At 44.2% G+C, this 122,674-nt stretch overlaps 1 protein-coding gene and 1 long non-coding RNA gene across 2 annotated transcripts; both read left to right on the forward strand.

Moving 5' to 3' along the window:
- Positions 1-15,306: 15,306 nt before the first annotated feature.
- SLC16A2 (solute carrier family 16 member 2) lies at positions 15,307-106,292 on the forward strand. Its single transcript, XM_063084039.1, has 6 exons — positions 15,307-15,890; positions 93,999-94,143; positions 97,379-97,829; positions 98,789-98,932; positions 103,082-103,310; positions 104,856-106,292. Exons 1-6 carry the CDS (start codon positions 15,407-15,409, stop codon positions 105,074-105,076), a joined length of 1,674 nt encoding a protein of 557 aa, XP_062940109.1. The 5' UTR covers positions 15,307-15,406; the 3' UTR covers positions 105,077-106,292.
- Positions 106,293-109,390: 3,098 nt separating this feature from the next.
- On the forward strand, positions 109,391-111,707 carry LOC134367309 (uncharacterized). The gene is made up of 2 exons (XR_010022400.1): positions 109,391-109,574; positions 109,901-111,707. It is a non-coding gene; the product is annotated as an uncharacterized LOC134367309 (long non-coding RNA).
- Positions 111,708-122,674: the final 10,967 nt, after the last annotated feature.

A 122,674-nucleotide genomic window follows, 5' to 3' on the forward strand; every position in this document is an offset into this window, starting at 1 on the left:
GCAATTAACATGGGAGTGCAGGAATCCCTTGACATGATGATTTCCATTCTTTGGGGTATATACCCTGTAGAGGGATTGCTGGATCATATGGTAGTTCTATCTGTAGTTGTTTGAGAAACCTCCATACTGGTCTCCATAATGGCTGTAGTAATTTACAGTCCCACCCACAGTGTAGAAGAATTCCCCTTTTACCCCATCCTCTACAGCATTTGTGTTACACTTCCCTCTGTGTAATGGAGATGAAAAAAGAAAGAATTACTCAAAGCGCCATGAATGAGGCTTGGAGGGAGTGCCACCCATCAGGGTAGCAGCTTCGATTCAAAATTAGCTTTTCTTTTTATTGTCAAGACAAGGAAGTTTCACAAGAAAAATCAGTTGATTCAATCATCAAAGAAAGACATAAGAACAAAGACAATGTAAAACTAGTAATAGCAGTAAAATTAACAATGTGACATTCCAGAATGCAATTTGTGAAAAGCTAAATCGATCCACCAACAAACAGCTTGCCCTTAGCAAACATTTTCTTTTCCACATATTTTCCTACAGCAATTTCCTTAGCATATTTAAACAACAATCAAGCAGTTTCCTCAACATATCTTAACAACAATCAGTAGGTTAAATAGTCAATACCTTTGAGCCAGAATCAAACCAGCGACCTAAAATAGTTAAAGTACACAACCCCATCCCTAACCTGTGATTAGAATTGATTAGATGGGCTTTTGCCAAGCTAATTGTGGGCTTTTGTCTTCTACTCAAGAGCTTTAGTCCCATGCATGCACTTACCTGAAAATCCTATTCTAAGATCAAAAGAAAATCAAGATCTCTAACCCCTCAACACATTTGTTGTTCTCTGTCTTTTTGATAATAGCCAGTCTAACTGGGGTGAGATGATATCTTACTGTGGTTTTGATTTGCATTTCCCTGATGATTATTGATGTTGAATATTTTTTCATATACTTGTTGGCATTTGTATGTCTTCTTTTGAGAAATGTCTACTCAGCTCCTTGGCCCATTTTTAAAAAGTCAAGTTATTTGTTTTTTTACTGTTAAGTTGTTTGAGTTCCTTGTATATTCTGGATATTAATCCTTTGTCAGATGCATAGTTTGCAAATATTTTCCCCCACTCTGTAAGTTATCTTTTTGCTCTATTAATTGTTTCCTTTGCTGTGCAGAGCTTTTTATTTTGATATAATCCCACTTGTTTATTATTCTTTTTATTGCCTGTGATTTTGAGGTCTTGTTCATAGTCTTTGCCAATTCGTACATACTGAAGTATTTCCCCTATGATTTCTTCTAGGAGTTTTGTCGTTTCAGATCTTGTATTGAAGTCTTTAATCCATTTTGAGTTGATTTTGGTATATGGTGAGATGTATGGGTGAAGCTTCATTCTTCTATATGTGGATATCCAGTTTTCCCAGGACCATTTGCTGAAGAAGCTGTCCTTTCCCCAATGTATGTTCTTTGTGCCTTTTTCAAAGATCACTTAGCTGTATGTGAGTTGATTTCTGGGTTCTCTATTCTGTTCCATTGGTCGATGTGTCTGTTTTTATGCCAGCACAGTGCTGTTTTGGTTGCTATAGTTTTGTAGTATGGTTTGAAGTCAGGTAGTGTAAAGTCTCTGGCTTTATTTTTTTGCTCAGAATTGCTTTGTCTATTCAGGGTCTTCTGTTGTTCCATGTTGATAGAGTTTGGATGTGTTGTCCCCGCCAAAACTCATGTGGAAATCTGACGTCATGGGGGCGTGTATTAGTCTGTTTTGTGTTGCTATAACAGAAATACCCGAGACTGGGTAATTTATAAAGGAAAGAGGTTTATTTGGCTTACGATTCTGGGACAGCTGTGTCTGGCATGGGCCTCAGGCTGCTCCTACTCATGGTGGAAAGTGGCAGGCAGCCAGTGGGTACAAGCAGATCACATGGCAAGAGGAAGCGAGAGAGAGAGAGAGAGAGAAGGTGCCAGAGTCTTTTTAAGCAACAAGCTCTCACGGGAACTAATAGAGCGAGAACTCACTCATTACTCCCCCTCCCCCAGGGAGATCTTTAATCCATTCATGAGGGATCTGCCCCCATGACTCAATCAGTTTCCAACACTGCCACATTGGAGATCAAATTTCCACATGAGTCTTGGAGGGGACAACACATCCAAACTCCATCATTCCGCCCCTGGCCCCCCAAAACTCATGTCACTCTCACATACAAAATACAATCATTCTATCCCAACAGTCCCAAAAGTTTTAGATTGCCCAGCACCAGCTTAAAAGTCCAAAGTCCAAAGTCTCATTTCAGACCAAAAGCAAAATTCCTTCCAGCTGTGAACCTGTAAAAGTCAAAACCAAATTTATCTACTGCCAAGACACAATGGTGGAAAAGGCATTGAGTATACATTCCCATTCCAAAAGGGAGGAAGAGGCCAGAAGAAAGGAAAAACAAGCCCCGAACAAGTCCAAAACCCAGCAGAGCAGACATTATGTCTTAAAGCTCCAAAATAATTTTCTTTGACTACAAGTCCTGCATCCTGGGCACAATTGGGCATCTGGGCCCCCAAAGCCTTGGGCAACCTCACTTCCACAGCTCTGCCAGGCACAGCCCAGTGAGCTGCGCTGGTACCTGAAGCTTTTCCAGGCCTGCATTGCACATTGCCAGTGGCCCTGCAGTTCTGGGGTCCTGGTGGAAGCCCTGCTGCCTTGGCTCTACTACTTCTGCCATGAGTAGAAGCAGCCTGAGGCCCACGCCAGACGCAGCTGTCCCAGAATCGTAAGCGAAATAAACCTCTTTTCTTTATAAATTACCCAGTTTCAGGTATTTCTGTTATAGCGACACAAACGGACTAAAACACATGTGAACGTTAGGATTATTGTTTCTATTTCTGTGAGGAACGTCATTGGTATTTTGATGGGGATCACACTGAGTTTGTAGATTGCTTTGAGTAGTATGGACATTTTCACAATGTTAATTCTTCCATTCCAAGAGTGTGGAATGTCTTTCCATCATTTTGCATCCTCTTTCATTTCTCTCAGCAGTGTTTTGTAGCCTGGCCATGTGGTAGAGAAGAGGAGAGCAGGCGAAAATGCAAGGGTGACGCTGATAAACTGTTTGCTAAAGACATTATCTTATAAAGATCTTTCACCTCCTTGGTTAAATTTATTTCTGAGTATTTTAATATTTTTTTGGCAGCTATTGTAAACGGGCTTGCTTTATTGATTTCTTCCTTTTTTTCTTTTGGCTTGTTCATTGTTGGTGTATAAAAATGCCACTGTTTTTGTGTATTGATTTTGTATCCTGCAACTTTACAGAATTTGTTTATCAGTGCTAAACATTTTTTAGTAGAGTTTACAGGTTTTTCTGTATAATGGATGATGTCATCTGTGAAGAGGGACAGCTTGACTTTGTCTTTTCTTATTTGGATGCTCTTTATTTCTTTCTCTTGCCTGATTGCTCTGGCTAGTACTTCCAATACTATGCTGAATAGGAGTGATTAGAATGGGCATCCTTTTTTTGTTTCTGTTCTTAAAGGAAAAGCTTTTAGCTTTTCCCCATTCAAGATGATGTTGGCAGTGGATTTGTCATGTATGGCATTTATTGTGTTGAGAAACTTTCCTAACATCCTTTATGAACACAGACACAGAAATCCTCAACAAAATATTAGCAAACAGAATATAACAGCACATCAAAAAATTATACATCATAATCAAGTGGGATCCATCCCAGGGATGCAAAGATGTTTCAACATAGACAAATCAATAAATGTGATACACTTCATGAACAAAATCAAGGACAAAAACCATATGATTATCTCAATAGACACAGAAAAAGCATTTGACAAAATTCAATATCCCTTCATTATAATAAGGCATTTTCAACACTGGGGAAGGATGAGATAGAGGGTGTGGACTTGGGCCACTTTGTTAACTTTCTTATTCACTTGACAAGCAATTATTATACATCTACTATACATTAGGCACTCTTCTAGATAGTGGGAATAAAAATCCCTGCCCCCATGGAGCTGACATTCTAGAAGCATGGCAGTGACCTAAGAAGAACAGTCCTTGACCCTCCAGTCTGGGAAACTGAATCTAAGGTCCAATTCTGATCCTCAGGGCAATGGAAGAGACTTCAGTGACTTGATTTCATTCTTTCCACACAAAATCTGTTTTTGTATTAATTTGACAATATCAACCATTTGCTGAGGCCCTGTACAGATCCAAAATAATGTATGGCATGTATTCAACAACAAGCATTTTATTCAACAAATATTTATTGAGTGCCTACTATGTGCTTGTCACTCTGTAAGAATGGGGAAAGTGAATGGAGGAAGTGTATAAAATTAAACAAGGTGGAGTTTTGGCTCTTCAGAGCTCCAGCCTAGTGAGAGAGATAATTACAAAGAGCTTGGCCCTATGACACAAAGCTGGAGTTGCTGTAACAAAGTCTAACCCAGTAATGGGTGAAAATAGATGCCCAGTAAGTGAAATATTATCATTAAGTGCAAAGTGCTATGAGAGTTCTCAGGAAACATTTATATTGCCTATGATGTGGAGAAAGCTTCACTAATGAGGTGATATTTGAGTTGGACCCTGAAGGTAGAACAAATTTTTAGTAGGTAAAAGGGAGGTGAATCACCGACCAGAATGGTCATAAGTAAAAATATGACAATTCCAAGAGGATAACTAAATGTTTGATAAACATGTTAAAAGATACTCAACCTTTTAATCAGGGAAATGAAATTAAAACCACAATGTCATTTGCCACCAGAATAGATAAAATGTAAAAGGCAAACAGTACCAAGTGCTGTAGAGGATATGGAGCAACTACTAGTGAGAGTGCGTACTGAAATAATAACTTTGGAAAACTTTTTGGCAACATCTATTAAAATGCAAAGGTATACATGCCTTATGACCTAGTAGTTCTACTCCTAAATATATATCTAACAGAAATTCATACATATGTGCAACAAAAGGCAAGTTAATAGCAGCACCATTTATTATAGTCAAACACTGGAAACAACCCAAATGTCCATATCCATGTAGCATATTCATTCAATGAAATAATATGCAGCAATGAAAATTATGAACTATTGCTACACACAACATGAATGACTCTCATAAACATAATATTGAGAGAAAAAAGCCAGATACAAAAGAGTAAACAACATATTATTTCATTTATATAAAGTATAAAAACTGACAAAACACATCAGGATGGTGGTTACTGCTATAGCAGAAGGAAAGGTTGTAACTGTATGTGGGCAAAAGGGGGCTTCTGGGATGCTGGTAATGCTGTTTCTTAATATGATTTCTGGGATATAGGGCTTGTTAAATGGGAGTGTTCCTTTTGTGAAAATTCAGTAAGCTTACAATCCAGTTCTCTAAATAAAAGAGCTAACAATAAAAAGGTAAGAAATCCAAAGCAATCCAATGGCAGAAATGAAAGTCTTTTCAGCAAATGTTATAAGAATAATTGAATATCCATATGAAAAACATGAACCTCAACTCCTACCTTAACCCATACACAAAAATTAATTTGAGATGGATCATATATCCAAATATAAAATCTGAAATTATAAAGCTTTTAGAGGAAAACAGAAGAATATGACTCGGAGATAGGCAAAGATTTCTCACACAGGTCGTAGAAAGCAATGCTCAAACAAGAAAAAAAAAGACAAACATTAGACTTTATTAAAATTTAAAATGTCTGCTCATCACAAGACAGCATCAAGAAAATTACTGTTGAGTTTGAGAGTTCTTTATATATTCTAGGTATTAATTCTTTGACAGATATATGGTTTATAAACATTGTTTCATACCTACATCATTTTACTCATACATTTGTGTGTTCTACTTCACTTTCTATTTAGTATTCTAATGTTAAATATGTTTTTTTCTAAAAAAAAAAAAAAAAGAAGAAGAAGAAGAAGAAGAAGAAGAAAGATAACAGTTAGCAAACCGTCGACTGGAGAAAATTTTTACAAAACATATGTCTGACAAAGGACTTGTATCCAGTATATGTACAACTCAACAATAAAAGACAAACAACCCAATTTTAAAATACACAAAATATTTGAACAGATGCTTCAGAAAAAATGTACGAATGGCCAATAAAGACATGAAAAAAAAAATACTCAACATCCTTAGTCATCAGGGAACTGAAAGTTGAAATCACTGCACACTCATTAAAATGACTAAAGTAAATTATTTTAATAAATGAAAATACCAAGCATTGGTGAGAATGTGGAGTAACTCGAACCCATATATTGCTGGTGGGAGTGTAAAATGCAACAACTTCTTTTGAAACAGTTCTGGCAGTTTCTAGTATAGTTAAATATATATATCTTAGCCTATAACCTGACAGTTTCAGTTTCAGGTATTTACCCAAAAGAAATGAAAATGTGTCCATGAAAAGACTTGCATATAAATGTTCTTAGCAGCTTTAGTCATAATAGGCTCAAACTAGAAACAACTGAAACACTCATCAACTGGTGAATGGACAAACAAATATCGTGGAATTCTGAGTACAACATGGCCGAATCTCTAAAACATTATGCTGTGAAAGATTCTAGACTGAAAAGGCTACATACAGTATGATTCCACTTATATACAGATCTAGAACAGTCACAACTAGTCCATGGTTGTTCTCTGCGAAGGATGAAGTGGCGGTAAGTTTGACTGAGAAGGGGCATGCGGGAAGTTTCTGGGAATGATGGTGATGTTCTATTTTTTTTGACCGGTAAGGGGATCGCGACCCTCGGCACGGTGTGGTCTGCACCACGCTCAGCCAGTGAGCTAACCGGCCATCCCTATATAGGATCTGAACCCATGGCCTTGGTGCTACCAGCGCCGCACTCTCCCGAGTGAGCCACGGGACCGGCCGGTGATGTTCTATTTTTTGATAGGGGTTTGGGTTACACAGGTATATGCATTTGTCAAAACTCAGCAAATGTTCCCTTAAGAGTTTTATATTCGTTGTAATTTTTACTTCCAAAGAAAAAAAATTGCAAAAACTGAACTCTAGTCAATAATATACATGCAGAAGTATTGGGGAAGGAATATGTACTGATGTCTTCAATTTACTTTGAAATGCATTAAAAATAAAATGGATTGATGGATCAATGGAGAGTTGGATAGATGGACAGATATGTGATAAAGCAGATATAGGAAAATGTTAATGGTGGAATCCAGTGATGGGTATTTGAATGTTCACTCTAAGATTCTTTCACTTTGTCAGGAAAAGCTGAGAAAAAAGAGACAAGTCTATTTGGGGGCAGTGACATGGGAGAGTGACATGTGAGGCTTGGGCTTAAATCTCATTGTAGGAAGTGGTCCAGGAACCAATTGGAGAGTTTAACAGGGCCTGGATAATGAGGAGCCCAAGGTAGCACACTCAGGAGTTTGGACTTTATCCTTTAGGCAGTGATGAATTATCCCAGATTTTTAAGCCGTGGAATGACATAATAGGAAGTCATGTGGCATGAAGGATGGCTAGGAGCTAAGAGATAAGGGTTCTGGTCTCATTCACAGTAGGACCTTGGGTAAGTGAATCAACATCTCCAGGTCTCAGAAATTTCCAACAAAATACACTTGTCTTCCTTTGTCCCCTCCTCCATTCAAAATAAGGTCCTGGGAAAACTAAGTTTAATCAGGCACAGAAAAAACTCTGTAAATGTGTACTGACAGAGAAAAATAAACTGCCTCTTCTTTGTCCTTCCCCTCCACCCAACTCCTTTACCTCTCTGCCCCTTGCACCCTTGCCCCTGCTCCATTTGAATGATTTTTCCTGCCCTTTTACTGGCTTTCTTCATCTGCAGGGTCAGCAAGTTGGGCTTGAAACTTGGCCCCTGGGCCAGAGCATACTAGTCACTCTCCTCCAACTCAGCTGCTCACTAGAAACTTCCTGTGTAAGGCCCTTGGGGTTACTAAGGCCCTAGGTCTGTGGCTATCTTGGAGTCTGAGAAGTCACCCTCAAAGAGGTGGACCAGGCAATGTCTGAAAATGCAGGCACACAAGGTCCACTCCCAGCCTTCCCTCTGTGACCCTGAGCCCCACCCTGTCCCCCCCCCCACCAGTTCTCCCTCACCTTACCCTCCTATGATCTCTTCAGCAGTTAGCATCTCTACTGCTGACCTGGTGCTAGAGGAGTTATCTTTCTGGATGTATATGACTGATCTTTTTTATCTAGACTGAATTCTTAGCGGGCCAAATAAGAGGGGGATAGGCAAAAGGATATTGTAAGGCCAGAGCACTTCCTAAATTGAACAAAACAAAACAACCTACCAAATGCAATACCCCAAAGCCTTTACTGAAAGAAGGCTTTTCAGGGGGAGAGGATCTCCCAGATCTCATCATGTCTCTGACATTTCACTTTGCCTACGAAGTTTCTCACAACAGCCTAAAATCAAGCATGGGCACAGAATTTTATGCCCCGTAGAACAGATGAGACTAAGTTAAAATGTTTGACAGAACATTAGTAAAGGGAAGGAGATAACAAAAGGAAAATGAACACCAACAGCACCATGGAGCTAGATAATTTGGCTTCAAAGATATGGCCTGCTACTTGGGGCTAGCAAGTCCTGGTGTATAATAGTTGTTCAACAAGTATTTGTTAAATGAATGAACATCTATCCACAGTGGAAATCAGATACTGTTCCTGCCCTCAAGGTGCTTAATTTCTAGAGGGGAGACATGTTAAATGGGTAATTTTAATATAATTTCATAAGTGCTGTGATAGAGAAGTGTAGTGGTTAAAATCAGACTCCGGAGCCAGACTGCCATAGTGTGAATCACAGGTCCTCGGGAAAATTATTTAATCTTTCTTTGTGTCAATTTCATCATTTGTAAAATGATGCCCCTTTCTCATAAGTATGTATGTCATATCAACTTCTACAATAAGTTGAGATAGTCACAAGGAAAAGCTTAGATAATTTAGAAGTTACCTTAAGTAAGTCTTTTTCCCTCTTTAGGCTGCAGTTTTCCCATCTGTCAAATGAGGAGATTGGACTTTGTGGAAGGTCCCTTCCAGCTCTGACACTCTATGTTCTAGATTTCAGAATTGAAACAATGCCAAAGAACGCACCAGGTTTTATTTTATTTTTTTCTTTTTCCAATGAAAGCAATCTTCAGACCATATTGGTGCTAACATTTACTGAGCACCCACTACATGCTAGTATTTATTGAATACTTACTACATGCCAGGTGTTATGCTTTGGCCTTTCCATACCTTATTTCTAATCCTCACAACAAACCTGAAAGATAGGCCTCATCTCTATTGCTTGTGGATGAAGAAGCCGAGGCTTTATTACATCAAGAAGCTAAATTTATTCACTTATTGAGCACCTTCTTTGTACAAGCCATTGTGTTAAATGCTAAGGTCACAAAAACAAATAATGCTGATCCTGTGCTCAAGGTCAGTATATGAGAGGAGATTGAGGTATAAGGGCAAGGCCCATCCTTATACTGCATTGTAACCATGTACCTGAGACACCTCTGTTCCAGCTCTACAAGGGTTCCACTTTTCAGGATGGGAAATTTTCAGCCAGGATCTAGCACAATATTTAGCACATAGTAGGATTTCAATAAATATTCTTGAATGAATGAAAAAATAAGTGAATTAATAAAAGGCCGAGAAAAAAACCCATTCCATTTCTCCCTAGGATATGATTAAGAAACCAATCTATTTCACCTGTTTTATTTCAAGCTTCACTGTTTTATGCTAGCCCTCAGAGGGTTAAGTATTTCCTGTCTCTTTCTTTTCCATAATGCTCCTGCTGTTTCTGTCATCTTTTCCCTTCTATGCCTACTCTAATAATAGACCAACTATTGAGCAGACTGCTTCCTTGGCATTCAGAAAGCATGCATATGGCCAATTGATTCATTTTTAATACACCTATTATTATGAAAAGCCTTCTGGCTCAAGCTGAAATCGGGTATGTCCAATATCTTTTCCCTTTCGTGCTTCATTTTGGCCATCAAAAGGTGTCAACATTCAAATTCATTTTTCATTAATATGGGTTCCCATAAGTACTCTTCCTGATTATGGACAATAAAGCCAAAGTCTGCTCTGCCTTTGGACTTCTTCTGCCACTAGCAGAGCACTCTGGCTCCTTTCACAATCCCACTTGGCTCTTGGATTCAAGGTGATGCTGTGTCATCAGAACTCTTAAGTTACCCTCATAAAGGTGAATAAAGAAAAGTGAGTGAAGGAGGGAAATATTATATACTCTCCTTCTTGAGAATGCTCTCAATATGTCATCCATTCTCAAATGGTTGGGATAAGTTAGGCACAGGGCAGGGGGATGATGCAAATGACTATTGAGTTCCATTCTACTGGAGAATAGGAAAGGGCCAAAACAAGGGAGTGCCTTTGGTCTGAAATAGAGAACTTCAGGGAGGGAAAGGGCTTTCAGAAATCATCTGGTCCAGGGAATCCCAAGCACTAATCTACATACCCATGACAGTCTGTGACATTTTCATCAGTCTGCTGACACATGAGAAAAATTATTGTCAGCTGGTATCTCTTGAAAAAGACTTTCCTCAGTAAAGGAATATTTTCTTTCTACATTTTCTATATTTTGGTGTTAAAATACCACTTCACTAATGCCATGATAGTGATGACACATGTCCTCACATGACAACATTAAAAGTTGGCATCCTCATGTTGGTCCCCAAAGTTTTGAGAGAAATTTTACTGGTCTTTGAGATCCAATTTTGGGGGAATTGTTTTGGTGTAGTGGTTTCCAAACCTGGCAGTGCATCAATATCACCAGGGGCCTTGTTAAAAACTATGTGTTCCTGGGTCCTACTCCCAGATACTCTGATTCAGCAAGCATGGAGTGGGACCTGAGAATCAGTGTTTTTACAGAACTCTCTAGGTGATTCTGATGTGCAATCAGGTTAGGGAACCACACTGTTCTGCTTCACCCCCTGATATGAATAATCAAGGGCATAAGTAATTGGAATGATTCCGTTGTGGGCTCATTTCTGTTAAGGACAAAAGGAAAGCACATTCTCTTACTTGCAGTATAAACCAGAGCTCTCCACTGGGGTTTTTCCAAAGTCCGTAGTCAGACAAGTAAAATAATTTAAAGGCCTGAAGAGACCACACCTCACTTACTTGTGAGCATGAGCCAAGCTGATGAGTCTACACATAGCAGGTATTCTCTAAAGATTTGTTGCTGTTGATGATGTTTGTTGGCCGAGTCTGATTTGAAGATTTGTAGAGAGAAAACTTCATGCATCTCAAGACCCTAGCCCTATTTCTAACACCTTATTCTCAACCTTGTCTCATTTTTATATGCTTCCCTTCTCCTCAATCTCAAAATGTCCTCATCCAATCTAGTGGAGTCATATTCAATAAATGGTAGTTATAATTATTAATATTTCCACTAGAATGTAAACTCCACAAGGCCAAGGACCACTGTATGTCTCCAGTGGTTAATATAGTGAATGGCACACAGTAGTTGCTCAATAACTATTTGTGAAATAATGACTGAGTGGTGTGACAAAGACAAGAGGCATTTGCCTCCCCAGTTCAAGACTAATTCTGCTATTTGTTTTGTTGAACCCACTCTGGAGATTCAGGAAAGACAGAGTCTCCACTGGAGGATAGTTTAAGAGAATAGGCAGTGAGGGCCAAGAGACCAGCAGGTGTCCATAAGTCAAGAAATGGTGGGGAATCCATTATGTTTGGAGCCTGCTATGAATGAAAGAAAAGGATGGTGAAAAATCACAGAGTAGTGCTAGACAGGCTGAATATGAGCTCCGCAGAAACAGGCACCAGGTCTTTTATTTTTGTGTCTTTGGTATGCAGTAAAGAGCCTGGCACACAGAGGCTCTTAGTAAATGTTTGATGCATGAATGAATGAATGAACAAATGAGGCTGGTCCCAAACCATAAAGGACCTTTTATGCCTGGCCAAAGAATTTAAACTTGAGTCAAATGGAGAATCATTGAAAATTTTTAAGGCAGAGGAAATGTCATGATTAAAATTGTATTTTAGAGCTGTAATCAGCAGGATCATTTGGAGGGGGAAGAGACAGGAGGCTACAGGCACCTCAGATCTGATTCAGCTCCTAATTCCCGATCTCCATTAACACTATTACTATCTTTTTCTTTACTCAAGCAAGAAATGTCAGGTTCTTCTCTCGCTACCCAAATCCGTTCTGTCAATTCTACCATAACAATGGTTTACAGAGCTATCCCTTTGTCTCTATCCCCACAGTCAGTGCCCTATTTCAGATCATCAACATTTAAAAAAAAATTTAGTCTTTTTAAAATTTTGCCTGATTTCCTCTTATCTTTCAAAGCCATCCTCTACACTGTCACCACAGTTTTCTTTCTAAGATGCAGCTCTGATGTTAGTCTCCTACTTAAAAATCTTCAGTGCAATCTTGTATATCCAAAATAAAGCTGTATCCTCTCAGCGTGGCATTTAGTAACTCTGTGAAGTAGTTATTAACCTTATTTTGCAGATAAAGAAACTGAGGCTCAGAAAGGGAAAACAAATTGCTTAGGATCACACAGGCATGCAATGGTAGAACCAAGATTAGAACCGAGGTCTTCTGATGCCAGTGCCTGATAAAGTACCTTCTAAAGAGGGGAGAAATGGTAAACACTGCATGTGCTGTTAGAATGGTGGGATGGCTCTCTCCTGTCTCCTGAGTGGGGCACATACTTTGAGATTCACACGAATGAGCAAAGATCCCTGTTCTACCTCTTACTGGCTTTGTAGACTTAAACAACTGACTTAACCTCTTGGAGCCTCTGTTTCCTCATTTATAAAATGGGGATAAATCATCCTATCCTTAGAGTGTTATGAAGATTATATGAGCTCACGTATGTAAAGGGCCTAGCATTAGTGCTAGGTTCACAGGAGATTCTCAGTGATTGTCATCACCCACTTATATCCCTGTTCCAGTAATCTAAAAACCCATTTAAACAATGAGGGAAGTAGAATTTAGACAGTAGGGATCTAGATGGGGCATGAGACTCCAGAGTCTATTCCTAGTTAAAATAACCCTCTTCACCGTCTCAATCAGGTTCCCTGCAAGTGAATACCAAGGCTAGTGTTCCCTTGGGGCAACAGTTGGTCATGTGTAAGGTGAGACCCCTGACTAAAAAGCAAATCTTAAGCCCCAGTATCCATAATGCCCATGATTTGTCACTCCTTGTGGCTGAAGCATTGTGGATTTTTATTAAAATGCAAATGTTTCCTGGGAGAGGCAGCATACATATTCACTATTTGGCCTCATTAGCTTTCACTTACGTCTTTCCATGAGTAGAGTACTTCTATGCCTCTGTGCTTTGAGCTCGGGGCATGCTCTGAGGCAGGCTATCGCTCCCTTTCCAGAGTGTTAAAATCCTTCTCAACATTCAAGGCTCACCTTGGACACCTCCTCCAGAAGCCTGCTGAGATAGCTCCACGGGATCCTGCCTTCCCTCCTCTGTCCCCTCCGCGGGAGCATCGAGTCCTACGCTCCTATGGAGACCTGCCTTGAATTCCTGCTTGTCCTTTACTTGCCCGATGACCTTAGGCTAATAAATGCCTTGGCCTTATTGAGCCTCAGTTTTTGTGCCTTCAGAAAGAAGCAGGTGATAATACTTAACTTCAGGGCAATACGGGGCATGCTCTATTCGCTCGCGCAATGCCCACTCTGCTGACTAGCACAGCCCCGTGATTTGGGAATTTGGCTAATTCTTCTCACGGCACCACAAGCCCCTCGGGGCACCTCTATCCGAGCACCCAGCTCAGCCCGCCTTCAGGTGCTTAATGATTCTAATCGTTGGCATCCGGCGCAGCCAGGCAGCCCTGGGCTGCATTTCCACCGGCCATACGGTCTTTCACCAAGCAGGAGGTTAATGAGATGCTGAGTAGAAAGGGCTTGGGGCTCGCGCTCCCGCTCGTGGGGAACTGAGTAGCTTGGTAACAACACCGCGGCCTCATGATTAGTGCATTAGACATGCGGACGCTTAGGAAAGGCAGAGATTCCCGGGATTGCTGGGCCGGCCTCGAGGGCTGAGGCCGGGTACCGCCGCGCACCCCGGCTGGGAGCCCGGCTGCCCTCAGGACAAATCCCCCCATTCCCGCTCCGGGGATCTGCGCACTCCCTGGGGAGCAAATCTCCCTTACCCTCACGGGGCTGGGGTCTGAGTCTGGGACATTCAGCTGGACTCCCACGTCTGTATGCCCGAGGTGGGCGGAAGTGGGTGGTGGGTATTGACAAGACATCCCTCTGCTTGCGGCTCCGCCGAGTCCTGAGCACCCGCAAAGCTGCGGCTAAGGCCTTAGGGACCAGCCCAGCCGGGATGTCGGGGGCGGGGCAGCCCTTGCCCAAACTGGCGGCTCGACCCGGCCCTGACTCCTCACTCTCCAGTCCGGGACAGAGAGCCGGGAGGAGCTTGAACTGAGCTCCGACTCCTGCTCCGGCCTGGGCCCGGCCCCCTCTGGTGCCACTGCACCTCCCTCCCTTCCTGACCCGGCCCTAGGCCCAGACTCGGCCCCGGCCGGGCCCAGACCCGGCCCTCTGCGGCTCCTCCGGGCTCCAGGTTGGCGCAAACAAAGCCCTGATTGACTGCCCGGAGGGGCGGGCCTCGCTGCCGGGCCGCCTCCTCCCCTCCCAGACCCGCCAGGGATTTGCCGGGAAGGGCGGGGGCAGCGTGAGATCTGGGGGTGTGTGAGGACCGTGAGGGGCCGAGTCCCGGGCTCGAGAAGATTGTGCCCACCGTCTGCCTGAAGCTCAGGCTGTCCCCTCTAGGTCGTCTCCCTCAAGCCTAAGGGGGAACAGAGGGACTCCGAAGGGCAGGGTGGGGTTCCTCGCGGGCCAGCTTTCGTCTTGGGGTCCCCGGGGCCACCCCAGCTGTAGGCTGCTTGTGAGGAAAGAGGGAATGGGAGCGAAGAACAGGCAGGGTCCTCCCTGGAGACTCGGGGTTGATCAATGCCGGTTCTGGAGCCTGCTAGGAGGAGAGGGCAGGGGAACAGGATAGTTTGTGCTCTTTTTTTTCCATTTTAACTCTCCCTCTACTGGGCAACTGGACAAGGAGGACAGGATTCCGTAGTTTGGAAAGGGAGTCTGGGGAGGCAGCGGCGACTGGAGTATGTAGGCGAGTAAGAGGAGGAGGAAGGGCTGGGGAGAGGAGCGAGGCTGTAGCGGCTGCCTGTTGAGGGAGGAAGAGGTGGGGGGGAGAAGGGGGAGGAGAGAGAGATGACATGGGGAGAGGAGGAGGGGGGTTGGATGGGGGAGGAGGAGGAGAAGGCTCGAGGGACCGTCTGTCGCGGGACGGGCTGGCCAGCTGGGGCGCGGAGCCGGGAGGAGGAGGCAGCGGCAGCCGCAGTTCTCGAGCGGCCGCAGCAGCAGCAGAAACAAGTACCAGACACAGAGCGGCTCCTCCGGCCCGAGCAGCCACAGTCCCCCAGCCGCGATGGCGCTGCAAAGCCTGGCGAGCGAGGAAGCCAAGGGGCCCTGGCAGGAGGCAGACCGGGAACAGCAGGAGCCGGTGGGTAGCCCCGAGCCGGAGCCGGAGCCGGAGCCGGAGCCAGAGCCCGAGCCGGAGCCGGAGCCCGAGCCCGAGCCCGAGCCCGAGCCCGAGCCCCAGCCCCAGCCCGTGCCAGTGCCCCCGCCCGAGCCCCAGCCAGAGCCCCAGCCCCTACCGGACCCTGCACCCCTGCCGGAGCTGGAGTTTGAGCCTGAGTCGGCGCACGAACACGAGCCCATGCCCGTGGTGGAGACCCGTGGTACCGCGCGCGGCTTCCAGCCTCCCGAAGGTGGCTTCGGCTGGGTGGTGGTGTTCGCTGCCACCTGGTGCAACGGCTCCATCTTCGGCATCCATAACTCCGTCGGGATCCTTTACTCCATGCTGCTAGAGGAAGAAAAAGAGAAGAATCGCCAAGTGGAGTTCCAAGCAGGTGAGTGGCCCCGCGCGCCCCACCTGGCATTCTGGGAAAGGGTATCCGCTCTCGCTGCCACCGACCCCAAACCTCGTCGTCCGAGGCTCGCCCCCCCCCCCCACCTCAATGCGCTGCTCCGGCTCTTCCCCTTGCCCCATGCCCATGGCCCTGCTAGGGCACGGGTTGCGGGGCTCTGGGCAGCCTCTGCTGTGGACTAGGTGCAAGACATCTCCGGGGTGGGAACTGGGACATTCATTGATCACAGGCATGCAATGAACTTTTTTTTTTGCCCTGGGACAAATCCAGACGCACCTTTCGGATTTGTTTAAAGTACTTTGCCCGTGTGTGCAGGGAGAAAATATTTGCAGGATGGGGGGGGGGGGGGGGAGGACGGGGACGGTGAAGTCATGAAGAGAGGAGAGAGTTGAGAGGTGGGGCTGGCTCTGAGAGAAGCACCGTGCAGCCGATCTCCGCAGCAGCCCCCGTTCCTTTAGTGGAACGGAGGTGTTCACCGTCAAAAACACTTTAGAAATCCTGGTGACTCTGAGTGAAGGGTCAAATACAGGGCAGGCGTGTGTGTCTGCAGGAGAGAAAGGGAAGGAGGGTGGGAGGAAGTTCGAGTGGGGGTGGGGGTGCTTCTCTTTGCCCGCCGTGGTTACGGCCCAGCCAGGCTGGGCAATCCTCTGCCTCCCTGCGGGAGCGAGTGGATCTCCGTGCCCTGTGAGCCAAACCCCAAAGCCGGCAGGGAGGCGGTCTCCTCTGTCTCCTGCCCTAGAGGCGTGAGGACACCGGCAAAGCTGGGCTTTGCGCCCCCAACCAGAGTCGTGCAGTCCCTGGCTACCAGCGCCTCTCAGCTATCCGCGGGGTGCCTCGTTCGGCCTTAAGTCAGAATGCCAGGTCTGCCACTCCCACTTTCGCTTGGGGCTGATTTGGTCTCCTTCCCTAAGACAAGCAGGGTAGGAGGACATAGCCCTCGCTCTCCAAGCGCGTGGCCGCAAGACCCCAGGCATGCGCGCTTCTCGCTTTGAGGCTGCCTGTGAGCTCGGAAAAGTCAGAGGAGCCATCCTGCTTTCCCAGCAAGCAGCTGGCAAAGAACCTCAGCAATTCTGATGAGGGTCTCAGGACGGAACCAGGGGCTTGGATGGCCTCTCCCGCCAGGCTCGCTTCCTCTCATGGCTCCTCAGGACAGTTCGACTCACACCACCCCACCACCCCCAAGTTCGCAACTCAGAATATATGCCTTTTCTCAGTGCTGCCCTGGGGCTGAGGGGTTCCCTCCTCTCACCAAACTCCTACACGTACTTTTGCTGCCATATGAGGAGACCTGGGGATTATTAAATGAACATAGAAAGAAGTCTTGAATTGGGGAGCGTCCACCTGTGGATTCCCTGCGACCTTGGAGAGCCTTTCCCATTGCTTTCAACCAAAGACTTGTAGTTTTAGTTTGTGGCTTCTCTGGGCTGGTCTGGCAGAAGGGACTCTGAGGTTCTCGGGGCTCTCAATGCTTCGGAACTTGTGACTCATTGGCGCAGCCACAATGTGCAGGCCCCACTTAAAGAAAGCTCAAGTGTACCTCAGTGGCTGTGAAGGGCAGTCTCACGACTACCCAGGCCCATGTGACACTGGAGTGAAGGAGTCCCTGGACTGTGTGGAACAACTTCTGGGGGGGAAGGTCTCTGCCACACTCACCCCTGGGACCACCTTTTTTCCTGATTTGATTCAGTTCAGGGGCTCTTGGGAAGGCAGCCAGGGTTGGGCCTCCAGCTGTTGCCTAGGTTACCTTGGAGGGCACCTGCTGAGCATTGCCCTGCAGTTGAAGGCAGGCCTTCAGGATCAGTGGCAAAGTCTGGGTGAAACTTGATGGGAAGCAGTGGAGGCTGGGCTGAAGCTAAGCCCTGGCATTTATGTGGTGTGAGCAGGCCTAGAGCTGGGGCCTTAGGAGTATGTAATAAAACTTGGAAAAACCACTATTTTACCAGGAAGAGGTTCACTGCTGGGGAACAGACTTCAAAGTAGGTGATCATAGGGGACTCAGGAGGAGGGCTGGCTGAGACTTTCCGGTCAAGAACTCACAGTACAGCTGGGGGGTGCAGTGGGCTCTGCAGAGGTGTGGCTGGTGTGTACTCTGACTCAGACCAGGTCTGTTGAGGGGCTGAGGTTACTGGTTTAAATGATGGTGAGTATAGGACAGGAAGCGACAGAAAGGAATTTGGTATGTCCCCAGGGTCTCAAAATACTTTGGCTTGGGTCCTTGCTGTGGTGTATCTTGAATTCACTAAACTTATTTTTGATACTGGAGGCTCTCAGGAACACCTCAGTTTTTATTTTGCAAAATTCTGGAACTCTCTGCCACATTCTGGAGCTCCTAGAAAATCTCCTCCTTAGCACTACCTTTCTGAGCCTCTCAGCTTTCCCAAGCAACCATCCAGATCCTTAGATTCCAAATGTGTCTCTGCCTACACACACTTTCTGCAGTTTACTCAAAATTTCCCGGCCACCTGTGCCACAGCCCTGGTGTCTCAAAGGGATAGAAGAAGCTAGAAATTTGCTTTCATCTTTATCAGCCAGTATTTGCCCAATAGCCACTCTGGGGACATGGAACATATACCCCCGCACTCAAGGAGGTTGGTGCGTTGTCTATTTTTATTAATGTGGTGATTTGTCCATTTCTATTAATGTCTGACATGATTTTCATCTCTAAAAGTCCATGAATTTAGTGTTTGGAGGCACTCTGCAACCCAGATTCTCTTTGGGTAGGCCTAATATCTTCACAGCTCTAAAGCCGTGCTGATTGGCTTAATGAGTTGAAGGTTCCGCAAATGGTTGGAACCGTTGTGAGGGAGCCCCAGAAACAGGTAATTTTGATGTTTGGAGGATAAATCCGTATCAAGGGGCCTCTGGGCATGGGGAAAAGCCAAAGGAGGTAGAAGGGAAGTGGAAGTCGGGTCAAGTAGAGCATGCAATGTGCAGACTTTGTGGACTACGTGATGTGTACAGTTCTGTGGTGTCACCAGCAGTATATTTTGTCCCCTCTCTTCACCTGTTCTGGAGGAAAGCCAACTTTCCCTACGTCCTAGGCCTGTAGTGACTGACAGACAAAGGTTCTTAAGAGGGAAGCAAGTGACCAAAGTCTAGTTTAGGGGAAAAAGGGAAAAGATCAGGAGAGAAATGAGCCTATACTTTTCACAGAGATTGTGGGAAATTTGGGAGCGCCCCAAGCCAGACCAAGCAGCAGACAGGACAGGAGGCAACCAGGCAATTTTGTGGAAAGTATAGGCCTAGCATGGCTTCCTTGGATGATAGGGGAGCCTTGTGGAGGAAAGAAGGGAAAGAGGAGGAAGGAGGCATTGGTTACAGCCCCCAGCTCACCATTGGAACCCTATATGAGTTGGAGCTGGGGTGGCGTTAAGGTTGGGGGTTCAGGAGACAAGGCAGAATAAGCCAGAGTTGCTAACATTGCCTCCAAGCTTAAGTCTTTTTGAAAGTGCTCCAGAGTAAACCCATTACCCCGCACTTTTCCACCTGCCATTCTAGCACTGAGCCATAAAATAGATGAGAGGCACTTCACATTGGGCAGTTTATAAGCATGGTCCTTGTAAACTCCGCGGGGTGGGGGGTGGGGGGTAGAGAGGGAGGTGGCAGCTAAGGCTCTCACCGCCAGGGTAAGGGACAATGGTTGGGAAAGTTCACTATTGGACATAAGATGGTTCGGGCTGATGCGACACTCTAATGGAGACAGAATTTTCTAGGCATGGGGAAGAATGGTATACTTTACCTTTGGGTGAACCAAGAGTCTCATGGATGGATGGGGCCAGGGGCAGGGTATGCTGTCTTTCTCTTCCCCTCTTAAAATTTTTCATTGCTTGGTTCAGTGTCTCACTGGGCTTACCATTATATCGCTGACTTTGAGAGCAAGATATCTTTTGAGCAAGTTTGCCAATCTCTTGACTTCAGCTGAAGGCTTTTGCCCATCATCCAGCAGAGCTACATCAGGTTGGCTCAGAGGCTGCTGTGAAGCTTCAGGCCACAGAGCCATTGGCCAGGCATCTTCCAAGTCATTCCCCTGCCCCTTTCCAACCAAACTGGATCCCAAACTGCAATCTTGACTCATATGGGAAGGGATGAGAATGAGAGGTTAGGGCATTTGGAAGTCAATAAGGGGGATGCTTGTTTGAGCTGGGATAGCTGGTTGAGGCTGGCTTCCTGGCTCACTGTTTAGTGGCCTCAAATGCTTATTTTAAGTCTAAAAAAGCATGACCCAAGGACCCCCCAAAACTGGTGATCTCAGTGATATTAGCTAGGCAGTGACCAGAAGTTAGACAGCTTATACCCCTAACTTGCTCTGTGGTTGTATGCAGGTACTTCACTTCTCTGAACCTCAGTTTACCTATCTGTAAAATGAGAGGGTTTGAGTAGGTGAACTTTCTAGCTCTGATATTCTATCCTTCAAGAATTATGCGATATCTTGTTCTTTACTATTCACCTGGCATAAATTCTGGCTCATTTAGGCAAATTAAAATTTGTTAAGCTGCCTGAATGGGAGTGAGGACAGGTTGGGATGAGATTGGGAAAGCAAAGAAAAGCCATATAGACATCATTTCCCCATGTCATTTGTATTTAAAGACGATGGGGCTGCCCGTGAGTATGGATGTGGTTATAAAGAAACACTCCTTTTTATTCAGTACGGGCAACTCTGGGTGTACAGCTGCTTCTCCCAAAATGCCCTGGAGAACGCTCTGTTGGGTTTCCATAGTCTCTGCATCAACTTCAGCTTCACTCAGGGCTTAGCTGAGAGTGTGCCTACTGAAGTAGCAGGCACAGAACTCTCTCTCCTTTTCCTTGGGTTTATACTTTCTTGTCATTGGCAGTATTTCTTCCAGTCCCATGAAGAATAGACAAGTAGCTGGACTGTCAGTATTTGCAGAAATACATAAAGAATCCCATTTCAACCTTCTGAGCAGACCAGTTTCCCAGGAGGTGCACTGCTTTTCCTGCCAGCATCTATTTTTTGTTTTGTTGCATTTTGAAAAGAAGGAATCATTTACTCTTTTCAGATTGTGTAAACGATTGAATGGGATTTCCTGTCTTGAAAGGAACTGTCTCACCTGTGATTGAATGAATAAATCCTAGAGAAAAGAGTTTGTTCTTAAAATGCGCATGCACACACACACACACACACACACACACACGCATGCGCACACGCACACACGCACGCGCACACACACGCACGCGCGCGCGCACGCACACACACACACACACACCCTACACCCCAAGCCACAGATTTTGAATATTCCATCTGAGACAAATCTTTCCCCATCAGTCTGTGGAATCAGGTGTCACAGAGGCTTCTGTAGGGGTTATGGAGAACTAGTACAAAAAACCCAGATTGGGAAACCTGGTAGGTGAGGGTGATGAAGAGAATATGGCCAGCCTGGCTTGTGCCTCTTGACTTGGGCCCATTTGCAACCCCCCAACAGTGGAACTGGGAAATATTTATTGCAAGTTTCTTTCTGCCTTCATCCTCCCCTCATGCGGCATCCCTCCCAGTATTCGAAGGTTACTGGGAAGAGGGTTTAGGCCATCCCAGCCCTCTCTGGCTTCAGGGATGACAGAGGACTAAGCCTAGCGACAGTTAGTGTGGTTGCTTATGTGAAATCAGTTGGCACCTCCTTGTGGGTGGGGAAAGTGGCCTGTTTGGGTGGCCTGAGGAAGTGCAGCCTCTTCACCATGGCAGTCTTGCCGTCCTCTATCCTGTACTTTGGTCCAGTTTCTGGGGTTGGTGGAAGAGGAAGGGATGACGTTGGCAGTCCCAACCACATATTTTCTCAGCTCCTCTTATTTTCACAGTGCATTTTTACCATGTTTGCTAGATGTGCCATCCCCTTTCCTCCCAGTATTATTCTGTCTCTTCTCTTTCCACTGCTTAGTTAGGGGAACAACTTGGGTTCAGGATATTGTACAGGCCCAACTCCAGCCAGGTTCTCAGGTCCACTCTTACACATCCCACAGAGGCATCTCTTCCCCTTTTCCCTTTATGTCCTCTCTTGCTCTCCACTTTCTGGTGAAAGTGACTTTTTTTTTTTTTTTTTTTTTTTGTCGTTTTTTTCGTGACCGGCACTCAGCCAGTGAGTGCACTGGTCATTCCTATATAGGATCCGAACCCGCGGCGGGAGCGTCGCCGCGCTCCCAGCGCAGCACTCTACCGAGTGCGCCACGGGCTCGGCCCGAAAGTGACTTTTTATAGAGCACTTGAGAATGTGGAAGCCATCATCTCCGGATTTTTGCGGTAAGATAGCTGCTATGAAACCCTTCTTTTCATTTCTACCCCTCTTCTTTTTACAGCCCTAGTACCCCAACCCAGGAGATAGGAGTTTAGCAGGGTCTTAGTAGTATTCAATAAATGTCCTGGTCACTTGCACCCCTTTCTCTTCAAATCCTCACCATCATTGTTCCTCATCTCCTGGGCCAGCTGAACTTTCAGATCTCAGATTGGTCTAAGGTAGCTTCAGGGGTTCTGGATCATTCTATTTTGAGCCCCCTAGCATCTCCCTTCTTGCCAAAAATATTGCACAGTTAGTTGTAGAGAGGTCAGAGAAGGAAGAAGACAGACACTCAAGTCCTAACTAGAGTCAAAAGTGCTTATAGGGAGGGTAGAGAGTGGGTGTGAAACTCTCAGGTTAGTTGCTCTCCTGCTTCAATGAGGCTGAAGGGAAAAGCGGAAGGGAAATGTTGCTAAACAGGCAGTTTCCACACAGTCTCTTTGCCCAAATTACCCTGTGGATCTGCTTGCCCATCCTCTTACCCAGGCTGGAAGGGTGTGTGCATGCACCCATGTGTCCAGACCCGTGTGTACGTGTGTGTAGCTGGGTGTGTGGTGTCTGTCCAGGCCTATTAGCACAGTTACTTAGAACATGGTGCCTATAAAGACTGAGGTCACTGGTTCAGTCACTTGTTCAGGTCACTGAGCTTCTCACAAAGAAAAGAACTCTTCCTCTGTTTACAGCCCATGCCCCTGGTGTGGGGTTGCCACTAATCCCAAGGGTAAGTAGGTAGAAGAATGGAGATAACTCCCTATAAGTCCTCCCTGGTACGGGGGGAAAAAGGTGAAGCACACAGCCTAGTGATGGCTGCTTCGCTACATTCCACAGTGGGCTTTTTTTTTTTTTTTGACATTTAGCTCCTTGCTTCTGTCAAGCACCCTAATAATCATAATAGTAGTAGTAGTAGTAGTAGTAGTAGCAGCAGCAGCAGCAGAAGCAGTAATAATAATTGCCAACATTTATTTAACATTTAGCAATTAACTCTGTGTAAGGCACTATACTAAGCACTTTCACGTACCAACTCATTTTATTTCTCGACAACCCTACAAGGTAGGTACCATTATTTCCTCCATTTCACAGATAAAGAAAGGCACAGAAGTTAAGTAATTTGCTCAAGTTCATATAGCAGATAATGGCAGAACCAGGATCTGGACCCAGACGTCTGAGTCCAGAACTCCTGCTTTTAGCCATCACCTAATACATAGTGCAGATGTAGGGGGCAGCTACCAAAGGAGACTGCTGCAGAGTTTTTCATTTCTTTTTCTTTTTTTTTGTCTTTTTCGTGACCAGCACTCAGCCAGTGAGTGCACCGGCCATTCCTATATAGGATCCGAACCCGCGGCGGGAGCGTCGCCACGCTCCCAGCGCCACACTCTCCCGAGTGCACCACGGGCTCGGCCCAGAGTTTTTCATTTCTGTAGCCTTTGAGCATCTTTATGACTAAGGGATCAAAAGAGGTGACCAAGAAGGGGTTTAGTAAACAAAAAATGGACAGTCTCAGTGATACATGGCATACTCTTCTAACTGCCCATTTCACTCTACCCAGAGTGTTGTATGCAAAGGGTCATAATCCTTGAGTCCAGAAAAGGGCCAGAGAAACTGTCTCTTCTTAGTTGTTTAGCCCTGAACAAGTCATATAGTCTTCCCATTCTTCAGTATTCTCATCTACAAAATGAGACAAACAGTATATACTTTGATAAGACTGTGAAGGGTCAAATGAGACTGTGTGTATGTGAAAGATCTTTGTAAGCTGTGAAGTGGTTGCTGTTGTTGTAGTTATTGTGATTCTTTTCCAGCTCCTAGAAATGGAGTCACTATTCCTTTCTCTAAATGTTTCCTCCACACCTCCCACCTCCCCACTGCATCTTGTCCCTATCTCTCCTCTGTGTTCTTCTGCAGTTTGACCCCGGTGTCCTGTAGCTAAGGACTGGTTGTGTTTTCTTTATTCCTCAATTCTCTGAGAGCCCAGGGAGAGGAGGGGCCAGATCCCAGGTCATATACATTCAAGGAAACAAGGCATGTTGAAATATTTACAGCACTTGGCAGGAGCTCACAAACCTCCCTTGTCAAAGACTGAGTTTTTTTAGTAAGAATTGCTAGGGATGGGGGGTGGATGATGGGGTGGAGGTAGGGAGTCACTTCCTCCCGAGAGGGTCTCTCACAGAGCTTCTGTTCTTCTGCAGGTAGTGAGGAAGAAGGAAAGGGATATTTAGGGTCAGAAGGTCTGGGCCAGGGGACATTAAGCATGGAAGGAACCTTGCTCCTTTGTATTCAGCTCTGGAGTGGGCCAGTTTCCTTGTGTTCTAAACAGGATTGTCCCAGAGAACAGAGGCTACAGAAGGATTGTGGCCCTCACAAAGGAGGATTGCAATAGCAGTTTTGAGCAAGCATTTCAATGGCCACTTAGGGAGTCTCCATTAAGACCAGCTGGTAGGCAAATCAGAATGGAAATGTTTCTTTTTTGTTGCAAACAAACAAACAAACAAACAAAAAACAAAATCACCAAACCCTTCTTTGAGACTAAGAGGTCAAATATACTAGGACTCACCATTTTGATTTTCAGTTATCTAAATGTGTGAGCTGGATAGCATTCTAGGGATCACTTAATCCTACTCCCTTCAGTTCCCATCTTACAGGTAGAGAACCAAGATCTGGAAAGATGTGATCTTAACCAGCATTGTGGGTAGATGCTGGTAGTAGAGATTGAATTGTAAGAGGGTTGGGGGGTAGGTGCATGGGGTAGGTTGCTGGCATGCTAGACATTCCCCAACTCAATCTGTGACATATTGCCCCTCCTCCTCTCTCCCTGAACTTTTCTAAAGTCAGTACCCAGGCACTACTTCGTGGAAAGAGATGGAGACAAAATTCAAAAGGTACAGCAGTGAAAAGTTTCTCTCCCACTCTTGTCTTCCAGGCTACCTTGTTTCCCTCCTTAGAGGCCACCAATGTTATTCAGGTTTATTTTTAAATTTTTTTGGCAGCTGGCCGGTATGGAGATTTGAACCCTTGACCTTGGTGTTATAACACCACACTCTAGCCAACTGAGCTAACTGTCCAGCCCTTAGAGGCCACCAATGTTATCTGCTGTATCCTTCCAGGGATATTCTGTATATATACAAGCAAGTGTGTCTGAGTGTGTGTGTATACCCTACTTTTAAAGTACAAGTGGTAGCCTATAATCCACATTATCCTCTGCCTTAGCTTTTATACTTCAAAATATATCTTGGATATTGTTACACATTAAGTCCGTAAAGTGTTCATTCTTTTTTATAGCTGCAGTATATTCCATTATATAAGTATATCATAATTAAATCGACACCTAACTAATGGATGTTCAAGCTATTACCAATCTTTGACTATGGACTGTAGAGTCAAACAGTGTTAGATCCAGATTGCTTACCACATGGCTGGTATTGACAAGGTTTTTAACTTCTTGGAGTCTGAATTTTCTCATATGTGAAATAAGGGTAATAATAACATCTATCATTACTGGTGTGGGGATTAAATGAAATGAGGCAGGTAAAACATCTAGCATACAGCCTGGCCAATACTAAGTGTTCAGTAAGTGTTACTTCTCTCCCTGCTCACAAGCCCTTCCCATACCCTCCACCTCCAACTGAATTAATGTTGGTTCAATTCAAGTCAATAGGTCTTTGATATGTGCTAGGCTGGGCCTAGCATGAGCCAGAGAAGAAAAAAGCTTCCTCAAGAAGTTTATAATTTCTTTGAGAAGACCAAACAGCTACAGATCACTGCTAAGTAGTAAAAAATGTGTGCACATTAAATTGAATGTAATTTCCATGTGGTGATGTGGAAAAGGAGAGATGAGTGTGAGGGCCAGAGAAATCAAGGAAGTTTTGCTGGTAGGGCTGAAACTTGAAATGGGGCTTAGCTAAGTGGCGAACTGGGCAGTGGCAGGGTGGAGGGGTTGAGAAATGGACAGTTTGGTTGTTGTTCAGATTTTGGGTCTTTGCCCTCTGGGAGCCCAGTGCATTACTGTTCCCCATTAGTCCCTATCCAGCAGGTGGAGTGGTGTGGAAGGGCAGGAGAAGAGGAAAATACTAAGGACATTTGGAGAGAAGGGCACAGGGCGGGGGGATGTCTGGGCATCCAGCCACAGAATGAGGTGCCTGCAAATGCCTTGCGGCCCAGCCGGCCCAGCCCACACCACCTGCTCTTCTATGTCAGCGGCCCAAGTGCTTTTTCTAAGAGGTCTGAGGGGAAGAACAGCGTAAGTAACAGCAGCTCTCAGCCCCTCATCCTGGGTCCCAAACAGGCCTCCAGATCCTGTGAAGCCCAGGACAAAGAAGACTATTGAGTGATCGACAGAGGGGATTATTACTACAGATTACTGCTAAGTAGTAAAAAATGTATGCACATTAAATTGAATGCAATTTCCATGTGGTGATGTGGAAAAGGAGAGATGAGTGTGAGGGCCACTATAATCCCCTCTATGTGTGGCACATTGTAGTTTACATCTTAGTTTGTGTTGAACCTTGCAACAGAGACAGTAATGATATAAAATACCCAGTTGAATCTCATTATGTGCTAACATCTTTGGTCACATCAAGTGCTATACTGAGGGGTCTTGGAAAATGAAAAGTCAACGTGGTTTATATTAGTTAGGGAAAAGTTCACTGCAGGGAAAGGCTATGTAGCGTAGAGATTCATATTCCCACTTTACAGTTGCAGAAAATGGATAGCAGATTGAGGGCAAGTGAGTGGCCTAAGGTTACAAATTTAATATAGAGCAGAGCTGGCTAGAACCCAGGCCTCCCAATTCCATGTTCCATGGGGGCAGAAATTTAGGAGTTCCCCAAAAGCTGGAATAGAATTTTTCCTAAATTTGGTAGCAGCCTGAAGTGTATGGGTAAGAAGCAGCATAATATAATGAAACAAACAAACTGGGAGTCAAAAAGTTCAGGAGCATAAAAATGGGTGTCACAAAAAGAGGGATCTGGGTATATAGCTAATGCCTGTTTCTAGAATCAAGAAAGAGCATTGGAGTGGAGTTCAGGAGACCTGGGTTCTGGTTCTGAAGCCGTTACTAGCTGTCTTTGTGATTCTGCCAAGCTCCTTCCCCTTTCTGGACCTCAAATTTTTCCGCTTATGCAATGAGAAAGTTGGACCCTCCAGAGACTTAGTGGTGTTTAGAACCAATGGCTTTTGTAAACCAAGGAGGCCTTGAGAGCTTGCTGGCAATGGGGAGAGGGTGATGGAAAACGGTGAGGTGGTGAGTGGAAGAGAACAACTTCTCTGATGAAAACGGAAAACAGATCCTCCCAGATCTGAGCAAAAACGAGTTCTGGAAAGGATAATTTTCCTGTGGTCTCTATCCCATCTCCTTGGAGAATTCCATCCAAGAGAGGCAAAGAGAAAGGATGTGTGTGCAAGTGAGCAAGCACCTCAATGTGATGCTGAGATTTGGTGGGACAGATTGTGATACGCTGAGTCAACATCCCTGAAAATCTCTGCTGAGTAATCTCAACTTTAAGACCACTTTTCTAAGGCCTTGGTCTTTTTTTTTAAAGGGGGTTGTATCTTATGGACGGGGAGCCACTAAGAGTCCTTCTCTGATGGAGATTGCTTGAGTGACCACTGACCCTGTAGACAAACTGTCTGGATAGATCCTGGCTTCACCGTTCACTAGCTGTGTGTCCTTGGGAAAGGAACTTAACCTCTCTTTGCCTCTATTTCCTCATTTGTAAAAGAAGGATAACAAGAGAACTTACCGCATAGGGTTGTTAAGTGAGTTGGTAGGTATATATATATAAAGATCGATAGATATATATCTTTAGCTAGCTTAGAACAGTGTCTGGCCCATGGTAAGTGCTATATAAGTGTTTGCTGTTCTTATTAACTACCTTGTAGGCACAGCTCATGAATCTATATAGCTGGACCTGAGAGATCAAGTGTGACCTCAGGTGAGCCCAAGGGACCTCAACATTACCCAGTCCAGAATTATGTGGGGTAGGGGTACGTTATCAAAGCACCATCTGGGTTGCTCTGATGTTGGCCATACCCAGGGCCAAATTAAAACCTTTAGAGGCCCTTCTAAGAACTACTTCTCTGATTGCTGAATTCTGAAACACAGTCCATTAAATCCATACTTTTCTCATTTTGGTGTGGCCCTGCTTCGCTGGTGCCCGAAGCTCATGCATAGTCCACCTGTTGGTTAATCCTGCACTGGCCATTCCAGCCTGTAAGCTTCTCCCTAAGTTCTGGAGGGAACCAATGACTGTGAGTAGTCTACACATTCACAAACATCAGTTTTGATCCCAAGCAGCTCCATCCACAGCAGGGTGCTTTGCATTCCAGCTCCTGAGAGCTTACCCTGCCAAGTCCCATGACTGTTTTGCTGGTTGGGACCTCCCATCCTGTTACTTGGAAGGATGGTTTACCTTCTGGGGCCAGAGGGAGGGGAGAACAAATGCCTGGAAATTCCAACAAGACCCCCTGCAGGAAGCTTGAAACATTAGCAAGTTAAAGTTTGGTGACAAGTTGGGATGACAGAACATGGTCATGGTAGAGAAGGGGAATGGTGAGGATCTTCTGCCTCCAGATGACTAGGAGACCAAGCCCCTCCCCAGAGCCCTGACTCCAACAAGGACTTCAAATCAGTGATCCCAGAAACCCTGGAGTGACTATCAGTATCTGCATTACTCTGTACAGCCTGACCAGGTCCTAACCACCCAAATGGTGAACAACGGGACAGTTGTATATTCCAAGAGCCAAAATGTGTTTGCCTTGACCTAGATTTTGCCTATGGAAACACTAGCCAAAGACAAGTTTTCCTTAGATCCTCTGGCCAAACAGCTGGAAGGACCCGGTGGCCTGGGTAAGGGGGGTTAGCAGGACCTGGGACGGCTTCATTTGCTGCCTTACCCAGGGATGGCACCACTCACATTGAAGCCTAGCCAGGCCTGTGCTACCTGCCCTTACGGAATGTCTCAAACATGGAAAGCTCAGGTGAAACTCGTCAGACCAGATGTTGGGAGTCTGTGGCTTTTAGGAAAAGAAAGATAGATTGGCAGACAGCCAGAGGAGAGAATAGGGAGGAAATAAACTTATTGTACCAGCTCCTATCCCCAGGAACCACCCCCCCTTGGGTTCCAGAATATCACCCATGAACATCTGCTCAAGGAGGCCATGGCTCATCTGTGTCTCATGAGTGGACCTAGCTAGTATCTCCAGGCAGGACCAGCCACCCAAAGGCTACTTTCCAGGCCATGGCTCCACAGAATAGCACTGGACTTGGGTCCCTCTTCCTTTTCATGGAATTTGTTTCGGCACTAACAGAAAAGATGGCCTTGGAATGGGGTGTCATAAAGAAGGCCCAAAAGTTCAACTCCCCTTTGTCTCACTTCTCCATGTGCTATGTAGTATAGGGTAAGGCACAGGATCTGACATTATATAGATCAGTGTTAAAGTACTGGCTTTGCTGTTTAACCAGTCTGCAATCTTGGCCAAGCCTGAGCCTCACATTTTTTTTTTTTGTGACCAGTAAGGGGATCGCAACCCTTGGCTTGGTGTCGCCCAAACCGCGCTCAGCCAGTGAGCGCACCGGCCATCCCTATATAGGATCCGAACCTGTGGCCTCGGCGCTCCCAGCGCCGCACTCTCCCGAGTGAGCCACAGGGTCAGCCCCCTCACTTTTCTTCTCTGTAGAAAAGGGTCAATGGGAGGGTCATAATCCCTACCTCTCAGTTTTGTGATGAGATTCCAATGACAGGATGGATGTGACAGTCCTTTGAAAACTGCTTCGAGCCTTCCATATGAACTATCATCATAGTTGCCACATATATAAGTTCATCTGTAGACTTGTACATGTGCTCATGCATGTATAGCTGGATTGAGACATCACCCATGATGTATGCACATATAAGCAACCACTTGTACGTGTAAAACTGTACACATGCATCTGCCCTTAAGCCTGAACTCATGACATAGACAATTAAAAGTGCACACCCATACACATTTATCCATATGGAGATCCTTTTTCTTTCTCACACACATATCCACACAGAGGCAGATATGTATGTATCCATGTATGTATGTGTATGCACATGTATGTATAGGTATAGCCTCATAGGTGAGCATACCATATCCTTCAGCTTCTCCATAGACTATCCAGTTATCTAGGGGTCTGAGAAAGGCCCTGTTTGTAAATTTCCTTACTTCATACTGAAAACGTCCCTTTTGCCTTTGCTGGGCCTCTTCCTTGACTCCGTCTTGTTTGCAGATTAGCACAGCTACTGCCAAAATTCAAGCTGCAGTATGTGGTATCCACATGTCCGGAGAACATGGATCCTTGTCCAGTTGCTCTGTGAATAGCACTACGACTCCATCCTGCACAATATATTTATAGCCATGTTTGCAAAGAGCTGACAGTGTTTTCATATTTTTTTTAAAAAAACACAGTTAATCCAGCCACGAAAATAGTCACTGGCGCACATGCCCTGATGCTGAAAGAAATTAGGCAGCAGGCCTAATGAAAATTAGCCACAGAGTCTAAATGAAATTGAATCAATGCCCCCTCCCTCTTATCCCTCCCTTTGCCACTCCTTTTTATTCCAAGGATCTCTGAGCCTAGGATGTTGGGAGAGTGGTACCATGAAGTGTATTTGCTTCAAAGAGAGCCTGGGGTCGTCAGAGCCTACTGTTTTGGAAGGAAGGGAGAAAGAGGAGGAAAAAGAAGGGAAAAGTGAGGGTATTAAGGATTGGAAGAGCATAGTTGGGGAATTAAACTGAGTGAGACCAAAAAGAGGAGAGTTAATGTCCACTTTGAGGCTAAAATTTTGGTAGCCGGATAATTTCTCAAACCAGATGGCAGAGTGCCCCAGCCTCCCCTCAATCACTGGGATGTGGACTGAGATTGTTTTGCTTATTTGCAAGGTTGGAACACCAAAAAGAATCCCCAGTGATAGAGTTGAAGAGTTAAGCATGGTTAGAGAGCAAGATGGTTTCCTAGGAAGAGAACAGTCCTGGGCCTGATGTGATGGGCCCCATACCAGGCAGCCAAGACTTAACGCAGGGTGAGGAGGGCTTTAGGTAGGGAGCAGGATTATCATGATTATCATATAATTTATTACCCAAACTGGGATACTTTTGAGGGTGAAAGAGTATATACTACTAACGTTTTGCAGGGACAATAGGTATAAACTAGGGTTGTCCCAGGCAAAACAAGATGTGTGTTCATTCTAAGGTTAAGACATATTGCACCAGCTTGCTATGAAAGGGCAAACTGCAAGGGCTTCTCACAAGATGCCTTGAAAAATGTGTGTGTGTGTGAGTGTGTTGGGGCTGGGCACTGTAGAGCAGGGCAGGTAGATTCAGTCTCTTCAGCCTTGGGACTGGGGACTGTTTACTCTGAATATGAATCCCTTTTCTTATTGCCGCCCATAAATATATAATGGAGCTCCTTCCCAAGTGTGTTTCCTTCCTGGTTGGCTTTAGAAGAGAAGAGATTCTCTCTGTGTGTGTGTGTGTGTGTGGTTTTGAGCATTGTGTATATGTGTTTGTATCAGAGTTGTAAAAGTATGTATGAGTGTGAGTGGGAATGTGAGTATATCCAACTGTGTCTAACCATGGGCATGGATGTGTATATGGATGTGTATATGGATATATGGCACGTCTAATGAGACCTATACACTTTTACTATTTGCTTGGCGGACTAGCAACAATCACAATAATCCTGATTGGAACCAGCTGTCAATGCATGCATTGGTGTAAAAGTCCAGCTATTTTTTTTTAAGGTTTCTGCAAACAACAGGTGCTTGGCAAGGGTGGGAAAAAGCTGCTTAAGAGTAAACTTGAGGTGCCTGTAAGGCCTAGACTTGAACACAAGAGGAAGATTTGACAGATGACTGATTCCCCCAGGCCTGTCTCCCTCAGTACCCTGTCAAGCAATGGAAACTTTCCAGGGCTTTGCATATTGTTCACCTCTGCTGCTCCACCCCCACAACCTACAGATGTGGTTTGCCTTGGAGACAAACCTCAATCTTCATTAGAGATCCACTAGAGGCCTTCACAGGATGCAGGCCAGACATAAGCTGAAAGTGTCCACAGACTGGGCAATAAGAGACAGGAAAGCCTCCCCCCACCCAATCCCTGACCTTCCTGCTCCTGCCCTCATCACTTTGGGCTCTGGGGCAAGGAAAATGACTGGAGGCCCCAAGAGTGTCAAGGCTAGCTGTTGGAATGAGAATTTGTGTCCCCAGGAGAAGGGTGGGTAGCTACCTCATTAGCTTTGGCCTGTTTTATCTGTGGCTGAGGAATTGACCATTCAAGTTAGGATAGCCCAGTGCTAATGAAGCCAAAACCTAAAGCTGTGGTTCAGTCCTCATCTGAACAAATTCACCTTGCTTTAGCCTGTGTTTAGGCTGAAACCATTTGTCTGACCAGTCACATGAAAGAGGGGGCAAAAGAGTGTGGAGTGCTGCAGCACAGTTCTGAGAAAACAAGCCAAGTCTCATGTCCTAGTGATTCGGATTCAGCTAATATTTATTGAGCATTTACTATGTGCCTAGCACTATGCTAGACTTTTACATGTGTTAATTATTTCGCTCAATCCTCATAAAAGCCCTGTGAAGTAGCATTAGTCCCATTAAGACACTCCAAGAGGCAAAGCGGCTTGCTCAAAGTAAAAGCTCATAAGGGGAGAGTGAGAATTCAACTACAGCTCTGCCTGATCTAAAGAAATTATTGAGAGCCGGCTGCATGCCAGGTACTATGCTACAATTTTTTCATGGATTATCTCACCCAACCCTCAAAATAGTTCTAGGAGAGGATACTCCCATAAGGGTATTGAAGAACAGAAATGTTCGGTAACTTATCCAAGATCAAGTGCTAGTACTTGTAGTAGAGCCAGGATTCAAATACACACCTGTTGATTCCCAAGCCTAGGGTCATCTCTTCCCTGCTCCTCTGTGGATATCAGATTCTATACCTAGATGATTCCTAAAGCTCCTTCCAGCTTTGCCATTCTAGAGGTCAGCAACTCTATGGTAATCCTTCCCCATGAACTCGAGCAGTCACTTGGCTGTGGTCCCGTTGCTCTCCCCTCTCCACTTGGGTCTCTCCATGTGTGGTACAAGGGAAGAGTGGGTGGATGACCCCCAATCAGCTCAGGCTGAGTTGGCTTGGGGCTCTGACTCAGCTCCCCCACTCCTGGCCCCAGATCCCAGGTGAGGTGCTTTTTAAAAAAATATCCAGCAGCTGCTCTGGGCTCTAGGACTGGGCCTGTAACTTTTTCCCTCTGTGAAAAACAGGAAATATCTCCTTAAACTGGCAGATGAGAAAGTCCTGCAAAAGGGACCCAGTAGAGACTCCTCCATGCCTTGTGTGATTGTGCGCATGTTCGTGTGTGTGTTTCTCTGGATGCATAGTACATCCAGAAGGAGTTGTAGACAGAGGTCAACCTTGACTCTGCATTGTCCACAGCCCTCCTTGATAGGCTGAGATGAATATTTCTTTCCCTGTCTACCTCATCAGACCTTCTCCTCTTGGAAGCTGCTGATGGATTTCCCATCCCATTCTGGACCTCAAGCAGAAGAGGAAGGCAGTGTGGCTCAAAGAGTAATATTGGTCAGGGTCTGGTACCTGGTGTGTGTGTGCATGTGTGTGTGTGTCTGGGGGCAGGGGCAGGGGGAGGTGGTGGTATTGGTCTGGCCCCAGCAGAACACTACCCAGATGTGCCCAGTGGCCAGGGTCTAAGATGAGCCAAATTGCTTGTGGAGGCAACATCTAGGGGAGAGGAGGTGCCCTGGGAGAGCCCTGAGCAACACTTGGAAAATTACTATGGGGGGAGGGGCTGTGGTTCAGATACCAAATCTACTCCCCCTTCACCTTCCCATGTTCTCGTGTCTGTCTTCCCCCTCTGTACTGCCTCCCTCTTCTGTCCTTGCCATCCTGGCACCATATTCTCCACCTTGGTATCCTGGCCCTTGACTCCTCCACCCTTCTTATTCGGTACAGGGGAAGGAGCATGCCACAAGGAATCAGAAAACAAGGGTTCTACCACTATCTGCAAATTTCACCACTATCCCCCTGTGTAACTTTGGGCAAGGTGCTTTACCACCCTGAACCTCTGTTCCCTCATTTGTAAAATCCAGCCTGTTTTTTAAGGTTTGACACAGGGTTTAAATGAAAAAAAAGTGTGTGCAAAAACATCTAGGAGATTCTGTTGCTTGTTTTGAGGATCAAATGAGAGAACGAGCTGGAAATACTTGGTGAGCCCTATAGTACTGTTAAACATAGGAGGAGTTGCTATCATTAATATTCCCTATTCCCTGACTGCCTTCCGTACACAAAATAATTCAAATTTACCCAGCCTGGCTAATGTCCTATCCCCCCTCCACTGTTTACTCTGAAGACTAGGTCTGCTTCCTCAATCTCCATGTCTATGGCAGAGAATCACAGTGTCCTCTTTTCCTCTCCTAGGGACATACTTAGTTGAGCTTTTCTGCACAGAAAGGCCTTGTCATCTCACTCACAGGAGCAGTAACAACCTCGAGTCAATGCAAACCAGTAGGAGAGATCTATTGGGGAAGATGCAGCTTGTCTCAGGATGTTGTTATTAGCCTGTTATTGCAGATGAGGAAACTGAAGCTCAGAGAAGCGAAGTAAAGGGCACATAAATAATAAGCAGCAGGTTCTATGTTGTGTGTGTGTGTGTGTGTGTGTGTGCGCATTGAGGTAGGTAGGAAGTTTATCTGGAAGCACGTGAGAGGGGAGAAATCTGAATTTGCTATTAAGATAACCATCAGTTTCCAGGAATCAAATAAAACCAGGCAGCAAGCCTAATAAAAATTAGGCAGAAGCCCAAAAAGATACTGACTGTGCACTACCTTTCTGTCTCCTTCTCTATTTGGCTTGAGTTCCTGCAAGCAGCTTCATTTCATTTTACTGTATGTCGCACGTTTTGCTAGGTGCTATGATAGGAAAGGCTCAAGGGAAGACAGAGAGCTAAGTCTTATGTCTGTATGTCTCATGTCTGTATGAACACACCCCCCCACACACACTCACACACACACATGCCATACTCGAATCAAGGTAGACCGTGACATAAAAAGAAGAATTAACAATTGAATATAATGCTTTATGAGCAGATATGTATTAATTCCAGCACCTAACAACAATGCACTACACATAGTAAGTGCTCGATAAATGTGTATTGAAATGAAATGAAGGCCACAGGTGGAAGAATACCAGCATGTTTGGAGAAAGGTTAATGCACTGTGGGCAAGAAGCCCCAAATGGTTCATGCTTTTCACTCCAGGCATGCTAGCTAAAGCCAGGATCCATTGCTGACTTCTCAGGCCTTATTTGCAAGGCTGCATTAAAGGTGTGATGTGTTTGAATTTGTTTTCCAAATCATTATTCTTAACAACAAAGGTCAGAGTTTTTTCCTTTGACTGCTGACCATGCCCCCTCTGCCTAAGAAGTCCTACAGGAAGTCCCCAAGCTTCATTTTGCTCCTGAACACCCGGCAAATGACTCTCCTGTTTCCTTGCCCTGTCTACACACTCTGATTTTAGTTATGGGGGCCAAGATTTTCTTTCCTCTCCTTCCCCTGGGACTAATCAGGTTTCTGAACTCCAGAGTAGATCCACATCCTCACCCTTCCTCTGGCTGAGTCTGGAATTCCCAAAGCATGGTCTGTTTCATCTGCCCTCCAGGTGCAGCTGGCCAGGGTAAATTTCCTGCACATCTGTCTTGTCCTTCACTGGGCAGCCTGGCCTCCTCACCCCCAGTTTCCAGATCCAACCTAAGTCAATTCTCTGCCTTATTCATCTTCATGAGAAAAGCTGGTGGGACAGAGGGTGGGGGCGGGGGGAGGTTTCTCTCTTGCCGCTGGAGCAGGCAGATAGCATCCTGAGTTTGAGTGGATTTTTGCTATATAATTATCCAGGGATTGGCAACTTAAGCTTGCTTACCTCTTATACAAAGACCAAAGTACTGGTGAGGCAAACTTGTACCAGAAGAAAATTAAGCTAGGAGAAAGAACTTCTCAACTTAAAATTGTAAGACACTGTGACAGAGACAGTTCTCCCTAAGCCTTTGGGTTCAGCCTCCTGCCTCCAGTCATACCAGAGAGATGAAGGGCTCTGTCTCTTTTCTTACTGTCAGAAGTTCAGATTTTGGCCTAAGGCCTGGGTGAAGATGAGGATGACAGAATGACAGAGTTACCTAACTGTTTGCAACAGAGAATGCATTCCTCCCCACCCGATCCTGCCCCAACATGTAATTAAATACCTCTCTCTTTGCCTCAATAGGCTTTTACCCTTCTCTTCCTAAATAAGGTCATTAAGTTATTGACTTATTTATTCAAACAAAAGGTTGTCCAATATTCAAGAGACCTTAGGTATGTCCTTTGGGCCTGAACACGTGGTCAATTTCAATCTTTGTGAGTTTTCAGAGAGGCGCCACTAACTGCCTGCATGAAAGAAATGCCCAAACTTGAGTCATGTGAAGGTAGTTGCGTGATTAAAAAGCTTTTGGGATGGTGACATTGATAACCATGATAAAGTACTTTGGTCCAAACTTGCCTTAAACTTATAGTAGAAGGTCAGGGCTAGAAAGTCCTCAGAGGTCATCAAGTCTAGCGGTTCCCAACCCTGGCTGACCATCAAAATCATCTCGGGAGTGTGTTAAAATATAGCTTCTCTGGGGCTCATGATAAACCTACTGAATCAGAATTTCTGAGGTGGGGCCCCAAAGTCTGTATTTTAAATAATCTCAGTAGGTGATTCTGATAATAGGACAGGTTTGAGGACCATTTGGTTGAATCCTTTGATTTTTTTTTTTTTTTTTTTTTAAAGATGAGGAAACAGACTCAGAGGGGCAGGGGCCTGCAGCAAAATGGCCAGATAGGAAAATAAGGGCAGAGACCCCTGCCTTGGTTTTCACCATCCTCTCTTTGCACAGAATGCCCATATTACGTTCCCTTACCCTGCCTGATCAATTACCTGTCTTTGCATGTCTCCGGAACTGTAAGTACTTTGATGGTGGGACCATGTCAGATCCATCTGCAAGGACTCCAAGTTTTTGAACTTGATCCTTGAAGCCGAGCTCTCAACTTGCTGGGCAGGTGCACATTCTTAGACCTATGCCTCTGCTTTTCCAGGGATAAAGGGCTGGGGCAGGAGCCATAGTGCCCTGACTCCTTCAAAAAGCAGAGCAGGTTGCAAAGTTTCAAGTGCGTGTGTTAGCGGAGGACTGCATAGAGCTGTGTGAGAATTGGGAGCCCAGTTTTGGGCCGAGGGATCTGGAATGTGTAGTCGAGGCAGGTTACCTGAAGCTCTGGCTGAGGATGAGTGTCTGTTTGTTTATCTCGGGGAATTTTGGCCTCATTCCCATCACACTATCGCCGGCGGCAGCCTTAAGTGCAAAGATAATGACATGCTTTGAAAAATGCCTCAAAGTCAATTACCCAGCATTGAGACAACCCCTGGGAGTTGTTCCTTCATGTCCACATCTTTAGCTGTGCTTATCACTCACATAGCACTGTGTTTCACCCTGCCTAAGTCTGCAGGGCTGCCCAGAGCTTCGGCCTGCCGTTCTTCAGTGCCAGAGTAGGAAGGAGAATGGAAAGATAGCTGCTAGGAGGCAAGACAGTGCTGATTTGTAGTTTGTATTTTTGCACATTGAAATGAGCTAAGCGCCAAGCTGGGGAGGGGAGTATGGACAAAGCACTGACTATCATTAGACCTGGGTTCTAGCCTCACCATTGCCATGTTTACTTGCCATACAACTGTGGACTAGGCTCTTACCCTTCTGAGCCTCAGTTTCCCCACTTGTGCAGTGAGTAGGTTGGGCTCAGAGCCTTTCATTTCTGATTGAGTGATGATAATTCAAGAGCCAAGTTGTAGGGTCAGGGTGGGCACCTAATGGGTGATGCTCATTCCTTGCCCTCATGGTGCCCTATTCATCCCATATCTTGAGTCCACTCTTGAAGAAGGTATGTTATTACCCCCCAAGGCTCAAGATATGACCTCCAAAGCAATTAGCGTAATATGTTCATGTCCTGATGTGCTGGCTTTGGTGGGCATATTCAGCCAGATATTTCAGCTTCTCGAAGGCAGCCAGATGTAAGGAAGACTGCTTTTCCCACTGGACATAGGTGTCCGAGGATGTAGCTAACTCTGCTTTTTAGGATCCCCTCCCCTGTTCTCTCTTGCTCTGCTCTGCAACATCTGTGGGGCTTTTCAGCATATTGACTCCCTTAACCACACACCCCTCTAACTAGGTCACCTGCTCGCATAGGCTCAGTGCCAGCAGCCTGTGGTTTCTCTGACTGGAAAGGCCTTGATTCATCCTGTTGTGAGGAACTCTTCAGTTTGGCAGCTGTTTTGCTCTGGGGATTTCTCCTCTGCCTAACCCTCCTCCTCCCAACAAGCCTTTCTCCCTTCTACCCCCATCCCCGGCCCCAATCCCCTAGGGATAATAGGATGGTTTTTGTCTTGAGTCAGGGCACTATAGACTACCAGAAAGTTCCACCCTTCCTTTAACACTGGTGACAGCAACAAGGGCTAGCTTGGTGAACTTTAGCATCCCCCAAAGCAATGACTAATAAATAGATTGTCTAACCAAAACTCATACACTTGCTATGCCAACAAACATCAAGACACGTCCTCTAGTCATCTCCTTCCAACCAAATTGATTTCCCTAAGACATTCCTGCTAAGAAATTATGGACCCTCTCCTCCATTATATGCCCCAGGGCCTAGCACAAGGCCTGGTTGGCACGTAATAGATACTCAATAAATACTTTTGAATGAATAATGACTGAACAAATGAAGACTAAACAGACCTAAAAGCCAAAGGAAATACTGCTAGCTGAGTCAGGAGACCTGTTTCAGCCACGATCCCATCTTGTAACCTTGAGTATGTCTCTTCCCCTCTCTCTGGGTCTAAATCTCTCCTCCTGTAGAATTTCATGCTGAACTCAGTGACCCCTTAGGAGTCTTCCATCTTTGGCATTTCATGACTCTGTGATCTGTGCTCTTGTACCAAATACCACTCTGCCCCCACCCCCACCCCCATAAGAAGTAAAAGAAACCCCCATCTAGTTATCTGATAGTGTCGGACTCATGCTGATGGGATAGAAGAACATAACTCTGGGTTTTGGATCAAGCCAATTTCAGAAAGACCACTGCTTCCCATCATGCCAATGAGGACTGCTGATTGTGACTCACTTCTATGATTTAATGGCACGACATCCAAGGTCCCACACTTCTTGCCTCCTCTACCCTGTCTTTGATGTTCCATGAGAAGTGTGTTGAACAAACAGTGTCCCCTGGGCTCTGGTAGTGGTTAGAGTGGGTAGGCTCCTAGAGACCTGGGAGTCCCGTCATGGCAGAACAAAATCCTTGTTCCCTATTATAAGCACATAGATCTTGATTTTGAAAGTCTCATCCGGGCATAAAAATATGCACAGGCCAACCTGCCTGGGATTAAAGTGAACCAGGGAGAAAATCAGAAAAGATATAATCTTTCTTAGTTGGCCTTTCCCTTCTTGTCCCTCTAGATTGGGTTTCCATGGGGCTCAGTGGGTAAAGCACATTAACTTTAAAGGCTCATTTTTTAGAGACCTTCTAATTCTGGAAATCTGTGATTCTCTGATTCCGAATATGTAACCAGTAAAAAGGTGGTTTGTCTTGTGTGTGTTCTTTCAGTGGTGACGCAGGCTGGAGCAGGGGTTGGGCAGTAACTACGTGGGTATGTGGTGGGTTTCAGAGGGGAGGTAGAGGTCGCTGTTTGAGGAAAGGCAGTGCATATTTATCAGAAAAAGAGTGTATGCAGCCTAAAATGTGTAATCGATAATTCGAAAAGCTGGTCACCCATACCTCCCTCCCTTCCTCACACATACAGGTAAGCTCCATGATCAAACATTAGACTTAGACTAGACAATCTTTGAGGTTTGTTCCAGTTCTGACTTTTTTCCTCTGGCTCTATGAGATTTGCAATGCACTTTTCCAATGAAACTCCTGTGGTTACTTTCAATATCTTATTCCAGGCAAGAAATAGATGACTGTGAAGTAGCTAGACCTTAGTAGTCTTGGCCATAAAGTGACATGGAAGGTTGACAGTTACTGGTGGGGCATGGGCTATGGTGTAGAGAGAACACTTTGGATCCTCAGGGTCCAGTAGCTCAAGAATGGATTATAAAGTGTATGAAAATGTATGAGGGAGAGTTTCTTATAGTGATGTGCCTACTTGCATTGAAATGTCATCCCCCAGGGGTCCCTCCACCTGTGATGGGACTAATGTCTCATAGGAGAATATGACAGTAAATGTGCCACACTGATCAAATGCCTTTGGTGTACTTGAGCCTTCCTTCTGTTATAAATAGGAGGGAATGAGCCTGGGTTCAAATGTGTCATGCTGTCAGAAAGAGAAGGGATGTGTTACTATTAGGGGCTTGGAGGATCCCATAGTTGGGAAAAGGGCCAAAGGAGGCCCTCTATTTCAAGAAGAGAAAAGTTCAATGTCCCTGTACACTGTCAGAACACAATTTGAGCTAAATGACTAGCAGCAGGTTGGTCCTTGACTCCCTTGGATCATGATGAAATGACCAGAATAGAGTTGGCAAGCCCCCCAGGCACCCTCCAGACTGGACATGCATTGAGGCCAGGCCAGTCAGTTCCCACTGCCCTTCCAACTGCCAGTGTGCTCTCTTCCCTGGAGCATTATCACCATCGCTCTCAGCAGGATGGATTTGGGAACCGGCCTGGAGCAAGACAGGCCTTTCCTCTTGTCCTTCCTGGGGCAGTCTTGTCAGCTTCCATTCTAAGAAGGAGGAGCAGGGACATGCCCATAGCTCAGGCACCGTCTTGAATTAGGGAATGAGCAATGAGCAACACAGAAGGCCTGGAGAAATATGGGGACCTCAAAGGTTGTCTAGTGCAATGATTTTCAGTATGTGCATTATAACCTTTAGTGGGTCATGAAATTAATTTAGAAGGTCAAAATCTGTATTAAAAAAATAAAACGCACTAAAAAATGTCAGAGTTTGTCACACAGAGTAGGGATAATTACTGTTTTCTGAAATCTGTTTGAGGTACAGTAGTTCCCCCTTATCCATGGGGTATACATTCCAAGACCCCCAGTGGATGCCTGAAGCCAGGAATAGTACCCAAGCCCCATATATACTATGTTTTTTTTTTTCCTATTCATATATACCTATGATAAAGTTTTAAGAGATTAACAATAACTACTAATAAAATATAACAATTATAACAACACGCCAGCATCACTACTCTTACACTTTGGGGCCATTACTAAGTAAAATAAGGGTTACTTGAACACAAACACTGCGATACCACTACAGTCATTCTGATAACCTAGCCAGCTACTAAGTGACTAATGGGCAGGTGGTGTACACAGCATAAAGATGCTGGACAAAGGGATGGTTCACATCCCTGGTGGTACGGCACAAGATTTCATCATACTACTCAGAATGGTGCACAATTTAAAGCTTATGAATTGTTTATCTATGGAATTTTCCATTTAATATTTTCAGAAAAAGGTCGACCACCGGAAACTGAAACTGTAGAAAACAAAACCTTGGCTAAGGGGAGGTTTCTGTATATATAAATATCATATATATAGTATTTTTGTTTGTTTGTTTGTTGATGGCTGGCCAGTACAGGGGATATCACATGTATGGTTTTAAATACAGGTTAAGCTTCCTTAATTCGAAAATCTAAAATCCAAAATGCTCCAAAGTCCAAAACTTTTTGAGCACCAACATGATACTGAGAAGAAATGCTCATTGGAATGTTACAGATTTTGGATTTTCAGGGTGCTCAACTGGGTAAGTATCTGTAAATATCCCCAAATCTGGAAAAATTCAAAATCCAAAACACTTCTGGTTCCAAGCATTTCAGATAAGGGATACTCAACCTGTATATTACATATATACACACACATATACGTACACACACATTTTACATCATTACACGTATGTGACATATGCACATATATGTGTGTATAATACATATACATTATTGCATATATAAAGTATATATAAATATGAGATATTTATAAAGTATTTGTATAAAGTGTATATGTAAAGTATTTGTAAATATCCCAAAATCTGAAAAAATTCAAAATCTGAAACAATTTTTGTCTCAAGTGTTTCAGATAAAAGATACTCAACCTGTATATACTATACACACACACATACATACATACACATACACATTTTACATCATGATACATGTGTGACATATACATATATGTGTGTGTAATACATATATATTATTGCATATATAAATATACACAAATATATAAATAAACACAGATCTTCCTCAGTAATGCTCACATGACATAGTTTCAGGTCTCCTTAGTCCACAGTCCACTTTCCTCTGGACACACTCAAGTTGGTTCTGAAGTGTGGGGCCCCAGAACCACAGTAGCCCTCCAGGGATGGTCTGCCTAGAGCAGAGGAAAACACAACTATCTCCTCCTTTGTTCTGACCAGTACATTTTGAACAACTCAGTTCAAGATTTCCAGTAAGGCAGCACATCAAAACTTGATAACTATAGAACTTATTACACTTGCTGAAAACCCCTAGGTATCTCTCACACATGTCTCTGCTAAGCCCTAGCTCCCTTATTCTACCACTGTACACATGGCTTTTTAATCCTAATACAGAAACTGCCATTTATCTCTGTTACAGTTTACCTTTCACCTTGACTCACCTTTTTAAAATCCACTTACACATCCCATCCATGACCATCTTCGTGCATGTTTAAATCTGGTTTCACTGGCTCAGAGAGAGCTGCATCTAAACCCCGCATAAACTCTTGCTCAGCAGGTCATTTTTATTTTTTCCAGACCATTCCTTTTACTGCTCATCTATCCTTTGTCTGACTATCATCATGTCCCCACTCCAGCCAAGCCAGTGTCCTCACTGTTTTCCTCCCTGTACCCCAGACATACTTCTGCCTCTGGGATTTTGACTACACTAAGCTCTCACTTATGATACTGTGTTAGGGTTCTCCAGAGAGAAAGAACCAATAAGATATGTATATAAATATATGAGAAGGGATTTAATAGGGGGAATTGGCTCACACGGTTATGAAGGCTGAGGAGTCCCACGATAGGCCATCTGCAAATGGGATGCTGGTAGCGTGGCTCAGTCCAAGTCCAGAAGCCTTAGAACCAGGGATGCTAATGGTGTGATTCGCAATCCAAGGCCAAAGGCCTGGCTGGGGGGGGGGGGGGGGTGGGGAGGGGACACTGGTGTAAGTCCTGGAACCCAAAGGCTGAAGAGTCTCGAGTTTGGATGTCCACGGATAGGAGAGCAGAGTGTATCCCAGCTGCAGCGGAGTAGATACAGTGATTCGCCTTTTCCTCTGTTTTTGTTCTCTCTGGGTCCCCAGCAGATTGGATGGTGCTGGCCCATACTGACGGTGGATCTTTCCCACCCAGTCCACTCAGGCTTACATGCTAATCTCTTTTGGAAACACCCTCATAGGCACACCCCAAAATAATGCTTTACCAGGTTTCTAGGTATTTCTTAATCTAATCAAGTTGACACCTAAAATTAACTATCACAGATACCCTCCTTGTTCTAATCCATCTTTCAACTTGCGTCACTGCATCTTCTGTGATGCTTTATTTGACAGCTCTAGGTCATATTGATCTATCCTCTGAATTTCTAAATTTCTATTGCAGTTCTTGTATATTGCTTCACACTTAATTTTATATAAGAATATGCATTATGAATGTCTCATTGCCTGCACTGGAGTCATCCAGTGGGCATTCCAAAGCCATATATCCTGGGTTCAAATCCATTTCTACACTTCTAATATTTACCAGTTGCATGTCCTTGTCCAAATTACTTAATCTCTCCATATGTCTCAATTTCCTCAAAATCAGGATAATAATAATATGTTATTATTGGGTTGCTCAGTGGTTTAAGTGAATTGGTAGATATGAAGTACTTAAGAGTGCCTGGCATATATAAGCCCTCAATAAATATTAACTGTCATTATGATTGTATGCTATATGCTTTTTCATATTATTTCTCATTTGATCTGGGAGGAGGTTAGAGTGAGGACTGTCAACCCTGTTATAAAGATAAGTAATTAAAGCTTGAGAGCTTAAGTGACTTATCTAAGATCATACAAGTGAGCTGTCTTAGGGTTATTGTGGGTTAAGTATAAAGTAGAGCAGAAAATGCTAAGGGCAATGAGAGAGGGGAGCAAAAGGTCCCTGGGAATTTAGAAGCTCTTCTGGCTGGGGAGAGTAGGGAATGCTCGCTGATGGTGATAAGGAAGCAATGAGGAAGGGGTGGGATAGGACTGGCTTTGATAAGTGTCTATCCAGCCACTCCAGGCAGAGGGGTGAGGGGTAGTGGGGGAGGTGGTGTGTGGCTCCTCCTACATTTTACTTCTGGTAAAGATGGCATACTCAGAGGCAGGAGGAGAAGGAACTTGAAGAGAAGACACTAGGGCATGGCAGCCATGTGAGGAGCAGCCAGGAATAGTTCTGTGGCATGGACAGGAGTGTCCTGTATGGGAGAGATAGGAGGAGAGCCTGCAGTGACAAGCCAAGGCTTTGGACCTATGTGTGCTCCGAAATACCTACTCACAAATTCATGAATATTTGTCTACTGCATTCCTTCTTACAATTGTTGATTGATTGGCTTGGCAACTTTATCAGATGAGCCAGCTGAACTCTTTGAAAGGTACCTACTGTCCTCTCAGTTCTGTGTTAGGCTGTGGGGGACTGAGAAGGAAGAAGCACCGTCTCTTTCCCAAGGATCTTCCAATCTAGGTAATTGACTATAGTTGATTATATGTGAGCTGTGGCTGTTGCATGGTGAAACTGTCATTTAATGGATTGTGTTCTGTAATTCATAAGTAGGGCTGTGGGAGAGAGGCAAAAAGTGGATGAAGAAACTGCCAGGTGGCATAAGGGCACTGGCTAGGGAAGAAAGTGCAGAGAAGGGTGGTTAGGAGTTGGATTGGAGGTAGGAGAAGACATTTTGCTCCCTTCCCAACTGGGCAGCAAGCCAGTTTTAGAGTCCAATGTGTAGGCCAACAGTTTTGGCTAGGCCTGAGCTCGGAAAACTGTGAACTGAAATATGAGTTACTAGGTACGTTTCTACCTCAGCTCCTGGGGCCTTCATCTCCCCAGGAAGAGATAATAAAAGTGAAACAGAGAGCAGTTGTGGTGCTTTCAGCTCCTTGGGATGCTGTTGCAGACACATTTGAGCTGTCAGTATTATGGTGTGGGAAAGCTGGATGTCAAATTAAGATTGTTTCTAAGAAGAAGAAGAATAAACATGTGTGGTGCCACCAATGCTACTGGTATTCGAAAGAGCCTATACTTGGGTACAGCCCCTGCCTAGTGGGCTCACAATTGAGGAGAACCTCAGACCACTCCCATGCCTTCCAACCTGGGCTCTGGCTAGGCAATTCCCTGGGACCAGCCCTTCCCAGTGGGTGGATTAGCACAGCTCTTTTTTGTCCCCCCTTCCCCCTGCATGTCAAGCTTTGTCCATTCAGTGGCAGCAAAGCCACCAGCTCCCTTCTTCTACCTGGTAAATACGTAGAATGTTGAAGAATTTGGAAGGACCCCAAGAAGCCATCAAGTTTGACTCCTTCATTGTACTGTTGAAGACATGGGGGCTCAGAGAGAAACTAGGACTTGATCAGGTTCACAGTAAGGTAGTGGCAGAAACGGCCCTAATCCAGGTCTCCTGGCATAGGCCCGTGTGTGCTTTTCACAGCATCCATCTCTCACTGCTTCCTATTCCTCTACCTCCACCAACTTCCAGTCACTTGACCTGTCACTCAAGCTGGCATCAGACTGAGCCTGTGGGCTTCCTCTAGAGTGATAGTTCTCAACCCCAGCAGCCCATCAAAATCCCCTGGGGAGCTTTTAAAAAAATACTATGTCCTGGTCCTACCCTAGATGAATCATCATCTCTGAGGGACAGGGCAATAGCTTTAAAAGCTCCCTAGGTGATTCTAATGTACAGTCAAGTGAAGAATCACTGCTCTAGAGAAAACAAGCCTCCCATCTGTGAGGAGATCTGAAGGACAGACTCCCAGCGAAATCAGGCTTCCCAGCTACTACTCTATTGACTCTGGGCTACCCTGCACTTCAGCAAGTCCCCAAACCCTGGTGTATAGAGGGCCTAGGAGTCTGGGAGTATGTTTCAGGGTCACTGATGCTATCCTGAGCTCCATTGACCCTCTTGTCATTGCCTTTCCCCTCACCCTAGCTCAGAAGTATTTTATTTCCAGCCTTCTTACTCATTCTTTATCCAACACAAAGGCCTCTAAGGAGACTGCCTGCCTTCAGTGGGAAGCCCATAGATAATTTACCCATTTCTGACTTTTCTTGGAGGCCCCTACACAAGGCATGTCTCTTCTCTGGCTCCCTCCAAGGAGCTCATGCTGAGTATCGAGAACCACCCATCAGCCCCCACCCCCATCTGCTTGCCGTCCTCCCACATAGAGCTTGCTTCCTAAGCACCAGACTTTTAGGGAGAGCCAGCGTAGATCAAGGAGAATTGCCTGTTCAGTTCTTTGCCTGTTGTCTTACTGGTTCTGGGCCCACAGTTATGTGTAAGTTTAACTTGCCTGGGGATGAGAAAGTAGAGATGTGTGTCTTTTCAGCACCACCAAATTGCCTTTCTTTTTTCAGAAAACAAGATTTATTGAAATATTCCACTAGTAAAATTAAACGTTAGCAATACTAAATAAACAAAACATCCTCTTCAACATACTATGTAAGCCTATCATCAAATAATGAGGCTGGAACATGTAGTCACTTTGTTTTTTTAACTGGTCTTTCCCCCCAGCTTTATTGAGGTATAATTAACAGATAAAAGTTGTATATATTTAAGGTGTACAACATGATGATTTGATGTACAAATTCATTGTGAAATGATTACCACAATCAAGTCAATTAACACATCCATCACCTCACATAGTTACTTTTTTTGTGTGGTGAGAACACTTAAGATCTACACTCTTAGCAAATTACAAAGATAGGAGAGTACTTCAAAAAGTTTACAGAAAAATAGAATTAAAAGATATGAATCTTTCCATGAATTTTTTGAAGTATCTTCATGTAATACAGTGTCATTAACTATAGTCACCATGCTGTACATTGGATCTCCAGAATTCATTCATCTTATAACTGCAAGTTTGTAGCCTGTGACCAATATCTCCCCCTACCCCCAGCCCCTGGCAACCACCATTCTACTCTCTGCTTCTATGAGTTCAACTTTTTAAAATTTCACACATAAGTGAGGTCATAGAGTATTTACCTTCTTGTGTCTGGCTTATTTCACTTAGCATAATGTCCTACAGTTACACCCATGTTGTCAAAAATGGTAGAATTTCCTTTGTTTTTAAGGCTGAATAGTATTCCATTGTGTATATATACCACATTTTCTTTCTTAATTCATCTGTTGATGGGCATTTAGGTTGTTTCCATGTCATGGTTATTGTGAATAATGCTGCAAGGAACACGAGAGTGCAGATATTTCTTCAAGATAATGATTTCAATTTCTTTAGATTGCTGGATCATATGGTAGTTCTATTTTTGAGTTTTTGAGGAAACGCCATACTTTTTTGCATAATAATGGCTGTACCAATTTACATTCCCACTAACTGTGTACTAGGGTTCCCTTTTCTCCACAACTTCACCAACATTTGTTATCTTTTGTCTTTTTGATAATAGTCATCCTAACAGGTGTGAGATGATAGCTCATTGTGGTTTTAATTTGCATTTTCCTGACATTTAGTGATGTTGAGCACCTTTTCGTTTACCAGTTGACCATTTGTATATCTTCTATGGAAATATATCTATTAAGTTCCTTAGCCCATTTTTTAATCGGGTTATTTGTTTCTTTGATATTGAGTTGTAGCTGTTCATTATATATTTGGATATTAACCCCTTATCAGATATATGGTTCACAGATTTTTTTTTCCCATTCTGTAAGTTGCCTTTTCATTTTATCAATTGTTTCCTCTGTTGTGCAGAAGCTTTTTGGTTTGATGTTGTCCCACTTCTTTATTTTTTCTTTTGTTGCCTGTGCTTTTGGTGTCATATCCAAAAAATCATTGCCAAGACCAATGTCAAGGAGTATTTTTCCCTATGTTTTCTTCTAAGGGTTTTATGGTTTCAGGTCTTACATTTAAGTCTTTAATCCATTTCAAGTTAATTTTTGTGTATGGTGTAAGACATGGGTCCAGTTTTATTCTTTTGCATGTGTATGTCCAGCTTTCCCAACATCATTTATTGAAGAGATTATTCTTTCCCCATTGTGTACTCTTGATACCCTTGTCAAAAATTAGTTGACCATATATGAATGAGTTTACTTCTGGGCTCTCTATTCTGTTCCATTGTGTCTGGTTTTATGCCAGTACCATTCTGTTTTGATTACTATAGCTTTGTAATATAATTTGAAATTAGGAAGTATGATGCCTCAAACTTTGTTCTTTCTCAAGATTTCTTTGGCTATTCAGGGTCTCTTGTGGTTCCATATGAATTTTAGGATTTTTTTCCTATTTCTGTGTCAAACACCATTGGCATTTTGATAGTGATTGCATTAAACCTGTAGGATAGTATGCACATTTTAACAATATTAATTCTTTTGGTCCATGAACACAGGATATCTTTCCATTTATTTGTGTCTTCTTTAATTTCTTTCATCAATGTCTTATAGTTTTCAGTGTACAGATTTCTCAATTCCTTGGTTAAATTTATTCCTAAGAATTTTATTATTTTTGATGCTATAGTAATTTTAAGTGGTCTTGTGATGCCCTCCCTTGGTCAGATTTTTTTCTCTTTCCTCTACCCCTTCCATGTGTGATTCAGTGCCCAGGAATATGCTTGTTAAATCTCCTGGACTAGTGTTCTGTGGGTTTTTAAAATGTAAAATCAAAGAAAGAGCAATAGAAAAATCCCTTTGGGCCAGTGTTGTAGGAGAATAGCTTACTCTGTTCAATGCAGTGGGTAGCAGGTGGACTGGCATGCCCAGAAAGCCCTGCTGGCTCACCAGAGCCCTGCTTTGATCCCCTCAGGCCGGTTACAGACGTCTGCTCTGGCCTCTACCTGTAACTGAGCCCTGATCCTGGTCTTAATCAAGAGTTCCCTCTTCCTCCTATCAAGGACAGAAGTTGAGAGGTATCCTGGGAAGGAGAGGCCGAGAGTAGCCCCCGAGGGGCTAGAGCTGAGTTGAAGTCATGGCAGTCAGCAGATAGAAATGTTGAGTAGTGGTGGCCTCCAGTGAAAACAGCTTTCAGAGAGGGTTGCGCCCCTGCCCGTCCCTGAGGTTAGGCAAGAAGAGGCACTCACTGAAGGGCGAAGTTTGGGGTTCTGATTCATTATGAATTTTGGGATTCTGCCACTTAGAGTTGTGTGACTGTGGGCAAATGGCTTACATGTATTCTCAAGTTTTCGCATCCATCAAGCAGGTACGCTAAAGCCTATTGGTGTAGTTGTGTGGAGTAATGCAGGTTAAGTATATGAAGGGGGGTGGGTAACAAAATTTTAGTTTCCTAACAGTTTCCTGTCCAGATCCTAGTCCCATTAGTCACACCCACCATTGGAAGAAAACAATTGCATCTGACACTTTCTCCAACTCCCACCCCACCTCCTTGGCCATTCTTCATTTTATTCTATGTTCTCCAGGCCCTGGCGATTAGGAGGATAAAGAAAGAAAGGATAAGGGGGTGTCTGGAGCAGGAAAGGGTCTATATATTCAGAGTATCTGGATGGGCCACTGGAAATGAATGGCTTCGATTGACAACTAGCGTGAGTAATATGGGCATGTCAGCCCACAACAGAGCGAGTACTGGAATGTCGGGGCCATGATAGGAAAGAGCCAAGGCTCAAGGCCTGACTTCAGTGCTTCAGGCAGAGGCTTGCTGGTCTCTGTCCTCTTCTGTTCTTCCTCTCTAAAGACTCAAGGCCCCAGCTGGGTCTGTGGGTGTGGGGAAAGCTGCATATGGGCAAACAAAGAGGCCAGTAGAAGCTAAACTATAGGGAGCATAACTAACCAAGGGCCTTGGCTACTGCACTCTGAAATCTGTTCTAGCATTCACACTGAAGTCGCTTCTGCTACACAGCAGAGATACTAAGCTAGGACCTTTCCTGGGAGACATGGAACTCCTCTGACTGCCAACTGACCTTGGCTTCATGCATTCCTGATGGCCTTGCCAAACTTCCCTTAGAGTGCAGGGCAGACTAGGAAGCTTCCACCCAACCTTCCCTCCCTCTCTCCTTCACTTAGAGTCAGACTTACGTCATAGTCTCACGGCTCTCTTAGCCTTCACAGACCTCCTTCTTATCTGCTCGAATTTTTCTTAATAAAATCTTGCCCATTTAATCCCACTTTATTGTCCACTTCCCTGAGGTCCCAGACTAACACAAATTCTGACCAATGTGAAATCAAGTGTATTGGCCTGGAGTCTGGACCTATACCCAGGGTCCTGTCTAATGAGAAGCCTTGGGACACCTTTAGAAAACAGTTGGCAGGTTTCTAAACATTGGAGAAGTATCCCTAAGGTTTAGAGAGACTTTGTGAATAATCCAAATTTATTGCCCTGCTTTACTCCAAATCAATATCTTAGACAAGTAAGATTCTTTTTTTTAAATGTTCCAACTCAGTGTTTTACGTGCCTTCTTATGGAAGAAGATCTTTCTTTAGTTTAACTATAGTACTGCCTAAAAGCACTTATTTCCTCCTGCTCCTTGGACTGGGAGTTGGGGAAATGTACCTCCAGGTTTGCCACTGACAAACCATGTCACCTACACTCTCTGTGGCCTTCTGTTTCTGAACCTCAGCTCTTATTTTTTGTGACTACCATTTTTTCTCTGTTTCCTCAGTTCCATTCATCAAAACTTGTAGTGTTCAAAAGGTCAGTGGTTTGTTGAAAAAGGAGTGCGCATGTGTGTGAGAGAGAGAGAGGGAGAGGGAGAGGAATGCGTGAAAGTGAGACATCTGTAGCTTGTTTCCAGCTTTGCTTGGCGGTTCCCTCACACGCAGCGCTAGGCAACACACATGGTGACCTACTTTTGCAAGAAGGCTCTTTTTGGAGCTACAGTCTTCTTTACCTTGCTCCTTTGCCTGGGGTCTGCCACTAAATGGCAGATACAGATATAGACAACAGAGGATCTGTGGCTCTGGTATCATTACCAAATTCAAGAAACTGTAAGCTTGAAAGGCATTCCAGCTCTTAGTTTTGTGTTACCAGAAACGACCCCAGAGATTTGAAACTTAACCACTTACACCTCTTCCTAGGAGGGATTCAGGCTTAATCCCATCTCCAGCCCCATCTGGAGAGGTCAGGATGCTTTGTTTCAAGCCCTGACTCCTCTAAATCTAACTCCTCTCCCCTGAAGTGGCCTCCATTCCCTCCTACCTCAGCAGAGGAGTGTCTCCTCCTGAGCCTTTCCGCCCAGGTAAGGCCAACTCCTTTAATAGCTGCCCCTTCTCCCTGAACTCCCTCTTTCTGCCTCCTCTTTCCTCTAGCAGCAGAAACCTCACCTCTGTTGACCTAGAGTCCTTAAAGAGGGTCCTAAGATGCCCCTCTGAGTTTGGGTGGAGCCCTTGTAGAACAGAGAGCAAATGGGAATTGAGGTTGTTTGTACTTTCTAGTTCCCAGGCTCCTTTGGGAGCTTGAGGTTCTTTTCATTTGAGGTGGGTCTGAGGTGTTTGTTTCCTGAGTAGCCTCCTGACTGCTAGTGTTTCACCCGGATCTTTTGGTTCTGGTTTGGTGTTCTTATCCTAGCATGTCACAACTTCTCTATTGAGCCTGCTATAGATCTGTGGAAAATGGGCTTCTCCAGAAGGGAGACAGAAGGTTCACAGGCCTGGAAGATCATGACTAAAGATAAACAGGACTAAGCAGGGGACAGAGGAGTAGTTGTGCTTAGGACTAGTGTAGCAGGAATTCATTAGGGGCTCAAGACACCTGTGAAGAAGCTAAAGCAAAAAATCCCATCAAAATAACTTTCAGAAACACCACCCACAGGCTCAACAGGGAATCTGGCCTGGGACGGCCAAAACACTTGGGCCATGAACTTATGCTTCTGTCTCGTGAGACTGTGTGCAGGTCCCTTCACCTCTTTGTGGCTCAATTTCCCCACTGATAAAATGAAGGGGCTAGATGCTAGCATCTTTTAGAATAGAGAGTGAAATAGTAGCTAGCCTGGGAAAGAAGAGATCTGCATAACTAGAGATTATTCGGAACTCCCCAGGGACTACTGCCTAGGGAGAGGATGGGTGGGGAGAAAGTAAATGAGAAGAAAAATCAGTGACAGTCCTGTAGGCTGACAAATGCCCCCAGCACACTAGCGCATTACCGCTTTTATGTATATGCTTTATACAATGCACTTCAGTGTAAGATTGCAATTGAAAAGGAAAGGGGGTTCCATGGATTTAGAAGGGTTTTAACTTTCTAACTACTAGCTGCAAGCGAGCCTGGAAAAGTAAGCATTTAGTTTTTATAGCATCTGTAATGGTGGCAGAAATAGAGAAGAAAGCTGGAAATCGCTATTGAGTTAGTTCAACAGTGTCTACTACAATTAATATTTTTGCTGTAAATCTAATTACATTGAGTGGACAAGGGACACAATCCGGAAATAGTTTCAGACCTATTGTTCCTCCACTGAGCCAGGGAACATGGCAACACAGAGGACTCTGGGTGGGCAGGTCCGGGATGGCCTATGGCCAGCAAACAGCGGTTGTTTTAGGAAAAGCATTCAGAGAGAGATTGAATGGTGTAGAAAATGTTAATAGAACAGGATATGAGATCAATCTCATGTCTTCCTTCCAGGCCTCCCCAAAGAAAAGGCCATACTTTTATTTCATTCTTATCTTATTTTACATTTTCCTAATGAAATTTAAAATGGCCCCATGGGGCTATTTGGAAACCAAGGGTGACTTTTTAAGCCATGAGGAGAGTGTGTCTTGAGGAGATTTTTGCCACAGTGTGGAAAGGAGCAGCCTGGAATGGGGATCCAAGCACAAAATCGTTGCCCTGGACTCTGGAGTCCCTGCACATGTCCTTGAGGATGAATTACTGCAAAGAAAGGCAGGAGTAGGATTCTTCAAAAAGCACTGGCCCATCAGCTGCTGCAACCCCACAGGTTCTTGCTGCCCTTGCCCACCCTTCAGACTCTTCCCCTGGGCCTCGAAGCCAGCTTGAACAATGTTTCACTATTCTGGACTGCCAAGGGGGCTGAGGGTGGTGCTCAGCCTATTTTTTAGGTGGGAGACATCATTTGGGCACCAGAGCAGTTGTTCCCACTGGAAGGCAGGAAAGGGCTGGAGAGGGTAGGAGAAAGACCTAGTGAGAAGCACTCTGCAATTTTCTTTCCCAGCAAATCCCCATATTGGGGTGACAATTCCAGGGAGGTGGGGTGCATTGTTCTTTGCTTGCTGCAAGTCTCTGGGCAATGTACAAAGTAGTGGAATGGCAAATGACCATGTGAAGGAGCAGGATAAAGATGGGGAGGAGACAGAAGGGGGAGATGGTAGAGGATATGGGGACCAGGAACCCCTGGGGCTGCCCGGGCCGCTGACTGACCTGCTTACAAACATCAGAACTTCCCCTCTCAGGCCCTCCCAGCCCCCAGGGAATGTGAACTGTTTTGCTTTCCTAGATCAGGAAGAACAAGCTGTCCTTATCTGGTGGGAGAGGGCTGGTCAATACCACCTCCAAGGAGAGAGGAGAGGGGAACCAAGAGAACTGCAAACCAAGAGAACTGCAAAAACCAAGAGAACGGCAGCACCGTTCTTGGGGAAACCCTAGGAAGAAGGTGGCAGGCTCCATCCAAGGCCCACAGGGTTTCAGAAGTCCGGATGGGCGGTGGATTCAGACTCCGTACTCTCCCACCAATGCTTCAAAGCCCTGGCGCTTGTGGCTGGTGTGAATTTTTTACTTTCATTGTCTTGACAAACTTTTTCTAGACTTGGCTCCTAAAAAGCTATGAAAACCAAATTGCTGCTCAGACTACAGCATTCTCCAACCCCTTCTCTGACTCCCTACTTGCCATTCCTCTCACCTGGATGTGTTTTACGTAGGGTCTGCTGCAAACTCATGCTTCTTTCAGGACTCATTCTCTGTGCCTCTCCTTGCCACAGAGCAGTTGCCCTCTTATGCCTGCTAAAAAAGTTACTCTTCCCTGAATTTCTTTACCGAGCTCCACCCCCATTATGGCCACTCTGAACAACAGTTCAGTGACAATAGGGGCACAATAAAACATTTACCTGGTAAGTGGGATCTGGGAGTTCTGGAACCTGTGATTTGGGTTCAGACCACCATTTTGTCCTAATCTAAGTAAGGGTTGCCATGGGTTTAGGATGGCTTTGTCACAATACTCTATACTTAGTGTTGTGGCCCTAGCGAGGTTTTAGACTTTTTAGCCTAGGTTCTGGGTTTTTTGTTTTTTGTTTTTTGTTTTTGTCCAATCCTGCCAGCCCAGATCACTTTATCTCCATGGAACCAATCGAGCTAGACACTTTCCTAGCAAAACTGATGGGTTTTGTCCAATTCAACAAATCTTTCCTGAGCACCTACCTTATTGTCAGGGAGCAAGCAGTCCTGGGGAAAAGTGAAATAGAGGAAAAAGGGTTCTGGCTGGTGGTTAAGAGACCTGGGCTCCAGGTCTGACGGGACTACTCACTATGTGACTTCAGACAAGTTATTTTTCCTCCTTGGGTCTTGGTTTCCTCATGAGTAAGATGAAATGTTTGGGTTGAACCAGCAGTTTCCACGTTTTTCACCCTTTAAAATATTTCCCCTCCTGGGCCATGTGTTCTGCAAGATTTTATTTACCAGAAAATACATAAATTACATGATAGTTCATTTCCTCACCTTGTTAGCCAAAGGCGTAACTGCCAGTCAGAACTTCCAATCAGTAAAAGATAATGACTGTAATAGCCAAAAAGAAAGAAACTTTGCAACTTAGTGAGCTTGTGCCATGTGCCACCTTATCTTGGGTCAACCTAAAATTTCTTTGAGGGTTTCGGATTCACTCAAAAACTTCTCTCCTTCCCTCCACTCCCACTTTACTATCTTCTACCCCTTTTAGTTAGAAGTTGCTGAAGTAGACAGTCAGAAAGCTCCCATCAGCCCAGGGAATCCCTACTCCCTTTTCCTGCTCCACCTCTCTTGCTGCCTCTAAACCTAGCTCCCCAGTTTCTGTGGCACTGCCATACCAGCCTCTCAAGCCATGGCTCCCTTGTGGAAGTGGTAGACCTTCTTCTCTGGGTCATGGGGCCTCTATGACATATGGACAGGAATCTGGAAATCCCTTAAAGACAGGCAAGAGGGGTTACGGCAAAGACCCTCACCGTAGTTCAGTCAAGCCCGAGCTCCAACACCCTTTTTGTCTTTCTGCTGTTCAGTGGACTGTCCAGGCTGTTAACGAAGAACATGCTTCCTATGGGTTCCTATCTTACCCAAAACAATATGATGTCCTGGAATTTGAGGACACAGAGAACATTGGAAAATATTAAGTGCATTTTGGATTCAAAAGTGGAAACTCCCAGGGTCAGATGCCAGGTTAAGGTGAGCATGTTTGTCTTGGGGACAGTCCCCACCCTTCCTAGGCTGAACTAGGTCACCATATACTCAGATAGCTCTCAGCCAGAGAGGTCTACCCCTATCTTCCACCTCCCTGCCCTTCTTTCCCTATCCTTCTGCCCCTCCTCTGCCCACTCAGGCCTAGTTCCATGTAAAGAAAGCTAAGCAGGGAAGTAATAAGGGACCTTAGAAAAAATCTTTTCAGATCCCCTTATGATATAGACAGAGAAACCAAGACCTAGAAGAGAAAGGGACTTGACCTAGGCTATACATCAGATTAGTGCTAGAGCTGAGATTTTTGGTCTAGGGCTAAGGGTGGAAGGGGAGTTTCTAAAACAAAGAGGATATCCTAAGTTAATGTAGGCATTAGGGGTAGACATGTAGAAAGCAGGTCAAGTCTCATAACCTGGACTTTGTGGCCACAATGTTTTCAAGGTTCAACAATGTTGTAGCATGGATTAGTAATTCATTCCTTTTTATGGCAGAATAATACCCATTGTATGGATATACCACATTTTGTTTAGCCTTTCATCATTTCATGGACATTTGGGTTGTTTCCACTTTTTGGCTATTATGAATAATGCTGCTATGAACATTCCCATACAAATTTTTTTTTTGTAGATGTATATTTTTACTTGTCTTAGGTATATACCTACGAGTAGAACCATTGGGCTATATGGTAACTATTTAACATTTTAAGGAACCACCAAAATGTTTACCAAGTGGCTAAACCATTTTATATTCCCACCAGTAATGCATGAGAATTATTTCCATTTCTCTACATCCTCACCAACACTTGTTATTTTTCTTCTCTTTTCTTTTCTTTTTTTTATAGCTATCCTAAGTGGGTGGTTTTTTTTATAGCTATCCTAAGTGGGTGTGAAGTGGCATCTTATTTTGGTTTTGATTTGCGGTTCCTTATGACTAAAAATGTTAGACATCTTTTCATGTGTTCATTGGCCATTTATGTATCTTCTTTGGAGAAATGTCTATTCAAACCCTTGGCCTGCTTTTTTTTTTTTTTTTTTTAAAGCTAATTTGTAGAGCAGTTTTAGGTTCACAGCAAAGTTGAGCACAGGGTACAGTCATTTCTCATATGACCCTGCCCCAACACATGAACAGCCTCCCCTACCATCAACATCCTATACACACCAGAGTGATATATTTTATTACAATTGATGAACCTACATTGATACATCATTATCACCCAAAGTCCCTAGTGTAGCCTTGGTTTTCAGGTACAGTTTATTCCCTCTTTAGATTGCTCAATTTCCATAACCCACCTCTCATTTTGTTTCTTCCTATCTGCCCTTTAAGGTAATGCCCCTGGTATAGAAGTCACAGCTGTGTGCCTAATGTTTCTTTTCAGGATTTCTTTTGAGGTTAGCTTGGCCCAACCCAAACCAGGCTAGGCTGGCTGAGCCTGCAGACATCCCTACTGAGCCTGCGTGAATGTCTGACCTTTGACTTCAGAGGGCAAGGACTCCACCTCCTGACCCCGTTGACACCACAGCCATCTTCTGAACATGTAGATGACATGCACCAGCACAGAACATTGAGGGACTCCTTCAAACCCTGGACTGATGGCGATCCCCCACAACTTGTACTGCCCCTAACCATTTCCCCATAAATGTACCACCTTCCCCATTGTGGGGAAGGCAGATATGAGATGCTAATCTCCCTCCTTCTCACAATGGCCACCTTGTGATTAAACCTTCTTTCTCTACTGCAGAGGCACATGATTCAGTGATTGGCTTTCCATGGTGCTCAGGCAAATGGACACCATTTGGTTCTTTAACAATACTTTACATTAGTTTCACTCTTGGTGTTGTACATTCTATAAGTATTGACAAATGTATAATGACATGTATCTACCACAATAGTACCATACAGAATAGTTTCACTGCCCTAAAAATCCCCTGTGCTCTACCTATTCATCTCTCCTTGTTGGGCGTCTCTGGTGGCCACATGGGACCCCAACAGGTTTTTTCCTTTCCCTAGAGGGTTGGGACCAAAGGGATTGCCCTTTCTCCCCCCAGGACGCAGGGCAAAAAGAGATTCCAAGAGATAGGTGAGCACGCCACTGCTCTCCCAGATAGGGAACAAACACACACACGCAGCAGGGGTTCTGTCAGGCAGTTCCGTTTATTGTAACACAAAAGATCATATTTATATGCTTAGCAGGCGGGGATTTCTAAGTTTAGGCCAATCCTTGAAACGGTCAAATGTGCACGTGCCTTGCCTCTCTATGCTTAGCCCTCCCCCTTAACTTCCCTTGGGCACCACCTTTTATCCGTTTAGGTCATCTGTTGTTTTTGCTTAGAAAAAGGGTGTGGTCCCATAGTTCCCCCTTTTTGTTTTAATAGAAGCCTTGTGTGGTTGTGTCTGTCTTAGGTTATCCCCCCCCCCCCCCCCCGTTAGGGGATCTTACCGGTCATTGACTATCCAACCAAGCTGAGGCCAAACAGGAGATTACACCTTGGGGTTAATTTTTTTGAAGGGCCAAATTGACCCAAGGGTCTTGGGGGTGTTGTTCATTAGCTACCTTTTCCACCACCTGGGTGAGCATGGTGAGGGACCCTAGGTTGCGCCTTATAAGGGCCGTTAGCCGACCCCACATGCATGGAGGGCCTGTTAAGGTGGATATTAGAGTGGTGAGCCAAGGGGAAGTTCTAAACCAGCCTTCAAACCAGCCGGAATTGGCCTCTCTTTCCCTCCTACGTTTTTCTAATCCTTCTCTTAATTTAGCTAAAGAATCTTTAACAATGCCGGAATGGTCTGCGTAAAAACAACATTCTTCTTTGAGGGCTGCACATAATCCTACTTGTTGCAGAAACAGCAAGTCTAAGCCCCTTCTGTTCATGTTTGGTTAGCTGGAGTGTGTGGAGAAGAGGGTGGACTTGCTTCACCCATCATGGAGAAGACCCCTAGCAGAAGATAAGCTTGCTTCATTGTGGACTTTCCCCAATAGCAGATTTCTCTTGAATGCTGTCCTTCTTTCTGAAGCTCCGCACTGTAGATCAGGGCCTCTTCATCATCCGTCTTTCAGGATCGTGTGGTGTTTTTGGCCATCCCCCTGGAAAGGAAAAGGTGAAAGTGGTATGAGGTGCCATCCTCACATGGGGCACCAGCTGTTGGGCGTCTCCAGCAGCTGCACAGGACCCTAATAGGTTTTTCCTTTCCCTAGAGGGTTGGGGCCAAAAGGATTGCCCTTTCCTCCCCCGCTCCAGGACACGGGGTGAAAAGAGATTCCAAGAGATGGGTGAGCACGCCGCTGCTCTCCCAGATAGGAAACAAACATACATACGCAGCAGGAGTTCTGTCAGGCAGTTCCGTTTATTGTAACACAAAAGATCATATTTATATGCTTAGCAGGCGGGGATTTCTAAGCTTAGGCCAATCCTTGAAAAGGTCAAATGTGCATGTGCCTTGCCTCTCTATGCTTAGCCCTCACCCTTAACTTCCCTTGGGCACCACCTTTTATCCGTTTAGGCCATCTGTTGTTTTTGCTTAGAAAAAGGGCAAGGTCCCATATCTCCCTCTCCCTGAACCCTCTGGCAACTACTGATTCCTTTACTATCTCCATAGTTTTACCTTTTACAGAATATCATATAGTTGGAATCATACAATAGGTGGCCTTTTCAGATTGGCTTCTTTCACTTAGTAATATGCACTTAAGATTCCTCCATATCTTTTCATGGCCTGACAGCTCATTTCTTTCTTTCTTTCTTTCTTTCTTTCTTTTCTTTTTTTGTCTGCTGACTGGTAAGGAGATCCTAACCCTTGACCTTGGTGTTATCAGCACCATGCTCTTCCAAGTTTGCTAACCAGCCAACCCAGCTCATTCCTTTTTAGCACCGAATAGTACTCCTTTGTCTGGATATACCATAGTTTCTTTATCCATTCACCTACTGAATAACATCTTGGTTGCTTCCAAGTTTTGGCAATCATCATGTGCAGGTTTTTGTGCAGACATAGGTTTTTGACTCATGTGGGTAAATAACAAGGAGTGCAGTTGCTGGATTGTATGGTGAGAGTACATTTATTTTTGTAAGAAAATGCCAAACTGTCCTCCAAAGTGGCTGTACCATTTTGCATTCCCACCAGTGATGAATGGGAACTCCTGTTGCTTCACATCCTTGTCAACATCTGATGTTGTTGATGTTTTAGATTTTGGCCATTCTAATAGGTATTTCATTGTTTTCATTTGCAATTCACTAATGACATATGATGTTAAGCATCTTTTCATATTTTTATTCACCATCTGTATATGTTCTTTGCTAAGGTGTTTGTTCAGATATTTTGCCCATTTTTTAGTTGAGTTAATTTTCTTTTTGTTGAGTTTTGAGAGTTATTTGTATGTTTTGGTTAACAGTTTTTTTTTTATCAGATATGTCTTTTGCAAGTATTTTCTCACTGTCTGTGGCTTCTCTTCTCATTAACTTGACAGTGTCATTCATAGAGCAGAAGTTTTTAATTTTAATGAAGTCCAGTTGATCAATTCTTTCTTTTATAGATTTTGCCATTGATGTTGTACCTAAAACGTCATCACCCAGATCATCTAGATTTTCTCCTATATCATATTCTAGGAGTTTTAGAGTTTTGCATTTTACATGTATGTCTATAATTAATTCTGAGTGAATTTTTGTAAAGGGTGTAAGGTCTGTGTCTAGATTCATTTTTTTTTTTTTTTTTGGCATGCAGTTATCCAGTTGTTCCAGCACCATTTGTTGAAAAGATTATTTTTGCTCCATTATATTGCCTTTTCTTCTTTGTCAAAGATCAGTTGACTGTATTTATGTGGGTCTGTTTCTGGTCTCTCTATTTTGTTCCATTGATCTATTTGTCTGTTCTTTTGACAATACCACACTGTCTTGATTATTGTAGCTTTATAAGGAATTTTAGTGTTGGGTGGCATTAGTCTTCCAACCTTTCTTTTCTTTCAATATTGTGTTGTCTATTCTGAGTCTTTTGCCTCTCCATATAAACTTTGGAATTAGTTTGCCAATATCCACAAAACAATGTGATGGAATTTTAATTGGGATTGCTTTGATGAAGTTAAGAAGAACTGACACCTTGACAGCAGTGGGTCTTCCCATTCATGAACTTGGACTATCTCTCCATTTATTTAATTCTTCTTTGATTTCTTTCGTCAGAATTTTGTAGCTTTCCTCATATAGATCTTGTACATATTTTGTTATATTTATACCTAAATATTTCCTTTTGGGGGAGTTTGAATGTAAATGGTATTGTATATTTAATTTTAAATTCCACTTGTTCATTACTGGTATATAAGAAAATGACTGACTTTTGTATACTAACCTTATACCCAGTAATCTTGCTAAAATTGTTTATTAGTTCCAGAAGTTTCTTTTTTGCTTTTGTTTTTTGTCTGTTCTTTCAGATTTTTCTAAATAGACAGTGCTGTCATCTGCAAATAAAGACAGTTTTATTTCTTTGTTCCCAATCAGTATACATTTTATTTTCTTGTCTTATAGCATTAGCTAGGATTTCCAGTACAATATTATAAAGGAGTGGTGAGAGGGAACATCCTTCCCTTATTCTTAATCTTAGTGGGAAAGCATATAGTTTCTCACCACTAAGTACATTGTTAGCTATAGGATTTTTATAGATGTTTTTTATCAAGTTGAGGAAATTCTCCTCTTTCCAAGTTTGCTCAGAATTTTTATCAAGAGTGGGTATTAGATTTCATCAAATGCTTTTTCTGCATCGATAGATGTGATCATGTGTTTTTTCTCCTTTAACTTGTTAATGTGATAAATTGCACTAATTGATGCTTAAATGTTGAACTAGCCTTAGATGCTTGTGATAAATCCCACTTGGTCATAGTGTATAATTCCTTTTATACATTGTTGAATTCAATTTGCCAATATTTTGTTGAGAATTTTTGCATGTATGTTTATGAGAGATATTGGTCTGTAGTTTTCTTTTCTTACAATGTCTTTGGCTAGTTTTGATATTAGGGTAATGCTGGCCTCTGCTTCTATCTTCTTAGTGTTGAATCTGGAAGTAAACTTAGAGAGACTGCCATCTTGATGATATTGAGTCTTCTGATCCATGAAGGTGGGATGTATGTCCATTTATTTAGGTTTTCTTTCATTTCTTTCAACAGTGTTGTATAGTTTTCAGAGTGTAAGTTTTATACTTCTGTTACACTTATTCCTAAGTAGTTTGTACTTTTTGATGCTGTTGTAAATAGAATAGTTCCCTTAATTTTATTTTCAGCTCATCTATTGCTACTGTGTAGAAATACAACTGATCTTGTATCTTGTAACCTGGTTGAACTAATTTATTAGTTCTAATAGTTTTATTTTTTCATAGTTGTTTTAGGATTTCTATATACAAGATCATGTCCTCTACAAATAGAAGTAGTTTTATTTCTTCCTTTTCATTCTGAATTCCTTTTATTTATTTTTCTTGTCTAATTGGCCTGGCTGAGACTTTGGGTTTTTCATACATGGCTTTTGTCATGTTTAAGAAGCTCCCTTCTATTCCTAGTTTGTTGAATGTTTTTATCATGAAAGAATGTTTTGTCAAATGCTTTTCCTGCTTCTCTTGAAATGATTATGTGGCTTTTGTCTTTTATTCTATTGATATTAGTATTACATTAGTTGATTATCAAATGTTAAGTTAACTTTGCATTCCTGGGATAAACCCCACCTGGTCATGTTGTATAATCTTTTGCATATGTAACTGGATTAGATTTGCTAGATTTTGTTGAGGATTTTTGCATCAGTATTCATAAGAGATATTGGTCTGTAGTTTTCTTGTAATAATTTTGGCTGGTTTTGGTATCACAGTAATATTGGCTACAAAGAATTAATGGGGAAATGTTCCCTTCTGTTCTGGAAGAGTTTGTAAAGAATTGGTATTTATTCTCCTTTAAATGGTAAAACTAACCAGTGAAGGCATTTGAGGGGTTTTTTTTTTTTTTCTATCTCTTTGCTTATTATAGTTCTGTTCATATTTTCTATTTCTTGCATAGGTATTGAAAGTTTGCGGCTTTCTAGAAATTTTTCTGTTTTATCTAAGTAGTCTAATTTAGTGGCATACAATTGTTCATACTATTCACTTATCTTCCTTTGTTTCTGTAAGTTCAGTACTGATGTCCCCTCTTTATTATTAATTTCACTAATTTGAGTCTTCTCTCTTTTTTCTTCATAAGTCTAGTTAAGGGTTTGTCAATCTGGTAGATCTTTTCAAAGAACCAACTTGTGGTTTCATTGATTTTCTTCATTGTTTTTTATACTTTATCGTATTCATTTCTGTTCTAGTTTTTATTATTGCCTTTCTTCTGCTTGGTTTGGGTTTAGTCTGCTCTTCTTTTTCTAGTTTCTTTAGGTAGAAAGTCACATTATTGATTTGAAATCTTCTTTTTAAAATATTTTTATTGAGATAAAATTCACAGACCATAAAGTTCACCCTTTTAAACTGTACAATTTGGTGTTTTTAATATATTTCTAATGTTTTACAACCGTTACCACTATCTAATTCCAGAACATTTTTATAATCCCCCAAACAAATCCTGTACAGGCTAAGCATCCCTAATCCAAAATCTGAAATCTGAAATGCTCCAAAATCCAAAACTTTCAGAGTGCCGATATAATGCTAAAAGAAAAAAAATGCTCCTTGGAGCATTTAGGATTTCAGATTTTGAATTAAGGATGCTCCACCAGTTAAGTATCTGCAAATATTCCAAAATTTGAGAAAATTTGAAATCTGAAACACTTCTGGCCCCAAGCATTTTGGATAAGGATTACTCAACTTGTACCTAGTAGCAGTCTCTCCCTATTCCCCCTCTCCCCACGCCCCACCCTAGCCCCTGGTGACCAGTAATCTACTTTCTATGTCTATGAATTTGCCTGTTCTGAACACTTCGTATTAAAGAGCTTTGGTTTACAGTTTTTTTCTTTTCATCACTTTGGATATGTCATTCCACTGCCTTCTCGCCACTATTCTTTCTGGTAAAAGTTAGCCATTAATCTTGTTGGAATTTCTCTTGTACATGATGAGTCATTTTGTCTTGCTGCTTTCAAAATTTCCCTTTGTTTTTGACTTTCAACATTTTCACTGCAGTGTGTCTGGGGTGTTTCTCCTTGTGTTTATCCTCCTTGTTATCTGTAGAGCTTCTTAGATGTGTAAATTAATGTTTTTCTTCAAATTTGGGGAATTTCATTATTTTCAAACATTTTCTTCTGTTTCTCTCCTCTCTTTATGGAATTCCATTGCATGTATATTTGTGTGCTTCATGGTATCCCATATTTCACTGAGGCTCTGTTCACTTTTCTTCATTCTATGTTTTCAGTCTTCTTCAATTTGTATAAGTATTGAGCTATCTTCAAGTTTGCTGATTTTTTTCTTCTGCCACCTCAAATCTACTATTGAGCCCTCTTTCAAAATTTTCATTTTATTAAATTCTGCCATTTGCAGCAAAGTGGATGGAACTGGAGACTATCATGTTAAGTGAAGTAGCCAGGCACAGAAAGACAAATACCACATGATCTCACTCATATGTGGAATCTTAAAAAAAAAAAAAAAAAGAGAGAGAGAGAGAGAGAGAGGTTCTCATAGAAGTAGAGAGTAGAATATTGTTACCAGTGGCTGGTAAAAGGGGCAGGAGGTAGGAGGGGGGAGCAAAAAAGGTGGATTCATGGGTACAAGTTTACAGATAGAAAAGAAGAATAAGTTCTGGTATTCTAGACTGAATAGTGCTAATAGTATCGTATATTTCTAAATAGCTAGAAAAGAGCACTTTGACCATATCACCACAAACTAAAGATAAGTGATTAGATGATGTATAAGCTATCTACCCTAAGTAAATCATTGTACAATATATGCATGTATTGAAACAACACACTGAATCCCAAAAATCCGTACAATGAAAAATAAATTAAAATAAAATAAAATAAAATAAAATAAAAACCCCACCATTTGGTTATTCGTTTTTTTAAATAATTTCTCTCTCTTTATTGATATTCTCTATTTGATGAGACCCTGTTATCATGCATTCTTTTAGTTCTTTAAGCATAGTTTCCTTTCGTTCTTTGAACATATTTACAATAGCTGCTTTGTCTTCTAAGTCCAACATCTGGCCCCCTCAAGGCAGTTTCTATTGCCTGCTTTTTTTTTCTGTTTATGGGCCACACTTTCCTGTTTCTTTGCATGTCTCATATTTTTTTGTTGAAAATTAGACATTTCAGATAATATATTGTAGCAACTCTAGATACTGTTACTGACTTTGCTGGACTAGTTCACTCAAGTCTATTTCCCTGCAGTATACACCCTCTATGTTGCTACTTAGAAGTCACAGCCTTGGGCATGTACACAGTATCTCCCACCAGTGATTACTGTGGTTTCAGCTGGACTCTTTCTCCTTCCCTGAGATTCCCTTTTAGCTTCTGGATGATCTATCACCAGAGACATCACACCCAACTAGTAGCTTCCACTAATTGCTTCTTAATTCTGCTATTGTTTTATAAGAATGCCCTGGGGTATAAATTATTCCACAATCTGATCCAATTAAAGTTGGGCCCATTGCAGGGGCTAAATTTGAAGCTTGCTTTGAGTCTTTGAGGCTTGCTCAGACTCTGAAATGGTTCCTAGTTTCTCTGTTAAACTTCTAACTGGTCTATCATTCTGCAGATGCTGTTAGAATCATAGAGCTCCAGTCCTCTCTTAATTGCTCACCACCAAGAGCTTCATTGTTCCCGACAGTACCTTTTGGCAAAAACTTCTCCACTCTTTTCCAAATTAAGGCAGTCCCCTTAGAGAGAGCTGAAGAGCTCTCTGTTCTTAAAGCTTGTCTCTCCTCCTGGGCAGAATCTCTGCTTTATTGTACTGGAGATGGAAGCAGGAAGAACAGCCAACTTCTTCTAGAGTGATGGCCTTGCTCTATGAACAGGATGCTGGGCAGGAATGATAGCCATTGCTTTTCTCAACTTACCTTTCCTAGCATGGAACTTCCACCCTATAAGTGAGCTGGGGCAGAGGTTATCAGAGACACTATATTATTGTCCTGCCATGCCTGAAGTAGAGATTCCACCTTACCAATGAGAGCAGAGTGGAGGAAGAGCTCCCCAGTCCTCTTGGCCCCACCTGAGTGGAATAAAGCTTCTGCAACAAGGAGATGGGGGAGATAAAAGATTCCAGCAGACTACCCCTCCTGTGTCAAACTGTTGCCCTCTAAGAACCAGAGGAAGAGAGAGCTCCATGTTATTGGCCAAACTCCACCAGAATAGAACGTGCATTACAATGAGCTGGGAACTGGATATGGGAGCAGGTCATGGCTCAAATGCCATAGACTTGCTATTCTTAACATGATTTACTAGAGTTTCTTGGATAAATGTTCAATTTGCTGTAGGCAGTTAAGACAATTTCTAGAGGCTTTAAATCATTGATTTTTAAATAAATTTCACCAGTTATAGTTGTTTCTCTAGGGTCAACAGGGGTCCTCACATCTCCATAGATTTCTACTCTCCTTCTGACCCACAGACCCTGACCTGGGCCAGGAGGTCTTCAAAGCAGGGTATAGGAGATGCCTAGGGGCAGGAATTTGGTGTTAGATGCTCTTCACCAATTTGTTTTTCCTACTGGTTCACCCTTTAAAAGGGCTAAAGACAAGGTGGGAGGTGGAGGATCAAAGTGAAACAAGTGAGGCCAACTTCCCACACTCCCCACTCCGAGTCTGTCCCCTGAGAGGTGACTGGGGAGGCAGGCTGGTGTGCTCAAAGAAGAGAGATGCTACAGGTCTCTACAACAAAACAGATTGGAGTAGCTCCCTTGGCCTCCAAGGAAGGAGCCACAGGGAGACCGACCTGGGTTTTATAGAAAAAGCACTTTATAAGGATAAGGTAACCAAAAAGGGTGCCTCACAAGAAAGTGAGCTCCCTGTCATCTCTGGAATTATCTAAGCAGAGAGACAGAAGGACCTCTGTCACTCGGCAAGAGGTTGGACCACAGGACCCTTGGGGGCCCACTGACCATAAAATGAATGCTCTGATCCTCTGTCTTTGGAAGACAAACTACCCAGTCTGTCTGGTGCAGTCAGGTGGCTCTGAAACACACCAGGGAATGCAGGGCCTTTTCTTGGGTTTCACAAAAGAGCAACATTAACATTCATTAGTGCTCTAATCAGCATCTTAATGACCAGACTTACTCCAGGTCTTTATACTCAGTACCTGGTGCATATTCACCCTCCACCTGCATCCTCCAACTAAGCTTGGAGGCAGGGATGAGCTTCCCTAGAGCATCTGCATTCCACCTTCTCTCCCTCCCCCTTCCAGTCAGATCAGGAAATTGGTTTTAATCCACCAGGCTCTCGCTGCTTAGCAACAGAAGTGCCTGCTCCTAGCAACCAGGAGCCACAAAGATGCCACAGAAAGAGGGGGCTGTCTGGGCCCTGCTGTTGTTCAGCTACTGACTGCTGGCCTCCCGGATCTCAGAAGCTGGGTCTTGACAAGCTGATCTCTGGGGCAGCTGCCTTATCTTACCCCTGAACCTGCCTGCCTGGAGCCCCTCTGAATCCCACCAAACAGGCCAGCAGAAGGCACAATAGGATGATCACAACAGGGTTGTTCTAGGAAGTACCCTCACCTAAGAGGCACAGAGGCTGTGTTGGTTCCTCCAGTCCGACCTGGTGGGTGGGAGTGGGGTGGGCCAGGCTTCTTTCCCTGCAGGTGAGAGCAATTCTTACTCAAGGCAGGGGTAGGGGGCACATTGTAATCTCAGCCCATATGAGCCCGAAGGGGGTGAAGGACCATGCAAGATAATGCCCTCCCAGAGATCAGGAAACTGAGAGCCAGAGATGGGGTCAGGCCCAAACAGCCTTTCTGTGACAGCTGGGTCTGAAGCAACACCAGGACACAGGCCTCCCCAACACAGTCAGCACTCATGAGACTGCCAGGCCACCAGGCAGCACCAGAAGCCTCTGCCTCCCCTCCACAAAGGACGGCCAGGACAGGTTCCTACACCCTCAAAGTAGCCCTCTGCCCTCCTGCCTTGTGGGGTGACTTCAGCTCAGGGTGATCACCACTGCAGACTTTCCGTTTGATGAGCTGCTTTCCTAGAACTTTCTTTTAGCATAATGAGACTTCAGAAGTGCCAGAGGAGGCCTGTCCATAATGCTGACTCTGTGAACAGATGCTGATCGGTATTTTCCTTAATCTCACATCTCCCTGGCCTTCATAGGACATGCAGGTGCATGCATTCCCCCATCCCCCTCTGGGGCTTCAAGCTCTGACAATGGGGTCACCCCCAGGAGTAAACTATGGAAAGTGGGGGCCAAGGGAAATGTCATCAACAAGGGATGCCCAGCCCCATCCCTCCCCCTGGGCCAGGCTCCCGGGCAGGGACAAGCCATCTGCTGCACAGCTTCTTTCTTGCTTCTCTCCTTCCCTTCCCCCTTTCTCACTCCCAAGAAAAGGGCTTCCAGTCTCTGCCTTCCATTGCCTGGCAACCAAAGCAGCTGCCACAGGCTGCAAGGAGCAGCATGCACATATGCTGCCGAATGAGGGGCCACGGCGCAATCTCTGTCCCCAGTCACAAACCGCCACCAGCAATGCCGCTGGTGCTCACACATCAGATACAAGGCTTTCCTCACATTCGCAAATGCTGTTCTAAGAAGAGTCTTCCAAAGGTGGACAGACGAGCCACATTTGAGTAAACACCTTGCTGATTCACCCTACTCGATTACATATTTAAAACTGGTTGCTATGGAAAATGTCAAGAAGAAGAAGAAGAGCATGAGGAGCCCTCCTGTACACATCACTCACTTCAGCGATGATCAGTTCTAGGCCAGACATCACATCATTGTAGCCATAAGTATTTCAGTATGTAGCTCTGAAAGACGAGAACTTGTTTCTAATGTAAGTACAGTGTCATTACAACACCTAAAATAATTAACAATCATGCCATAATCATCAAATACCCAGTGAGCATCCCAACTTCAAATGGCTCGTGTCTCATCACCGCCACGAAAGAATTTTTGTCTTTGTGATTCTTCCACTTTATTTCAGTCAGGATCTAAAGAAAGTCCCCACATTAATCTACAGGTTTCCCCTCCTGAACATAACAAAATTACAAGAAACTAGGATTGTTCTGGAAACCACTGACCCGCAGACTCTTCCTGAGACCTCTGTGAGCTCTTGTAATGCCTTGAGCTACATAAGGCATTACTACTTCCCAAATTTTGAGATGAGACTGAGATTCAAAGCAGTAAAATGAAGAGCTCAACATCACCCAGCTGCTGAGGGACTGGGCCACGTTGCTACCTCATGTCAAGAGTTCCAACTCCTAACTGTGTGGTGTGTGTCCTGACGTCCACACTCTGCTGCCCCCACCTGCCCTGCCTCCAGAAGGGTGAGGGAAGCCTTTGTGGGGGGAGGCAGGAGAGACCTCCACCACTCCGGTCCCGCCCATGTGCTAGTCCAGGTCCCACCAAGCATCCGTCACAGCAATCCCACCTCCTCTGACTGCCCAGGCCCATTTCTCTCTTTCCAGGTATCTGCCTGAGGTTGCACATCCTCAGCCTCCCCATCCAGAAGCTCCACGAGTGCTCGCGTTTTAGCTCCAGGATATCTGTGCCCCACACCCCGGCTGAGCCTCACTCAGAGCCGTTTGGAAGGTGTTCCCCAAAGGAGCCCAACTGACTCTTTGCCTGAGGGAGGGGTTTTTTTTAGGGGAGAGGATGCGCTGGAAGTACAGGCCAGTCTTTGGGGAGAAATCTGAACCCCAGGCGGGAGTCAGCTGTCAGACACTCCAGAGTGACAGTGGTCTCTCTTGTCCTCAGAGGAGGCAAAGGACTGTCCAGGGGATAGTCTGGGCCTGGGCATGCTGAGGACAGGGGGCTTTGACCTCACCCCTCCCTCCCATGGGCCATTTACCCTCTCAGGGCCACAGGAAGTCCTCTGGAGAATCAGCCAGCTATGCTGTGGTCAAAGGAGGCCTCTGAGCTCAGAGTAATGGAAACTGCTCTGGTCAGAGAGTCCTAGCAGCAGGTCCCGGTCTCTGCTCTTACATTGTGCTGCTCTGTGATCCTGGGCGGGAGACTTCCTCCCTGTGAATCTCAGTTTCCTTATCTATACAATGAGGGGTAGATGAGATGACCTTTGGGGCCCATTAGCTTCCAAGTGTCTATAATCTCCAGGAAAAGGAGACCCACACATTCCTTGTTAAATGACTCCTGGTCTTAATTACTTCACTGTCAGGAGGGTCTTCCTGCCTGTTTCCTACTGTCTCTGAGCTTTGTTTCCTCTGGCCAAAGCCCAGGTCTAGATAAGCATGTTGATTGTCCCGGAAGTGCTTGGGTGGGCGGCAGGCATTTTTTCACAACTCAAGTCACAGTTGTGGGAAAGTGAGGTCTAGACCCCATAAGTCCCTGATCCCGATCCCCAAGGTGTTCAGAAGGCAGCATTGTTCAGACGACACGAAGATGAGCAGTGGTGGAACAGACCAGCTCCTTGCCCTTCAATTAGCCTGACTCTCCCATCTTCCAGACAAGGAAACAGGAACTTGCCCAAGGCCGCACAGAGCTGGGACAGGGAGGAGCCCAGGTCAGGGAACAGCTGAGAACCCCCTCTGGAGGGATCTTTCCTGAACAGGGGTGAGTGTGGTGAAGGGGAGAGCCAGTCACCTAAGGAGCAGAGTTGGGGCATGAACTATAACCAGTTTGTGAAGCGCACCTTTAGGGAGTCCCTGAGTCCTCCTGGGGGAGGGGACACACACATGCGCGCCTGCACACACACACCACAGGAGAAGAGGTCATAAGCACATCTGACTACCAGGTGCCTGAGCTGGGACTCTAACTTGACCTTCCCACCCAGGGGCCCCTGAGTTTCCCAGCAGCTTCATTTATTCAACAAATAGTGACCGAGTGACTGGCAATCAAACAGTGAACAAGAGGGACATGGCCCCAGCCCTCTCGGAATTTGCAGCCTAGCTAGGGAAGCAGACGTTCAAGAGGAGATTCCAACCCAGGGAATCCCCTAGGCTAAAGTAAGCCAGGGGGCTGTGGAAACCCAGAAGAGTCTCAGGGGCTTGGGGACAGTCCTGTGCTGTAGTCACTGTCCTGGCTTTGGCTATTTCTGGAGGAGTCCATTCTGGCCTGCTGGGGATGGTAGCCTTGCGGATCAATTAGTCACCCCTCTTCAGGACAGACAAGGAAGGCCAAGGATGTGAATGACCTTCAGGTACTTTTTGTCATCTCATTGAGGAATAGCAGCTCCCAGGGCTGGGAAACAGGTGAGGCTCTCCTTCTTTAGACCAGGGGTTCTTGAAGTAGGGGGTTGGGACCCCAATACTCAGTGTTGAGGCTTCAGTGGCTGTTCTAAGCAGAAGTTGCATATGAACTGGGCACCCTGTCTTTTGTTGGCTGTGGTGATGGGAAGTGTGGGCTGTGGGGTCTTAAAAATGGCACAATTTCTATTGTTCTGAAAGAAGCTACCCCCCCCCCCCCCACTGATGCAGAGGGCCAAAATGTTTCCTTCCTCAAACCTGTATCTGTGATTTAGCTTCCATTGACCTTGACAGTTAAATCAAAGTCCCTGAGCAAAGCTGCCCCTTTGGACACCCCTGCTGCTCTTCTATGTATGTGTGTGTGGGGGTGGGGGTGGGGTATGACACTGGAAGGAAGAGGGAAAAGCATGGAAAAAATGTTCTGTGGATTCTGTAGTTACTGAGCTCAGTGACATGCAGAGGTGTTTAAGTGAAACTTTCCAAAAAAACTTAAGGGAATGCATGCCTTATTTTAGCTGCTTGGCCAGTCTCATTGTATGGTTTCTTGTCTTCCAGGCTGGTTTGTAAATACCGAGCTACTGAGGAGCTGTGTGTTTTCTTGGAAGAGATGGGGATGGGCCCTCTTGTCTTTAGCACCACCCCCCTCCCCCACCTACTCCCCATCCACCTGGGGTGCTCTCTCTTGGGCTCTGGCCCTGGTGAGGGGCCTATGCCCATAGAAACAGTGGTATCAGTGGGTCTTTAGTCCTTTGGGGATCGGTGTTCCATCACCCTTCTCTTCCCTATGCCAAGCCCCACCCTAGTCATACTGGATGAGAGAGAAAGCACAGGCATGGTGGCATCCAGCCCCTTCTTTCTCAGAGCTAGGAACTGAGAACCCAAAAACATAGGGCACTTGCCCTTGTCTCAGGCACTAGAAAGCTGGAAACCTCTATTTTACTTAGTTATTAGTAATTTAAAATAGTACCTATTGTAGGGCTACATTCTGGAATAGAATGCACAATTCCTGATAAATCTCTAAGAGACAATTATCAACCTCAATGTAATTCTGAACCTACCCTTTGCACCCTATTTACTTTGTTTTACAGATAGACCATTTGAGTTCTAAAGAAGGGAGTTTATTTGTACAAAGTTCCACAGCAATCAATTGCAGAACTCAATCTCAGATTTTCTTAATAATAAATAACTTGTATAAGTAGAATGGCTGGATATCCTGGTTTATGAGCAATGCCTCATTCTGATTATTAAAATTCCCCTGCCAAAAGTGGCATGGAATAGGTGATGTTACATGTTCTTCCTCTTTATGTGTCATTCATTTTTTTCATGTACATTATTTCATATAATTCTTAAAATTACCCTGTAATGTAACTATTTCCCCCATTTCACAGAGTAGGAAAATAAGTTTGAAGGGGTTCAGTTACCTGTCTGAAGGAATTTACAAGGTAAATCGTGAAGAGTTTAGGTTGTGTGAAGCTAGAGCTGGACACTCAATTGCCATACTATTCTTTAGTGTCTCCAGACCAAACTCTCACCAGAGAAGCCTGGGCAGTGTACAGCACAGCTTGCTTGGCCTCTACTTATGCCCCATTGTAGATGTTGTTTACTTGGGCTTGGCAGACAATGCAGAGAGCAAGTAGCCTAGGATGGGAGGGGGAGAGAGGGCTACTCTCCCCAGGCCTGGTGGTAAAGAGCCTTTTTAGTGGCAGCTGATGACAACAGCACAAGCCAGTTGAGTGGGGAGGTTGTAGAGGGTGCAACTGTAGCCCTTGAGCAGGTCAGGCAAGGGGCAAGAACCTGATGCATCTATTGCCATCTCTCTTGGGTCCGACCTCTGCTCTGGCTCCCTTTGGTTTCAGTCCCCAGGAAATCTAACTTTGTAAAACTGTCTTACTCTAACCAGAGGAGACTGCTGGAGATACCCACTTCCCACCCTGCCATCTCATCCCCCCTCTGCATTGGTTCCCCGCTGCAGCCTGGCAGTACAGGCTGCATAAGTTCATCCTGAATAGAGCCATATTCTCTCCTACAAAACCCCAAACCCAAACCCATAATTAGTCTTTTATGTAAAATATTAATTTCTGAAGGAATTAATTGGCATAGAGGCCACCCCCTCCAAAGAGCACGTCTCAACAAAATTCTGCTCCTCTTCACCTTGGTGCTTGCTAGCTTGTTCACTTCTGTTCCCACCCTGGCCCCTGGGGAATGCCACACACATAGAACAATGGAACAGGCTGCAGTGGGAGCTGTGCACCTGGCTTTTACTAATACATATTTGCTGTTCTACAAAAACTTACAAGGTGGGCACCCCTAGCCAGAGCCCACACCAGCCCCTGGCCCACTATATGGAATGGGCGCTTGGGGTCTCCCAAGCACCTAAGCTTCAGGCATAAGGGTAGGGCCTCAACAACTCTCTTCAAAGTGTTCCCCGAAATCCTGTCCACTCTCTACAGGGCAGGGAGGTTCAGGGAACGTTTCTGGGGTCCCGTGTTTCAAGCACTATCTGGGATGCAGGTAGAGGCTTGAAACCTTGGATTCCTTCTCAGCTCTCTCCTCCCCCCTCTCCAGACAAAGTCCTGTCTCTTTTTAATTTCTTAAGTCTTTGTGTAGTAGAAAAATACAATGTGTTACTTTAGGCTCTGGCGCTAACAGATTGGTGACCTTGGGCAGTACTCTTTAATCTCCTTAGACCTCAGTTTCTTCATGTGTAAAATGAGGAGGTTGGTTCTGATTAGCACTAAATGTTGCTCCTCTTGTGTATGTGATTCAATCTTATCTCTGCTCCTATTGGCAGGTCCCCAGACCAGGATCCCTCCTACACTCCCTAAGAAACTCTGACACCAATCTCATCAGTGGCGGCTTCCAATTCTGCCTCCACACCCTTATGGACACAATGACCACAGTAATCCTTTTTAACATCCCACTTGGACCTTGTGTACACTCTCCAGTACATAAAGATCCAAGTCCACTTTCTGACCCTGTCATTCAAAGCTCTCCACACTCAAGGGTTTGAGAAGGGCTCAGGACAGGCTCTCTGGATATTTTTTTTTTTTTTTTAAATTTTATTTTGTCAATATACATTGTGGCTGATTATTGCTCCCCATCACCAAAACCTCCCTCCCTTCTCCCTCCCCCCTCCCCCCCAACAATGTCCTTTCTGTTTGCTTGTTGTATCAACTTCAAGTAATTGTGGTTGTTATATCTTCTCCCCCCCCCCCCGGTTTTTTTTTGTGTGTGTGTGTGTGTGTGTGTTCTCTGGATATTTTTAAATGAAAATAAAATGCCAAAATATGTTATAAAAAATTATGGTACTTCTTAAATACTTACAATTAAAGAACATCTTAACACACATCACACAAATACGATGCAATATATGCCATTCACAAGATAATTACAGGATTAATAAGGTCTACGCTAGAGACCTTTTTTGAATGAGAACTCCAGCCAAATGGTCCTTCCGACCTCCTCCTTCTGCCCTTCCCACTCCCCACTCCCCACAATGGACCCTGACAATGACCAGTACTAGTTGATCCAGTCCAGTGCTTCCCATACTTAGCAGTGCCCTCAGATTACCCAGGTGCAGATGCAACCAGCCAAGCATGGCCCACAGGCTGGCATTTCAGATCACTGAACAAGCTCCTTTTACAGGTGTGTTAGCCTTCTGCTTGGACTGGCCAGACCTTTGGCTTGCATTGCTCCATAGCCACCACAGACCCTAGCACCAGGCCAAAATTCTGGCAGGTTCTTTGTGTTGGTTTTATGGCTGAGGAACAGGGTGGAAATGTGTTTACAACTCTGCCTGTGTTCCTGCCCTCTCTCCATCTCCTTTAGGGACATCACAGAGCCTCTACAAAAGACACTGCAAGCCTGCAAGATCCCGACATTACCTTCCCTCTACCTCTACCCAAATTATATGATTTTTCAAGCCTCTCTTGTTCTATCCTTGCAGGCCCCTGACCTTCCCTTTAATCATTTCACTTCTGTGTCAGCTCCCTTTGTCCCTGCCAGGAGGCCTCCTATTTAAAAGGAGACAGGGATTAGACTGTATTTCTTTTGTCCAATTTTATTTGACCCACACTGCTTTCATTGCTGCCCTGTGGGCACATGCATAGGTATTCAAGTGAAACAAGCCCAGACTTCAGAGTTAAGAACTTCGAGGAATTTCTCTGCTCTTTATTTGGTGGAGAGCCTGGGGTAAGCTGTTTGCCTTCTTTGCACCTTGGTTACCTCATCTACAGAGCAGGGTATCATGAATAATGAGATTAAACTCTGACCTCTAAATTCTAGAAGATGGCATGTTTACCTAATCCCTGGCATTCCAAGCTCATGGTGACCACAGGGTACCTGGAGCATACTACCAATGGGTAGGAAGGCATACCATTGATAATGCAGTTGGGAATAAGGGAAAGAACAGTAGGCAGGGAGTCAGAAGTCCCAAAGTTAGGCCTACTTCTGGTATTAGCTTGCTTTGTGTACTTGAGCAAGTCACTCAAGCTCTTTGGTCCCAATTTCTTCCTTTGCAAAATAGGGTGTATATAGCATAGTAGCTAAGAGCAAGGACTTTAAAGTCAGACAGACTTGGGTTAGAGTCCTACCTCTACCACTTACTAGCTGTGTGACCCAGTCTACTCACCAAGTCCATCTTAGTCTGTTTATTGAGGCAAGTAAATGGAACACTAATATTACAGGTTGAGCACCCCTAATCCAAAAATCCTCAATCCAAAATGCTCCAAAATCTGAAACTCTTTAAGCTCCAACACGGCGCTCAAAGCAAGTGCTCATTGAAGCATTTTAATTTTGGAGTTTTGAATTAGGGATGCTAAGTATGTATTCTGCAAATATTCCAAAATCCGAAAATAACTCAAAATCCAGAATATGGAAGGTCCCAAGCATTTCGAATAAAGGATACTCAACTTGTATTTACCTTATAAGGTTGTTAGGAGAATTAAATGAGATAACATAGGTACTATATGTAAAGAATTTGACAAAATGCCTCTCACATAAGTGCTATATAAGTGTTAACTATTAATACTACCACTGTTATTACTCCCACTATTACTACTCTTACTACACCTTCTACTACTATGAAGAAAACCAAGACATGCGGGAGGACCATTGCTGGCCTATTTATCTTACACAGTTGCTATGAGGTTCTAATGAGACAAGTGCTGGAAAAGGGTCTTGGAAGATAAAAGGACCCTTCAAAGGTGAGGTGGGATTGACATTGAAGGACAAAGGTATTGGGACCTTCCCCCTCACTGCCAAGAAGTTCATTCTGAGTCAATGGATTCTGGCTTGCTCACTGCTGGCAGGAGTGGCTCTTGCCTTCCCCTCCAACTCCCCCACCTTGCCATCATGATAATTTGCTCTTCCCGGCAGATTGAATTTGAGGAGAGGGTCTGAAACTTTAGCTTCTATCCTTCTACCAACTCTACCATTCCCATTCCTACTGCAGAGGCACCTGTCAGATAAGTAGCCAGTGACCAGCCCAGGCCCACACTTCACTTTGCTTTTGCCCTCCTGAGGGCGTGGCTCCTGGTTACCAGCAGGCATGCTTCCTGCTGCATTTCAGGTTTTGAGGTGTGCTGGAGCCCATGTGGTGCTGTGAGGACCCACTGCTCCTGGCAATCATTAACTTCTGCACACAAAGACACACTGTTGCGTAGCAGCCATTCAGAAAACCTGGGCTAACTAAAGGAGGGGTGTATGTGGAGGTAGATAGGTTCCCTTCAGAAGCAGCCTGAGAGGAGTGACTGTCCTCATCTGCTTGCTCCAGGACAATATTTAATTTCTACATGCCAGGTCTCTTACATTATCTCACTTAATCTTCACAAAACAAACATTTAGTTGGTACTTTTATAAGGTTCATTTTCCACATGAAGAAACTGAAGCTTAGAGATGTGAAGTAAGCTGCTCCAGGTTGAACAGCAAGTAGATTTTGTTTTGAAACCTATGTCTTTCTGACTCCAGAGCCTGCACCCTTAACATCATAGAAATGTTATAGAAAGACGAATCCAGACCAGACCCTTCCTGTAGTGGTACAGGTCCTGGCCTGGTTTCAGGATGGCCAAGCTGAGGCTTAAGAAAATTTCCCAGCTAGGAAGCAGGTCACCAACCAGTGAAATATCCTCTGGCCTGAAGGGAATTTTGATTTCCTTCCTCTGCTCTTTCTTTCATTTTTTCCGTCTCTCTCAGAAAACACGTAACAGAAAGAGGAATAGGCATTTTAATTGAAAAATGAGCTCTGTCCATATTTTCCCAGTCCTTCTGCCCTCTTTCCCCTTACCTCCATCCCTCTGTTCTGACAAGGAATCCAAGGTTGCTAGGGATTGTCAGCAGATTCCTGCTTAGAGGCAGAAACATGGCCTAAGTGACCTCTTGAGATTTCCTCTAGGCTTTGATGCTTCATGGAGTCATAGCAGCAGGTCCCTGACTGTGCAGCCAATATTAGTGCTTGGCTCAGCTCTAAGGAACAAAGCCGTATTGATCCTGGCAATCTAGTCTTCCCTGGATTGATTACCTTGTCATCTGTCCCAGGCAGACTATCCCAGGTTTTCTTCCTAATGCTGAACTACAGTGTGGAGAAAGCTGCTTCTGGAGACACAGTGATCACCTGTCCTCTTGAAGTGCCTGCTGGAAGCAGCTGCCCCAAACTGGCTGCCTCCTTATCAAAAGTGTCCTCAAAACTGAGGGAAGGTCCCTATCCAGTTTCAGTCTCAGAGTAGGAAGGGGCTCATCATTTCAGCATTTGTTTCTTGTTGTTTTGGCTCTGCAAAGGCACTGATGTTTCCTCAAGAGCTTAGAACACTGGCCATCTGACCCCTGCTGTTCCTTCTCTGGTGGTTGGACAGATCATTAAAGCAGCCACATGTTTCCAAGGAGAGTGTGGAGATTTGCTAACCATCTGGTGAGCTCTAGACACCATTGCCCAATCCTAACTGGTCCATGGTCAGGGTTCCTTTTCCAACCTCACAGGGCTCCAGTCAGTATAAGGCCTCCAACCACCACCTAGAAGTTGCAAGGCAGAGATGCTAAAATGGCAGGGAGCTGGACAGGGGAGTGGACAGGGCATGGTGATGAAAGAGTTCTGAAGCCTTTTCCCTACCCTGCCATGAACTAAGTTTGTGGGCCTGTGTCTTCATCTGTAAACAACAAGAGGATCATTGATCAGCCTTTGCTTAATGCCTCTAGATGCCTAGTGATAAGGGGCAGGGAGATTAGGAATGGGATTGTGGAGACCTTGAGGTAGATACAGGCTGGAGGACACTGCCCTAGAGTCCAAGATTGTCAAATCCATAGAGCCATTGCCTAATTGAGCACTGGAAGAGTATCTGGGAGGCAGGTGAGCTTGGCTAAGAGGCAATTTGGGATTTGGTTAATGTCTAAAGAGAGAGGAGTCAAAGTAAATGACCCTGTGAGCAGAGAGAGAAAAGCAGGTCTGTGAGTGGGGGAGAGGGATCTCAGGGACTTTCCCATGGAATCCCGGGGGGAGAGACTCAGAAGGATGAGGGAAATGGAAGAGGCGATACGAGAAGAGTCTTAACCAGAGGCCTGTCAGGCATCGTGGTGCAGTGGAAAAAGCACTAGATTAGGAGTACAAAGATGGGTGTTTTAGTCTTGGCTCAGCAATGGACTTGTTGTGTGTTGGGAAAATAGAATAATTTAATCAGGCCCTCTCACCTTAGGTCCAGTTGGGGGTGGTGCAGCATTCTCAGTAAACGAATTGTGTGCAGGTGGAGTTGGTGCACATGTGTGGTGCTGCCACCTTGGCTGGCGTCTGCCTCAGGCGGCTGCCGCACATGTGGCCGCCGCACGTGTGGCCATGCTTTTCCAACCTACGGCTTCCAAGGACCTGTTTGCCGGTGACCTAGCTCATAGACCTGCATGTAAGGAGTCTGGTGACCCAGCCTGGCGTGTGAAGGGTTTGTGACCCAGTCTGTGAATGGGCTTGAGGGGTCTGTGAGCCCCAGACCCAGGCTTAGCTCGACAATTGGCCCAGTTGGCAGGATTACAGGCAGGTAAAAGAGCACGACAATAGTTGGCATTGGCAGGATTCTGACATTAGCCCTAGTGCCACAATTGGCATAGTCTGCGACAGGATTCGGAGCAGGTACAGGAGCTGAAAGCCCTTGGAAGGAGGAAATGTGGCTACTTGTGAATATGCTGTGCCCTACAGCCACCTTCCTGTTGACGGGGATCTGGTTGCTGCACACTATATTGCAAGGCAGCATAGACCACGTACTACAACACAAAACTCCTTTGGAAGGGGAGGAAATGTGGGTGTCCTTGAGCGTATGGTGCCCGGTGGCCACTTTTCTGCTGACCGGAGCCTGGCTGTTGATCACTATGCTGCAAACTGATCGAGATGTGTGGCAGAAAGCAGAGTTGTTGGAAGCATGGATAAATTTCCTGAAGGATGACATGCAGCAACTGGCCACTCCTGTCTCTCACACCAGGGAAGACAACAAACCCAGTGGTGAGTTAGGGGAAACCGTGAGTCTCCAGGCATGACCTGTTGTGTATGAGAAATTGAGGCACAAGCAGCCTTTGGGACTGGATGGACAACCAGTGGGTGATCCACAGGTGACCCAGTTCACCACCAATGTCCCGTATACCCAGGTTGAACTGGTTGACTGTTGACTTGGGGAGACAGTTCAGGCAGAAACATAGGGAGACCTTGGCTGCTTGGCTGTTGCTATATGGGACCCAGGGTTGATGATGTAATGTGCTTTAGAGACAATGTAGTAAATGCATGTTGCCTTTGTCTGAAGGCAAAAGGCTCGGAGGGTGCCACTTAAACCTGATGGCCAGGACAATGAGAGAAAAGCCCTGCAGGCATTTCAGAAGTCTGGAAGGGTGCCCCACCCATCACAGACCCTGAGGCCTAGAAGAACTGAGTTGTCCTGGAGGACAGACCTGGGGCACAGCTGCCCCCGGGAACCTACTCCCTGCATCCCAGCCACTCTGGCTGGAGCAATCCTGCCTCAGCACCTCCGAAGAGCAAAAGCTGAAAACCTTGGAGGCATTCAGGTTGTGTTAAGTTTGCAGGCCAGCAGTATGTGAGAGCAGTGGAGGCATAGCAGCCTCCACCTAGATTTCGGAAGATGCATGAAAAAGCTGGGAGATTCAGGCGGAGACCTGCTGCAGGGGTGGAGCCACTGCGGAGGTCATCTACAGAGCAATGTGGAGCAGAAAATTGGGGTCAGAGCCCCCACAGAGAACCATCACTGAGGAAATGTCTAGTGGAGCCAGGACAGTGGGACTGCCACCAGGAGCCCAGAACCATGGAGCTGCTGGCAGTGTGTAGCACCAGCTTGGAAAAGCCACAGGCACCAGGCAGCTCAATGGTCTGCACATGGCGGAGCTGTAGGAGCGAGGTTGCCCAACGCTTTAGGGGTCCAGGTGCCCCAGTGTGCTTAACGTTCGCCCTGTTTGGGTTTTGGATTTGTTCGTGGGCCTGTTTTTCCTTTCTATTCCTCCCTTGTGGAATGGGAATGTGTACCCAATGTCTGTCCCACTGTATCATGGAAGTAGATAAACTTGTTTTTGACTCTTTACAGGTTCATGACTGGAAGGAGTTTTGCCTTTAGTCTCAGATGAGTCTTTGGACTTTTGAGTTGGTGCTGCAACAAGCTAAAGACTTTTGGGACTGGGATAGAATGTGTAATATGTGAACGTAAGGGTCGTCTATCCTCGCTAAGGGAAAGTTGCGGAAGATTCTAAACGTGTAGATTGTACGGCGAGAGACCCTGAAGGGGCAGATTGTTGGGAAAATAGAATAATTTAATCAGGCCCTCTCACCTTAGGTCCGGTTAGGGGTTGTGTAGCATTCTCAGTAAACAAATTGTGTGTGGGTAGAGTTGGTGCGCATGCGCCCTAACGCCACCTTGGCTGGTGTCTGCCTCAGGCAGCTGCCGCACATGCAGCCATGCTTTTCCAACCTACGGCTTCCAAGGACCTGTTTGCCAGTTACCTAGCTCGTAGATCTGTGTGTAAGGGGTCTGGTGACCCAGCCTGGCGTGTGAAGGGTTTGTGACCCAGTCTGTGAATGGGCTTGAGGGGTCTGTGAGGTCCAGACCCAGGCTTAGCTTGACAATTGGCCCAGTTGGCAGGATTACAGACAGGTAAAAGAGCACCACAATAGTTGTCCTCGGCAGGATTCTGACATTAGCCCTAGTGCCACACTGTGTGTCCTTGAGTAGTTTGTGTTCTCTCTGAGCCTTGATTTCCCCGTTTGTAATTTTTTGGGTTTTTTCCAAAGCTTTATTGAGAACAATTAACATACAATAAACCACACATACTTCAAGTGTACAATATGATGCATTTTGACATATGTACACACTCAGGAAACAATCACCACAATCAAGATAATGGACATATGCATCACCCCCCAAAGTTTCTTCATGCCTCTTTATAATTCCTCCCTCCCACCCCACTCCCTGCCCCTCTACATTACCAGACAAACACTGATACGCTTTCTGTCACTACGGATTAGTCTGTATTTTCTAGAGTTTTATATAGTATGTATTTTATGGTAGGGTCCAGCTTCTTCCACTCAACATGATTATTTTGGTATTCATCCTGTTGCTGCATGTATCAGTAGTTCCTTCCTTCCTTTCTTTTGGGGAGGTGGTGTTGATTTTATTAACATGGAAAGGTCTCTAAAACATGGGTAAATTTTGAAAGCAGATTATATAAGTAGTATGTGCCATATATGCTGTCTTTGACAAAACTATACAAATATATATGTATAGGAAAATCTGGAAGAATACATACCAACATAAAAATATTTGTCTCCAAGGATTGGAATTGTAGATTTTTTTCCTCACTTCTCTGTATTTCCTAATTTTTCTATTGTGAAAATATATAGCTCTTTTAATAAGTAGGAAAATGTTACTATATTTTTAAAAACAGCTTTATGGAGGTATAATTGACATACAGTAAATGGTCCATATTCAAAGTGCACAATGTGAAAAGTTTTGATAATGTATACATCATGAAGCCATCGTCATAGTCAAGATAATGATTGTATTCATCACCCCCAAAAGTCCTGTCCACATCTACAGGTAACCACTACTTTTCTTTCTGTCACTACAGATTAGTTTTCATTTTCTAGAATTTTATATAAATGGAATAAAAAGTAGGTACTTTTTTGGTTTGGCTTCTTTCACTCACCATAATTGTTCTGAGATTCATCCAAGTTGTTGCATGTATCAGTCGTTCATTCTTTTTACTGCTGAGTAATATTTCTTGGTACAGATGTACTACAATTTGTTTCTCCATTTACATATTGATGGACATCTGAGTTGTTTCTAGCTTTTGACTATTACAAATATAGTTGCTATGAACATTCATGTACAATTCTTGATGTAGACATATGCTTTTATTACTTTTGGGTTGATGGGACATAGTAACTCTACGTTTAACCATTTGAAAAACTTCCAAACTGTTTTCCAAAGACTGCACCATTTTACATTTCCAGCAGCCATGCAACTGGAGCTGAGAGTTCCAGTTGCTCCAAATCCTAATCAACACTTGGTATGGTCAGTTTTTTTAATGTTAGATGTTCAAATAGGTGTGTAGTAGCATCTCATTGTATTTTAACTTGCATTTCCTTAATAACTAATGATGTTGAACATCTTTTCATGTATTTGTTTATCATCATATATCTTCTTTGGTGAAGTGTCAGTTCAAATAATTTGCTCATTTTAAATTTATTTTCTTAATTCTGACTTTTGAGAATACACACACACACACACACACACACACACACACACACACTGAATATGAGTCCTCCTTTATCAGATATTTGATTGGCAAATATTTTCTCCCAGTCTGTGGCTTGTGTTTTAATTTTCTTAAAAGTGTCTTTGAAGAGTAAATTTTTAAAATTTTGAAGTAAATTTTATGAATTTTTTATGTCCTTTAAGAAACCTTTGCTTAACCCAAGGTAACCATGGTTTTATCCTATGTTTTTTTAGAAGTTTTATAGTTTTAGCTCTTACGTTTAGATCTATTACATTTTGAGTTAATTTTAGAATATGGTGTGAGGTAAAGATTCAACTTCATTCTTTTCCGTGTGGATATCCAGTTGACCCAGAACCATTTGTTGAAAAAGACTATTCTTTCCCTATTGAATTGTCTTGACACTTTTGTAAAAAATCAACTAGCCATATATGTGTGGGCCTGTTTCTGGACTCTATTCAGTTCCATTGATCTAAGTGTCTATCTTTATACCAATTCACACTGTCTTGATGCTGTAACTTTATAGTAAGTCTTGAAACCAAAATATAAGTCTCCCAACTTTGTTCTTTGTCAAAATTATTTTCTCAATTCTATGCCCTTTTTATTTACACATAAATTTGAGAATCAACTTGCAAAATTCTATTTTTAAAAAATCTTGCTGGGATTTTAATTAGGATTGCATTGTATCTATAGAACAATCTGGGGAGGATTGACATCTTAATACTGAATCTTCTGTCCCATTAACAAGGTATATCCCTCCATTTATTTGTCTTTAATTTCTCTCAGCAACATTTTGTAAGTTTTGGTGTAGAGGTGTTACACATCTTTTTATCAAATTTATTCATAAATATTTTAAATTTTTGATGACATCACACATGGTATTTCTATTTCAATTCCTAAATATTAATTGCAAGTATATATAAATACAATTTGCTTTTGTATGTTGATTTTATATCCTGGATCTTGCTTAACTTACTTATTAGTTCTAGTAGCTTTTATGTAGAGTCTTCTTGATTTTCTAGGTAGACAATCATGTTATCTGTAAATAGAATTTTACTTCTTCATTTCCAATCTGCATATCTTCTATTTCTTCTTATTGCACTAGCTAGAATCTCCAGCAGAATGTTAAATAAAAATAGTGAGAGCAGACATCCTCACTTTGTTCCTAGTCTTAGTGTAAAAGCTTTCAGTCTTTTACTATTAATTACAATGTTAGCTATAAGTTTTCCATAGTTGCCCTTTATCACATTGAGAAAGTAGCCTTATATTTCTAGTTTGCTGAGGTTTTTAAAAAAAATCCTGAATGGATATTGAATTATGGCAAATGCTTTTTCTGCATCTATTGAGATGATTTATGGTTTTTTAAAAAATGTTTAGTCTGTTACTGATTGATTTTGGATGTTGAACTAACCTTGCATTTCTGAGATAAATTCTACTTGGTCATAATGTTTCATCCTTTTTACATACTGTTAGATTTAATTTGCTAAAATGTTAAGGGCTTTGGAACTGTGTTTATGAGGGACATTTATCTGTAGATTTCTTTTCTTGTGATGTCTTTATCTGGTTTTGGCATCAGGATAATACTGGCCACACAGAATGAATTGGAAAGTGTCTCCTCCTATTTTTTAGAAGTTTGTGTAGAAGTGGTACATTTCTTCCTTAAATGGTTGAAATTTACCAGAGAAACCATCGTAGTCAGCCCCTCTATGATTCTTAAGGGTCATTTTTATCTTTAACATTCTGTAGTTCTAATAAAGCCCCTGTCATCAATCCTTCTGTTTGAGATGTGTGTCTCTTCTTCTATATCCTTATTTATTGTCTATTTGTTTCTGCTTCCTGCCTTTTTTCTGTACTCTCTATCAGGTGAATGTCTCACAATCTGAGTCTATAGGTGCTAGGTCAGCCTTCTCAAAGAAAGCTGAGGAAACTGTTTCAGTTCATAGTTTCTCCCACTGGTGGGTTTTGGTCAAAGAACCACCTGTAATCTGCCTTAGCCACTAGAGTAGATAACTGACCACTGTTCAAAACCAGTGGGTGCCAAATCAGTGCCTTTGGCCATTAAACAGAGCCCACTTATCCCTGAAGCACTGGGGCAAGAGTTAGAAGGCCTGCATTTTCTAACTTGGCATGGGCACTCCTAAGTGTGAGTCTCTCTGTGCCTGAGTTTAACTATCTGTAAAATTAGGAACTGGACCCCTAAATCTTATGACTGCAAAAATGAAAGTAAATAAACAATAGCAGCAGAAGGAAAGAGGCCAAATGACCAGATAAGGGGGTCAAAATATAACACAACTTATATTTTCTGTGATTATTTGGCTTTAAAGGTTTTGAAACTCAAAAGCACAAAGCCCATCAAAATTAGTATGTGTTGAGACAAACTGTGGAAGGATAAAAATGGGGTTTGCTTAGATGTTGTATGCTTGGAAAAGAATGTTTTTTTCAGTATTTGTGTGCCATCCCAGAAAAACACCACCACATTCTAATGAAGGGGGCAAAAATAAATCACTGGGAACAGTATGAAATACCAGGACAAACATGAAAGTACTTTGGGACTTTTTAAAGAAAAGTTTGTTACAAGTCTGGAGTAGAGTTCTTGACACAATGAATGGACAGTGAGTAGCTATCAAAGCAAATGGGCTTAGAGAAACTGAGAGCTGGAAGAAAGCTTCTTAACACAGTGTTCATCAGAAAACGAAACATGGTTTGGAATCAGCTTCCCTGAGCAAGAGTGTTTCTCATCTATTCGCTGGATAAATATCTATGTAGCACTTAACTCTGGGCTCTGCACAAGGCTAGGGACATAGTTAATAAATGAAGCTCAGCTAGAGGTCACTCTCCTGGTTGGACAGAGAAAGAATGGAGGTCAGGGCACCTGACAGCTTAGTCCCCAAGGAAGACCAGGGTGTTGCATTTCTCCCCTCTGGAGCTTTCCTGCTGAACCCTGAAGTGCCTTCACCTACCTCCTTTTAAATGTGTTCCACCAATGCTTTCAATCATCTGACTAGTGTGTGCTGTCCACTTAGCCAGATGTGCCAGCATACAGTCATCACAGTCCTGAGCTGCCTGCTACCTACCCCATGCTGTTCCCATGCTCTACCTATACCATTCCAACCACCCTCATTTATCCCAACTAGATTTAGACTCTTCGTTCTGGGAACTCTTATGAGGTGTGGAGAAAGGCAGAAGCAGAGGAATATTTCTGGCAACATAGACTGCAATTCATGGTGCCATTCTTTCCACTTAGTGTTGGATAGCTAAACCTTAGAACACAGCCTCTTAATCCTATTTGCTATTCTTTCATTTTACTACACACCTTGTCAAGAAGCAGGGGCTTTTGAATAGAGCCATCTCTGCTCCCATATCACTGCCCCCTTATCTCTCTCTCTCATCTACCCCTTATCCATCTTTGGCTCTTCTTTGGCTCTGCTCCATCATTATCTCATTTGAGCTTTTGTTAGTTTCTCACAATAACAGGAATTTGTGAAAGCCTATAATTTATTTGGAGAGTTTGGCTCTTGGAGTACCCTCTCTCCCTCTTTCTACTCAGGGGGAGAGAGCTCAGAGAGCTTGGCTTTTGGCAACCAAGGAATGAGGAATCTGGCCTCTCATTTGAGTTCTTTTCTGAGCAGTCTCCCTGTACTTCAAAGACATTAGCCTGAGTGCCTGGATAAAGAGCCAGGACACTAATTGGGTACTTGAGTGAAAAGACTTTGAGGATGAGGAATCTTGAGGGACAATAGGTCCAAGATGGAGCTGGAAAGGCCAGGGTTCTGACCTTATACTTCCCAGGCCCAACAGAAACCCAGCTGGCTATGGGTGCTTAGAGAAGGAAAGGAGGGGGTGCCTGCTGAATACAGACATTGTGTTCACTTCAACTACAGGCCTTTTGGGGCCAACTCTCTCACTCACCTGGAGGTAGTGGTTGAGGTTGAAAAGAACTCTGGGAACCACTTGATGAAAGGTGTGGATAGTAGGTTTATATATAGTTCATCTTCAAAGTCCAGGGTTCTGTTGGACAGAAAATTTATTAGTCAGGAATTAGGCACTTGCCTAGCACTTAGTGCAGCTATGGGTTGAAAATAATGCTTTCTGCCTGATGGAAAGTTATGGGGTTCTATCTCTGATTTTTTCCAGTCTGTTTAGAAAGATGTCCTTGAATATATCCTGTTGAAATCTATTTTTTACCCTTTCCAACTCTCCCACATTTCAGCTGCTTCATCAAAATCTCTTTGTGTTCTCCATATGAGAGTGGAGGTAATTATGGAGAGTGACAGAAACTCCCTAGCTTTGGGTCCAAGGGTTGTCAGAATTCTAGAAAACCTCTACCGACTCCTTCAATTTTCCAAAAAAAGGAAAACATTTTTGCAAGAAAGGTAAAGGGTAACCAATAATACTCATTTATCATCAATATGGTTATAATTGTCATCATCATTGTAATTATGACTATTAGTTTTTTTTTATATATAATCGTTGTTTGATTATTTTTCTCTTTCTAAATTTCCTCTGATAACCTATCCCACTAACAACCCTTTTAAGTCCTTTCTCTTATATCATGCAATTCTTCTTTAGTCATTAATCTAGCTATTAGATTACCTTTCTCTCTCTTAATATGGCAAATTTTCTTTCACTTGAAGTGTCTGACTTCTCTAAAAACTTTAAATAGAAAATTTTATTCTGGTCATGAACCATCGGATTTGTAAATCTTATTGCCCTATTTTTAAAAAATGTGTTCCCTACTCTACTGTGAGATCCTTGAAGTCAAGGGTTATATGCTACTATTTAACATCCTTAAAGCCTGTGGGATAGCCAAGTGTCTGGGCCAGAGGAATATTAAATAAATGTTGAATAAATTAATATCATACATGAATGGCTTCATTTAAAAAATATATATATTTAGCATTAAAAACTATGTCAAAGCACTCTCCCCTATTCCTCCGATGAAGTACAGCTAAAAATGCTATATATTATATATAAAACAAATATGAGAATACTGAAAGGTGGAGAAAAGAAGGCAGATGGATTAGGGACCTTGGGACACAAGGAACAACACAATGGTGAATTACCTGGGTTTTCTGTTTTGCTTCATATATCTTAGACCTGGAGCTGAAGCCAGCAATCCAGAAATACCAATGGGAACAAATAAAAAAGCCCCAATTCTGATTTCTCCAGCCAAAGGACCAAGAAAGGGGCAGCCTAGCAAGACAAAAAACCTTTAGACAATAACCTTTCTACTCCAGCCAAACACCATGGAAAAAAATGCACCCCACTCAATCTTTGCCAGCAAAGGCCTAGTGGGGAGCCTAGACTTCTACACTCACCCAGCTGTAACAAGGTGCCCCAACCCACCCCCTTCCTATGCCAAGGTGGTGTAAAACAAAACTGAGTAGGAACAAGGAATTTCCTCCCCCTCAGCAATAACAAGGCCTCCTCCTCCCCCAAGTTGTCAGTGGAGACCATGTAGGGAGGCTGGACTTTTACCCGTGCCAGACTGTAACCTCCGACCACCCCTCCCATTTCTGGCAAGGTGCCAAGGTGGTGTAAGTGGAGGACAAGTAAGAAAATGGGACTTTCACCATTGCTCAATATAGTGTCAGTTGAAGCCACATTGGAAAAAATAACAAGAGACCCCTACCACCCCCAACCAGAGAGATATTATTAGAAAAACCCTAGTGGGGATTTTGAACACCCACCCCTGCTCAGCAATAACAAGGCACCTGTTCACCCCAGGATATCAATGGAGGATGAGCAGGAAACCTGGACTTTCACCCCTATCTGGCACAGTGTTAGAGGAGGCCTGCTAAAACACAAGATTTAAATAAGATCCAGAGTGTCATAACATAATATCCAAAATGCCCAGGATACAATAGAAAATTATTCTTTACACCAAGGACCAGGAAAATCTTAACTTCAATGAAAAAAGACCATCAACTAAAGGCACCAAGCCTATACACTGGGGAAGAGGCTGCCTCTTTGGCAAATGGTGCTGGGAGAACTGGATATCAATATGCAGGAGAATGAAACTAGACCCATACCTTTCACCATACACTAAAATCAACTCAAAATGGATTAAAGAATTAAATATTCACCCTGAAACAATAAAACTTCTTAAAGAAAACATAGGAGAGACACTTCAGGAAATAGGACTGGACACAGACTTCATGAATACGACCCCAAAAGCACTGGCAACCAAAGGAAAAATAAACAAATGGGATTATATCAAACTAAAAAGTTAATAAAATAAAATTAAGGAAAAAAAAAGAAAGAAACAAAGAAACAAAGAAAAGACCATCAACTGACACCAACACCAAGATGACACAGAATTAGAACTATGTGGTGAGGGTTTTAAAGCAGCCATCATAAAAATGCTTCAACAAGCCATTACAGTCATACTTAAATGAAAAAATACTAAGTCTCAGCAAATACATAGAAGACATAAAGACAAAAGAAAAGGAAGTTTTTAGAACTGAAAAATACAATACGAAAATAAAATAAGCCTTACTGGATAGGCTTCACAGCAGAATAGAGAGGACAGAGGAAAGAATCAGTGAACTTGAAGACAGAACAATAAAAATTGTCCAATATGAACAGCAGAGAGAAAAGAGATTGAGGAAAAAAAAAAAATGAACAGAGCCTCAGAGGAATTCCAGAAGGAGAGGAGAAATAAAGGTAGGGCTAAATAGGTACTCAAAGAAATAATTGCTGAAAACTTCCCAAATCAAGAAGTTTCAAGAAGCTGAGAGAACCCTAAAGAGGATAAACTCAAAGAAATCTATGCCAAGACCCATCATAGTCAAACTTCTGAAAACTAAACACACACACACACACACACACACACACACACACACACACACACACACACACACACACACACATTTTGAAAACAGCAAGAGAGAAATGACATCTTAACTCTAGGGGGAAAACAATTCAAATGACAGTGGATTTCTCATCAGAAACCATGGAGGGCAACAGGAAGAAGTGGCAAAACATTTTTCAAGTGCTGAAAGAAAAGATCTATCAACCCAGAATTGTATATCCAGTGAAAATATTCTTCAGGAATGGAGGGGGAAATCAAAACATTCTTAGATGAAGGAAAACTAAGAGAATTTGTCACCAACAGACCTACCCTAAAAGAATGGCTAGAAGAAGTTCTCTAATCAGAAAAGAAACAGTAAAAAAAGGAATCTTGGAATACCAGGAAGGAAGAAATAAGAGTGGAAAGAGTAAAATTATGGGTAAACATGATAGACTTTCCTTCTCTTTGTGTATTTTCTAAATTGTCTAACAGTTGAAGAAAAAATTATAATGATGCCTAAAGTGGTTATCAATGTATATGGAGGAAATATTTAAGACAATTATATTATAAATAGGGGAGGGTGAAGTGACATAAAGGAGGTTAGGTTTTTACACTCTACTCAAACTAGTAAAATATCCATAACAGTAAACTGTGATGTTATATACATAAAATGTGATTTCTTTGGGTCACTAGAAAAGGTATACAAAGGGATACACACAAAAGCACTATCAGTAAATTAAAATGAAATTCTAAAAACTGTTAAAGTAACCAGTAGGCAGGTAGGAAAAAGAAGGAAACAAAAATAAAATGGCCCTAACATATCAACGATTACATCAAACGTAAATGGTCTAAATACATAAATCAAAAGACAGAGATAGACAGAGTGGATAGGGGGGGGGGGGGGGGAAAACATGCCCCAACTATATGCTGTCTTTAAGAAACTCACTTCAAATATGTATATCCAGGAGATTATGTTGGGTAAAATAAGCCAATTTTAAAAGATCACATACTGTATGATTCCATTTATATATCTTTCTTGAAATAAGAATATTATAGAGATGAAAAACAAATTAGTGATTGCAAGGATAGGGATGGTGGGGGAATGGGCTGGGTATGACTATAAAGGGATAGCACAAAGATCTTTGTGGTGATGAAATAGTTCTGTATCTTGATTGTGATGGTGGTTACAGGAATCCACACATGATCAAATTACACAGATCTATACCCATACATTGTACCACTGTTAATTTCCTGGTTTTGATATTGTACTATAGTTACATAATGAGAAACAGTGAAAGGTTGATGGGACCTCTCTGAACTATCTTGGCTATTTCCTGTGAATCTATAATTATTTCAAAATAAAAAAAAGTTTTTTAAGAAACCAAACAGACTTTTAAAAGCTGTATCAAATATAATTTAAACTCACTTTGTATAGGGCTGGCTGATTAGCTCGGTCAGTTAGAGTATGGTTTTATAACACTAAGGTCAAGGGTTTGGAGTCTCATACCAGCCAGTTGCTAAATAAATAAACAAACAAACAAACTGACTTACTTTGTACAAAAGATACCTTACAATCCTAATCATCAGTTTTCACTGTATTGTAGGTATTCAGAAAGGCCAAGTGATGGTGAATTCTAGTTATAGAATATCAGTAAGGCGATTTACTAATTTATTTTTTTCCTCTTTGACAATACAACTGAGATTTTTTTTAAAAACATTCTGGCCAGAATAAAAATACGTACCTCATAAATGAGATCTCAACTGGCACTTCCTGCTTTTCTGCCCTCTCCCCCTTTTTTATAACATTAGATTTATTGAGATATAATTTACATATGGTAATGTTCACCCTTTTTATATGCTCGGTTCTATGAATTTTGATAAAGGAGTAACACCACAAGGTCAAGATATTTAACATTTTCATCACCCCAGAAAGTTCCCTCATGCCCCTCTGTAGTCAATCCTCTTCCCCCATCTCTCCTCCTGGCACCCACTGATTTGATTTTCTGTCACCATAGTTTTGCCTTTTCCAGAATTTTTTGTAAGTGGACTCATTTGAGTTTGGTTTCTTTCAGTTCACATAAAGCCTCTGAGAGTCATTCAAGTCGTTGCCTGTATCAATAGTTCATTTCCGTTCATTGCTGAGTTGTATTCCACTGTATTAATATATACCCATTTGTTTATCCATTCACCAGTTGAAGTACATGTGCATTGTTGCCAGGTTTTGACAATTATGAAAAAAGCTGCTATAACCATCTAGATACAAGTTTTTGTATGAACATAAGTTTTTGTTTTTCTTGAGTAACTACCTAAGAGTGGGATTTCAGAGTCATATGGTAAGTGTATGATTAACTTCAGCAGAAGTTGCCAACTGTTTTCCAAAGTGAGTGCACTATTTTGCATTCCCACCATCAGTGTGTGTGAGATTTCCAGTTTCTCCACATCCTCCCCAGTACTAAGTATGTCATTATTTTAAAGCATTTTTAGTGGATGTGCAGGGGGTATGTCATTGTGGTTTCAATATGCATTTCTCAAATGATTAATGATGCTGAGCATCTTTTCATGTGTTTAATTGCCATTCTTATTATGTGTGTGTATGTGTGTGTGTATGTTTGATGTCTGTTCAAGTCTTTTGCCCATATTTTAAATCATATTGTTTGCTTTCTTCTTATTGAGTTGTGAGTCAACTCACACTTGTATGCTAGATACCAGTCTTTTGTCAGATATGTGTTGCAAGACTTTCTCCCAGTCTATGGCTTGCCTTTTCACTTTTATAATAATTTTTCGAAGAACAGAAGTTTTAAATTCTGATGAAGTGCAATGTGTCAAATATTTTCTTTTATGAATTATACTTTTTGTGAATATCTACAAAATTTTTGCCTAACCAAAAGTGAGAAAGATTTTTCTCCTATACTTTCTTCTAGAAGTTTTATAGTTTTAAGTTTTACATTTAAATCTATGATCTATTTTGCATTGATTTTGTATATAGTTTGATTATTGACATTTACAAAGCTTTCTTATACATATGATTATGACTGATAATCATTTAAAAAAAACTTTGAGGAAGGTACATCAGGAATTTTAATCTCCATTTCACAAATGAGAAAACTGAGGATTAGAGAAGTATTGTGTGACTTCTCAAGGTCCCACAGCTAGTAAGAGGTGAAATTACAAGATAAGAGGTGAAATTGTGAGGAAAGTCCAGGTCTCCTGCTGTCCCACATCAGTACTTTTGGAGCCAGGTAACTAGAGTTCAGGATGGGGCCCCAGCAAAGTGAAGATTCCCAACGGGGAGCTGAACAACCTATTTGGCACTGAGGTTAAGAGGGGCAGTGGAGTAGTCCTGACCTCACTCAGATTGCACTCCTCTGGCCCACTTGGGGTTTCATAACTGAAGAGAGCCAGAAGTGGCCCAGCACCATGCTCAGGTGACAATGAATGCTTTTTGATGATGATGAAGACTTAGAACGCTCTCAGTGAAGAGCTCTGAAAGTAATTACAGAGTTAGAAATTAAAGCAAAGAAGAAAAGTTAAAGGAGCTAAGATTATTTAGCCTAGAAAAGAGAGGCTCAAGATGAAATTTGATAACAGCCTTCGAAAGAAAAAAACTTGGTTAGAAATAGATGGAGGTGGTGCTCACACAGCATTGCATTGTGGGTGTAGTTAATTCCATGCAATTTTATGTTGAGAAATGCTTAACAAGGCATTCCTTATGTTATATATATTACCATAATAAAAAATAATAAATTAAAAAGAGAAAGAAAAAGCTTGGGCTTTCCTTTTGAAGGCTGAGCAAGGGAAAATGGGCTGGAAGGATGTAAATAAAAGGGCAAATTTCTCCCTCCCTGGTGAGGATTGTTACAGACACTTAAGAGCCTTTGAAAGCAAGATAAACTCTTCTTACTTGAGTTTGGAGTCAGGGATTTGCCAAACATGGGCTCTAATGAAGAATTTCAGCATGAGGGTTACATGACCCTCTTGCATAGTATCCTTAGAAATCTTTGGGTGGCCCCAAACCTGCCCTGCATCCCAGTACAGTTCCTGGAGGCTTTTGTCTGTGGCCTTCCCTGCTCCTTAGTCTTAGCATCTTCACAGAGTTGTTCCATTGACCAAGACAAGGCTGATGTTAGCTCCTGAAACCTTAATCTCCATGTTCCTTGTTCATGAAGCCAAGTAGCTCAGTGCCTAAGGCTATAGATCTGTCTTAGCATCACTGGAATGGCCTGAAATGTTGGCTAGTCTAAATCTGACACCAGTGCTGGTATGCTCTGTTTTATACATAGCCTCTGCTTGCACACCTCTCTGACCGTCAGAGACCGGCAAGCTGGCAGTGTAGATCAATGCAATGCCCCCCCCCTGAAAAGCCAGAGAAGAAAAACTAAGACACCAGCAGCACGACCAGGCACCATATTAAGCTAAAGTGTCTTTGTGCTTCTTTTCTCTGCAGCATGGGTAGGAGCCCTTGCGATGGGCATGATTTTCTTCTGTTCTCCCATTGTGAGTATATTCACTGACCGTTTGGGCTGCCGAATCACAGCAACTGCGGGGGCTGCCGTTGCTTTCATTGGCCTTCATACCAGCTCCTTCACCAGGTAAGGCTAGGGGTTTCCAGCCATTTCCCCAAAGCTGAGGGTGGGCTTCTTTTTGGGCTTCAGCTAGGGACAGTCCTCAATGCAGAATCCCCTGTGGCCATGGCCATATAGGGCCCTTGAGACCCTGCTCCCAGGATTTATGACCCACTGGGACTCATCTAGGTAGGGTCCCCAGAACACATTGGTAGGGAATATCACCAAAGAGGACCCAAGAGTTCCAAAGTGGTGGGAGGAGTGTAAGCCTGGTAATTTGTAGAGCTGAGCCCAAGTCTAGCTTTGGCCAGGGGATGGCTATAGCTATGGAAAAATTGATAAGTACTATTTCCTTCTCTGGGCCCCAATTTCTGTATCTGCAACACGAAGGGATTAGACCAGATGGGCGTTTCATGTCTATTCCAGCTCTGCCATTTGATTCTCCTTCGATGTACCACACATCTCATGACTTCACCTTCCCTCCCAGGAATGAGCTTCTTGAGGGAGCCCATGTGAACACCTAGCATTCCAGGATTCCTGAAGGAATCTTATACTGAAAAAGAGGTCAGCTGAGCCCAAGGCTGTTGTAGCATTTCTGGCCCTTTTCCAGGTATCTCTGGCTACCAATGTATGGATGATTTGGGACAGATAAAGATTCCTGTCTTGGGCATGAGAAGGATGTTTAGCAGCAGCCCTCACTGAGGTACAGATCCAGAACTCAGCTACCCAGCTAGGCCTAGGCTAAACTCAAACCCTAGTCCCAGTGGTCCCACTGGCAGAACTTGGTAGTATCAGGTGAGGAGCAGGCTACAAGTTCATCTTTTGCTTTCTCTTCTGCCAGCCCTGCAGAAGCATGTGTATAGGGGAGGGGAGAATAAAGACCCTACACCACAGCCTGAGGAATACGGGTTTCCTAAAGAACTCCATTGACTTTCTGCAAAAGACACTTTGGAAGTTATGGTACCTCCTATTTCCAAACTGTCTGAGCTTATATAGGAGAATGCTGGCCTGGAGACACAGAAATGGCCACAGTGACATGTGTGGAATGATGGCCCAGCTAACTTGCAGAGACTTGTTTTCTGAGGTTGGCACTTCAGAGAAGGGCCATGGCTCTCTAGGCCTAAGGTTCCACTCCCAATGGAGAATGCTAATTGTGTCTGCCTCCACGGGGCCCTGTGTGGGTGAGCCAGCTTTCTTTATGACTTGAGCATTTCTGGCTGCCCAGCCTACCCCCCAGCAGAGCTTGGATTTGGCCTGCAGTGGTTTCTTGGCTCCATCACATCCAACTGGGACAGAGAAGGAAAAAACCATGCCCTGCCTGGAACCTGCTCAGCCCTCCCAGGGCAGCAGCTCCAACCCTTTTCAGGGCCCCTCTGGCGGTCGGCCTTATTTGCCCCCAGGAAGCTAGTGCCTGGCACCTTGTGGGGAGGAGCTAGGCCTGAGAAGTGGCTCCAGTCTCAGCACTGCACAGCAGAGGCCTGTTTTTTAAGGCCAAACAGAGCAACTTGTAAACAAATTAGCAACATACGGATCCCATTTCCTTTCCAATCCACATGGGCTCAGTTACAGGAGGGGAAGGAGCTCAGATGTGGTGTTTTCTTCTGGCTCTCATCTTTAGACACATTGGAGTAAGCGTTCTGTTCTCCAACCCCTAACTCCCTCCCTTACCCTCTTTGCTCTTTCTGTAAGAAAATCTTCAGAGCCAAGAAACTTTCTGGATGGCTTCACGTCCAGTGGAAAAAAATAGTTTTGCTTGCGGCTAGAGCTCTAAGTCATCCTTCCTGTTGTCTCAATCAGGACTCTGAGTTTCTCTGGTGGAATGGGACAGAGTGCAGGCAAGGCTGGTGAGGCTTTTTGGCAAGCCCAAGTCAGGGGCTTCCTGTCCTGGGGCCCAGCTAGAAACAGATCCACCACACAGCACCCTGAATTGCATCCCATATTTTGCTCCCACCAATCCCCTACCTGAAGGTCTAAATCCTGTTCCTTAGACAAAGTTCCCAGCCCAGGACAATCCACAGGGCATCTAGAATTTAATGGGAGCAGGCCCTAAGGAACCTGACAGAAGAGGAGAAGTTGGCTTAGTTATGTGTTCCAAGTGGAGACAACCATTTTGAACCCAAAGCCCCTTCTCATGTCCAGTGAATATAAGCAGATTGAAAGCAAAGGTGATGATAGCCTTGGAATCAAAGGTGCTAGCACCACATCCTCTCTGCAGCATAGGCCCAGTCCTTTAGTATGAGGACTGGGTGTATTTCTGGAGAAGAATTGCCTGACCAAGAAGAGTATTAGGTAATTAAGTGGTCAGATAAGAACTATTGCAAAATATATGGAGGCATCAAAAAGAAAACAAAATTCTTCACTAGGCTGTGCCAATATTGTCTGAGGGCAGATGGCTGGCCAAGCTGACCTTCTCATGGCCTTTTGCCTTCTGACATTTTACCTTCTGTTATAGGGGCTCATGGCCACAGCAGGGCCTAAGAGTTTTAAGCCAGGACCTGTCTTACTTGGCTAGACCCACTTCTTTGACACTCCACTTCCTGTCAAGCAGCTAGGCTACTCTGGGGAACTAATCCATACCATGTCTAGCAACAGAGGCAGGACTTTTTAAGTTAAAGGGACTCCTTACCTCAGGACTCCCATGGAGATCATCCAGGGCCTGGAGTAAAGGGTCTTGGGATATTTGAGCAGGGTTGGGGAAGGGATGTCTCTCAAGAGATCATCAGCCGTTCACTGAAATATTAAAGGCCCTGAGCATGGAGAGATACTGAAGAGTTTTACGGAGGGTCTCAGTCTTTCAAAATCTTGGTTCTTTGCAGACATTTGTTGTTGTTACTTGGGATAAATCTTTGGCCACCAGCTTACCCATGGTGTCTAGGTGAGCAGTAAGGCGAAACTGTTCTCTCCGAGGTGCTGACTTCCTCCCTGTAGCCCCTCATCCAGCCTTTGCATAGGCTGATTCCAGCTTTTTAACAGTCCCCTTTGATGGGGTGATAGATTCATGCTAGAGTCACACAGATCTGGATTCAAGTTCAGTCCAGGACTTGATCTCCAGTTACGTTACCTTGGGCAAATTACTTTACCTCTTTGAGCTTCTGCTTTCCCATCTGAAAAATGGGGATCAGAAGGCCCTGTTCCTTTGCTCCGAGGGCCAGTGGCAGTGGGTTAAGGGTGGAGGAATGGAGGTCTCAGGAGGCTGAAGTGGGGAGGGGAGACGGATTGCTGGTCAGGTTGCTGAGGACAGCTCTTGGTGTCTCTCCCACAGCTCCCTAAGCCTGCGCTACTTCACCTACGGGATTCTCTTTGGTTGTGGCTGTTCCTTCGCCTTTCAGCCATCCCTCGTCATCCTGGGCCACTACTTCCAACGCCGCCTAGGTCTGGCCAATGGTGTGGTGTCCGCTGGGAGTAGCGTCTTCTCCATGTCCTTCCCCTTCCTCATCAAAATACTGGGGGATAAGATCAAGCTGGCCCAAACCTTCCAGGTGCTGAGTACCTTCATGTTTGTTCTCATGCTGCTCTCACTTACCTACCGGCCCCTCCTGCCCAGCTCCCAGGACACCCCAAGCAAGAGAGGTGTCCACACCCTGCAACAGCGCTTCATGGCTCAGCTCAGGAAGTACTTCAATATGCGAGTGTTCCGCCAACGCACCTACCGCATCTGGGCCTTTGGGATTGCTGCTGCTGCCCTTGGCTACTTCGTTCCCTATGTACACCTGGTGAGAAATACCAAGATGGGCTCAGCCCACCTGGCCACAAGAAGCTGCCCTCAACCTACCTGAAGTCCAGAGGGTAGGGGTGGAGGACATTAAAAGGGCAGAGCTGGGACCTTTGGGAAAAGAAGCCAAACAGTGGTTGGAGAGACCCAGAGAGGGAAAGAGAACAGGTTGAGAGAGGACCTCAATGGAAAACGGGGGAGTTCCTTAGGGAAAGGCCCAGGGACCATGACTTTCCCCCGAGTAAAAATTTAAACAGATTTTTAGGAGGAGATAAGCATCATCAAAATGCAGGAGACTGGCCCAGATGACTCAAGACAGGGTTTTCTAAGACTGTTCTGTGGAATGCTGGTCTTTGTGGTCAGGTGAATTTGTTTAGGAAATAACATATACTAGATCTCTCTAGCTTCATAATGTGTAGTAATCTCTTAAAGGTTCTAAAAAATACTGCAGTAAAGAAACCCATTCAGCTTTGTTTAACCCAGCATCCATCAAATTTATATGGCCACAGAACTGTTGGTTGGGGTCCAGCTGTTATCTTCCACAGACCTTGTGTTTCTTAAAACACGCTTTGGAAGAGTTGCCTGGAAATTGGTGGATCCTTCTCTCCTGGTGACTTGATGTTGCCCCAGGCTGTCAGTTTGGGTCAGGAAATGGGAATATTGTAGAGGAACCCTTGGATTTTCTGTCCTTAAGGCTGTATTCTAGAAGGGGCTTGGAGATACACGCCCCCCTTGGTCGTTGCTCAGAAGCCCAGAATCCAAGTGATAAGCAGCCTTTTAGGCTGTTAGAAGTAGCCAGAGGGCTTGTCCCATAGCTAGGGCTACAGGGGAGGGGGCTACTGGAGAGGAGGCCGTTGTCCAGGGAAATAAGCAGGAGAGGATTCCGGATGTGCCAACAGTTAACCAGTCAGCTCCTCTTCCTTCTCCTGTTATGGGGGGTCCTGGTCTTATGCTTTTCAGATGAAGTATGTGGAAGAGGAGTTCGTGGAAATCAAGGAGACCTGGGTGCTCTTGGTGTGTATTGGGGCTACCTCAGGCCTTGGGCGTCTTGTGTCAGGCCACATCAGTGACTCCATTCCTGGACTTAAAAAGATCTACTTGCAGGTGAGTGTGACCACCTGTCCACTGTCAGGAGGAACAGCCTGCCACAGATGCTAGGTTATCCCCAGTCTTTGGGATAGAATGGTAGGGTATGCCACTGCAGTGCCCTGGCCCCAGCTCTGACACCAGCTTATTGTCTGACATGGGAAAGTCCACAAATTCTCTGAGTCTCAATTTCCCCTACTTTCAAACAAAGACAATCATCCTATTCTGCCTCCTTCTCAGATGTAGTGAGGATCCAGTGACAGCAACGTATATGGAACCTCTTAGAACACTTTTAAAGGAAGTTTTTATTACTAATGGCTCTCCATCTGAAAGGGGAAAGCAGAGGCCTGGAGTTAGATGCTTCCCCCAGTGAGGACTGATTTTATTTTGACCTTATACTCTCTTTGAGGTTCTTGGGCATTTGTAGCATCGTGTGACCCAGTGTCTCCCTACTCTAGGCCCAAGCTCATCATCTCTTATACTTCCAGAGCTACTTGGCACCAAGCACTGGTTCTCAAATGCCACCCTATCAATGAACACACAAAAAAAGTGCCTGAAAAGGCCAGAACTCACTTCCCCTGTCCAAGCCTCACTTTTCTCGTTTGTGCAATGGGAATAATTCTTGCCTTTCACCTCACAGGTGACAACCAAAAGAAATATAGATGTGACCAGGCTTTGGGCAATGCAAACAGGCCATGCAAAGTTTTAATCTTTCTCATAGTGACACAATTTTCCTCATACTGTGGGCAGTGGCCACATGGATGCTCCAGAGGTCACTTTCTGTGTGAACTGGGCTCTGGTCTGGTACGAATACAAACTACCACTCAGGTTGTCAGTATTCATCTACCTGGCAGTAATATTGCCTTTCTGGCTTGGCTCATGCTTTTTGCTCCTGCGGCTGGGCTTAGCAGGAGTGTCTAAGTGCGGAACCCTGTGGAGGGGCAAAGGCAGCCCCTGAAAACAAGTAGACACACATAATCCATCAGGAAGGTGGTTGAATTCTGATTCCCTTATCTCTTGGGAAAGCCCTAAAAGCACATTCAAGGGGGCCTAACTACACTCACAGCAGGGATTTCTCTGTCTCTGACAGCCCCAAGTGCTTTCCTAAATACCCTCAGATGTCTTGGACAAGGATAATTAACTTTTCCTGTTGTATTTAACTCTGTGTTAGTTTGTAACAGCTGGTGAATCTGCTTTGTCAGAGCTAAGGGTGCCCTTACAGTCCATCCAGCCCAATCTGTCATTACACTGATTGGGAAACCGAGGGAAAGGCTCACACAGACAGTAGTGAAAGAGCTGAACTCCTAGGAAGCACACTTCTCATATTCCACCTTACCCTAAGTGATGGTTGGCAGAGCCAAGACTCAGAGATGATAAGTGACTTGACTAAGGTCAAACCAAGAGCTTGTGATTGAGATAAACCAATTATAAAATTGTGAATTCCTGTGCAAATATCAGCAAGTGCTTTATCTGGGTGGCTTTCCCAGCCTCTTCCAGATGCCACCCCTGTGGGTCTTCCCTGCCGGTATCAGCAGCACTAAGATGCCAAAGGGTTCTGGAAATCAGGGTAATCTGGCATTGGACCAGGACTTTATCTTGAGGAGAGGCAGCAGCCCCTGCCTAGCCATATAGCTCATGTGATTCTTACCACAGTCCCTAGGAGAGAGGTAGGGCCTGAGCAACTTTTGCTTGCTATCATGCAGTGGGAGTTACAAGGGAGGGGTAGGCATTAGTAAGTCAGAGACTGAGCTAGGCTTAGGACCCAGTGCTTCTGCTGACCACTTCTCCCACCTATCCAGCATTCCTGCCCCTTTTCTTTTAAGTCTATTTATTTATTAATGTTATTATTATTTTTTTTTACATTCTAAGATGTTGTTGCAGAGCAGTTGAGGGGGAAGGGGGAGAGAGGAAAGGGGAAGGCAATAGGGTGGGAGAAGGAGGAAGGAGGAGGGGCGGGGTTGAGGCCTGTGGCACCCCCCTCATTCCTGCAGGGGAGACCGGGGGGCTTCCAGTGGTGTCTTGATCATTGCTGGGCTGAAGCCCTCATCCCCCACAACTCCAGCTCAGGAGCCCAGGCTGCTTCTTGCAGTGGCTCGGTGGTCATCGCTGGGCTGGTTGCAAGTGTCAGGGGGATGTGGCTGAGGCCCGAGGCCCCCCCACCACCCTGGCTCAGGAGAGCCCAGGGTGCTTACTGCTGTGGCTCAGTGGTTGTCACTGGGCTGGTTGCGGGTGTCGGCGGGGGACATGCCTGCCCCTTTTCTTGACTCTTACTTGTCTCAGTTTTACCACTTAGCATAATGTAAAATAATCTTAAAGCAGTGTAGCTGAAATATATCTTCATCAACTTGTAGTCCAACTTCCTCATTTTACAAATTGAGTGTCTTAGGTGAAGAGCACAGGACAATGGATGACCTTCTCCTTTCTCTTAAGTTTCTCAAGATGCTCATCACAGGAATTCACCTCCTTTTCTCTGAGTCAGATGCAGGAGTACAGACCTAGGGGAGGGAAGGAGTGTACACAGCTTCAGGTTCCTTGACCCTGTGGCTCCTACTATTAGCCAAGACAGGCATGTGTATCTGCTGCCAAGCCCCTGGATAGTCTATTGGAAAGGAAATGGTGACAACCTGCAGGACAGCTTCACTTTGGGCCAATCCTTGAGGCCTGATTCTCAGTTCCAAGGACTTTTAATTTCCAAACCTTGGCAAGGCCTCATAGAGGATAATAGGCAGCTAGATATGATAGATAGTAATTAGAGCTGATTAAAGTCAGTTAATGGAGTCCTTTGTGTTATATAATGGTATTAATTTCTAATTGCCATAATGTGCTTGGTTGATAGGTGAGTATGGTTTTATCTCACAGTTGTGTGTAGTGAATCTCCTAGAGGAGAACCTAGGTTGCCTGGGTTCTTACTCCTAGCTTCTGCCTAGCTACCTCAAAACAGCCTGGGCAAGGTACAAAGGTTCCCCAACAAAGAGATGTCCTCGGATAGCATTATACTCACCAAAAGCCAACTGATCAACCTAACAAACCCACTTCCATCAACAACACAGGAAATCTGTAAGGCATGAAACAGCCTTGATCCCTCACCCCTTCCATGTGTTCCTAGGTAAGTTGGTCGGCCTGTGTGGACTATTGGAAAATCCTTGGGTTTGTTAAGGCCATGGTAAACAGATGCCTTGGCCCTGGGACAACCTGGCTCTGCCAGCTACAGGGGGTTGGCAGATGATGGGGGCTCCTTTCTCTGCCTGCAGCCCAGGTCTTCAGTCTGTCTCACTGACACAGGTTGTAAATGACCTAATCAAAAGACCAGCTGGGTTTGCAATAGTCCCTATCTCTGCTGAGAGGGAAATACCAGTCTCTGGAACGGCAGCTTCTTTGTTTTGGAGTCATTTTGCTCAGCCCAAAGAAAGCCCAGTGCCTAGCCAGTACTCCTGGGCTGGCTTCAGGCTCCATAGACACCATCTTAGTGGCTTGTTTCCCCTGAAAGCCCTCTTTGTTGCCTTCTCAGGGTGCCCAGCCAAGCCCAGAGGCCCCCAGAGCCATGCTGTCTGCCTGAGATGGGTGGTGTGTCCCATGTCCTAAAGTGTAAGGAATCTGGGTGAACCTCATAATGGTCTCCTTCAGGCCAAGGTGTTCTCTAAAATCAGAAAATGGCACAAAATGGGCACTGGCTCCTTCCCCATTTCAGAAAGCTGTGCCTTCTATTCTGCCCCCCCCCCCATCTAATCATTTTGCCAGTCATCCTTACTTCCTCCCCTTCTTCCCATTTACTTGGATCTGAGAATACCAACATGGCCTGATCCCAGGCCCTGATTCCTACGGCAGCCAAACACAGGATCAGAAAGCAGAAACAACAATTCGCTTTATCTCAGGGGTCCGTCCAGTACAAAGACAAACTTCTTGAGGCCAAGGGCCATGTCTTCCCTTTTTTCTTTTAATCCTGACAGAATCACGGTTAAGTAGGAGCTCTCTTAAAGACTTTGAATACTTCAGTGCAGGACTTAGAAGGGGACTGAGTAACTATTTAGTCCAACTGCTCTCCCTGTTGACAACCCCCCCGCCCCCATTTTATAGATGGTAGAAATGAAGACCTGAGAATGGAGATGTGATTTGCTATGTGGTCTTGACTAGCCAGCAAAACATGACGTTAGGCCCTTGCTCTTCTAGGTCCTCTCCTTCCTGCTTCTGGGCCTGATGTCCATGATGATTCCCCTGTGCCAGGACTTCGGGGGCCTCATTGTTGTATGCCTTTTCCTGGGCCTGTGTGACGGCTTCTTCATCACCATCATGGCACCCATCGCATTTGAACTGGTGGGCCCAATGCAGGCCTCACAGGCCATTGGCTACCTCCTGGGCATGATGGCCCTGCCAATGATTGCTGGACCCCCCATTGCAGGTGAGGCTGGTATTCCAGGGAGGGCATGAGTCAGGGAGTCCTGGTTTCCCTGGGCTCTAGCTCTCCTGAGAACCCTTTTCCTGTTATTCTCTGTTTAAGTAGCCTTGTCAGAATGCATGAAACCCCTTATCACTACTAGTGGAAGAGATTAAACATAGTACACACGCATGGATTCATTTGGGCGGATGGTTTTCTATGGCTGTATATCTATTTCAATGGAGTTTTACTGTAGACGGCATGCCTCCTTCCAGGAGAGTAGAGAGAAAAATGGGTTTGGCTTTCTTGACCACTCTATTGACCCAGTTTCCTCTCACTTTCTCCACAGGCAAATGATTATTTGCAAGGTAGTTGGGTAGAAAGAAAAGAGAAAGTGGGCTCTGGTTTTATGAAAACTTAGACACCCTCCTCTTCCTCTCTTGGCTTCTGAGCTGAGCCTGTAGAAGAGATTTGATTAAGGTAACACTCCAGGACTGAGCCAGTGAGGCTCACTTCCAGCAGGCAGCAGGCAGTGTCAGCTTGCCATCTTTCAGCACTCCTCGTTTCTCTCTCCGGTCTCCCAGAATGGCATTGTTGATACCCCAGGGAACACAGGAAACAGAAAAACCAATGAAAAGAGAACTTCATTTCCTTTCTATAGGATTTACCACAAACATTGATTCATAGGTTAGACTCTCCTAGGCCGCTCAAATGGGCAAATTCAGCAAATACTCCTTGAACACCAATTATGAGCAAGGTGTTTTGAGGACACTGTGTGACAGTGGCAAAAGCTTTCACTCAGGCTCTTTTGCAACAGCCACACTGCCCACTGGGGGAGGGGGGCCTCTAACCAGCCCCTGATCTCAACAGTGCCCCAGAATCCACATCTCTTTCCATTTTGCTTACCTCCTGAGTAGGCAACGGGCCAAGGGTCTTCTTACCTCTTCTGGGTAGTTTCTGGGTTTATCCTCCCTATGAGGTACCTCACATTAGCTTCTGGAGGTGAGCAGGGGAGGCCTTGTGTCTCATACCAAACATATCCATGGTATTGGCAGGGTGGAGGAATCCTGAAGGGACAACCACATCTGTAACTGGAAGGAAGATATAGGTATACAGCCTCTTCCCAGGGCAAATGGAACATCAGAGAAAGGCAAATAGGAATTCAGCTGCATTGTTCCACCAGAACAATTTGGGGGATGGGGGGAAATGGGGAACAAAGACAAGGCTTGGCCATCTTCTGCGGAGTGTTTTTAAACTAGTTTCCCTCCAAACTAACCTAGAAATGACTGGAAGTTAGCTGTAGCTGTAGGTTAATGAAAGTCACAAACGGAAAAGCTTTAAGAGAAGCTTCATTAACTTTTTTCATGATGAGCATTCACTTCAAAGGGCCTGCAGCCCTACTACCTCAGAGAGGAGCCGCCTGCCTTTGCAGTTAAGAGAGCTCCTGAGTCAAAACAGTGCAGGCCAAGATTCTCTGCATAGGCACTGTGAGGGCTCCAGAAGAGGCAGAGAGCCCCTTTGGGTGGCAGGGCAAAGCTGAGCTTGACTTGTCTCTCTTGACTGTTTCAGGCCTCCTCCGCAACTGTTTTGGGGACTACCATGTGGCCTTCTACTTTGCCGGTGTGCCGCCCATCATCGGGGCTATAATCCTCTTCTTTGTCCCTCTGATGCATCAAAGGATGTTCAAGAAAGAGCAGAGGGATTCCAGCAAGGATAAGATGCTGGCCCCAGACCTGGACCCCAATGGGGAACTGCTGCCAGGCTCCCCTACTCCTGAGGAACCAATCTAATGCCTCTTTCTTGCCATTGTGTGCTCCTCCCCAGCCCTGCCCCTTTACCCCACCCTGCTCAGCATTTACATTTTTGCCACCAGCACACTTGTTCCCAAACCTGTGCACACAGCATTTCAGCCACCTGACCATCCCCTTGGAGCCAAATCTCCAGGTGTTCCAAATTCATTAACCAAATTCTCCCTGTGAATGCCTTTAAACTTGCCAGGGCCCTTCTCCTCCCAGGATCTGGGAAAGTTTGGGATCACTCCCTGGTCTTTGGAATCTCTCCATAAACTTTCTAACCCCTGGGGAAGGAGAGGGATGGAACCTCTTGGCCCCAGCTTGTTAGTCACCCACTAAGATCAACTGCCAAAGGTGCTACTGTGTCCCCAGGAGCCTAGTGAGGTAGACCCAAACTTCTGTTTGCTAAGGAGTTCATTGCCATCCATCCTTGGGAGCCATTGGGAGGGCAAAATGAGACAAGTAGCCTTGTTTAGCCTAAGAGTTTCTGAGGGCCTCCCAAGAAGGCAATATCCCCATCATATGGTTCGTTAACAATCTATTACCCTCTTCCCTCCCTTCTTAATTTACTCTACTGCCTCTTCTCCATTCTCTTCCCTCTCTATTTCTTTTTATGACTGTCATAGACACATGGGTGCTTGAAGAAAGGAAAGACCCAGAGCCTGGGCCAATCAGCCTCACTTTGGCCCAGTTCACCCCTAACACTAGCTTCAATCCCACTCATCTCAGGCTGAGCCACATCTCACTTTTTGGCTCAAGCTGATATAGTCATAGACTGGAAGAGTAGAATGCCATAAATGGAAGGGACCTTAAACACCATAGAGTTCCATGTTCCACTTGCTGATTTTTACAGATTTCCCAGGCTAATGCATTAACATGGAGACCCTCCCAGCTCCCCATCCTTGTATTCACCTGTGAAAATGTGAAGAAACTCCTTTCATCTCAGAAGGCAGAGGAGGACTATGACAGAGCTGGCATGGTGGGGGGAGGGGCAGTGGTTACTGACGTGGTGAAGGACCAACTCCTCCATCTCTCAGTTTTCATGACAGGTCAATATTTCCATCTGGGCCAAGCCAGGAAAAGGACTGTTTTAGGAAAAGCCCCGTTCTCTACCTGGATCCTAAAAAGTACAGGTAGCAGCTGCACATGGGGTTGGACAATTTCTTTTAGGAAGAGGAAGCCATCCTACCCTTACCACCCAATGTGTCTCCCATGCTGGGCATCCTGAGCCACTCTGCTCAGTGGGCATTAAAAGTGCCAGGAAAGGTAGACTCTGGACTGCCTTCATTCCTCTGCAGTAGGTGCCAGATGCTGCCTCTGCCCAGGCTCTGGGCAGCAGTCTTACTGAAAAGCATTCCTAGTATCCCCGGCCAGGGGCAGAGGGCACTGCCAGGCTGTGTCCAACTAGCACAGCTCACCTCATTAGGAGCTCAGCCTCCCTCCTCACTCTGCCTCTTTGTGTCTCTTTTTCTCCTCTCTGGGCCTTTGTCTATTGTGTTCCTGACATCATCTCCTTGCCATGCATCCCTGGCTGTCACTTGGAGCCAATAGTAACTTGCCACCCCAAGCCAGGGTCATCCTGGGGCCAGGAGGATGAGGTTGCCCTGAGGGGCTCCAAAGAAGACAATGGTCCCCACCCATGAGTTTTTCCGTTACAAACAGGCAGCTGGGGCATGGCTGGCCTCTGAAGGTTTTATTCAAGGCCAAAGTCTTGAGCCCCCTCCACTGGTTCCAGTCCAGCTCTTTTCAAGACCCCAATGGAAAACCCACTGGTTCTTGGCTCTGTGGGTAGGAAGGGGCCTAGTTACTATCCTGTCAGCTCAAACAGCAGTGGAACAGGAGAAACTGAGCTCCAGGAGTCCTGTAACTCCCAGGACAGACCACTGAAAATACTGGAGCAACAATGCTCCTGGCCTCTGGAGGAGAGTTCTGCAGGGCCTCTTTTGTTGCTGATGGCATGGATAGCTCTTAAGAATCAGGGTGCCACCCACTTCTCTCTAGATGAAGAAAGGACATTCACAGGTCCCAAATCTGCCCATTCAGGTGTCACATAACATGGCACGGTGTCAGTTCACTTCTTCCACACATGCATGTGTGAGCTCGTGTGTTTGGGGAGAGAATGTTGGTTGGCAAGAGCAGCACAGTATTAATATTTAGAGTAGGATGCAGCCTCTTATCCACCACAGTTAAGTACGAGAACGAACAAAATTTCAGAGCTTGAGACCTGGGACATTTAAATACTCAAGGGGTTTGGAACAAAATAAACATCTAAAAATTTGGTTTTGGTATGTATGTTACCTACAAGAGTGAAATAGTCTTAAACTGATTACAGTAGGAAGTTTGACTTCAAAACTGAAGTCTTGTTTCAAATCAAATTTCTGCCAAGGTCTATGCTCTCTATGAGAGCAGAAATTGGAAAAGAAACTATATATGAGGATTGCAGTTGGGTGAACTGAGATTAAATTTTTTAGGGAGCTCTGAAGTGGAAAAATTGTTACTTTACAAAATGAGAACATGGTTATTGGCTGAGTCAGAGTGGAGGCCCCACCAAGGCCACCACCTTGCTACAAATGTGCCATGTTGAAAACTGGCGAAGACCTTAGCAACAATCCAGTTCAATCCCCCTTCCCTCTCCTTTATATTACTGATGGGGAACCTGAAGGGGCTGTCATATCTGGGTTACACAGCCCGGCAGCGACAGAGCCTGGAGTTGAGGGTGATTCAGGAGAGAGACCTACAGGAATGACAAAGCTGGGAGTAACCTTAGAGTCCCCTTTGTCAATACTCTGCATTGAATTTAAGTGGGGAAACTGAGGCCTAGAGATAGGAAGGGACTGGAGCCCATTCGTACAGTTCATCAGTGATAGAGCGAGCTGAAACTTGAACTCAGGTAATTGACTTCCAGTCCAGTCCAAACCCTTCATTTCACAGTTGAGGAAACTGGCCCTAGGAGGGGGAAAATGACTTGCCCACTTCATCCAACAATTATGTGGCAAGCCCATTTCCAAAAGGGCATCGGCAGGACCACCTCTGAGCAAAAATGAAAGCTGAGCAAAATCTGACTTCTAGCATACCTCATCTCTTCACGATTACCCTCACCCCCAACCAACAAATACTTTTGGTATTCTTTCTCCTAGGCACTCTAGACCTTCATGCAGCCTTTGCCTTGGAGATCTGGTTCCACCTACTGCCCTTCCACCCCAGCAACTGGAGAGGCACAAATAAAGTCCATCTCCTGACAGACATACACTGGGGCAGGGCAGGGCAGGGGTGAAGAGAAGGGACTGGTTTCCTTTGGGAGAGGGTGGTGTACCACGCAGCTCTTGACTATTGTCATTTCTCCCCTGATTCAGTGCAGACACCCTGGTGCTGCTGGCCTCCTCATTTCCTCCCACAAAAGATAATTACTCTGTCCCACTACCAGGCCCCAGGTTCTCCCACCCAAGGTCTGGTGTCCCCTCAGCCCCTCCCCCAGCAGCCCCAAGGGCCCAGCCTGCATTTGATCACTCAGGATCATTAGATCTCAAAGCTGTGGAATCCCATAATTTTTATGAGAATATGCTCTCCTCCAGGGCCTTTTCATGTCTGAAAAGGCAGCCAGCAGCTCCCTGCCACTTCTCCACAGTAGCACAGCAGGCCAGCTGACAGGGATTGCAAACCCTCAGTGTCTCACACAGCCGGTGCCTAGATAGGGTGGGTGCTGGTTAGAACAAGAGCCCTTGAAACAAGTTCTGAAATTCTAATGGACTGAGATGTAGCGGAAATGGCAGAGGCACAAGGAAAGGAATTAGATACCCAGCTCCTGCAGTAGTTGAGGAAGCTGTGCTTCAATACGCCCTTTGATTCCTGCCTTTCAGCTCTCTCTAGTGGTCACTAGATGCAGAGCTCCAAGCCTGGCTTTCAATTTGAGCAATATTTTCTACAGACCTGCTGTATGTCAGGCACTCTGCTAGAACCCAGGGGCTTAAGGAAAGGAAGACAAGTACAGAAAAGGAAGGGAAGAACACAGGACGGAATTTGTTCTATCTTCTTTCCAAGATACCTTTTCCTCCTCTGGACCACAGTGGCCTGTTGCCTACCCACTCGGCACCAAAACTCGGTCTTCTCTGGGGCAAGAAAAGGTCCACCGCGACCCCCGCCGGGACCGAGGCGCAGAATTCCTTCCTCCCCTCCCTGAGACTGGCCTCCCGGGGGGTCAGAGTCGCCCGGAAGAACTATGTGCCTCATAGTTGGTTTCTTGCTGAGTCCTAGCCGGATAAAATTAGCCCATTGCTCACATCTACCAAGTGTCAGAGCCCGCGGCCAGCTGCAGGCAAGAGGAGGGCAGAGCCGAGCCGGGCCGCTCTCCCGCCCACCCGGGCCAGTCGGACCAGCGGACTGACAGCACCTGTCGTGCGCCCCTGGGCCCAGCGCCTTCTCGCTCCCCTGCTCCTACCAGAGGCTGTGGCCCAGCCGGGGGGGATCCGGGACTAGAGAGAGACCGGCGGGGCGAAAGGTACTCTCCTTTCTCGCCACACACCCACCCTACACTGCCCTCACAACGACCGGGCCCTGAGATCCGGGGCTGGGGGTGCTAATCGGTACCATTTCCCACCAGGCCCCCCGCCCACTCCGCACTCCGGGACTGCCTGGGGATGGAGATGGGGCCGGGGGCCCCCGGGCCCTGGCTGTTGCTCCTGGTCCTGCCGCTGGGCTCGGGCCACCTTGGGTCGAGGAGGGAGGCGGTCCTGCCCCTCCGTGGGCCTCTATCCAGTTCCCCATCTGGGAGGGGTAATAATCCCGGAGAAGCGCCACGGAAATGCATCTGCCCTTGCTACTCAGACAGGAATCCTGGCCTGCTAGGACAACCACCCTTCCCGCCCAGGGGAAGCGGGCGGAAGGCAGACTGGAAGACCCAGCCTCAGGCCCTGCCAACTGTCCGGCGAGCCAGACGGACAGACAGCAGCTGCCGCGTGTCCGGGCTCAACTCCTCCTCCATCCCCTCCCGCCACCGCCCTGCCCGCGCCACCGCCACCAAGGGCTGCAGCGGCGACATCCGCTCCCCCCAAGCCCCCTCCATTTCTCCGTCCGGAGACCTCGACGTCATCCGTGCTAGGCCCCCGAGAACCCCTTCCAACCGGCGGCTCCCTCATCCCACCACCAGCCCCGTCCCCAAGGTCCCAAGGGCGGACTCTGGCCGCTGCTAGCTAAGGACCTACAACAGGCCAGGCTCAAGGCCCGCCGTGATGAGGAGCCCGGGGGCGGGCCCGGGGCAGCCATCTTCCTCCCCTCCTCTCCAAACTTCAACCCTGGGCCCACCCTGCGGGGCTGCCTCCCCCACGCAAGTCACCCCAGTGGGGCTGCTTCTGCCAAATACCCCTTAAACTCCCCCCCCCCCCAGTCACCATAAAAAGTGTCCCAGAAGTCGGGGGGCTACCGCGCAGGTGGGAGCTCCCAGCTCAGGCCCTCTCCCTCACCACATGGTTTTCCGGATCCCCCCCAGGGAGCTCAGCCCCCATCCGCTGCCCTACGATCACACAGGTGAGCAAGCGGGGTTTCCTAGAGCTGAGAACCCTCCTCCAAACCTGCCTGGAGACACAGGAATGGTGGGAAGGAACAGATCGAGGCTGAGGCCGGCAGTCCTCAGTTTGTTCCTCTCCCAACACTCCTCCACCCTCCTCTCCACCAACCTGATTCCTTCTGCCGCTTGCCCAGTGGGGGTGAAGGAGAGAGGTGGGGCAACCGCCTCCACTCCTCCTCCCACACACGCACATAACCCTCCCTCCCCCAAGGTGCAGTCTTGGTGCGGGGTGGCGAGAGCAGCCTTGCAGATCCTTCTGCCTTAAGGCCTTGCAAAGGCCAGTTTCCTTCTGTCAGTCCGGGATCTTCTAGCTATCTGCCTGCTTATCTGCCACTTCCTCTCCACCCCCATACACAGGTGCAGACCTCCCTTCATCCCCCAGTGCCCTGAGCACAAACCTCCCCCGTCCCCCCGTCCAGCATATCTGGACATAGAGACCTCCTTTGAAAACCTGTGGAAATTACAGTTCACCGGTGTTCCCCTATGCCTCCTCACACTTGACCCTCCCTCCAACCGTGGAAGGCAGCTGCTCTTAGGCCCCGTTTTACCGATGGGGGAATTGAGGCCCAGAGGGGAACTGAACGCCAGATTTTGAACCCCTCCAAGGTACTTTCCACCCCACATCACAGAAAGGAGGGAAGTGAGCAAATCTTTTCCCCCCTGACTGTTCAGAAAACCTGCTTGCTGCTCCTGGAGTCAGCACTTTCTCCCGCCATGCCCATTCAGTCCCCTAGTGAAGGCTTCCGGCAGGGAGTGGCACCACAACCCCAACATGGAGACGTGGAGGGCAACAGAAGCTGAGCCAGAGTCCTTGTGTGTCCCCACTCCATCCCCTCTTCAGTCTCCCCCATGAAGGGCATATGGAAGAGGAAATAGTAGTCTCAGATCTGCCTTTCCCTGGGAGTATGCGTCATTGCCCTCTGGGTTCCTCTCCCCTTCTAAATGGAGGTAAAACTCCAAAATGAGCTCTCCTGTGCCTTGCTCCCTCAGTCCTTCTCTCATCATTCAATAAAATTATCATCACTGAGGGCTCATTCCCAGGGCCTTGCTTGATGCCTGACACTCAAAGTATCCTTTGTCTGGTCTGGTTATTTGGTGGTGGGGTGTGAGGAGCAGTTCCTGGGGCTCTGCTTTCATGGGGAAGGATTTCTGTGTCTAAGAGTTCCACATAGCTAGTTCAGGGGCTTCCTCTCTTCTTGACTTCTAGCACTGCACCAAGCTACAGTGAGGGGATGGGAAAGAGCTGCTAATATTATGCAATTAAGGGTGAGAAAGCTCCCAAGGTAGCATCTGTGGAAGGAAAAAGGGGAGAACACACCTAAGTTCCTGCTCACACACCTCAGTGAGGTGGGCTTGTCCTGTATATACCTCCCAACAACTGTGGCCATTATCCTCCTCAACTCCCATGGCCCCAGTTGAGAGGTTCCCTATATAGCCACAGGGGATCTTGGTGTTGTCTAGCAGCCCGCACCACCTGTACCATACTTTTGGTGGGCTCTAAATTCTCAGATTCCAATAAGTCCTAGCCTAAACCTTTCCATCAGAGTGAATAGCTTCAGGCATCTAAATCTGATCCCTCAAAGTTTAGGACTCACCTGTCAACCACAATGGCTGGGCCTAGAAAGGAGGCAGAACCAAGTTTCAGGGAAAGTAAAGTTCCATGCAAAGCTAGTTCCAGTTCAGTAGTTCGGTAAATAGTTGCAACTACTGAACTTCAGAAGCACTTTAACATTATGTTGACAAATCACAGGAGCTTCAAACAAACTTACCTTAATTACCTTTTTCTATCCAACTGAGTTCTCCACAGTCCTTGGTAAACACAGTTAAGGGCTGTCCTACCAGAGCTTGAGGTCCAATAATTTTCAAAATGCATTCTGTGCCTCAAGGTCCACTGAGATGTCTGGGAAGACAGCAGATTGTGGAGTGTTGGGCCTTTCTCCCTTCCCTTCAATGAGAATAATGGTCTTAACATTGAAAAAAGGGATTCATCTGTTTAAAATTTAAAACAATGTTTAAAAAATTATTTCAAATCTAGACCTATGTGTCTGGAAAGACTGATTACATATATTTTTTATTATTACTCCCATGAAGAACACCTTAAAATGCTGGATATTATATATACAACAAACCTAAGAAGTCTCTAAAAGGTGGAGAGAAGAAGGCAGACCAACTAGGGGTCTCAGAAATTTGAGGAGTGACTCACCTGAGGTGAGTGCCCTGGGTTTTCTTTTTGCCTCATGTATCACAGACTTGGGGCTGGAGAAGCCAGCAACCCAGAAATGCCAATGTACACAGACCTAAAAAGCCTGAGAAAATCTTGTTCTCTCTAGCCAAAGCACCAGGAAAGGGGCAGCCTCCCAAGACAGAACACTTTTACACAATAACTGCTCTCCTCCAATCAAGACCATAAAAAAACTGTGGTCCCACTCCCACCCCAGTCAGCAAAGGTGAAGTGGAGAGCCTAGATTTCCTTCAACTTCCAGTAACGAAGCACCTCTCCTTCCCATCACCAGTGTGGCATCAACAAAAGGCCATATAGGGAGCCCAAACTTTCATCCCAGCCAGTAACGAAGCATCTCTGCTGCCTGCAGCATCCTAGATGTTATCAGCAGAGGTCTAGGGGGGTACTTGAACTCTCACCTCACATCAAGCAGTAACAAGGAACCCCTGAGATGCTGGGTGTCAACAGAGGCCCAGTGGGGAACCTGGACTTTCACCTTGACTTGGCAGTAATGAGGCAGTCCAATCCTTTCCCCACTGTTATGCTGTCAGAGGACGCCTGCTAAAACAGAAGATCTAAATAAGACCTACTGTTTTGTTACATACTACTTAAAATATCCAGGTTTGAATAAAAAATCGTCATACCAGGATGTCATACCAGCATCAGGAAAACATTAACTTGAATGAAAAAATACAAGTGATGCCAACAATGAGATGACACAGACGTCAGAATTACCTGACGAGAAACTTAAAGCTGTCATCATAAAAATGCTTCGATGAGTATGTATGAACATGCTTGAAACAACTGAAAAATTGGTAAGTTTCAGTAAATTAATAGAAGATATAAATAGAAGACCAAATGGAAATTTTAGAACTAAAAAATACAATAACAAAAAATCTCAATGCATAGGTTCCACAGCAGATTGAAGAGGACAGTGGAAACAATTAGAGAACTTGAAGACAGAACAGTAGAAATTATCCAGTCTGAACAAGAGAAGGAAAATAGACTGAAAAAATTTAACAAAGCCTCAGAGAACATGCTTTGGAAGAGTTGCCCAGAGTACAAGAAGGAGAGGAAAAAGAAGTGGGACTGAAAAAATATTCAAAGAAAAAATGGCTGAAAATTCCCAAATTTGGCAAGACATAATACTACAATTCAAGAAGTTGAGTGACCCCAAACAGGATGAATTTTTTAAAAAATTCTATGCTAAGATACATCATAGTCAAACATCTGGAAACTAAACACAAAACAAACAAAAATACTTTGAAAGCAGTGAGAGAGAAATGACATCTTAATTATAGGGAAAAACAATTTGAATGACAATGGATTTCTCATCAGAAACCATGAAGAATGGAAAGAAGTCACAAATTTTTCAAGCACTGAAAGAAAAGAACTGTCAACTCAGAATTGCATACTCAACAAAAATAGCCTTGAGGATGGAAGAGGAAATCATGACATTCTCAGATGATGGAAAACAAAGAGAATGTGTTATTAGCAGACCTACCCTAAAGAAACAGCTAAAGGAAGTTCTCCAAACAGAAGAAAAAATGATAAAAGAAGGAATCTTGGAACATCAGAAAGGAAGAAAGTACGTGGAAAGAAAAAATAAGTTACTTTAGGAGGTGATTAGGCCATGAGGGCTCTGCCCTCATGAATTGATTAGTGTCCTTATAAAATGGCTTAAGGAAGGGAGTTTGTCTCTTTTGTGCTTCTGCCCTTCCACCATGTGAGGACACTTAGATGGCATCATCTATGAGGAACAAGCCCTCACCAGACACTGTACCTGCTGTTGCCTTGATCTTGGACTTTCCAGCCTCCAGAACTGTGAGAAATACATTTCTGTTCTCTACAAATTATGCAGTCTCAGGTATTTTGTTATAGCAGCACAAATGGAATAAGACATAACAACATATCAAAACATGTGGAACAGAGCTAAAGCAGTTCTGAGAGGGAAATTTATAGCACTGAATGCTCACTTTAGAAATTAGGTACATACTGGCCAGCCACAAAAAAAATAAATAAATAAATAAAAGGAATGAAAGAAAGAAAGAAAAGAAATTAGGGTCTCAAATCAATAATCTATGTTACTACTTCAAGAAACAAACAAAAATAATAATAAGGGCAAAATAAACTCAAAGCAAGCAGAAGGAAGAAAATAATAAAGGGCCAGATATTAATAAAATTGAAAATAGAAAAACAATAGAGAAAAATCAATGAAACAAAAAGTTGTTTCTTTGAAAAAAGTAAAATTTATAAACCTCTAATAAGACTGAATAAAATGAGAGAAGATCCAAATCACCAATATCTGGAATGAAACAGGGGATATCAGTACTGATCCTGCAGCTGTTAAAAAGTCAATAAGGGAACACTATGAACTACTTTATACTGATAAATTCAACAACTACAAGAATTGGACAAATTCCTCAAATACCACAAACTACAAGAACTCAGTTGAGAGGAAATAGATTACCTGAATAGTTCTATACCACTAAAGAAATTGAATTTGTAATTTTAAAGCTCCCCCCAAACATTCTGGCCAGCCAGAGAGAGAGAGAGAGAGAGAGAGAGAAAGAGAGAGAGAATTCTCCCACAAAGGAAAAGCCTATATGAGGTCATTGGAAAATTTTTACAAAACATTCAAAAAAGAATTAACAGCAATTTTACACAATCTATTCCAGGAAACATAAAAAGAGGAAACACTCCCCAACTGACTTTATGAGGCCAGTATTATACTGATATCAAAACCAGACAAAGGTAGTAGAAAAAAAAGAACTACAGACCAATATCCCTTGTGAATATAGATGCAAAATTCTTCAAAAAATATTAGCAAAACAAATCCATTAAAAAGAATTATGACCGGGCTGAGCCCGTGGCGCACTCGGTAGCGTGCTGCGCTAGCAGCGCGGCGACGCTCCCGCCGCCGCGGGTTCAGATCCTATATAAGGATGATCAGTGCACTCCCTGGCTGAGCGCCGGTCACCGGAAAAAAAAAAAAAAAAAAAAAAAAAAAAAAAAGAATTATGACCAATTGGGATTTATTCTAGGTATGCAAGGCTGGTTCAATATTTGAAACTCCATCAGTATAATGCACCATCTCAACAAGATGAAGATGAAAAATCATATGATCCTATCAACTGATGCAGAAAAGGCATTTAACCAAATCCAACACCTATACACGATTCTTAAAAAACTCTCAGCAAGTTAGGAATGAAGGGGAACTACTTCAACTAGATAAAGAGCATCTACAAAAAACCTACAGCTAATATCATACCATATGGGGAAACACTGTATGTTTCCCTACTGAGATGGGGAACAAGGCAACAATGCCCACTCTCACCACTCTTATTTAACATAGTACTAGAAATTCTAGCCACTGTGATAAGGCAAGAAAAATAAGTAAAATGTATACAGACTGGAAAGGAATAAATAAAATTGTCCATTTGCAGATGACAGATTTTCTACTTAGAAAATACCAAGGAATCTACAAAAACCTTATAGAATTAATAAATGAGTTCAGTAACATCTCAGTATACAAGATCAACACATAAAGATCAATCACATTTCTATATACTATTAATGAATATGCAGAAACCAAAGCTGAAAATGCAATAGCATTTACAATCATTACAAAGAAAATGAAATGCTTTGACATACACTTAAAAAAACATATACTGGATCTATGCTGAAAATTTCAAAATACTGATGAAAGAAATCAAGGAAGATCTAAATAAATGGAAAGATATGCTGTGTTCATAGAGTAGAAGACTCAACATAGTAAAGATGTCATTTTTTCCAAGTTGACATAGAGTTTTTAACTCAATTCCTATCAAAATCCCAGCAAGAATATTTTTTGTAAAGATGAGATTATTATTAAATTTATATAGAAAGGTAAAGTAACTAGACTAGTTAAAACAATTTTGGAAAAGAAGAATAAAGTGGGATGAATCATTCCATCTGACTTTAAAACTTCTTGTACAGCTACAGTAATCATAATCAAGATTGTGGTATTGGTAGAGGAATAGATATATAGAACTATGAGACAGAACAGAGAACCTTGACATAGTATGGCACACAAGTATGATCAACTAATTTTTGACGAAGCAATTTAATGTAGAAATACAATTTTTAACAAATGGTGGTAGAGCAATTGGCTAGCCATAGGCAAAAAAAAAAAAAAAAAAAAGAACCTTTACCTAAACCTCACACCTTACACAAAATTAAAATAAAAATGTTTAGACTAAAATGTAAAATGTAAAACTATAACACTTTTAGAAGAAAACAGGAGAAAATCTTCAGGTCCTACGGCTTGAGAGGAGTTTCTTAGATATGACATCAAAAGCACAATCCATAGGAAAAATCAATAAATTTGGATTTTATCAAAAGTGAAAAATTTTGCTCTGCAAAAGATGCTATTAACAGGATGAAAAGACAAGCTACACACTGGGAGAAAATACTTGCAACCCACATACCTAACAGAGGACTCATATCCAGAATATATTTATTAAAAACTCAACAGAAAAAAACCCCAAACGATCGAATTCAAAAATGGGCAAAAGACATTAAGAGACATTTTTCACTGAAGAGGACATACACATGGCAAATAATCACATGAAAAGATGTTCAACATTACTTGCTTTAGGGCAATGCAAACAAAGGTCACTGAATATTTATTAGAACAGCTAAATAATGGTGACAATAACTAAATACTAGCAAGAATATGGAGAAACTGGATCTTTCTACATTGCCATGGGAATGTAAAATGTTACAGCCACTGTAGAAAATAGTTTGACAGTTTCTTAAAAAGCTGATCATACATCATTATACAACCCAAAATTGCACTCCTGAGCATTTATTCCTGAGAAATGAAAACTTATGATTGTTCATGGAATTCTTTGTAATATCCGATATCTGGAAGCAACCAAAATGTTCTGCAATATGTGAATGGTTAAACAATCTGTGGTACATCCATACGATGAAATACTACTCAGCAATAAAAAGGAACAAACTACTTATACACACAACAACTTGGATGGATCTCAACGGCATTATGCTGAATGACAAAAAGCCAATCTCAAAAGGTCACATAGTGTATCATTCCATTTATACAACATTCTCAGAATGACAAAATGATAGAGATGGAGAACAGATTACTGATTGCCAGGGGTTAGGGGGAGGGTGGGGAAAGTGGGTATGAATGTGAATATAAATGGATAGCATGAAGGAGATCTTTGAGGGTGATGGAATAGTTCTGTATCTTGGTAGCTGTGGTGGCTATATGAATCTTCACATGTGACAAAGTGGCATAGAACTATACACACACATTTTACCAGTATCAGTTTCCTGGTTATGACACTGTACTACAGTTACATAAGATGTAGCCATCAGGGGAAACTGGGTGAGGGGCAAACAGTGCCTCTCTCTACTATCTTTCCAATTCCCTGTGAATTTATAATTGTTTTAAAATTAAAAATTGAATTAGCTGGAAAAAATTAGTCCAAATCCCTTATTTTACAGATAGGGAAACTGAGACACCAAAAGGGCAGGTGACTGGCCCAGTGTTACACAACTGTTAGGGCAGCACTGAGACCTTGCAGCTTTTATTTCTGTCTTAAGATCTAACATTCCAGGCCAGCCCATGGCTCACTCAGGAGAGCGTGGTGCTGACACCAAGGCCATGGGTTCGGATCCTATATAGGGATGGCCAGTTCACTCACTGGCTGAGCGTGGTGCTGATAACACCAAGCCAAGGGTTACGATCCCTTTACCAGTCATCTTTTTTTAAAAAAAAAAAAAAAGATCTAACCTTCCTTGGGGGCTCTCAAAACTCAATAACTTTCACCAGTGTGCTCTTCAGCATCAATTTGTTCACACTTTTATCACATTTCCTTATACCAAAGTTGTTCTAGCTCTTTTCATTGGTCAGATTTCCCTTGAGAGTCCCTTCTCCCTACTGAATTTTCTCCCTCTAGATGGCTCAACTGTTTTTTAGTAGCCATACACTTAAATACATATTGCTAGGGTAGATTTTCTAACCTCCACTCCTAACTCTTTAAAGTTAGCCTTAAGTTCTGGCTAACTTCATAGAAGCTTCTTGCCTACTTCATGATCTTCTCTGTTGAGAAATGGCCCACTCATTAGCCATTCAAGTTCACTGCTGAACACTACATGGTGCCACCTATTGAGATAGGAGGAGGATATTCCATGAATCTAAAGTGCCTGCATTATTCAGGTTGAGATGTCCATAAACAACTGTGGGAAAAAGTGTCTAAAGCTCCAGGGAGGGGTCAAGTCTAGAGATATAGATTTATGAGTCATCAGGGTATGAGGGATACATAGTTAAAACCATGGAGAAATTTCTTCTGTAATCAGAAAATAATTCTTATATAAAGGAACAATAATACTGTGGTGGTAGGTAAAGTCGAGTAGTGTTAATAACTACAGAGAGAAAAATGAAGGGTCTTAATAGTGCTTTTTTTTCTCAGCTATGATCTCTGATGGCTGAAGCCTTGAACCATTCTGGGCATGTTGAGGAAAGCTAGCAGGGCTTTGTGGGGTGGATGGGATAATGCAAAGAGGGGTTCCCTCAGGATGAATTGCCTCAGTGGTTTTTTGCAGGCTGACTCTGACCTAGGACTAGTTTCACTCCTTTTAGAAGAACAAAGGAAAATCTTAGTTCAACTCAGACCTGAGGATGCTGATTACAATCAAAAGGCTGCTAGATACAGTGTCTAAAAGACTGATAAAGAATACCTGGAGGCTGCTGTTCCTAGCAAAGAGGATGCCTAAATTATAGGAGGGGAAACAGGAAAAATTCTAGCTAAGATTCTGGGAGTCTGTGGTTTCTAACAAGAGCTTTCTTTAGGCCTGAGATCTATACTTTTCACATTTCTTTTGCTTCTCAATCTTTTCCAGCTGTATCAAAGATTTTCTTTTTAGCATCACTCTGCATGTTTAGAAGCTTTGTTGAGACACATGCAAGTTTTAAGAGAACTGTTGTAAGATGCTTCTTTTGCCAGTTATTCTATTTACCAGCAGATATTTTTGTTTGTTTTTGGTTTTTGTTTTGTTTTGCACCTGGAATATCCAATTATTTGCTCATCCAGCTCCCTGCTGTAGCCTCTAAATAATGGCTAGATGCTAAGCAAAAAGGTTGCCATAGCAACAAATGTTTAGCCATTGATTTGTTGCTTCACAGGCAATTAGGTGTAATCCTAGTATACCTAGTAAAACCTGTTCTGTGGGCTTTTTGGTTTTTCCCTACTGTCTCACAATGAACAGGCATTATTACTCTAGAGCAACTGTGTCTGTCTTCCTGCCTGTTGCCTTCACACAAATCTAGTAGACTTCCTTGGGCATCCAAAGAACATTGGGCAAATGTATTCATTTTTATTGAAGTTGGTATCCCAGACCACACACTCAGTCTTTTTAAAATGTCTCAAAATCAGATGTACAGCCATTGGAGGTTGGCCTAGCCACCTCCTCCCATGCTGGGCAGTACTGATTTCCTACCTTATTAATAATAATAGCTCAACAGAATGTCTCTACTATAAAAGTGCTAAGAAATTTACATATGTGATTGCTAAGCTTTCCAACAAAGTAGGCATCATTATCCCCACTTTACAGGAAGGAAAATTGAGACTCAGGGTAAATGTCATATCTAAAACCACACAGCTTGTAAGAGGCATATGATCTAAGTCTAACTGGCTCTTAAACCTTTTTTTCTTTTCACTACACCTTTCTTTAGATCCCCATTTCACCTCTCCATGGATTATCAGCTCAATGAGATCATTGTTGTTCATTACTCTTACGGCCCTGGACCCTTATATTGCCTCAACAAAGTCCCTGGGGACATTTGTCCTTATCCAGACACAATTCTAATAATTCAGTTGGCTCTCCACCTGAATAGGTTTTTCTGAAGGAGTAAAAATAGAGGGGGGTGGGGCAGGGAAGCCACCAGGAGTTAACTTTCCTATGTGAGTGTCTTACACAGGACTAGGGTCCCTATAAAATGTTCTATTCGCAGAGCCTTTTGTCATAGCAAGGTTAGAACCAGTAACTCTTTCCACACCCACTGAACTAGAATCTCTTCCCAAAACTTGTTGCTCAGCCTGAGAAGACACCTCTGCAGATGAGTCGGGCTCCACAGCACTCACCTGCAGCTCTGAAAATCCCTGGGATCCAGAGGGAATGTGGCTATGAAGTCACCATCAGACATATCCCAACAGTTAGAAGTGGCATGGCAAAGAGATGAGGTAGGACTGCAAGACAAATCTACTTACTCAGACTAGAGAAGCAGTGTATGCCACCATAACAAGCAGAAAAGGAGCCAATTTCCATGTAACTTGGCCTGATTCCTATGCTGTAGCCTGCAACTGCCTTTCCTTTGGGCCCACAGCTGCCCCTGCACTTTTGCCCTTATATCTGAGACCCAGAAGATGAACTAAGAACCTGAGCACTGAGGCTGAGGGCCCCTATCTCTATGACTATGTTAGGGCCCCATATCCCCTCAGTAACTGGAAACATTCAATCCAGTCTCCCATTTTTCTGCTACCAATTCTCTTGGGATGATTTGAAATGTGGACCTGTCTAGATGCACGCTGCTGGGTTGGGTGACTGTCTATCCTAAGATGCCAGGGCATATTAGCTTATAAATGTTAAATTTATTTGATTAACCTGAGTGTGCTGAATTTAGGTTACCCATCACTAAAATCACTAACAAGTAAAGAAACCACCAAAAGGCATGCAGTTAAAAGGATTTGTGTCATCAGCTGGCTCTTTAAAAAAATTTAAAACGCAGCTGTCTCTTGGGTTCATTATCTGGGCAATCCTGCCCTCTACAGGTATTAGCAAAGAAAAACAGAGCAATACTGGACTAGTTATTAGTGAGAAGTTGTTTCATTTTATTTGTGGTAGCAGGTCCTATTATCTGAGAATTTTCTCAGCGATGGCAGAAAAAAGTCATTCAAATCAGATTAGAATAAAATAATATATAGCCGCATCACTTTTTATGTGAATTCCACAAATGAAGTTTCTTAGGAAAGCAAGGAAACCTGGAAAAAGAAGTCAAAATCCTAGGGTACTGCAGAGCCATCGCAGGGTATCATGGACCCAGCTTTTCTGCTCTTCCGCTTGGAGAAGGAAAAGGGCAGGTAAGGGACAGTCTTCTGCTGTGGTGTCATGCAGTGGCTCTAGAGTCAGATCTGTCTTCTAGCCATGATTTTGTCACCTTAAGTCACAGCATGCCACTCCCATGATTGAGACTCTCCAACTGCTTCTCATCTCAGAATAAAATCCTATCTCCCTTCCTTGGGCTTTGTAAAACTCTCATGAATTGGCTCCTGCCTTTTCTCTTATGCTTCCCCCTTTCAACACGGCCCCTTTTCCTCCTTCCAAATAATGACCTGAGCTCATTCCCTAGGGCTGGAAGTTTCTCGCTTCTTCTATCCATTCAGGTCTCAGCCTGTGTCGCCTCCTCAGAATGGTCTTCTCCAACTACCCTACCCTATCTCAGTCACAATCACATCACTCCACTTTATTTTCTTCCCAGCATTTAATCACTATCTGAATTTGTATTTACAAATATATTATCTGCCTCTATTAGAGTGTAACCTCCATGAAGGAAGGGGCCTTTGTCTTGTTGACTACAGTATCCCCTGCACCTAGAGCAGTGCTTGGGACATAGATTCCCATTTTTTTTTTTTAATGATCTATACTGGCAATGGGACCTGAAGCATGTCACTCAACCTCTAATTCTATTTCACCTATAAAATGCAAATATCCAATTGCCTGCCAATTGTTATGAGTATCAAATAGG

This window comes from Cynocephalus volans, chromosome X, assembly GCF_027409185.1.
Source record: "Cynocephalus volans isolate mCynVol1 chromosome X, mCynVol1.pri, whole genome shotgun sequence".
In the NCBI taxonomy this organism is placed as follows: Eukaryota; Metazoa; Chordata; class Mammalia; order Dermoptera; family Cynocephalidae; genus Cynocephalus; species Cynocephalus volans.

Excerpts from the sequence above, each read along its gene's own strand:
- SLC16A2 (XM_063084039.1), top strand. The coding sequence starts at position 15,407 with ATGGCGCTGCAAAGCCTGGCGAGCGAGGAAGCCAAGGGGCCCTGGCAG. Across the intron at positions 94,144-97,378 it reads CATACCAGCTCCTTCACCAG|CTCCCTAAGCCTGCGCTACT; the intron begins GTAAGGCTAGGG and ends TCTCTCCCACAG. Across the intron at positions 97,830-98,788 it reads TCGTTCCCTATGTACACCTG|ATGAAGTATGTGGAAGAGGA; the intron begins GTGAGAAATACC and ends TATGCTTTTCAG.